Here is a 116479-nt window from a genome sequence, read left to right on the forward strand (position 1 = left end):
TGGATCAAAACTAATAGTTTAGATACTAAAAGTGTAGTTTACCCTTAAAACTATCAATTCATAGAAGGGTATTTCAGTAATTCCAAATAGTTCATCACTATTTGCCTTTTTCATTTGTGCCCCCATTAGTTTTGGCTCTTTACACTAATGTCCCTTGCTAATTGCTATGTCTTGTGTAAATTAATTTGCAATTTTTTAATAGTGTGGAGTGATTACAAAAAAATATATGTTCAGAATCTTTTTTAGTTATTGATAATGAAAACACACCCTACAAACGTAAATATTCAAACCCGAAACTTTTAAAAAGAATAATTCTTTTTTTATTGAGTTTGCTCAATGAATTCAAATCAATTTACAATATTAGCTTAGTTTGATTCAGGATGATTCATCCTTATATGAAGTTCTTCACTGATAAATTATTGGGTACAATTACATATTATCCGAAATTGGATTGAATATAGAATATGATTATATGTTTAACATAAATATAAATATACTGAAATTTTTAACAGTTGTTTTATATATTTAAAGAATCATATTTTATTTTAATATTCACATATGAGAGTATGCATCAAACATAAATGTGGAACTAAACTTTTATGTCCCGGTAAATTTCTATGTAAATCCCAATTGAGTCTTATGTATACACTGACCATGTATTGGGAGAGCCACCCTGACCTAAACTTTTATGTACAAAAAAATACATAAATGTGGAACTAAAAGAGCTAAAATGGATTTAGAAACATTTCACCAAACAAGTACCAACAGACTGCAAAGTATAGTTCTTCCATATTTCAACAATATCACTGGAAAATTGATAAACACCGACTAATTGGTGTGAAACTATGTAAACTGATACATCAAAAATTAGATAGAAACATTCTTTAAAGCGTTTGCTCAGCCTTTCATCTTTCAAGCGCCTCTTATCCCCAGCCATCGACTCGAAAGCATCCAAGAGATTGTCCAATCCATCAACATTATCTCCTAAAGCCTTCAAAGTATATACAATGCTCTCAATGGTAGACAAACATCTTCCCTTTGGTTGATGCCTTATTTCACTGTACAAGCTTATTTATGGGAATAAATGGACCACAACAATTATAGACAATTCACACCTTCTGATTTGAGTGGAGAGTCACAACTAGTGGTTAGGCAACTATTAACCGGTATCTAAGGTTTATATCTCCATAAGGAGGCAGAGGAGGGATGAGTCAAGAAGAGGGTTCCAGATCTTTTCTTTTGATCTTGAGCTAGAGGTTTTATAGTAATCCTTACGCTGCTATCAGATGTAAAGTTATTTTGGTTATCTGTAGGTTAGTTGGCTAAGTGGATATGGTTTGCTGATAATATATTTTGATTTGGTAGGTCATGTGGGTCTGTCAGAGGTCATGTCGAAAGGTCAGTGTAAGACTCTAGAGGCTCTATGTCTGGAGATGATCTCTCTAGGTTCTTTGGAGGTTATGAGGTACAGAAAAGACCAAAGATTCAGAGATTTTCATGGGTCCTTCAATTCTCTCTAGGTTCTTTGGAGGTTATGAGGTACAGAAAAGACCAAAGATTCAGAGATTTTCATGGGTCCTTCAATTCTAAGGTGCAGAGGATTTTTGGAGTACGTACAACTTTTGTCCCTTTAGTCAAGGGAATGTCATAAAGTGGTTTGACCTCAGACTTGTGTGTTGAAATGTTGCTGGCATTTAATGGATTGTTTTAGGTTAAACATCACAATGATAATTCGTTGAACGGCTCGGAAGTTTAAATGTGCGACACTTAGTGCTTATCACAATGGAACAACGAGTTGTTTTGAGCGTTGGGGATGCGTTCTTTTGTTCAACTATTTAAGGAGGACTTGGATTAGCATCCGTACATCCTTTGTATCTTGCTATCGTATAGTTGCTTTCTCTCAATTGAGTTTTCTTTAATTTTCACTCAAATTTGCTTTCATGATGGTGAAGAATAGTATTCTAAAAGCTATTAAGAAAATGGAGAAGGTAAAGGTGAACCAACTACTCTTGATTAATGGCAGTACCTTCGAATGCAAAATTCATCGACTCGAGACCAAGATTATATTATTGAGTTCTGGTGTATTATGGGAGAACTATAAGTTTGAATTTACCATTTCCTTGGGTTTGTATAGCGTGACTGACTAAAGAGACCACACGATGAGTATCAAAAGCGATTTTATCTTTTTTTTTTATTCTCTTTAGAAGCTGAGTTTCATTTTCATGTGCATAATTTTGTGAAGGATGTGTGCCTTTGGTGGATGTAATAGTGTCGTGTCAATTTATCAAAGTCTCTTGGTGGATTCTCATAGGTAATTTTATTTTTTATCAGGAGAAAAAATGGGTGCCTTCTGTGGATGTATTGCAAAATATTTTTTTAAGCTCATTAGTTTGGCTCAGTAAGGTTTCGTGACGCTTTTATGCTTCAAGGGGAGCCTATTGTAAGTTGGAATCGAGTCTAGACCGTTCTCGATTTGACACAAAGTGACTCAAAAATTGTCTACAGGGTTTGATTTTCCTCTTTGATGGAGTATACTCGATCAATGGGTGAGGGCCTCTATTCTAAGATTAGGAAATGAGGAGCAAAAATAATTCGTATTGATATTATATATGCAGTACTGATAATTCGTACTAGTGTCGTTATTGAAAATATATTCGATATTTCACATTTAGCCTATGGGATCGATACTTTCTATTTTATTATAGATACCATAAGCACCAACTGGTCAAAATCTCAAATTGCTAAAAACTTCTTGAAATTTTCCTTAGACTATATGCAACATATATAGTATGTAATGACATACCAATAATGCAACATAACCTCAATTTCATACCAATAATGTAGCATAACCTCAATTTCATCAATGTTTCACTAAATTCATACACTTGAATATATTTACAACATGTAGATATTACTTACCATTCTTACATACCATTTACTTATACTTACAAACATAATCATGCTACTAAACATATTATCAAATACATCACATATAATATAGCATCATACATTATACCAAATAATAAAACAACAAGCCCACATAACACATAATACATCAAAATATCAATATGTTTATATAGTCACTATTCTAGAAGTTTTTAGCAAAGAATCTTTATATTAAAAAAATCAATGATAAATTGCAACCTTTAGATGTAATATTGATGCCTTGAAATCATTAAGCATACAAAATAAACTTTAATTATTTTACTAAATTTAATATAAATTACTGCAATGATATTTATAGATATCACTTTAATCAATATCATGGAGGTTTTTTTTCTTTAAATGTGATCATATTTTGCAATTAAAATAAATTATATTTGTGTGCCATTAGGTTTAGCATTAGTTGAAGCATCAAATCATATTTAACTAATAGAGCTTACGTGTTCATTTTTCTTGGCAATGACAGCATGATCTAGATTCAAATTTTCAGAGTTATTTTTTAAAATTATATATATATATATATTTGAAAATATAATTATTCTTCAGTTATTTTTTTAGAAAATAATTCATAAAAAGTGAAAAGGGTTTCTTAAAATATCTAAAATATAAAAAATTCTGAAACTATAAGGATTATTTTTTTCTTATTGCATTATGAGAATTTCACTCGAAAGAAACAAAAGTGAAATAGAATTTTATCTAAGTCGCAAGTTTAGAATATCAATATATACGTGGCAAAATACCATTGGTTATTGAAATTTTGAAACATGTGGGGGTCAGATTTTACTGCTCGATGATTGGTGCTGGTTGACCGTCTGACAAAGTTACAGATAAAGACACAAACACTTTTGCAAAAGATGTTAGATTTCAAAAGCGAGGAAGATTATATACGGTTTCGAAGGCGACATAACAAAAAGCACACCGATCTTCGTCTCAAAATCTGAAAACCTCGGTGGGTTTTGTTTTATTTTCTGTTTTCACATAGTGTAGCTTCAGTTTTTTTTTTTGAGTCATATTCAGTTCAATGAGTCATCTCCAAAGTTGCTGAGTTCATTTACTTTGTATATAAAGGGGTAAGCTTTTAACTTTCAGCTCTTTATGAACTTCTGTTGTGATTTTGGAATGATTTCTTGTGGTTGGAAAGGTCTATTATTATGTTGAATTACATGAAAGTTGGATGCTTTTTTATTTGTAATTTTTTTCTTCAAGATTTGACCCTATTTCTGCTTGATTCTTGATGGGATTTCCTTTTGGTTTATGATTTTGTGATGGGATTTGATGCAAAAAATTGAGAACTTGGTTAACCGTTTAAGGGTTTGATTCATAATCTGATGTGTCATATTCATATTTCAAGAACTGACCAGAAATTTTGATGGGGTAACACTCAATTCATTCTGATTACAAATGAAGTTTTGGATATGGAAAAATGTTGCAGATGTTGAGATTCAACCCTATAACCTATCTGTTCGTTAAAATTCTTCAATGGTTACTCAAGTATATGCTGATTTCATTTTTTTGATTCATTTTTGTTGATGGATGACAGGTTTTTTGAGTTCTTTCATTGAAATATCTAGCAAGAAACAGGCTTGAAAAGGCTTACAATAATCATATAATTGTGAAGGAAACATCAAACATGGTTCAGAAACTAGAAGCTATCAATGGCGGTGGTGGAGGATCAATCAAGGTGGGAACTAAAGGGACAATCAGTTCACTGATGACAAGGGAACTGGACTCCATTAAAACACCAAAGCAAACACCTGTATCTCTTAGACACAAGTCTCTGGCCACATCGGTTGCCAGTTCATCGCCGATTCCGAGACGATTACAGCAGAGGAAATTGTCGGATGGAGTCGGCACCAGCAGCGGTCGCAACGGCATGAGTTATAAAAGCCCCCAAAGTTCTGTTCAGAAGACACAAAGCTTTTCTAAAAACGTCCATCAGATGCCAATGCTTGGCTCTGAAAACGTTGCATTAGAAAGAACTCCCATCAGGCACAAAAGTGACAAAAAGTGTCCAACATTGTTGAAGTTGTGGACATAAAATGTAGGAATTCGGATCGAGCATGGGCGAGTCCTATAACAAATCGTCTGAAGAAGCTCGGATTCTCCAAGCTTTCCGAAAGCATTATCTAGACTTGAAACTTCTTCAAATCCGATTTCAGGTTCCTATATCCAAAACCCGAAACCCCGACCGGCCTATTTTCCCACCATTGAACAAATGCTTGCTACAAGCTTGCTCCCTCCTCCTTTCTTCTTCTTTTCAGCTGCCACAATTGGTCCAACAATAAATCTACAACGAGGCTTGTTCGAGCAATCCCAACAGTGTATCTCGAGTTCGAGCCGGCTGAAGTACTCGATCTCTCGCATTACCAAGGATCCCACAGTGCCTTTGATACCTATTTCAACAGGACGACGTGCAGCCATTTCAACTGCAACATTTTGGCCACTGCTTTGTTCTTGTTGTTTCCACTGGTTGTTTGGTCTTCAAATGCGTTCGATCTCTCTTTATTTAAATTGAACTACATTGAACGTTTAAGCTTCTAACTAACACTGCCTGTTTTCCTTCAACTACATCACATTGCTTTATCTTAATGTTGTTTGTTGCATGGTATTGTTAGTTACCTACTGCTGATAAGCATTGTATAAATGAACTACCAAGATTTTTTCACCGTACTGCTGCTTCTGTATTGGTTTTGAAATTAATACGGATGTGTTCAGTATTCATGGACGGATGCAGAAATTTATGCCGGGATACGAACTTAGAAGATTATATTAGAAATTTAGGAACAAAATTATAAAATTTCAAGGGTGAGACCGTACCTCCAACACCACATTCCTTTCAAATATGGTATGAAAATTTGAAGAAAGAACTTATTATTGGGGAAAAGTAGATGTCCATTAACGCCACGAGACAAGAAAACCGAAGTAACTGTTATGTCTTTAATGGCAAGGGTTTCTTAGAGATTATATAAGATACGGTTTGTTGTCATGGTCTTTGGAGTCGTGAATCTTGTACTGGCCGTGTATTAAAATTTAACAAAGTACATAGTGGATTACGTCATTTTAATTGCAGTTTTTATATGTTAAAAGTGAGGTCTTAAAACGGCAATACCTTATCGGTGTCATGGTCTTTGATGTTCTTTTATGAATAGAATTGTGAAGCAAAGTTAAGATTATGTTTACATATTTCAGACCGTGACGTCCAACCTAGTGAATGGTAGGGATTTACGGTCCCATGAGCAACTTATGTGCTTTTAAGGCACCCAGATAACTGTGTGATTGTTTTTTTATTTATTCATTTTGATTATACTTCCGGATATATAACTTTTTCCGGAGAGATAATTTCACAATCCCTTATCTGCTTTTCAAGATCCGTCCGGAAGTAAAGTAGGAGAGTCATTAAAGAAGATCATCAAAATCAATAACAAGACCACCCAGATTTTCTTACAAAGAAATCGACGCATCAGTCTCATATCAATCTATTTTATCATATTCGCTTACGAATAATAATGATGATCCTAAAGTAATTATATAAACTTCGATGACAAACAGAGAAAAATATCTCCTTTTCCTTCAAATACTTCTTAGAAAATTCATTTTAGTTCGCAACTCTCTCCTACATCTTTAACTTTAATCTTATTAATTATTAACCGATCAATCATCGACTACGACTCCCCATCCACGTCAAAATGAATGAATCATCCACCATCGAGGTAATCACTTAATTACCATCAACAATTTTGATTGTATATGACATGTTTAATCTAAATCATTTCCTACTATGTTTTCGTAATATAATTAGATTTAATTTACTAATCTAATGGCAGTTGACCTGTATGATTTTCTGAGTCTATTGACATAATGATTAGGTTTGAATCATATGTCCGAACTCTTCTGTCCTGAACCTAGAATAGGTAATAAATTAAATGGTGTAGTGATGGTTGGGTGAAGAGGGTCTGGAATGTTGAAAAAGTGGGGCAGAAAACCCTTGTTTCATGGATCATGTCTCTGACTTGTGGATGTGCCTAGGAATAAAGTGGATGGTCCTCAAATATAATTATTTGGTCCCAATCTTCCTGTTTCAATCGTCAACTAAACCTTATTTAGGTTTCTTCTTTAATGAAGCAAAACCAGAACCTATTGCAATTGAAATTGACACGTGGGTTTTCTTTTTATTATGTTGCCTATTGGGCAATTTTACTGCCTAACTTTTCGGAAATTTTACCCAAATATCATTCAAAAAAATTAGTAATTATAAAAAATACTCATTCTAATTAATTTTTCGATTTATCACTCATTTCTATTACGTGGTAAAAAAACGCGTTCTACAAAAAGAACGTCTTACAAAATGATATTCTAGTTAATAAAAACATTTTTTATAGAACGCGCCTTATGCATAAGTAATCATCTACTTGAAAGTTACTTTATGCAGAAAGTGTCACGTTGTATAATTTTAAAAAAATAATAATTAATATACATAGTAGAATCTAAAAATAAAATTCAAATATAACATAAAAAATATAATTCAAATATAACAATTAAATCTGAAATTTAATTCATAGATACCATAAAAATTTAGTGTTAAAATTAATATAATAATTAAAAAAATTCGAAGGTAATTTTTTTTACGAAGGTCCTTCTTCCAATTAAAATTTTACTATTATATTAGTTTTAATATAAATTGTTTATGCTATATTTGAATTAAATTTTAGATTTAAATGTTATCTTTAATGTTATATTTGAATTAAACTTTTTATGTTATATTTGAATTCTATTTTTAGATTTTATTTTGTAGATTTTAAAAAAAGAATTAATTAGAGAGACGCATTTTACATAAAGCACCTTTCAGGTGGACAACCACAAAAATAGATGTGTTCTGCATAAAGCAATGTAACATCAATAAAACGCTTTTTATAAAACGCGTCTTTTTGCCACGTAACAAAAATATGTGTTAGATAAAAAATTAACTAACAATGTGTATTATTTGTCTTTAATAATTTTTTGCTGATATTTTGATAAAAAAAAAACCCAATTTTACTCTCTTTTTGTCGGACCACCTTATCTTTGATGTGTTTTTTTAATCTAAATAACATCGCTTAAATTTTCTTTTTGAAAATAATATTTATTTATAAAATATATATTTAAATTTGTTTGTCAAGTGAAATAACCTCACACAAACTTTAGAAAAGTTTTTAATAAAATGTACATTTTCATTAAATAATGTTGCGTTGTTTAAGTGATTAAGATTTATATAGATAAGTTTTAGGTTAAAATCTTTTTGAGTTAATTGCAACATACATCTTTAAACTATGACTCTTATTTTAATTGATCCCTAAACTTTTAAATATTTTAATTTCATCCCTAAACTATGATTTATATTCTAAATTGGTCCCAAATTTTTTAACATTCCAAACTCACCCTCAAACTATGAATCTTATTCTAAATTAGTCCCCAAACTTTTGTACATGTCAATAATATCCCCCTAAATCATTTGAAACTTCAAAGTTGAAATCATAATATTTAAAAGCTTAGGGATCAATATAGAATGAGGGTTATAGTTTGGGGATGAATTTAATATGTTCAAAAGTTTGGGTACTAATTTAAATTAAAAGAATAATTTAAGGATGAAATTAGAATATTCAAAACTTTATGGCCCAATTTAAAATAAGGATCATATTTTAAGAACATATGATGCAGTTAACTCAATTTTTTACAAGTATATTTTTTTGGGTTCAAATCATGAGATAAATAGTTTTATTTATTCACATTAACTTAAAATATTCTTAGAAATATATAAAATCATGAAAAAAAGAACAAATAATACTTATGTCACACGTCATCATGTAGTTGATGCCCACTGCCCAGGCCTTGTTTTTCGGCCTAATGATCTGTTTTGTCTTCATTCCCTGTTCTAAAAAATTATCCATTCCAATTATGGATGGACATTTCGTTAAGAGTTCGACGGTTTTTACTCGATTAAATTTTATAAAATTGATTGTTTTTTTTAAAAAATTAATTTAAATTGAATCGAGTTTGAATTTAATTTTCAGGTAAAAATTAGTTAATTCGATCCGACTCAAAAATAATGACATAATTAAATTTTAATATTTAAAAATAATTATTATAATATCTCTCTGTCTATATTTTTTTTAATTAGGTATCTATTATACCTAATAAAAATGAAATATATATACTTGTGTTGGATCAAGTCGAGTATGATTTTTTATCTTAAAATCAAACTAGACTTTGGATCGGATAAATTTTTTCTAAATTTGAGTCGAACCGAATGATGAATGAAATATTGTTATATTCAAACTAGATTCGAATTGGCCAAAAATATCATTTGATATAACTCATGCTCATCCCTTAATTTCTGTATAGGTTTAATATTAATATATGTAATAAAAATAAAGATTTATACTATTTTTGGTATAGTACTATGTTCAATATAATAGGTTTATTATCAATAATATTTGGAGTATGTGATTAAAAATTATTAATTGATATTTTTATATCGATTATATTAAAATTTCTCTTCTCTCCTCTGAGTATTTTTTTTTTCAAAAAGAATTTTTTTTATCACATTTGCTCCCATTGGCCATTGCTTTTACGATAAACCAATCCACTTCAAAATAAATAAATAAATAAAAGCCCTAAAATTTAAAAATCTTGAAAATGGCCGCCGCATGCACTAGCACAGCCACTATCCGCCTTTCCAATCCCCTTTCATCTTCTTCTTCCTCCTCCCCACATTTCCATTCAATTTCAATAAATTTACATCTCCGCGGACACCAGTGAAGCTTTTTTCCATTAATTGTACGTTAAGCAGAGAATCAGTCACCGTTGCTCCGGTTTCAATGGAGTCAGATCCGACAGTATGGCAGCGTCCTGACTCGTTCGGTCGTTTCGGAAAATTTGGCGGGAAATATGTTCCCGAAACCTTAATGTCTGCTCTCTCTGACCTGGAAACTGCTTTTCATTCCCTCGCTAAAGATGATAAATTTCAGGTTAGTTCCGTCATTGATCCACCTTACACGTATTCATATGTGATTATTTAATGAATGCGTATTAGGGTTAGTTTGAATTTGGTATTTTGTGTGCTCTGTGTTGGAATTTGGGAAATGTCTGTTATTTTTCTAGGAATTTGGTTATTGGTTAGCAGAAGAAATTGTGCTGACTTTATAGATAGGATATGGAAATGATTATCTTTTCATTCTTACTTCAGTTACTTTGATTGCAACTTTTGACAATGACTTTTGCTTTCCTTAGGACATTTCTTGTTATAAAATTCAAATTTCTGTAGAATTACATCAAAAGCATTTTCACTTAAAAAAATGTAGGAAATGTAGTGAGCTTCTGAAGAATTTGAGCTTTGCAATAGCTCTTTTGCGAGAATTTTTGTTTTTAGAATTGGGAGTAGTGATTTACAAGAAAACTATTCATGATTTGCAGGAAGAACTAGCTGGGATTTTGAAAGACTATGTTGGTAGGGAAAGTCCGCTTTATTTCGCAGAGCGGCTGTCTGAGCATTACAAGCGTCCTAACAGTGAAGGGCCAGAAATATACCTTAAGAGGGAGGATCTTAACCACACTGGTGCTCACAAGATCAATAATGCTGTTGCTCAGGCATTGCTCGCTAAACGTTTGGGCAAGAAGCGGATTATTGCTGAAACGGGGGCTGGCCAGCATGGAGTTGCAACAGCTACTGTCTGTGCAAGGTTTGGTTTGCAGTGCGTCATTTACATGGGAGCTCAAGATATGGAAAGACAGGCACTTAATGTTTTCAGAATGCGGCTTCTTGGTGCGGAGGTAAGTATTATAGTGCAGATTCTTTATCACCTTTATCTTTGGATTGGTTGATTTGCCTTTTGTGTAGTTTGGTTTTAAATTGTATCTTTTGCCACCCAGGTTAGAGCAGTTCATTCAGGCACTGCAACGCTGAAGGACGCTACATCAGAAGCAATCCGGGATTGGGTGACCAACGTGGAGACAACTCATTATATTTTGGGGTCAGTTGCTGGTCCACATCCATACCCTATGATGGTCAGAGAGTTCCATGCAGTGATTGGTAAAGAAACAAGAAAACAGGCTCTGGAAAAATGGGGAGGGAAACCAGATATATTGATTGCATGTGTTGGTGGAGGTTCAAATGCTATGGGACTTTTCCATGAATTTGTTAACGACAAGGATGTTAGGTTGATTGGTGTAGAAGCTGCAGGGTTTGGTTTGGATAGCGGCAAGCATGCTGCTACTTTGACCAAGGGAGAAGTCGGAGTGTTGCATGGAGCTATGAGCTACTTATTACAGGATGAAGATGGACAAATAGTTGAACCTCATTCAATTAGCGCAGGGTTGGGATTTCATAATGAATTCATTCATTTCTATCTAGCTTGTTTTGTTTTATTTTAAATAACTTGGCAACTTTTTGTTGTGGCTATCAGCTTGGATTATCCCGGGGTTGGACCTGAACACAGTTTTCTGAAAGACGTAGGGCGTGCTGAGTACCACAGTGTCACAGACGAAGAAGCACTGGAAGGTATGGAACTACAGTGCAATTTGTTTCAAATGCTTCGTTATATCATATCTGATAGTAAGGTTACTACCCAAAGACCAAAGCGTATTCTTTCTAAATAAAATAGTTGTTCTTATAGGCACATTATTGCTGTTCAACCCTAAAACCTGTCTGCTGCTCCATATTAGAACATTGCTCATACCTTTGTTTGACTTTTTTAAGCTTAATAAAAAAGCATAAACCATAGGACCTAGGAAAGTTTCATATGGTGTAGAAACATATGCCATAGCCTTCAGTCTTTTTTCACCTAATCATCTCTTTGTTTCTTTAATTCTCTAATGCAGTCAGAATATCGACATTTTATTGTCAACAGTTCATTTTGATTGCTCTGTGATGGGCTGTTGATCTAACATATTTCCTTAAAAATGTTTCGACTGATTTTAACATTACATGTGAAATGTTCTTGAAGGCCGAAGCATTCTTGCATCCTTCTCTCCTTTTATTAAAGAGATTGATTATACGATCGGTCTTTAGATGGTGATTTATGGTTGCACTTTGCACATCCTAACATTTCCATCACACCTATTTTCATATACACGTTGGATATTTGCCTGCCTTTTCCCCCTTATATTTATGTCATTTGATTGCACGCTGGTGCTTGAGTTGATACATTTTATTCCACATTTCAGTCAGCTTTATCACTTATAGAACTATTTGTAACTGTTACCATTGGTTCTTACGGGTCATAATGCAGCATTCAAGCGATTATCTCGACTGGAGGGCATAATCCCAGCATTGGAGACGTCACATGCACTGGCTTACTTGGAGAAACTGTGTCCAATTCTACCAAATGGTACCAAAGTTGTGGTTAACTGCAGTGGCAGAGGAGATAAGGATGTTCAAACAGCAATTAAGCATTTGGAGGTGTAAGCTTTGATGTTGTTGTGGCTCTTTTTTTTCCCCATTAATTTTTCTTCACCCACCATGAAAATAAATTGCTCAGTCCCATGTTGTAAAAGAAATGCTTTCATGGTGTTTCACATTGTTCCTTAATAAGTATTACTTACTTTGTTTTACATGTATGAACACAATTACGGAAAATTTAAGACAGTTTATGTTTATATAATCCTCATTCTTCATTGGATATTTTATTTAATGAAGATATTTAAAGGTTTCTTTTTTATTTTAATCTTATTAAATTCAAGAAATAAACAAAAGGTAGAAAGGATTTTTAAGACCACCATGACGGAAATTCTAGCAAAAATAATGTAAAAATAAACAATTTGAGAATAATATTCGTTTTAAAACTATTTATGTAAATAGCACTCAAAGGAATTATTTAGGAAAGTGTCCTTTTGATAAAGGCTTGCAATGTAGGTCATGTTTTTTCAAAAGTCACATTTTGTAAGGTGTGATCTTGTTGATGTGGTAACATTCTCAGGTGTAGCTTTCACTGTTGGCAGCATTTAAGACCAAACTTAAAGAATTGAAAATAATGGGATAGAAGGTACAAAGAAAATTATACTAATTTTATATGAAAAAAATGAAACATGCATGTTACGTGTCTTCAGCAGGTAATTGTATTAACACAAACATGAGTATGTTAGGCAGCGATGATAGCACGTGTATAAGATTTATCTTCAACCACTTAATGAGTGTATGTTTAAAAAATTATATTTAATCACTTTAAGAAAATAAAACAAATATCTAAACAATATTAGATTTGATAATCTTATGACTAAAACTTATTAATTTAAGTTGTCAAAGATATGTCTCGAATTTGATCAGATCTATATGAGCATCACAATCAAAGATTATTGTTATCTTTTAAAATACTCATGATTTTAGTATCTAAAGGTGTCTGATTGTTGTACTGATATGGATCTGATCAGTTCAAGACTTGTATTTGATAACTTAAAATCATTAAGTTTTGATCATAAGATTTTTAAATCTCATATTTGTTTTAGATATGAATTTATTTTTTTAAATGTTTAAATATAACATTTTAAACAAACACTTTTTGAGAAATTAAAGATAAGCACTATATACACATACTGTCGTCGCGTCCTAATGTGCTCGTGCTTGTATAATAAAGATCTCTAATGCACGTGTTTTATTTTTCCTGATAAAATTATATAATTTTTTTAAAACATTTTTGTCCATTATTTTCACTTGTTTCAGTTTGGTCCTTAATGTTATTAATGTTGGAGCTAGGTTCGGAAATGTTGCCACATTATGAATAAAATAAATTGAAATGTGAGATTATACTTATAATGAATCTATGAAGTATTTGATTCTAATTAATCAAATGATTTGAATACCGATGATTATAAAAAAATTCTAGTAAAAATAATGAAAAATAAAAAACACTTTTATTGGCAAAACAAATAAAAATAAAACTTTATATTCGATTATACATTTAAGCAATTTCAATTATTCCATTGATTTTTTTACAAGAAATGAAAAATTGACAAATAATTTTAGAGTGATTCAATTTTCTCTATGAAATCTGCATCTATTACCTTAACTTTAAACTTCAAAGCAATATATATTGAAAAATGTTGACTTGAATTTGTTTGGTTCTATTTGATTGCTTACTGTTTTATCAAATCAATAAGCAATATCGGTACCGCCTTGATTAGTATTTGTACTACTATATATTTTTAAACTTTTAACATCGACACTTATTGATATCACATGAACAATATTAATATTATTTTGTAGTATCAATACCATTATGCTCAAAAATATTTTTTGTTCGCTTAAAATTCGAAACTCTTGGAAAATTTGTTCCAAACTTATTTTGACTTAATTTTTCAAGAAAGTAAAGAGTAAAAAGGAGTTTTTAACTCTAGAAAAAAGTTTTTATATGCAAATAATCGAATCAAATATAATCATAAAATTTGTTAAAATTATTAATAAATTTTTGTATATCAAAATATCAAAGTATGTTCAACACAATGAAGTAAACAAACATCAATGTTCTCTTTGTTTTCATTCATGTCAGCAATGACATAACTAATCCACCGTATGAATTGTTTATTTATCATCATCATTATTAAGTATATCTACACCATGACCAAAATCCAGCATCAATCTAATGCTAAAGAACATTAAAAACATGCACTCATCTGAGCCAACTTTCTTCAGATGATGTTTGCTTTTTCTCATCGTCTATGATACATCAAAATTCTCGAAACCCATTTTTCCTCATGCTTTTGCCTGCAAAAACAGAAACAGGCATGAATACATATATCGGATCTTGATCATCCTCGATACAAACTTCTATATAAGAATTTAAGAGTGACTCGTACTACTATTTACTACGAAATATGAACATCTTGGACTAAGGAACAAGGCATAAACTATGCATGAGCTTGCAGGATGACACGCATGGTATGGTCGACACTGGTTAATCGAAACCTCCTACCACCAAAGATGTCAACTATCATATTGGAACTTAGTACCAGCATACCCCGAAGTCAACATTAATGACTTATTTTCTTTTCTTTTACAACTAACTACAGCACCCCATAGGTTGCTCATAAAATTGGCAAGTCATTCAACTCTCTATAGAAGAACTCAATTATCAAATTCAAAAGATATATCAAACCTCAAAATCTTATATGATGCACTGAGTAGGCCTTAAAAGATTGTCCAACAAACTGATCCAAGACACGAAAGACCAAATACATTCGGGATTTTGATCCACCGTTACTATATCCTGTACAATGGTGGAAAAACCTAGAAGACTACATGATTCGCAGCTAAATTAGTACTCGTGAAATCTTACATGTAGTTCTTCTTAAGATGACATTCCATAGACTTGTTCATTATGGAAATTGTCCTCCGAAACTAACATAAAAAAGTCACATGTGAACAATCCATATGAATGGTATATCCATATACATGTCAGCTAATTAGAACTGATAATAGTCCTGCAGAAAGAACAGGTTTCTAGAACGTAAAACTGCCATAAAATCATTAACAAGCATGCACAGTAAATAGTTACAAGATCACTAACCTGGGAATACAAGAAGGTTCCGAGGACAGCGATGGCAGCTCCAAGAGCATTGACGGGCTGCACCGGCGTGTGGAAGATGATGATGGAGGAGACTATAACAGATATACGTTTCATGGTGTTCCCGATGCTAAATGTCAAGGGAGAAATCTCATCAAGTGACATGTAGGAGACTTGATTGTAGAGATGATAGAAAACACTCTGGGCCGCCACCCACCTTTCAAATACAATAAAACCAACATAATTCTGTTAGTGGATGGGAAGAAGTAAAATATCACCTATCATTAATATTTCATTATTTACATTTCAATCAATAAGTAGAATGTAATGGTTCAAAATTCATACAAGAAAAGAAACAATATGTTTTATCGATTTTCAAGATTAACTTCTAATGAGGTTGCTGGGCGAAGGAAAAGGAGAAAAATGAAGAGAAAGCTAATAGAAGTTTAGTTCAGGTTGTACGTGGTTTTTGAAGCATTCCTCGTAAAATTCACTAAACATTAATCAAACTCGATTAATAAATCAACGAAAGAAATCAGCTCTTGAAAAGGAGCACCAAAATCAAGACCCACACACACGTCAACAAAGTACAACAGAATTTGGAACGACACTTCATCATTGTAGTTCAGAATAAAAAGTCATAGAGATCACAAAGTGAAAATAAATAGACTGTAACACTTTCATAGTCTCTTACTTGGTCATATAGGTAGGTGATGGGGCATCGAAGACATTCTACTTAGCAGAATCCTAACTAGTAAACAAATTCCGATAAGTTTACTCAAGGCATTCAAAGTATCTGCCAGAGTCGAACATATAAATCTAAAAAATATTAAACAGATGGAAACCAAACGAGCATTTAAAACCTAGTACTTCAAGTTATTACCAGACAAACTGTGGTCCTATTTCAGATAAGGCCTTTTTCCATCCTGCTGCCCACATCTGCGGTCCCTCTACAGCCACTGCGAAAGGTGTGAGAATTAAGAGAGACAACAGAGATAGACAAGCGTAGTAGTTCATTCCGCTAACAGATTTCCCCTTCATGCCCTTCTTCGAGAATATGTTACGTAAGACAAATGCGAAGTTTGAGATCATAGCTCCCATAAAACCTGAATACACAGTGAACAACAAGGTTCAGCACTCTGAATAACTTTCAGGGAAAATCGATTAAAATAAAAATCCCAATGCCATTCCGGCTCCTCAAGCAAAATATATATGCAAAAATCCAAACCCGATAACAAGTAACAACAACATGGTAACACATTTGAAAATTTAAAAGAACTGAAAACAAGGACCATTTATGGAACCTTCTTTGGTTTGGTTGTTAAGAAAACCGAGGAAAAACAAATTTTAAACAAATGGAGTTTGCCAAGGTTCAAATAGTAGAGCATTCACTTCATATAGACATAAAATTAGGGAGGGTTGGTTTACCGGAACTCTTGAAAATGTAAAAGTAACAACTCAGCATTGACATTCAAGAGATTATTATTAATTTTACCAGTCATATTGAAGTTGAGTTCGGTAACTGCTGCAAGAGCGCAACCACCGATGATCGGAACAAGGGACAAGTAAACAGATGGAGGAAAGGTCTCTCCGAGCAAGAACCTGGAAACCAAAACACTGAAAGCAGGTTCACCACTCTTGATGATGTGGGTGAATGAAACTGCAACCTTAGACATGCTCACAGTTGCTGCTACATGTCCAATTGTATGTGCCACAGCAACCTACCAAAAAAAAAACATAAATGAACAAAAAAGAAGAGTAAATCCAGAAATATTACTGTAATACATCAAACAGTCATTTTATTTTATTTCATCAAAAGTTTAAATTTAAGATAAGATGCATTTTCCTTCATTTTCTTAGCAATCAGACAAACAGTAATTTTTTTAAAGCCTCAAACAAAGGACATCTGCTCTTGTAACTTTTTTCCTTCCAACAGTACAAACAGCATAAAAATACAATGAAATTTAATCATACAGAAAATCTTTCTACTTTTTCTCACTTTCTCGGCAACCAAACAAAAACATTATCAGATTTTATTTCATATTGGATAAAGTCTTCCAAAACTAAAAAACTGTTTTTGAATTGTTAATGAATAATACCAAATTTTATTTTATTCCATCAGATTTTTCTTTTTTAAATTTAAGATAAGATGCATTATACCAAAATTTAGTTTCTCTTTCATTTTCCTTCATTTTCTCAGGAATCAGACAAACAGCAATTTTCTTAAAACCAAATACATGCCATCTGCACTTTTAACTTTTTCCTCCCTACAGTCCAAACAACATAACAAAACATGATCCTAGAATTAAACTTATTCAGAATCAAAACCTAACAGCAGAAATTTCTTTTTCTCTCACTTTTTCAGCAACCAAACAATTTTTTTCCTCCCTACAGTCCAGACAACATAACAAAACATGATCCTAGAATTAAACTTATTCAGAATCAAAACCTAACAACGAAACTTTTTTTTCTCTCTTACTTTCTCAGCCACCAAAAAAAAAGAGGGGAAAAAACTCACCGGAAACAAAGTCTTCCAAAACTCAAAATCTGTCTTCGGGGTCTCAGCAATCCTTGTTGCCCATGAAATTAACATCATCAAAGAACCACAGGCAAGAGACAACGTTGAAGTCAACCAAGGGTAAGGGTAAGGGTAAGCATTCAAAACCTTCTTGTTATATATATTGAAAACCACATTCAAAGCCCACCAAGTTGCAAAATAAATCCCAATTTTCACCCTTTTTGCAGCTTCGGATTTCACTTCAACAGCAGCTGCCTCAATAGGCTGTGACTTGTCAGCTTCATAAGCCTTGCACTGGAAGACTGGCCTTTTCCCCTTATCAATACTCTCGATGGATGAAATATGCAAGGGCTTCGACACTGAAAGATTGGTTCTTTCGGGCTTGTTTCCAAGGTTCAAAGATGGTGAAAAGGAAGATCTACAAATTGTTAAAGGTGATCTTCTGTGAAGACCAAAATTTGTGACATTCATGCAGGTACCTAAACCTGATCGCTTAATGGTAAAACTCATTTTTTATTCAAGCTATTTGATCCAAACTCGAATTGTGTATGGAGAAATTTTTCGAAAAGAATTCTGGGAAATTCTTATGCAACCTGGTGTTTCTTAAAACCTTGGAGAGGATCAAAAAAAGACAAATAAAATTTCAAAACCTGGCTTCAAACAATGTTACCGACAATCACGAAAATACCTAGTAATCCACGAATTTATTTTTATTTTATTTTATTAAAAAAATATATCTATTTTCTCTTATCATTTGGAAAGTTTTCATATTTTAAAGGCCAAGATTTAAGCAACTTTAATAAGTTTGTATAAAAGACATTAATATATTAAAATCATATCTCTATTATTATAAAAGCTTTAATTAAGTTAAAATTATACATTAATTAAGTATCGATTTAATTAGTAAAAAATAAGAAAAAATCAAAAATAATATTTTTATATAATTTTTAAATAAAATAAATGTTACTATTTAAAAAGTATTTTTATTCACGGATGAAATTGAATTTATTTCGATTTATGAAATTATTTAGAAAACATTTTCAAAGTTGTTGGGTTTGGGTGTTGTTGGTAGATAGACGCCATTCTCGGTTGCTTCAAATTAAATGTGCCAACTACAACACCAACCCACCCAAGTTCAAATCCGATTAAATTAAATTAAATTAATATCGTTAGTCTTCAAGTCAAGTTTAACACATCTTCAACAATTGCTTAATTCTAGAAAGGTTAATGGCCGGACTACTTCGTGGGAGAGTTCTTCTGTGCGGTAGGTTAGAATACTGTTGAAAAAATTTAAAAATAAATATGATCTAAAATGTTTTTATCCACACCATCTTATGCTGGATATTGTGTTAATATTTGCCTGTAAATTTTTTCATGCTTCATTCTTCAAGATGCCTTAATGTTTTTCCTCAGCGGCATATACCATTTAGAGTTTGGTCCATATGACTAAATTTGTTTTTTCTGTTTTCGGAACAGGTTAAATATAACAAAAACCATCCGGAAGTTTTCAATAGATCAACATTTAAGACCCACTGGTGCAGAGTTTCAGTCTGGACCTGTTCCACATTATATTAAGCATGGAGACGAAGTTGATGAAGAAACTGTTGAGGGTTCTGTACCATTAAATGGTGTTAGCTTTGACAAACTTTCACATCAGTAAGCGGATCAATTTGAAGTTTCAAGCTATTTAACTTTTTGGGTATTATGTCCCGACTTGGATATTCCTTTGGTAATTGCCAATTTTGGTGAAACCTCTATTTTTTCAGGTATCCTATTTTAATTGTCAATTTTTATGCTCCTTGGTGCTACTGGAGTACTCGCCTGGTAATTTACTATTAGCATGTGTGATCTTTTGACTTGCTAAATCAGTATTGTATATAACTCTCAGCCTTGTAAAGTGGTCATTATACACACCTTGTGTTATACTGATATTGTTTCCAAATCTCCTATTAGTAGTAATCAATTTTTATGACTTATGAATTGTCTGTCCAACTCAGTTGGTAGAGCACAAGGCTCTTAACCTTGGGGTCGTGGGGTTGAATCCCACGGTGGGTATGATGAATGAGGGCAGCCTACTATCCTACTCCCCTTACCCCATTACATATGGGAATAAGGGTCAGCTAATTAATTAATTTTTATGACTTATGTACTTCATTTATATTTTAATAACCCTTTTTTCTTTTGGACTGTCGAACATTTTAGTAACTCTCTAATATACTCTGTGATGTGATATTTGAAGCAAGTGCATGTTTGTTTACTTATTCTAAAAAACAGTACCTAGAAATAATTATACCCTTGCCTCGCCCTGTTACTTTTTCCGCTTCAGAGACCTTCATGGGAGAAAACTGCCAACATAATAAAGGAGAGGTCTGAGGATACATCATCTTCTACGGAATAGGTTTATAAACAGTTTATTGATTTGGCATGACTTTGGCACCCTTGCTTTTTACAGATATGATCCGGAATCGGATGGGCGTATTCTTTTGGCCAAGGTTGATTGCACTGTAGAAGTTGACTTGTGTAAGAGGTATTTCTTTGTTTGATGTTTTTTCAAATGTTATTGAATGCTAACTTGTTTGAGAATATGATTATCATTATTTGACCTATTAACTCCATTGTTGTGTTTCGATCGTTTTGATGTTGCAGATTGATCAATATTTATCACTTCACATATTTAAATGTGTTTTCTTGCTTATATTATAGAATTGTTTCTCAAATGTTGCATATTTCTCATAACTTTACCGCAAATTTAATCTTCTCCCTTTTGTGCTTTCTTCCTATAGGCACCATATTCAAGGGTATCCATCCATTCGCATTTTTCGTAAAGGCAGTGATCTGAGGTAGAAGGAATTATTTCATCCGTTCTTTGAATCTTCCTCACTCTGCCTTTTCTTTATGTTGCTTGTTACTTAACAATAGTATATTCCAATATGTTAAGCTCATTTATGTACTATGTTCTCAGGCATATGTCTAACCCTCCACTTTTGTTTGACCACCAGATAGGGGATTATTACTTTCTTCTAGGCTAATTAGTGCTGCAGAAACTTATGTATATGTGCAATGCAGATTTACCTTGTTCTTGCATGCGTTTCAGGGAGGATCATGGACATCATGAACATGAATCTTATTATGGAGATCGTGATACAGAAACTCTGGTTAAGGAACACAACTAAGCAAGTCTTGAAATGGCTATTTAACTTTACGAATCATTTATACATGACCTTATTTTAGTGTCTTCTAGGCGATGGAAGATTTGGTTGCTTCTGTTCCACAGGAAAACCAGAGGCTAGCTTTAGAGGATAAATCCAATCTAACTAAACTACCGGCACCAATGACTGGTGGATGCAGAATTGAAGGATACGTGTGTGTAAAGAAGGTAATACGTAGGATACTAAGACTGTCCTTCAGATTTATTTACGTGTAATTATTTTGTTCAATCATTTATGTTTACCATTGAGATAAATGAGCTGTAGAAATGTAGTTATATCCCAAGTTATTCAGACTGGTGTGAGTGTTGGATATGGTATGTGTCTGACATGGGTATCGTTAGATTTTCCTAACCTTTTCCATGTATTTGGAGGATCTTTGGAGATTATATCCCCATATCCTGCATTGGATGGGGGTACTTTGACAAAATTAAGAGTTGGAGCAACATAGGTTATATGATACCTTTGATCTGAAAGTTTGCCAATTCAGAGCTGTTATTCTTCATATATCTTAACGTATTAAGTGACTTGCACTTTGCAGGTTCCCGGCGACCTTATCATCTCTGCTCGTTCACGCGTCCATTCTTTTGATTCTTCTAAAATGAACATGTCTTATGTCATAAGCCATCTTTCGTCTGGTAAAACGATTTCGCCTTGGTTAGTGATGCAAAGCGATTAATACCTCATCTTGGTAGAAGCCATGACAGGTTGAATGGTCGGTCATTTATTAATCACCGGGATTTAGATGCAAATGTTACTGTAAGTTCTTTTATACGGGCCTTTCTGTTCAATTGCTTATTTTATATCTTACGTGCATTTTGTTGTCCATGGACATCTTATACGCACCTTTTCAAAGCAATCGAGTAAGATATGCTTCGACCTTAGTTGAGAATAAAGAATATTCTGTTCTAAGAAATGATTGTAACTAATTCCTGATAATTGGTGATGCGAGTGGCGTCTATACTAATTACCTTGCATTTTTCAGATAGAGCATTACCTTCGAATAGTCAAAACAGAGGTGGTTACAAGAAAATCTTCTCGGCAACATACGTTAATACAGAGTAAACCGCACACAGTAGTCTAGCACCGCGCATGTACATACCGATTGTAAAATTTCATTTCATCTCCAATGCAGGCTATTCTCTGCATAATTATTTTTCATAAGCTTTTACTTTACATCCTCCTTGTTTTTCATTAGTTCATTGGGTTTTCGTTTTTCTTTTCAGTCGAGATCTCACCGATAAACTATAACGATCATCCTCTTTTTCCTAAAAAACCGAAACAAACATTCTCACCTCCTCCCCTCTCTCCCCAAACCTACCAAAACCCACCCACCCCCTCTGATCGCTCCATGTTAAAGAAGCCAGAGGGGGCACACGACAGAGAGAAGGGAAGTGAGGAGGAGGACATCGCGAGCAACACTGCTTGTCCCCTTAACGAGGAATCTCCTCTCTCACGTGCACTGAGGAAATCGTGAACAGCGTTGTTTTGTGTCATGTTATGGCCAACCCCTCTATCCAGCTTTACTACGCTTAAGGGGCCCGGCCATGTGTTGGAGGAAGTACCTTGTTACCTGCGAGGAACTGCACTAGGAACGATGCCAACATAACTGCTACAACGGTTACATCAACGCCTCACAAGCATCAACGAGCCTCACCTAACTTAAGTGCTCGATAAAACCTAATCTAGGGATAACATGTAACATTCTAAAATTAATGCATGAAAGCACTTATGGTATCTTCGCTCGAGTGCTTAATCTCCTAGAGCGTTCCCATTATCCTTCATCATGGTGCCATGATGTTGTGTTGTATCTATTGTGTTGTCATAACAAGGATGCCCCTAATCTTAAGTTAAAAGAGTATCGAGCTACCTTTACTCAGAGTGTTGGGTTGCCTCCACTCACTAGACGAGATGAGATGCCTCCAAACACGAGAGAAGCCTCAACTCATGTACTATAAAATCATTTACCTTCGTGTGTATTGACTGTTAGTTGCTGTTGAGTAATCAAGAAAAGTTTAAGAATTGGCACAGATGATTTTATTCAATCATGAAAAGAGCTAATTACAACCTCACATTTCTACATCTTATATAGCAGTATTACAAAAATTAAACTGGTTAACAATATTCCTTAACAACATTCTGTTATACTAACCGACTAGCTTCTAGACTCTTATTATTTCTAGAACTATCTCAACCATATCATGCACGAGCATGCCCGAGATTGCTGCATACATATGCAATGCCTCAACATTCCCCCTACTTCTTCTTCTCTTCTGTTCTTCTGACTTTGAACACACTATTACAGCAAGCTCTAAAAACTAATTACAACTAATTTCTAACATTCAACATTCTTGATGAAAAGATGAACAATTGAATCGAAAGTGCGGATGCTTCCTTTCGTTCACTTGAATCGAAAGTACGGATGCTTCTTTTCGTTCTTCTTGAATCGAAAGTGCCGATGTTTACTTCTGTTCATTTTGAATCGAAAGTGCTGACGCTTCCTTTTGTTCTTCTTATTCACCTTCATTTCTTTTTTTTTCACCCTCTTTTACAAGGTAAGACATATCTTTTGGTTCGACTTGAATCGGAAGTGCCGATGCTTCCCTCCATTCGACTTAAATCGGAAGTGTTGATGCTTCCCTCCGTTCGACTTTAATCGATGCAAACTTTTGATGTGAATGAACATTCAACAAAAAAAAAAATCTAAAAAAAAAACAATTCTCAAACAACAATGTTTCGCAGCTTAACTACTAACAGTTCTTCATCCTCCTTGCACATAAACCTTCTGCTTCATATTCACAGTTCCACTGATCTGTTGAGAAGCATTTGCAGTTGCGGCCCGAGTTAGTCTCGAGTTTTACCACGATGGCTCGCTGCTCCAACTTCACTCATCATGTTCAGATATCCATTGGACTTAACGGATATGCTCTTGGGCAACATAACCCTCGCAAAATCCACTTCATCTTCCACATCAGAAACTTCTTCCTTTCCTACACCGCCACCACCGGGACAAAGTCCTCCCAAAGCGTTCACTAACTCAAACAGCGTGGTGTTGTAATAGGATGCAAAGTGGTTCTGGACTGAGGTTTGGATCAGCGCGCTGAGTTGCTTGTTGAGGTCGCGATTGACTGATCTCAGAGAAGTATTCTCTTGGCGGAGTGATTCGGCTTCTTTTGCATCTTCGCGGAAACGAGCGAGGCAAAGGTTGTGGTGGTTAATCATATCTTGATGTTGTTGTGTGTGAGGAGATGGGGATCATATAGAGCGAAAAGAGAGGCGGCAGCGACGGAGTTAGCGACGGTTTCAGTCATGAAGTTGTACTCCTACTCGATGGAGGAGATGATCCGCCAGGAGGCACGGTGAGCGTCGATCACGTTCTTGTAAGCGACGGGAAGGAGGTTTCGCTCCTCGATGGTGAGTTCGTCGGGGACGGGGACGGCGGAGACTACGTTCTCCATGAGCTTGACCATCTTCTATGCCAACAAGCTTGAAGAACTAACAAGAACACCCTGAGTTACGCAGCACGAAAACAGGAGGCTCCAGGAACTTATGGCGATTGATACCATGGTGAGTAATCAAGAAAAGTTTAAGAATTGGCACAAATGATTTTATTCAATCATGAAAAGAGCTAATTACAACCTCAAGTTTCTACATCTTATATAGCAGTATTACAAAGCTTAAACTGCTTAACAGTATTCCTTAACAACATTCTGTTATACTAACCGACTAGCTTCCAGACTCTTATTATTTCTAGAACTATCTCAACCATATCATGTACGAGCATGCCTGGGATTGCTGCATACATATGCAGTGCCTCAACATTCCCCCTGCTTCTTCTTCTCCTTTGTTCTTCTGACTTTGAACACACTATTACAACAAGCTCTAAAAACTAATTACAACTAATTACAACTAATTTCTAACAGTGGCCTAATATATATATATATATATATGACAGCGAGGAAAATTCACGAGGACTGCCAAAGAGCATGTCTCACTCTTAGTGGATGATAAAATAACATCAGCATTAGCTTCTGTAGGATATGCCTGGCGTAGGTTTGATAGTTAATTTTCAGAAGTCTTTTCCGGATGTATAATAAAACTCATAGATACCTAGTAGACAAAGTACTCGAATTCAAATTTTATAAACATATTAATTTTTATCATTAGAATCACTCGTTGAATTTAATTTATATTGAAATTTAAATATTTAGATCATATATATAATTATATTAGAATATAAAAACATATAGTTATATCTAATATAGAGTAAATGTGAATCCAAAAATAACTCCGACCGCGCACATCGCCGCCTCTCGCTAAAACAAGAAACAAGTCTGAAATACTGTCTATGAAAGCTCATGACAGTTTTACAAGAAAACAAATCAAGTTTTTCACCCCATTTGCATGCAAAAAACTACGTGTTGAAGCCTTATAATTACACGTAATCGCCATGCAAAGGTTGAAATCCACCATAAAACCCTTCATGCGCTACCCTATTTCTCACCAGCAAAGCTAGTCAACATATTATATATCCGTGAAATCAATAACCATGGCAAAGCTCGCTCTCCTCGTAGCAACCTTCGCTCTCGCTTTCTTCGTGGTCAATGCCTCCATATACCGCCACAAAGACTCTTGTCAACAGCAGATAAGGGAGGAAGACAACCTCAGGTACTGTCAGAGATACATAGAAAACGAGTCGAGCAGCCGATACAACAGAGCGGACCGACACCTGGAATCGTGCTGCCAGCAGCTGGAGAACCTGGAGAGAGATTGCCGGTGCGACGGCCTGGAACAAGCGGTGAGGCAGCAACTGGAGGAAGGAGATTGGGAGAGAGAAGAGGCCCAAGAGCTGTACAAGGTGGCGGAGAAGATATTGCAGAGGTGTGATAACGTGGAGGAGCCTAGGAGGTGTGACTTGCCATCTTGAAGGTGGTTTTAGAGATAAAAGATCTACAAGACCCTAAAAAATGCTAGCACAATAAACTGTAAGGCATGCATATATAAATTGCATGCTTTTCACCAGTAGTGATGGTTTTTGGGACTAGTTTGTGGTATCTTACATAAATAAAGCACATTATCGTGTGCACTGTGCTTGCTTCAATCCCAACCCTTCTGTTTATATCGTTTACTTTTTTACTAATATGTATGTTTGTATGTATCTCATAACCGTGTCAGTTGACAGCGAGGAAAATACACGGGGACGACCAAAGAGCAGCTCTCACTCTTAGTGGCTGATAAAAGAACATCAGCAATAGCTTATATTGAGTTGAAAATTAAAGATACAACTATAAGTTCAATTTATACTATCCTTTCATTCTTATATGAATACAAAACTTTAATAAGATAATGTTAAACACTTTTTCGTTTAAGATACGATAATTTTTCTTCTATAAAAACAAATTCAACAACCTCAAAAAAAAAAGTATAAGTTAGATGAGGGAAATACTATTTCATAAGATTATATTGTATTTTTTTTTAAAAAGAATGACAATACAGTACTATCCAATATACTTTCGTCACATCATGAAAAAAAGCTAAACTCTTAAAAGTGTATTGATATCATGCAAGGAGGGCAAAACTTTCGAGATAATGTTCTGAAAGAAATTAATTCACGAGCTAATGCACTCCCAAGATTAATTGCTCAAATAGGGTGAAATCTACAGTGTTGGCCGTAGGTCGCCATGCACTCCGGGCGACCTTGTAGGTCGCCTTGTAGGTCGCCATGCACTCCGGGCAACCTACCATTGCTCAAACAGAGAGAATGAACGTGTTGCATGGCACATGCACGTCCCAACACATAGGTCGCCATGCCCTCCGGGCGACCTTGTAGGTCGCCATGCCCTCCGGGCGATCTTGTAGGTCGCCATGCACTCCGGGCGACCTACCCTCGCTCGGCTTCCCTCGGATTCCCTCGCATAGCTCGTTCGGTTGACCTCGGATGCCCTCGCATAGCTCGTTCGGATGGCCTCGATCGGATGGCCTCGGATGCTCTCGGATGGCCTCGGATGCTCTCGGATGGCCTCGGTCGGATGGCCTCAGATGCCCAGCGTGTTGGGACGTGCATGGCACATGCAATCTCTTGTAGCTCGCCGGGAAGACATGGCGACCTAGTAGGTCGCCCGGAAGGCATGGCGACCTACGACCAACACTGTAGATTTCACCTTATTTGAGCAATTAATCTTGGGAGTGCTTTATCTCGTGAATTAATTTTTTCCAGAACATTATCTCGAAAGTTTTGCCTGCAAGGAGGGTATAAGTCATGCAAGGTAATAACTATGTAAAATATTAAAATTTTATAATTTATTTTATTTCCTGATGGTACAAAGATAATTGATTGTAAATTATTTTGTTACCCGATGGTACAAAGACAATTTACAAAGACAATTGATTGTAAATAAATATTTAAATTCAAAAGATAGAGATATTAGTGTAGAGATATATTTTTATATATCTTGACTCTAAAAGATATACCAGAAAGAAACATTGATTTCGTAAATATTTTTTTTCTTAATTTCACTAAAAAACTCTTTCATAATAATCATGATACTTATTATTCATTTTTTGATCTTAAATTATGTGAGATAAATGTTAAAATTATATTTCTCAATACTAATATTGATGAGATGATTTATATGATGCAATTAGAAAATTGTGTTGTGATAATACAAAATTGATGATATAAAACTAAATGAAATTTATCTATTAACGTAAGTATAATTCTCGTCAATGGTGTAATAAATTTCATCAAGTAATTATTTTGTCTGATTTTGAGTTGAATTTAGTTGATAATTATATATATTGCAAATCCAGTGGGAGATAACTAATTGATACCCTTATTGTTTAAGGCGACAACTTTAGTATTGTTCAATGTCCAAAATAATCTTGAAATTAAGGATATGTAAAAAAATTCCTATGCATTAATTAATTGTTGGGAGTCTAAGTTTGTGTTTAAATATTACGTACATTGTTGAAATATTAGACATATATTCAAGCAAGTCTGTTATAATTATTGGATAGTAATCAAATGATTCTTTTTTTTTCCCTCAGCGACATGTAATTTACGGTACTGTCAAAAATAAAATATTATATGCTTACATATTGGAGGGTTTAGTAAGTAAAAGATGATCATGTATACAGACTTTGATTTATTGAGATATAGACGAAAAATTTTATCGTATGAATTGAAAATTATAGATTGCATAAAAAAACCACTTGAATTATTTTGTGAATGTAAATTTATAATTTTTTATTCCATATACACCAATATCTTAATGTCTTAGTACATAGACATTAAATATCTTGTTATTAAATAAAATTCAGAGTGATTAAGCGTCAATAAAGCATATTGATACAAACTCATGATTGATGATTTAATTATCACTTTTGGTCTTTCATGAGTATACTACTTATCTCAGTATAATATTATTTAAGGATACTCAATTTTAGTTAGAGTTTCTATTTTTTTTAAATACTCATATGTTATAGGCAAAATTTTGGTTACTTCAGTTTAAAGATATTTTTAAATTATTTTCTAAAATATAAAGTTTTTTATTTATTTATCCACACTCTAATTTTAGTAAAATTTTATCTTATTAATGTTCAAAGAGGATCAATTGAAAATAAATATGTTTAGTTCATATTGCATGTAGTTTTCATTTTACACTTTAGGATTATAGTTATCTAGTATATGATAATAAATTTTGAGATCATAAGATTGTACATTTGTTAGAAAACATATATATGTTCTATAAGGGAGAGATTGTTAGATTAAAATTTATATTTATGGACACATGTATAATATATAATGCTATCATAAAATATTCACAAAATTAAGTGACAAATTATATTACATGTGTTGTAGGTATTAAAGTATCATTAAAATAAGATATATATATATATACTATAAGATGTATTTATAATTTGATGAGAAACATAATAATAAATACTTGAAAGACTAACATAATATCCAGTCTACGTAAAAAAAATATTAATATTATAAGAATTTTACAAAAATAGAAAACATATTCTTTTTGAAATATCTAAAACTAATACTAAAAAGATTTAAAAATTTTAAACTATCAATGAAATCTGACACATTTTTACCTCTAATATTTTACTTTTTATAATTTAACATGATTAAATCTTAAATTTAATTACATATCAATTATATTTATATAATTTGGTTCTATCAATCAAATCATATAAGTATATCTAATATAAAGTAAATGTGAACCCAAAAACAACGTAAATTGTACGAATTAACTTACTTCAATGGTTAAATAAATCGTTGTTGTTCATAGAGATCGTGAATTCGAGCATCAGTGACTGTAAAGGTAATTGAATATTTATTTTTTAAATAATTGAGAGTATTTAAAACAAATATTACTTTATAATCATTAATATAAAAAAAACAGTGCAAATTACCGCCTTTACCCAAAACAAAAAAAACAAGTCTGAAATACTATCTATGAAAGCTCACGACAGTTTTACAAGAAAACAAATCAACTTTTTCACCCCATATGGATGCAAAAAATTACGTGTTGAAACCTTATATTACACGTAATCGCCATGCAAAGGTCGAAATCCACTATAAAACCCTTCATCTTCCACCCCATTTCTCACCATGAAAGCTAATCAACATATTGTATATCCGTGAAATCAACAACCATGGCAAAGCTCGCTCTCCTCGTAGCAACCTTCGCTCTCGCTTTCTTCGTGGTCAATGCCTCCATATACCGCCACCAAGACTCTTGTCAACAGCAGATAAGGGAGGAAGACAACCTCAGGTACTGTCAGAGATACATAGAAAACGAGTCGAGCAGACGATACAACAGGGCGGACCGACACCTGGACTCGTGCTGCCAGCAGCTGGAGAACCTGGAGAGGGATTGCCGGTGCGACGGCCTGGAACAAGCGGTGAAGCAGCAACTGGAGGAAGGAGATTGGGAGAGAGAAGAGGCCCAAGAGCTGTACAAGGTGGCGGAGAAGATATTGCAGAGGTGTGATAACGTGGAGGAGCCTAGGAGGTGTGACTTGCCATCTCGAAGGTGGTTTTAGAGATAAAAGGTCTACAAGACCCTAAAAAAATGCTAGCACAATAAACTGTAAGGCATGCATATAAAAATTGCATGCTTTTCACCAGTAGTGGTGGGTTTTGGGACTAGTTTGTAGTTTCTTACATAAATAAAGCACATTATCGTGTGCACTGTGCTTGCTTCAATCCAATGCTTTATAAAGCATATTATCGTCTGAATCAACACTAAAAGTCATTATAATATTTCTCAAAAATTATTTATAAAATTTCTCAGCTAAGTCTAAGTCTAAGATAAGTATGTAAAACCACTTCTCATCTCTTCCTTACAGTAGTTGAGGATCCAAACTCCGGCCAATGTCACCTAACAATCGTTTACAGCTCTCCGGTTGTCACAACCTCTTTATCCTCTCAAGCCAAATCAGAAAGGATGAATTGCCTAAGGCTGTCACAACCTCTTTATTCGCATAAAAAAATCAATATATTAGTAAAGAAAATATATGTTAACCTCATTTATGTTTCTACATGATGTCATGATTTTGAAATGTTTTGAGCATGATGAGTACTTTAATATGATAGCAAGTGAACAAGAGATGTTGCATAAAAGTATATGTTTTAAACAATTATTAAAGATGCATGTAGTATGCTTTCAATTCACTTGTGTTTTTGTATTTTTTTTTTGTTTTTGTGGTGCTTGCCGCTTGGAGCATTCACAGAGTTCCAATCAACGCACACTCAGTTTTTCTAACTTATACAGATAAATAGAGTTAACCAAAGAAGAAAAGAAAGGCAAGTGAGTGTGATTCTCAATGCTTTTGATAAATAATGGAATAAGTGTTTTCACATATTTTATTAAGGTAATGTGAGACTCTATCTTTTGGATTTAGCTTTATTTTATGTTTTGGAACTTGGATTTTTTTTTTCTTCATTGTTTTAGATGTAATGTTGTGGGTTTTGTAATTAAGATGGATGTTGGCGATGCTTAATTGTTGTTGGGTTTAGTATAAATACACCAAGGTTCAATTGAAAGCACACGAATCAGTGTCTTAGTAGTATAGAATGCTCACCCATATATATATATACCAGCCACAAGACATGAATTCGCAGGAGAAACGACTCAAAACACAATTAGATTTCATTTCATGGCTTACCAAGTTGAATTTAGGACATTTTACGAACTTACAGTCACAATGGAACTCAATCATCTACATACGCAATCATATAGGTACAAAGTTATAGCAATTTAGATTCAATATCTATTTCTTTTTATTTTCAAAATATAAACCCAAGACAATACTTAGGACATTAGACGAATGCTTAACAAAAACAACATCACACCTGCGACATAACTATTGGTTTCCTTCACATACAACAGATGCATAAACAACCTTACAACATTGTAGAAATGAGAGATAAAGGAGGTAAACATTATTGGCCCCGAAGAAGAATTTCATCGCATGACCCTCAGAAGCTTCGGCCAATGTTGGTTCAGGGTTCAAGCAAAATAAAGACACAAATATACAGCGAGAGGGAGCTTATTTCGATCGATGAAGAGAGTATAGAGTATATCATGTGCTTCGTTCGTCGGAGATGTATTCAATCCTTGGATCGATCCGTCCACCACCTGCAAAAGAAGCAGCAGCAGCTATAATGTTTATATCTCACATGGACTTAAACCATAAAATTGGAGTCAATAAGTAAATTAATGACTTACAAGAAAGAAGGCTTTCGGTGTATGTGAAAGCGACCGGAAAATTCATTTCAAAATTCATGGATAAATCAAGCTGCCTCCAAACTTTGTGGTCTGAATCATAGATATAGTAACGCTTTGAAGTTATGAGGAAAATTTCATTCTCCCTTGCAACTACAAATTCGACACATTCATCATGTGAGAAGGGAACTTGACCGCTGCATTTCAGCTCCCATTTAGGCTCGTTCTTGTCTTCGAGAATCCATATATTCATGATCTCATCATCATGTACAGCAACTAGGGATAAACAGCCTTTGAGATCAACCAAGTATGAGTGCTCTGTGACATCCATCGGAAGGTTAATACTTCCAAAGGTTTCTTCTATGTCAACCGTCAGGATCGAGCCCGGAATCATCGGATCTTCATCCGAAGCAATAAACCAATATATTGTTCCATTGACGAAAACATGGTTGGACCCTAGGGAGCTATGGCTAGGATGCATCGGACAGTATGGTACACGACCTATGACACTTCAGGATCTGGTGCTCGATGAATATACCTCACATTGTCGACGATTAACATGGGATTGTTGTTTAGCTAGGGATATGCGCTTGGCAGAGAAAAATCGAAATATCTTGTAGTCATTGATTTTTGGACCAAAAGCAACCCCAATGGAAGGCTTTTCTTTGGATGGGCTACCTTTAGGAATCAATAGAGCTTTTCTTGTAACAGGGTTGCAGATACGGATTTCCAGATCGGTTTCATCCTCAACTACCCTGCTCGCGTCCACTTTCCACGGATAGTTGATACAACAGAGTAAACCATCAAAGCAACAAATAAACGTAATCGGAGAAAAGTTGTCACAATATGGGAAGTTCATCCTTTTAGCGATTTCTCCACTGCTCTTCACAAAATATAACTCCAACATGATATCCATGAATGGATAAACCAAGTAAACCGAGTTTTTCCGAGACCAGAGTAGCTGCACATCGATGAAAGCCTGACTATTTATCAACCGATGCCAATGCTTGCAAACGGATTTGCATAGTAAAATTGAGTTAATCGGAAGCCTTGAGAGTATGTTGACAAGAACATCGACATCGTACCACTTATCTTGATAAACACATTCACCACGAGTTTCATCCATTTCTAGTCCTCTTCACCTCCTTCATCCAATGAGAAAGCTACACAGGCAGCAGATATCAGTATTTTTGTTGGTAATAAATCCCGAGATTATCATTACAATGGACAGATTCATCAGTGGTAAGATATCAAAATGCACTATTTTCTGACCTGATAAAAAATAATCTTGAAAAAATAGGGAAACAGATACAGGAAAACTTGCATGCTCTACGGATTGACTAATTTTCAGTGAAATCATTTCCATTCCATACAGGACATAACTTTCGTATGCACTACAAACACAATTTTCGCGGATTGAACTCAGAAACAGCACCTTTTATTCCTTTCAGGATGGATTAAATTACACTATGAACACACCACTGTCACATTTAGAATTTTGGATATCAGTCCAATACATGCATAGACTAGACACTATAACAACAAAATTGATGCATCAGCATGAAACAGTTAAAAATAGTATGGGAAAAGAAAAAAGAACATGAATCTAATAACTCAACGAAAATGATATCAAGAAAGCAAAGACCGAAAAAAAAAATTTCATCACTCACCCTAAACTTAAAAGAGATATATATTCCAAGGATATCACATGCATAGATTTACAAGTGAATGAACGAATATCAAACAAGCAGAAGAAAGGGTTTGGGGCTCACAGATTACAATCGGTGCCCCTGGCAGCTGTCGAGAAAAAGAGACTAGAAAATACTTAAAGAGGTAGAAAGATAACTTCAAAACTTGTAACGCTCGTTTATTGACAGATTCACCTTCAAAGTGGCATATAGGAATTCATGCATTACAACAAGTGGTAGGCGTGCAGAGGAATAGATATCAAAGAATCCCAAGAGAAAAAAACAAAAGTTAAAATGGTAAATTTTCTAACAAACTTTGCTGCATTAGTCATCCATAAAAACGTAAATTTACCTGATAGTGAAAATTCTGTTGCGGAAGACGGCTATCAGATAGAGCAAAATCGTAACTGATAATTTGAGAAAATAAAAAAATAGAGAAAAAGAGACATAAAATTTACGTGGAAAACCCCTAAATAATATAGGGTAAAAAACCACAGGCAACGGTAGAAGAATTTCACTATGAGAAAATATGAATTACAACCTCTCTCGATCTACCAAGGAGAAAACAATGATAATTCTCTCTTAATAAAAAGGAGAAAACAACTCTCAAGAAACTCTCTAAATTCTCTCTAGTATTGGAAGAAAGCTAGAATGCTTTGGGATGATTTTGAAGCTAAATGAGCTAGGGTATTTATAGTTGAAGCTTTAAGGACTAATTTGTAAATACCCTAAGTTCAATGACTAAATTGTGATTATTCCATTTAACTTTTTCAACAATTTGGTGGCCAATATTTGATCAATTTAGCCGCCCATTAATGATGCCAATTTGCCACCCCATTATGTTGACTAATGCTGCTAACTTTTAACAATCTCCCACTTGAAGATTTGATTGGAACAATCATATCTTCACACCATTCTTTATACCTTGTACCATCATGTTGCTTACGTTTTTGTCAGGCCACAAGAGGATCGACACCAGCTAAATTTATCAGCGTTGATTGCCTTCGTCATGAAATCTGCTATATTGTCTTTGGTATGGATCTTCTTCATATCTACCATCCCTTCTTCCACCTTTTCATGAATGAAATGGTATTGAACTCGTATGTGTGTTTTGTCCTTGAATGAAATGTTGGATTCCTTGCTAGATGCAAGGCGCTTTGACTGTCACAAAACAGAGAGACATACTCTTGATTGTGCCCAAGCTCCTCCAATAGCATCTTCAACCAAATTGCTTCTTTACTGGCTTGTGTAGCTGCTACATATTCTGCCTCTATTGTGGATGTAGCCACAACTGACTGCAATTTCGAAACCCAGCTTACAGCTCCACTAGCAACTTTGAACACATATCCTGTAGTAGATTTACTTTTATCTAAATCCCCTACATAGTCAGAATCTACATACCCATTGATTAGTAAGTTTGATCCTCCGTAACATAATGCAACATTTGAGGTCCCTTTGATGTATCTTAGGATCCTCTTTACTGTATTCCAATGCTCTTTGCCTGGATTCGCCATGTACCGACTAACCACTCCCACTACTTGTGCAATGTATGGTCTTGTGCATATCATAGCGAACATTAAACTTCCCACTGCTGATGCATACGGTACTCAAGACATCTCCATCCTCTCTTCTTCACTGCTAGGAATCATACTGGAGGATAATTTGAAGTTAATAAGAAGAGGGGTAGAAATTGACTTACAATCTTGCATGCTGAATCGTGACAAGATATTCTTCAAGTAATTCTTTTGTGAAAGCCAAATCTTCCTATTACTTCTGTCTCGGTGAATTTGCATCCCTAGAATCTTGTTTGCTGATCCCAAGTCCTTCATTTCAAATTTCCTTGCCAGTTGTGCCTTCAGTTCTTCAATATGATCTTTGTTGGGTCCTGCAACCAACATGTCATCCACATACAACAACAATATAACAAAATCGTTATCACCAGACCTCTTGAAATAAGTACAAGGGTTTGTATTAAGTCTGTTGTATCCAAGACACATAATGAAGAAATCAAATCTCTTATACCAACACCTCGGCGCCTGTTTTAAACCGTACAGATATTTGTTCAACCTGCAAACCAAGTTCTTCTTTTCTTCTTCTTCAAAACCTTCAGGATGGAGTATATAAATCTCTTCTTCAAGATTTCCATAAAGAAAAGCTGTTTTAACATCTAGCTGCTCTAGATGTAAGTTTAATGTAGCACACATTGCCAAGACTACTTGAACTGTTGTTAGTCGAACCACAGGAGAAAAAAATTCATTGAAATTAATACCTTCTTTTTGAGCATATCTTTTGACCACCAGTCTTGCACGATACCTCTCCACTTGATCGTCACCATTTCGCTTGATTTTGAAGACCTATTTGTTACCAATTGACTTCCTTCCTTGTGGTAGTGACACAAGGTCTCATGTATTATTTTTATGAATGGTTTCGATTTCTTCTTGCATCGCCATCATCCACAGTGAAGCATCTGAGCTGTTTATTGCCTCCTGGTATGTTGATGGCTCACCGTCATCTGTTAAAAGGCAGTATGCAACATTTCCTTCTATAACATAATCTGAGTGCCAATTGGGACATCTTCTCACACGATCTGATTGACGAGTTGTTGGAGCTTCAGAACTCTTTGGTTCTTGTTCATCATGTGTTGGTTTTGCTTTAGAAGAATCTCCTTGTTCAACCTCTTTTTCCACATGTATCTGTGTAGTCTCTGAATTTTCAGTGCTATCATCGTCTTCTTTTTTTTTTAGCTTATCTTCTACAAAGATAACATCCCTGCTGATGATCACTTTGCGGGCAGTGGGATCCCACAAGCGATACCCCTTGACTCCATCAGCATACCCCAAGAATTTGTATTTCCTGAATTTTGGATCAAACTTTGAAATTTCTTGGGAGTTGTACATCACGTACACAATACTTCCAAATACATCGAGGTTTGAATAATCAGCTGGTTTACCAGTCTACATCTCCATTGGTGTCTTCAGCTCTATTGCAGTTGATGGAGCTCGATTCACCAAATAGCAGGCGATATTGACTGCTTCTACCCATAATGATTTTCTAGGCCTCCATCCCTCAACATTGCTCTTGTTCTTTCTAACAAGGTTCTGTTCATCCGCTCTGCCACTCCATTTTGTTGAGGAGTGTTCGCCACTGTGAACTGTCTTTTGATGCCTTCTTTCTTGCAAAAGTCATCAAATTCTTCGCTTGTGTATTCTCCTCCATTATCTGTTCTGAAACACTTGATCTTATTTCCAGAATCAAGTTCCACCCGCGCCTTGAAGTTTTTGAAAGTTGAAAACACATCTGACTTATTCTTAATATGATACACCCAACATCTCCTGGAGTAGTCATCAATAAATGAGACAAAGTATTTTGCTCCGCCTAGGGATACAACTGGTACTTGCCATACGTCAGAGTGAACCAATTATAGAACACTTTTTCCTCTAGAATTTGATGTGTTAAATTTCAACTGGTGTTGCTTACTTGTTATGCAATGCTCACACAAAGTAAGTGATACCTTCGTTAAGCCTGGAAGTAGCTTTTGCTCCACAAGGACTTTTATTCCTTGTTCTGACATGTGTCCAAGTTTCTGATGCCATAGCATTGTAGAATCTGAACTACATGAGGCAACAGAGGCTTCTACTTCTAGCAAAGTCTCTCCCTTCAGCATGTACAAGTTTGCTGCTATCTTTTCGCCTTTCAGCACCACAAGCACTCCACGGAACACCTTCATGATTTCTTTCCGTGTTTCAATCTTGCTTGCATTATTATCCAACAATCCGTAGGATAATAAATCTTTCTTCAGGCCTTTCACGTGCCGCACATCTCGAATAACTTTAATTGTTCCATCATACATCTTCAATTTGATGGTTCCAATGCCAACGATCTCTAAGGCATGATCATTGAAACTATACACAGATCCTCCTGAGACAGGTTCATAATGATGGAACCATTCTCTTCTTGAGGTCATGTGATATATTGCTCCTGAATCAATGAGCCATATATCTACAAATCTTTTTCTGCCTTCCACGGTGGTTGACGCTTCACAACATAGAGCATCTCCATCATCTGAAGTGTTTGCGGTATTGCCTTGTGGTTTGGAGTTTTTATTTAGACTCCAACAATCCTTCTTCAAGTGACCCTTCTTTCCACAGTTGTAGCACTTTAAATTCTTCTTGTTTCTCGACTTCGATCTACCATGTTTGTGACTACTGCTTTGGTCACGTTCTGTTGATCTCCCTCTCATCGTTGTCATCGTTGTTAACGCTTCTACTTGTTGCAGATTTACTTGTCTGTCTTCTTTGTTCTTGCGCCGATTTTCTTCTTTTACTGGTGACATTACTGTTTGTCAAGTTGATGATGAGTTGATCATACGAATCTGTTAGACTTTGAAGTAGAAGTTTAACACGTTCTTGTTCTCATATTTTACAGCTTAAAGATGTAAACTGAGAAAATAAAGTGTTCAGTGTATTTAAGTGCTCCGTCACTGAAGTAGATTCTGGCATACGGAGAGTGTACAATTTTCTCTTAAGGAAAATTTTATTGTACATCGATGTGGCTTCGTACAGTTTGGTGAGATGATCCCATATCTCCTTAGCTGTCTTTTTCTCCTCGATGCTTGACAATACTTCATCTGCTAATGTTATATGAAAGTTTGCCATAGCATTCCCGTCCATTTCGATCCATTTGTTGTCATCTGTGAAATCCACCGGCCTTTCACTGATAGCTGCTAGACAACTGTCTTTCCTCAAGATGACCTTCATCTTCAATTTCCACAATGAGAAATTTCTCCCATTGAATTTTTCAATATCAAATTTCGTTGCCATAGCTTCTTTTACGGATAGCTCCCACTATTTCACTATCGTGAATAGTTCTCTGGAACCTTCAAAGAATGGGTAATACCTTCTTACTTTCTTATGTTGGAGGATCCACCTTATGGTGGCAACCACAAAGACAATAAGCAGATATTACACACTCAAATCTGGCTCGGATACCAATTGTTGCGGAAGACGGCTATCGGATAGAGCAAAATCGCAACTGATAATTTGAGAAAATAAAAAATAGAGAAAAAGAAAAATAAAATTTACGTGGAAAACCCCTAAATAATATAGGGTAAAAAACCACAGGCAACGGTAGAAGAATTTCACTATGAGAAAATAGGAATTACAACCTCTCTCGATCTACCAAGGAGAAAACAATGATAATTCTCTTTTGATAAAAAGGAGAAAACAACTCTCAAGAAACTCTCTAAATTCTCTCTAGTATTGGAAGAAAGCTAGAATGATTTGGGATGATTTTGAAGCTAAATGAGCTAGGGTATTTATAGTTGAAGCTTTAAGGACTAATTTGTAAATACCCTAAGTTCAATGACTAAATTGTGATTATTCCATTTAGCTTTTTCAACAATTTGATGGCCAATATTTGACCAATTTAACCGCCCTGCCAATTTACCACCATTATGTTGACTAATGCTGCCAACTTTTAACAAGTTCAACACGTACTAAAGGGCATGCCATTTCTAGAAACTGACAACCAAATATATGCTATTGCTGGCAAATGACAACTCAATCAACATGAATAGTTTTGGAAGCATCTATGAAGAGGATAATTTAACCAACGACTTTCCCACGTATCGCAATCATCTAAATTAAGGTCTATTCAAGTCTGTGAGACAATTAATCTCTTCAAAGCCATGCTTAATTGGTAGAGAAACAAACGAGAAAATAGAGAGGATTCTCCAGTTTGGGATATGGAAAATCATCTGAAAAGAGTATGGACTTGACTCTTGTAAAAAATGAAACAAGCTGCGAATAATACCTCAAATAGTGTCTTTCAAACTTCAGATCTTTCTTTATAGCCTTTTTAAGAATATTTTCCAAAGAAACAACAATTGACATAAAGAAAACCCTTTTTCCTTTTTTTTTTAAATCTCAAACCAGCTTCCTCACTGAGGCTGCGGGTGTGTATGAATCATAGTTCTGGACTATTCTATATTACAATGCATAACACTATTAGCCATCTTAACTATTCTGGGTGCCATTATCTGCATTATTATGTACAACTAGCCAGGAACACTATTTGCATTTTATCAGCTACATTCAACCAAAATATATATGCAGTCCGGTGTACACTCGTGCAACGAAAATTTATCTAATGACAAAGTAAGCAATTAGGCACACTGTAGTTGGTACAGCAAACACTGTAGTTGGTATGGGCAAGATTAAGGTACTACCTAGTCAATTTTTCATATGCTTTTAGTGATAAATAGGCAAAATTACTTCTTTTCTAAATCTAGACAAGCTGAAACAGAAATTTATAAGTATATTTTTTGTTTGACACCAATCTACTCGTTTTTGGCATTAACAAAGCAATATGAATATCTCCTAGTCTGATCTAGCACATTCTTCATTGTAAACCCCATCTAAATTCTGGCATAAGCATACTATGTAATTCGGGCTCGGGAGTGAGTGTCAGATTCGATGGATCTAACATGGATACACTCAAATTATATTTTTTCCCAAGTTTTCCATGTATTTAAAGGTCAAATCCCAACCTATATCTGACCAATATGTCCGAAATGGAGGCTTCGACAAAAATGAAGAGTCGGAGAAACATAGTAATGGCATCAGATTTTAAACTTTCATCTTAATTGCAATTGATCAGAATACAAAATAGATACCTAAGAAGAAGAAAACCATTCTCCATATCCATCTATGTAAAAAACCTATGCAGATTGTCAAAATCTAAAATTTCCATTCGAAATTCCCATGAACTTCAAACAGTATAAATTTATTATATCAGACAAAAATGCTAAAGTAAAAGGCCAAAATAAAACACAAAAAATTACACCAATTTCCACAATTAACTCGTTTAAAACTATCCATCACAAAACATAATCTAATCTTCAGAGTTTCATTTTTCTCAGAAATTCTCACAAAATGAATAGGTATTAATTTAGCAGTTTTATTATCCCAATATATTGACTATAACATACATAAAAATATGAACCCACCATGAATCTAATCTGGAAACTGCTTTCATCAACTCATTTATTGCTACAAAACTTACTCTTAAAACGAGAAAAAAAACTGCAACAATTTAACCACAGAAATGAAACTAAAAATCAATTGCCACCCACTCTTTTTATACACGCATCCACATGCAACACCGAAAACAGCAAACAAAGTGAAAACCCATTTGAGAAAAAGAGAAACTAAAAGTGAAATATTTCATCTTTCCTCTCTCAAATTGAATGAATGCGAAGATTGACAAGGAAAGAAGGTGAGAAAAACAAGTTTCCCAAGTGTTTTTATCGCTGTACGATGATATTTTGTTGAACATAGATGAAATGGTGACATTGGCGGTTTGATTGTAGATTGAAAAGTGCTTTGATATCATGGAAAGTTTTAAGTACGCGACATGAACTAAAACGGAACAGAACAGAACAAACTGAAAACGATGTATTCTGCTGTTACGGGAACATGATGTTCGTTAATGGAAAATATTAGTTTAAATTTAAATTAATTTTTTTTATGTACGAATCAATCGATCTCACTTATTAAAAAATTATTATTATTTATTGAAATTTCAAGTTCAAACATAAGATATATATAATATAAATGTTCATATCAAATTATTAGAAAAATCTTTAAATAGATATTATTTTCTACTTGCTCATATTAATAAAAATAATAATCTTTTCATAATTATAGATATATATAATCTATTATAGAGAATATAGATATTTAAGAAATAATTCTTGTAACCTAATTTTCTCCATTGTTTAAGGGACTCACGCATCATTGTATTAGATTAAATGACAATAAACTAAATTCGATTTGATTTAATTTAATTTAATTTAACACTCAAAATTAATTTAAAATCTAAAATAATATGGTTGGAAGATCTAAAATAATGGGTTTGGATAAACACAAATAAAAATTACCCGAGTTTGAAATAGTTTAAATTTAGGATAATTTAAATTAGTATAAGACTTAATTCAAGAGAGAGAGAGAGAGTTTCAAACCATACAATTATTACTTTTAAGTGTTCAGTGTTCTTTTTCTGTCAAAGTAGGTTTCAAATGTTTTTAAAAATGTCATTTATAGTCAATTTTGTCACAATAATTAAAAAATTGTGAAACACACAAAACTGACATGCATCACATTTTATAAATTTTTGAAAAATTTATTTAAAAAACTTCAAATCATTATTTTTTTTAGAAAAAAAAAATTAAATCCCTAATCCTAAAATCCATTATTATCATCAATGTCGATACCCACCAACCTGTCATCTGTTTTGTGAAGATAAGAAAATTAGGGTTTCTCTTTAAAAATTTATGAATTTAATTTTTTTAAATTAAAAAATTGAAGAAAATTAAAAATTAAGTTATATGTCAAATACTAATTAGTTGTCTAATTTTTAAGGGTTGTAACATAATTGTTTTTAAAATCATAAGTTTAAAAACATTACATTTACTTTGACAAAAAAAACTTTAGACACTTCAAAAAAATAAGACGCATGGTTTTACATTTAATTTGACAAAAAAACTTTAGACACTTTAAACAAATAAGACGTATAGTTTTGACACATATTTTTTAATTAAACTTGAAAATAACTTAAAGCAAAAGAAAAATTCTAGTTTGTGTGGATTGTTATATTCTCTCTCTCTTGTTGATAAATCTAGGATGAACATGAGGTAGTATTTGTTCAAAGATTCTCAATCCGTTGACAATAAACGCTCATACTCTTAAGTACACGATGCTCGAATCCAAGACCTTAAGGGATAACAACAAATCCTTTAACCACTAAGATCACTTGGTTCATGTAGATTATATTCTAAATATTCTTTAGAGAATTCATTTACATTACTATAAAATTAACGGCAAATTACACGTGGTTTTAAAAAATTACTTGAATGGACTATTTGATTAGAAAGAACCTCTTTTGTTAAAAATTCTTACAATCATTGCAATTTTTTGTTCTGAAACATTGTAGTAGCAGCAGTAGAAGAAGAAGAATATAGAAAGACAGAGAAGAAAAAAAATGAGAGAATGGCCTACCCATGTTCCATTGTGGATATTGAGCTGAAATTATCACTGCTTGGATTAATGAGAACCTACGTAAAAGGTTTTTTGGATGTAAATTTTACGGGAATGGGAGTAAGTATTATTGTCGGTTTTTCGCTTGGTATGATGCTCATGTGGTGCTTAGTGTAAAAGTGATCGTTATTGGATTAATTAAGAAAATGAGGAAAACATAAAAGAAGAGATAGATAGAGCAAATATGTTAACTATGTACGTTGATGGTGTGAGTTTTGAAGTAACGTAATGCGTACAAGTATGAAAAAGTGTGTTATACATGTGGCGATGGCGGGGATACAACTCTTAAAAAGAGTGTATTTTTTTTTTACCATTTTTAATGATTTGAAAATGTTATTGATCCCATATAACACACTTGAAATCAGTTTAGTAACTTTTTTCATTTTCGACAATCGAAATTTACTTTCAGTACTCGAATTAAGTTCGTGAATCATTAAGGTCTAATTTAAAGCTTTTTAATCAATGGTTAAATTGCAAGAATTGTGAGAAGCATGGAGTGCAAGCAAAGTTTTGTGGCTCTTTTAAGTGCATGTAGAAGCCCAAGGGCTAAGGCTTTAATTTGGACAAATTATCTAATTCAACTTGAAGTCTTAAATGGTTGAATTGCCGAATCAACCGAACCGGCCAATGCGGTTCGGCTTTTACAACTGTGACTCAAGTAAAATTCTACGAATTCATCTAGCATCCAAGGCCCTGTGGTAACACACTTGTCCACATTGAAATCTGAATTTTCCTAGGTTAATTATTAAACTGATTATGTTCATTTTGAGATTTTATTTATCATATACACAAATTTTGTATTATTAATATTCGTGTGTTCATTCTAAAAATATAATATATTTCTGGATCGTACTATCCCAAAGCTGAAATGAAACATTGGGATGAACATAGCTAAATTTCAGGATAAGTCGAGACGTTGGAGCTGCTTTCAAGTACAGACATGCTTGTTTAACATGATTCTGGGGGGTAAATTACAAAATTTCGGATTTATACCATTAATTGCTTTCTCTATACTCGGACATGTAATTATCATATGTTACTATACACATAAAGAATGAGTAAACTATGATTGCAAAGCAAACAATTGATGGATAAAGAATGAGAATCGACGAGCTCAAATATGACCCTGCAATTGCAGCAGTAAACCATGCATGTTATCCAGTTCTGCTTAAGTCTTCAATATAAGTAGGGTTCACCTGGAAAAATTCTGAATTAGATGATTTGGTAACAAGCGCGGCACACTTGGCCTGTGAATCCGAAACCAGCTCCTCAAGCAAAGCCAGTGTTGTGCGCTGGTCTTCCGTCATCAATTTATATGACGGAGATAGTCCAAAACTTCCAAAACCGCTGCCTTGACTGCACTTTGGTGTGAATATCTCTTCGATTCCTACAAGTTGTTAGAGCTTCTAACTCATGCAGAACATCTGGTGGTATGTTAACTTTTTAACTGAATGCAATAACAGCTTAGCTGAATCGTACTTACCAAGGTTGCCAAGTTTATCTATGGTATCCTTGCCAAGCGACTTTTCGAACTTGAGCATCCGCAAGATTCCAGCAGCTAACCGACCCATTGAATCAACTTCAGCTTTGCACAAAAAAGCAGGTGCTCGAATTCATCCTTGGCTATGATGGCTCGATCTACAAGATGGAATGAAAGCTCTATTATGAGTGATTGAACATCATTACCTGTAATCAAGTTCTTCACAAGTACCATCGGATTACCGGTTGTTTGACAGAGAATTTAAAGTTCTCCACCACCCAGTTAACAATTTCGTCCTCAAAGTTATCTTCTGATACCACCATATGAACTTCAAGATTAATTCCTCCAAATATCTTTAAACTTTCTTTGAAGCCGTTAGCAAGTGAAGCATCTTGAAGGGTGCTTCTTTCGACCTGAGGCTTCAATGTCTGCAGGCCTTCCACACTAACCTACAACCATTTTTTATTTTAGAAAGTTAATCCAAAGTTTCACATGAAATGAGGTCACTTTCTTATTAATTCAAAGTTTCTCACCAAAATATAATTCCCTCTATCATGTGCTCTAGACAACAATACTGAAACAAGTTCAAATGCTGATGAGAAATGAAAGTGGTCACCAATTCTACAGAGTTAATGCATACGCTTTGCGTAGCTCCTAAATCTAAATCCTCAAAAGGAAGATGTGAAATAAATATAAATATAAATCCAAGTTTTAACCTTTTTTTCAACCATTTTTTTAATCATAGAAGTTCAGGGATGGCAGAAACAACCTGCCCTGACCCTAGAGAGTAAGATCAGATTTAGGTAAAATTCGCATATGTCCTACCCCACCTTGATATATTTGCTAAAATATCCCTCTTCAATTTTCTAAATATTTTAAATTATACTTTCTTAATTTTATAAATAGTGTATATTCTGATTATAATTTGAGATTTCTAGAAAAGAGAAAAGAAAATTCTCTTGATCTATATCATACTATATCAGAAGAACACAACCTGTTTTAATAGGTTGTGAGTTATAAGTTAGAGTCCTACTAGTTTTCTTTTTCCCCTAAACTCTTATCTCCTAAAACTTCTCTTTATCTCCTAAGAAGATAAAGTCTAATCATATAATACAGATAAATTACAATAAATTAAACTTAAGAACAAATAACTCATATTCCCGACAGCTTTCTACTATCCTCGAGTGAGATATGTTATACAGATCCAACTTGCACTTGAATCCATCAAAGCTGGTTCATGGAAGAGCTTCGGTAAGAATGTCCTCAAACTGTAATTGAGTAGGAATGTAACTTAGTTCAACAAGCCCATTGTTGACTTTCTCTTAAATGAAGTATCTATTGATCTCCACATGCTTTGTCCTGTCATGATGAACAAGTCTTCTAGCAATAGTTATGGTTGATTGATTATCACTTTGTATCTTGAAATGATCCTTAGAGTCAACCTTTAATTCCTTTAACAGACTCTGAATCCATATTCCTTTACAAATTCTTGAACCAAGTGATCAAAACTCAGCCTCTGCACTACTTGAAACTACACACTGCTTTTTGATTCTTCATGTAACAAGATTAACCCAAACAATGAAGTAATAGCCACTTATATTTCTTCTTTTAGTTAACTCTCTAGCCCACCTTGCATTAGTGTATACCTCACAGTTTTCACTCCTATTGTGATCTAGTGTCATCTTTAGGTATCAAAGGATTGGATTTACAATCTTTAGATGCTTTTCTCGTGGACCACTCATATGTTGGGCTGATACTACATACTGAGAATGCAATGTCTAGTCTTATATATGAAAGATCAGCTTGTCCATTAGTATTTGGCACTGCTCTTTGTTAACTGACACTTTTTCTTCATTCTTCTTTAATTTTAGATTATGATCCATGGGTGTTTCTTTTGGTTTACACCAAAGTAAATCAATTTCGATTAACAATTCCAAAATATACTTTTTTGAGAGATCACAATCTCTGCCATAGATAGAGCACCATACATCCCAGAAAGTATTTGAGAGTACCAATGTCTTTGATTTTAAAGTCAACAACAAGTACCCTTTTTAGTTTGATCATTTCTTCTTCGTCATCTCCTGGTATAATAATATCATCAACATAGACAATAAGGATGATCTTCTTACGTTTTGATTAGGTTTTCAAGAAAAAGATGTGATCTATTTGGCACTGACTGTATCCATAAGTAATCACCACTTTGATAAACCTATCAAACCATATACGAGAGGAGTTGTACCATCCACATCTCTCCCACAATGGGGACTTCTTCAAAATTGATGGTTTTAAACCTCCCGATTGACCCTTCTCGATCTTGAGGCCAAGCTTGTTGGTTGCTCCTTCTGACATGAATAGACTATTGCTCCTGTGTCGATCAGGGCCCCAAACAGCATAATGTAATAACTCAAAGGGGGCAGTAGTTAGCCTATTGACACGATGATTAGAATTAAGACGATGACTTTTAACAATTTGATAAGACTTGCAATATGAAGAAGAAATATGAGAAAGTTGAGGACAAAATTTCTTAAACATTGAAAGCGAAAGATGACCCAAACAACAATGTTATTCAAAAGGAGTAACGGTACCTTCACGGCAATATATTGCGGTTTCTAGGTATCAAGAACGTAGATACCATCAAACTCTTGTTGAAAAACGGTGCACATGGGTGCACATGGCACCGAAAATCATTCAATTGCTTTGTCAAATGGGAGCACCGAAAGGTGTAGAAAATATATTATTTTAATTTATGGTAAAATCATATCTAGTCATTGTAATTTAGGGTATTTACAAATTAGTCCTTAAGTTTCAACTATAAATACCCTAGCTCATTTAGCTTCAAAACCATCCCAAAGCATTCTAGCTTTCTTCCAAAACTAGAGAGAATTTAGAGAGTTTCTTGAGAGTTTTTTTTTTTTATCAGAGAGAATTATCATTGTTTTCTCCTTGGGATCGAGAGAGGTTGTAATTCTATTTTCATAGTGAAATTCTTCTACCGTTGCCCGTGGTTTTACCCTATATATTTAGGGGTTTTCCACGTAAATTTTGTGTCTCTTTTATTTTCAATTTTTATTTTCTCAAATTATCAGTTGCGATTTTGCTCTATCCGATAGCCGTCTTCTGCAAAAATTGGTATGAGAGCCAGATTTGAGTGCGTAATATCTGCTTATTGTCTTTGTGGTTGCCACCAAAAGGTGGATCCTCCAACATAATAAAATAAGAAGGTATTACCCATTCTTTGAGGTTCTAGAGAACTATTCACGATAGTGAAATAGTGAGAGCTATCAATAATAGAAGCTATGACAACAAAATTTGACATTGAAAAGTTCAATGGGATAAATATCTTTTTTTTATAGGAATAGAAGGCCTCAATAAAAACCCCTTCGTGATTAACGAAACTTAAAAATAGCTCCTTAATCCACACAAGGAGGAAAAGAGTGCCATAGGATTTCATTAAACTCAAATATAACAAAGTATACAAACTAATCTCCCTTAAGAGATACAAACCAGAAGAAGAAACAGCCCTTAACAGAACATAATTCAACCAATACCAGCCTTAGCTAGGACATCCGCCTCTATATTGGTTGTCCTACTAACCCAACTAATAAAACCTTCATAAACACTAAGCTTTGAATCTCTTTAACAATTTGAACATAAACAACAGGACAAGAGACCACATCCTTAACCCAACCAACTGCCACCTTACTATCACTCTCAATAATCAATCTATCTTTAAACCTATGACAAATAGATTCATAAAAATCTAAACCCTTTAGGATAGCCTTCAATTCCATTAAAGTTGGGGGCCTCGGACCAGCATGCTCTTTGAAGGAGCCAAGATCGAACCAGACATGTCTTTCAAAATACCACCTAAACCACTCCTCTTCCAATCACTCGAAGTAGCCATCCACATTAAGTTTAATAAACCTTTTGGAGGAGGGACCAGGAAACATGGTTGAAATCCGATTAGAATGGGACGAGTAGGAATCCACTAAGGAAGGGTCAGCAAAGATCATCCTTGGAAAGTAATATGAGTTTCCTTAGCTAGAAACCATGAAGCAAGCCTGCACCTTGCTAGAAAGAAAATCTCTGCTCGATCAAGCTTCCCTCCTTCAAAACACTATAAATTCCTGGTTTTCCAAATTGTCCATAAAAAAGCTCCAGGGATAATGACCAGATAAGAGAGTTGGTCTTCAAGTCATTCCAAGCCAATAGGAATCTTTTAGCATCTACATGAAAAACAGACTGAAAATTCCAATACCCAAGAATTTCATCCAAATTGGCCAAACACCGAACAGGAAAAAAATAAATGCGATGAAGACTCTTCTTCTAGATTACAAAAAGAGCACAAAGTATCATTTATGCCCTGAACACCTCTTAACCAGAGCTGTCTTCACTGCCAACTTCTTAAGATAACTTGCCAAAGAAAAGTCTCTACTCTTGGAGGCAACAGACCCCTCCAAACATTAGACTTCCAAAATTTAGCTTCCTCGAATCGGGGGAACCCGAATAAGATAGATTGACACATGATTTCACAGTGAAAACCCCTTCTCCAGTCCCCTTCTAAAATAGTCCATCAGCGGCATCAACAGAAATAGAAAAATCAGAGATAACAGCCATCAAATTCGCCCATTGCTCAATTCCCAGTCATTCAACTCTCTCCTCAGCTGAACGTTCCAAATCAACCCCTGAACTGAACTCCCCAAACTGAAATAATCTTCCTGCTTTATCACTGCAATGAAAATAGTCTAGGGAACATACCATCAAAATGATGTCCATTGCCCAATTGTCTTGCCAAACCGAATGTTCTCCCATTGCCCAATTTTATAGCTATTTACCTCTGATACTACAACCCAACGAATACTTTATAATATTACTCACCATATCTCTCCACATCCAAGAAATTTAGGAGAAACTTTACTGTCGAACTGCATCAAGGAAGGTCAAATTTATTTGATGCAGAGCATTTCCCTCCAAACGCCTCCCTCTCAATAGCAAACCTCCAAGCCCACTTTTCCAAAAGTGCCCTATTCACCACATTTAAATTAGGAACCTCCAAGCCTCCTTCAATTTTTGGTTTACAAACGTCGGACCAGCTTACCCAATGGATATTCTTTTTCCCATCTCCACCACCCCATAAAAAATTGACAAAATAGAATTTAGAGTCTTGTAAACTGAAGTTGGAACCTTGAACATTGACAAAAAGTATATAGGGAGTGAGCTTAGAACTGATTTAATTAGAACTAGCCTGCCTGCCAGTGACAGAGATGAGCCTTTCCAGCCCGCTAACCTCTTATTAAAGCTTTGAACCACTAGATCCCATAGAATGTTAGAGTTCCTATGTGGACCTAGAGGGAGTCCCAAATATTCTGAGGGAAAAGATCCCACTGAACATCCAATCATAGCTGCCCAATCCTTAATTTCCTCTTCCTTTAAGTTCACCCCCAATAATTTACACTTTTAAATTCAGCTGAAGACCAGAAATAATAACCAGAAGCACCCTCTTACATTCAAGATCTATTTTTCCGACGCCCCACAGAACATAATAAGGTCGTCAGTAAATTGCAAATGAGTTAAATTAAAATTCCTCTCCTCTTTTCTAATGACCAAACCCAAAAAAAGCCCTCCTGAAACAGCCTTCAGTATTAATAAATTTCTCATTGTGGAAATTAAAGATGAATGCCATCCTGAGGAAAGACGGGTGTCTAGCGGCTATCAATGAAAGGCCAATGGATTTCGCAGATGACAGCAAATGGAACGAGATGGACGGGAATGCTATGGCAAATTTTCATCTAGCATTAGCAGATGAAGTATTGTCAAACGAGGAGAAGAGACAACTAAAGAGATATGAGATCATCTCACCAAATTGTACGAGGCCACATCGCTGCACAATAAAATTTTCCTTAAGAGGAAATTGTACACTCTCTGGATGCCAGAATCTACTTCAGTGACGGAGCACTTAAATACACTTAACACTTTATTTTCTCAGCTTACATCCTTAAGCAGTAAAATAGGAGAACAATAACGTGCTGAGCTTCTACTTCAAAGTCTATTGGATTCGTATGATCAACTCATCATAAACTTGACAAACAGTAATGTCACCAGTTTAGTCTTCGCAGTGACGGAGCACTTAATACACTTAACACTTTATTTTCTCAGCTTATCCTTAAGCAGTAAATAGGAGAACAATTACGTGCTGAGCTTCTACTTCAAAGTCTATTGGATTCGTATGATCAACTCATCATAAACTTGACAAACAGTAATGTCACCAGTTTAGTCTTCGATGACGTTGCAGCTGCTATTCTACAAGAAGAAAATTGACGCAAGAACAAGTAAGACAGACAAGTAAATCTGCAACAAGCAGAAGAGTTGACAACGATGAGAGGGAGATCAACAGAACGTGGCCAAAGCAACAGTCACAAACATGGTATATCGAAGTCGAGAAGCAAGAAGAATTTAAAGTGCTACAACTGTGGAAAGGTATATCGAAGTCGAGAAGCAAGAAGAATTTAAAGTGCTACAACTGTGGAAATAAATGTCACTTGAAGAAGGATTGTTGGAGTCTCAATAAAAACTCCAATCCACAAGGCAATACCGCAAACACTTCAGATGATGGAGATGATTTATGATGTGAAGCGTCAACTACCGTGGAAGGCAGAAAAAGATTTACAGATATATGGCTCATTGATTCGGGAGCAACATATCACATGACCTCAAGAAGAGAATGGTTCAATCATTATGAACCTGTCTCAGGAGGATCTGTGTATAGTTGCAATGATCATGCCTTAGAGATCATTGGCGTTGGAACCATCAAATTGAAGATGTATGATGGAACAATTAAAGTTGTTCGAGATGTGCGGCACGTGAAAGGCTTGAAGAAAAATTTATTATCCTACGGATTGTTGGATAATAATGCAAGCAAGATTGAAACACGGGAAGGAATAATGAAGGTGTTCCTTGGAGAGCTTATGGTACTGAAAGGCGAAAAAATAGCTGCAAACTTATACATGCTGAAGAGAGAGAGACTTTTCTAGAAGCAAAAAGCCTCAGTTGCCTCATGTAGTTCAAATTCTGCAATGCTATGGCATCAGAAACTTGGACATATGTCAGAACAAGGAATGAAAGTCCTTGTGGAGCAAAAGCTACTTCCAGGCTTAACAAAGGTATCACTTACTTTGTGTGAGCATTGCATAACAAGTAAGCAGCACCGGTTGAAATTCAACACATCAAATTCTAGAGGCAAAAGTGTTATAGAATTGGTTCACTCTGACGTATGGCAAGCACCAATTACATCCCTAGGCGGAGCAAAATACTTTGTCTCATTTATTGATGACTACTCCATGAGATGTTAGGTGTACCCTATTAAGAAGAAATCAGATGTGTTTTCCACTTTGAAAAACTTCAAAGAGCGGGTGGAACTTGATTCTGGAAATAAGATCAAGTGTTTCAGAACAGATAATGGAGGAGAATACACAAGCGAAGAATTTGATGACTTTTGCAGGAAAGAAGGCATCAAAAGACAGTTCACAGTAGCGAACACTCCTCAACAAAATAGAGTGGCAGAGCGGATGAACAGAACCTTGTTAGAAAGAACAAGAGCAATGTTGAGGGATGCAGTCCTAGAAAAATCATTCTGGGAAGAAGCAGTCAATACCACCTGTTATTTGGTGAATCGAGCTCCATCAACTACAATAGAGCTTAAGACACCAATGGAGATGTGGACTGGTAAACCAGCTGATTATTCAAACCTCCATGTATTTGGAAGTATTGTGTACGTGATGTACAACTCCCAAGAAATCTCAAAGTTGGATCCAAAATCCAGGAAAATTCTTGTGGGATCCCACTGCCCGCAAAGTGATCATTAGCAGGGATGTTATCTTTGTAGAAGATAAACTACAAAGAAAAAAAGACGATGATAGCATTGAAAAGTCAGAGACTACACAGATACATGTGGAAAAGGATGTTGAACAAGAAGATTCTTCTGAAGCAGAACCAACACATGATGAACAAGCACCAGAGAGTTCTGAAGCTCCAACAACTCGTCAATCAGATCATGTGAGAAGACGTCCCAATTGGCACTCAGATTATGTTATAGAAAGTAATATTGCATACTGCCTTTTAACAGAGGACGGTGAGCCATCAACATACCATGAGGCAATAAACAGCTCAGATGCTTCACTGTGGATGATGATGATGCAAGAAGAAATTGAAACCCTTCATAAAAATAATACATGAGACATTGTGCCACTACCACAAGGAAGGAAGCCAATTGGTAACAAATGGGTCTTCAAAATCAAGCGAAATAGTGACGATCATGTTGAGAGGTATCGTGCAAGACTGGTGGTCAAAGGATATGCTCAAAAAGAATGTATTGATTTCAATGAAATATTTTCTCCTGTGGTTCGACTAACAACAGTTCGAGTAGTTTTGACAATGTGTGCTACATTGAACTTACATCTAGAGCAACTAGATGTTAAAACAACTTTTCTTCATGGAAATCTTGAAGAAGAGATTTGCATGCTCCAGCCTGAAGGTTTTGAAGAAAAAGAAAAGAAGAACTTGGTTTGCAGGTTGAACAAATCTTTGTACGGTCTAAAGCAGGCGCCGAGGTGTTGGTATAGGAGATTTGATTCCTTCATTATGTGCCTTGGATACAACAGACTTAATGCAGACCCTTGTGCTTATTTCAAGAGGTCTGGTGATAACGATTTTGTTATATTGTTGTTGTATGTGGATGACATATTGGTTGCAGGACCCAACAAAGATCATATTGAAGAATTGAAGGCACAACTGGCTAGGGAATTTGAAATGAAGGACTTGGGATCAGTAAACAAGATTCTAGGGATGCAAATTCACCAAGACAGAAGTAATAGAAAGATTTGGCTTTCACAAAAGAATTACTTGAAGAAGATCTTGTCAAGATTCAACATGCAAGATTGTAAGCCAATTTCTACCCCTCTTCTATTAACTTCAAATTATCCTCCAGTATGAGTCCTAGCAGTGAAGAAGAGAGGATGAGATGTCTCGAGTACCGTATGCATCAGCAGTGAGAAGTTTAATGTTCGTTATGACATGCACAAGACCAGATATTGCACAAGCAGTGGAGTGGTTAGTCGGTACATGGAGAATCCAGGAAAAGAGCATTGGAATACAGTGAAGAGGATCCTGAGATATATCAAAGGGACCTCAAATATTGTATTATGTTACGGATGATCAAGCTTACTAATCAATGGGTATGTAGATTCTGACTATGCAGAGGATTTGGATAAAAGCAATCTACTACAGATATGTGTTCAAAGTTGCTGGTGGAGCTGTAAGCTGGGTTTCAAAATTGCAGTCAATTGTGGCTACATCCACAACAGAGGCAGAATATGTAGCAGCTACACAAGCCAGTAATGAAGCAATTTGGTTGAAGATGTTATTGGAGGAGCTTGGGCACAATCAAGAGTATGTCTTTCTGTTTTGTGACAGTCAAAGCGCCTTGCATTTAGCAAGGAATCCAGCATTTCATTCAAGGACAAAACACATAAGAGTTCAGTACCATTTCATTCGTGAAAAGGTGGAAGAATGGACGGTAGATATGCAAAAGATCCATACCAAAGACAACATAGCAGATTTCATGACGAAGGCGATCAATGCCCATAAATTTACTTGGTGTCGATCCTCTTGTGGCCAGACGGAAATATAAGCAACATGAAGGTATAAGGTAGAAAGAATGGTGTGAGGATATGATTGTTCCAATCAAATCTTCAAATCTTCAAGTGGGAGATTGTTGAAAAACGGTGCACATGGCACCGAAAATCATTCAATTGCTTTGTCAAATTGGGACACCGAAAGGTGTAGAAAATATATTATTTTATTTTATGGTAAAATCATATATAGTCATTGTAATTTAGGGTATTTACAAATTAGTCCTTAATTTTCAACTATAAATACACTAACTCATTTAGCTTCAAAACCATCCCAAAGCATTCTAGCTTTCTTCCAAAACTAGAAAGAATTTAGAGAGTTTCTTGAGAGTTGTTTTTTTCTTTTTTATCAAGAGAGAATTATCATTGTTTTCTTCTTGGTAGATCGAGAGAGGTTGTAATTCCTATTTTTCTCATAGTGAAATTCTTCTACCGTTGTCCGTGGTTTTTACCCTATATTATTTAGGGGTTTTCCTCGTAAATTTTGTGTCTCTTTTATCTTTTATTTTTTATTTTCTCAAATTATCAGTTGCGATTTTGCTCTATCCGATAATCGTCTTCCGCAACAACTCTCCCATACCAATAATCTTCTTCATCATAAAATCCTGAACCGAACAATAACCAAGAAAAAAATAGACTCAACAATTGAAGTCACTCGTAAGTTTGCTAACAAATATCAAATTAATAGATATTGTGCGATAGTCGAGACTCAGAAGTGAACACATGTAAAATGAAGGAATAAGGTAAGATTCATGATATCAGACCCAATTATATTGAATATTGAGCCATTGGCTAAAGTGACAGGTGTGATGAGCTTATGTGGTTGAAAATGAGAGAGTAAATTGGAATTATCTATCATATGATCTATAAGACCAAAATCAATAACCTATTTTGAAGAGGCAAAAATAAGACATGTATGATGTTTACTTGATTTGACAAAAGTAGAAAGAGAATCATCTGGAAATTTAAGAATGGATCTAAAAAATTTTAATATTTTTTTCTTAAAAATAATGGTATGCAATTTTTTTAACACTTAGTGTCTAGAAGTTGAATCAATTCGATCGTAACAAACTTTCCAGAGGTCTCATACATGCAAAAAACATACGAAAACAGATTATCCAGAGAAAGGTCAAACCCATTGTAGCCAAGTCCTAAAACAAAATCGATGTCGACCCAATAGAGGTGAAAAATGCAAAGCATCGACTCCATAAATTCTGCAACCAGAAGGTACTAAAAGGAAAAGCCCACACCAAAAATGAACCGAAAGCAAGAATCGACCAGAGGGATATGTTCAGAATAAGAATCCAACGTCAGAGGCAGAAGACGATGTCAAAAACCCCTCCCACACGATCTCACATGTTGGCGCATGGAGAATTGATGAAATTTTTTTACGGCACGTAGGACCCACACACGTGAAATCTAAAGATCTGGTGCTGGTGACTAACGGATCAGCGCACGACAGACCTCATTGTGTTGGGTATGTCAAAATAAGGGCCTTTAAAACCTACCCTTTAAAGAATGACATTAACCACTTTCCTACACCTAAACAACCCCAAAAAAAACGTAAACTTAAAATCCTTAAAATTGATTTTGACATTTGATACCATGTAGAGACGGTAAAAGAGAGACAAATATTCATTGTGTATTTTGTTATAAACATTGTGTATATACAACACGAACCAATTTATCTCAGTGATTAAAAGGAATCATTGTTGTTCTTAAAAGTCATGGGTTCGAGCACCAGCGATTATAAGAGTGATTGAGCGTATATTTTCAAATGATTGAGAGTATTGTTCTATTAATAAAAAATGTGTATATATACAAGTATAAAGCTCCTATAATAGGTAACATAATATCATACACTATATATTTTCTTTGGTCTCTATGTCAAAGAGTTCATAAATGTCTAAGTTGGAATACGTCTTCTTTGCTGCCTCTCAAATCTCCTCTGTTGTTTTGCAGGGGAGGAAATTCACTCCAATTTCCATGGTCATGGAATTTATGAGCCATGACGTGATCACATGGTTCTCAATTCTTCACACTAGATACTTAGGATCATCTGTTTTTGGAATAGAAACCCTCTCGGTGAGATAATCATCCTTGCCTTCCCTTGAGATTTACATGAGAACTGACTGTGACCACTGAAGATAATTCTGGCCATTGAGTTTGAGGTTTGTGACAGGAATGAGTGAGGTATCGATAACATTGTTGGAGGGATGGGTGTCGGAGCCTGAACTGACTTCCGATAATGACGTAGGTAGGTGTTCCAAGTTTTACTAGGATTGATAACCTAGCCTGATACCATGTGAGATTTCAAGAAAAGAGAGAGAATATTCTCTTGATCTATATCATACTAAAACAAAACACAATCTGTCTTGATATGTTGTGAGTTACAAGTTGGAGTCCTACTAGTTTCTCTTTTTCCCAAACTTCTATTTCTTAAACTTTATCTTCTCTCTTAAGTAGATAAAAACTAGTCATAAAATACAAAAAAAAAAAATTAAACTCCTAATCTCTACATCCTTGTAGACAATTCCTTAATTTTATAAGATTTTATAACATACAAGATTTTTCTAAGATAAAATATATAATATTATGTAAAATTTCAGGGTGGGTTGGGGCTAGATCAGGAAAAGCATTTTTAGGTTAGAGTGGGAGTTAGGTGCTAAAGTGTTATAAAATTAGGAAGTAAAAATCGGGTCAATGTCGGAGCAAGTAAAAGACTGCCCAGCCCTGTTTCCATCCCAAGACAAGTTCAAGGGCCAAACTCTCCCATAGCCTCCCAACCATAGAACGAAAACTCGCCCAGACACACAGTCAGTATACATGATTCGAAGACTAAGAAAAATGCAGAGAAATATAGAAATGTTTCACTGTTGTTCACATATAATATTGTTGGTTTCAATAACTTTAAACTAATAAAATACCATTAGAAGGCTAGGAGAAACAAAAGTAAACTGTAAACAAGATTCTTACCGTGACCAACTCCATAGGATATCTTTGCGTTCCATGTGAAAATACTTTTACGTTCTTCACATCCTTCGGCCTACTTTTTGCTTTTACTATCAAACTTTGGAAAGTCATGTGCCAACACCTAAACTCTCTGCCTAAGTCTTCTTTCTCGAACCGCCACATTTCAGCCATCTCTTGCCCACACTCAAGTGCAAATAACCAGTCTTGTAACTCGACGGATACATCCACATTAGCTGGGATTTGTAGCTGCAAAAAATCATCTTTTTTCACACCTCCCAAGGTTTCACCTGGAAAATTTTTTGGACATATACAGTTAAATTATGGGAGTAAAATGCCAAAGGAGAACTATACTTCCACTTATGAAAGGGCAACTAATGTCCCGTACCATCCACAAGATCATTATCAATGAAAACTGAAGAATTTAAAAGTTTTGATAGTGGCCCAGAGGACAAGTTCTCTATGCCCTTAGAAAGCCTCATGCTGGGACCACCATCGGGCCCAAAAATTCCAAATCGATGTAGCAGAGCCTCAGTATAATTCATTCCTCCGCCTAACCGCACACCTGATATACAAACTGACAGACGTAAAGTATGGCACTCTTTGTCCAGCTCATTAAAAGGAATGACATGCACAGTGCTTATCTCAAGAAATGGAATTAATGGAGCTTTTCGATTAGATAGCTGCTTCTGCTTGTTGTGTACCCAAAAAACAGTTCTCAACGGAGAAAATCCATTCCCAGTTACCAACGAACCGTTTTGAGCTGAACCTAACAGCGGCTTATTACTGTGTACAATATTTCCCTCTGTGTGTACACATTCGACCTGAACACTCTCCCAACGCAAAGTTGATGAAACAGCTATAGCACCACCAAGAGTTCTGTGAGTGACTTTCAGGAACAGATTCTTCCCCATAAACTGAGCTAATGGCATGCCCTGGATATCCAAGGAGGATGATTCAAGAAACCTAAGCTGAAGGATATTTAATGCCAAACTTACAGCAGTATCACTAGGAACTTTCTCTATCAGTCTTGCACCCGCACTATCATCTTTGTTTCTCTTTGATGTTTTATTCTTTCCATCCACTGAAATCTTTTCACTGACTTTACCAAAATAGCCATAAAGGTCCAATACAAAAAAGAACTGCTCAACTGATGTATTGGACATAAATTGTTGGCAAGCAACACCTATTCTTACAAGACCACCTGGAGGAGGCACAACTGTTAATGGGTTCCCGTCAGAAGATGCCATAGCTAACTCAATACAAGTATCTGTCAGCTCAACACACCTCCACGAGTCCGAAGACCGGCCATGAGAACCAGTTATGCAAGCTGTTGTTTCCAACAATAAACTGAGTTGGGATACTTCGGCCGTCCATTTCTTCAGGCTAGCATCAACAGGTTGCCCATCCCAGAGAGAGAGAAAAGAAGGATCCTTCTCCAGATCCAGTAGCTTGTGGTTTAGTGAGGGCGACTCGCAAAAAAACAACTTTTCAAAGTGAAGCCTAGCTCCAGAAAATGTGTTTTGCATGACAAGGTTCTTGTCGCCTCCAGGATTATCAAATTTGCTAGTGTCCAGAGGAACACTAATATCCAACTCCTTGAGTGTGAACACAAAGGAATTCACAGAAGAATCTGGTACAATAGAACCAGGATTGACAACTACTCCATCAGCTAAGAAGGAATATATCCTCAAACAAGATTCTTCCTGAAGATGTATCTGAATTAACAGAAAAATGAGAATGAAAAAGAAAAGTTGATATAATATGAGTAGTTATTGTTGATAAGAATTATGAATTTATACCATAAGAGGCTGACAATCAATTACAGTTTGGGAAGCAAAAGATGGAGGGAGTGGAGAAGGTTTGATTTGAAGAGAGTGGAGGCATATTAAAGGAACACCCACAGGTAATTGCCATTGTTGTTTATCCAAAGGATATATCGGAGGGCAAAAATTCTCACCTGATAAATCAATACAGAAAATAGAAACATAAATCCTGGTAATGTATACCATTGTCATACACAAGTTGTTCAAGAAAATAATGTTCTTTTCTCATCTCTTTTTACACATACGTGTAATGAAATTTTCTGTGTAATACAAATAGTAATTAACCGATACCAAATTCGGGAATATGAAGTTGAGAATCAACAAGAATCTTCATAGATGGCTGCACTAAAGTACAGGGAGGACGAGAAAAGGTATCCCTGCATCATACCAGTTGACATGTTAAGTTCAACAGTAATACTTCCAAAATGAAGACTACCCAGCAAGAAATGCAAGATGACACCAAATGATTCACATACACGCTCATGTCAATATCATTTATCAGAGAATATCATTTCCCAAATTCAAAGTTTTGAACTGAGCTTATTGGAAACTTTTAAGAAAGAAAACATAACAATATTTCTACAAAAAAAAAAAGTTTCACTATTACTTATTAGGTTAATTATTAGGGAAATAATACTCTTTCTAGGAAAAGGAAAATTATTATTTCAGGGGATATCAATTTTATCATTATTAGGAAAATATTGATATTTGGTTAGTATGTCTTTCATTTAAACTGTGTAACCTCACTATATAAGAGGCGGATTGATAGCTAAATAAAACGTGCAATCTCATTGTTGGTGTCAAGTAGATCACACCTTATTTGTGAAAACCTCATCAAAAGATAAGAAGACCATTCTTATTGTCTACTTTGAAGATATTATCATAACATGAGATAACACAGAAGAAATCATCAAGCTAAAAGGCCGACTTGTTGCTGACTTTAAAATCAAAGACTTCGGTGCTCTCAAATATTTCCTAGGGATAGAGGTTGTTCGATCTAAAGCAAGAATTGTGATCTCTTAAAGAAAGTATATCCCAGGTTTGTTAATCTTAACTGGAATGCTTGGGTGCAAACCAACAGAAACTCCTATAGATCCTAACCTAATTAATGAAGAATGAGAGGGTGCCAGTTGACAAAGAGTGGTATCAAAGATTAGTAGACAAGCTAATCTATATTTCACACACAAGACCAAACATTGCATTTTCAGTGAGTATTGTCAGTCAGCATATGAATGATCCAAGAGAGAGTATCTAGAGGTTGTAAATTGAATGCTAAGATACCTAAAGGAGTGAAAATCGTGAGGTAAAAGTATATACTGATGCAAGTTGGGTTGGAGAATTAACTGAAAGAATATCTATAAGAGGATATTTCTCCGTTGTTTGGAGTAATCTTGTTACATGAGAAGCTAAAAAAACAGTCTGTGGTTTCAAGTAGTGCAAATGCTGGATTTCGAAGTCTTGCCTCAAAAAATTGTGAAGGAATATGGATTCAGAGACTGATAAAACAATTAAAGGTTGCTTCTAATAATTATTTCAAGATGAAAAGTGACAATCATTCAGTCATAAGCATTTTCAAAAATAATGTTCATCATGACAGAACAAAACATGTGGAGATTGACAGACACTTTATTTCAGAAAAAGTGAACAATAGAATTTTTGAACCGACCTACATACCTACTCAATGCAGCTTGTGGACATTAAGCCCTTCCAAGAGCTAACTTTGATGGATTCAAGTCCAAGTTGGGTTTGTATAACATATACACCCAACTTGAGAGGAATGTAGAATGTTGCCGACAATTAGGAATTTTATTTAACTTATAAGTTTAATTTATTTTAGGAGATAAATTTTAATTTATTTATATTGTACGATCAGGATTAAGTTTCTTAGGAAATAAGATAAAATTTAGGAGATAAAAATTAGGAAGAAAAGAAACCTAGTAGAACTCCAACTAGTAATCCCATAATCTATAAAAACAGGTTGTGTTTTCTGTTTTTTCAATAAAAGAATTATTAGAAAATTTCTTTTTCTTGTCTCAATTTCTTCCTTTTTATTTACTCCCTCAGTTACTCACTAAACCTTCAAATATAGAAAAAATAATTAGAATTCACGATAGCCAGTTTGAAACAACCAAATCCAAATCACTAGAAATGTGAAATAACAAATATACCTTAAAAACAGCCCACCAATCATAACCTTAGAAAAATTACGAGAACTTTCTCCATCAGAGACACTGGCCTGCAGGAACATAACATCCTAACGTAAGATTTGTTACATCCCAGCATAACATGACTCCATACTAGCAGTCTAGGAAGTCCTTGGAAACAAATATCATGGCATGCGTACCATTTTCATATAAAAATAAAGAAATAATGCCTAGTAGATAGATTAGGCTTATTGCTTGATGTACTGACAAGCAATTAGAAGTTACTAATACATATGTACACGAGATTGCGTCAAGGATCTTGGATTTTTTTAATCGAATAAACCAATAAGCGATCGAACACCATAAAAACATTATCTCAAAACAAAAAATATTGCATAATTTTAATTTTTCACATGAAACATGGTTGTCTTCTAATTTTGGCCTTGTAATATACAGTTATGTAATTTTATATTTTCTACATGCCCTATATATCTGACAAGTTATAATCATACAAGAATCTTCCCACAGAAACAAAATAAGATATATCTATAAAAACAGAATCTAATTGGAAAAATAAGGGGATATTAAGTTAGAAGGTCAACAAACATAGAAAATTACCCGAGAAAAGTGAAGTGACTGCATCAAAAGGTCAAGCTGATATTCTGCAGGTAAGTTCAAACCCATGGAAAATGTTCTAAAGAAATGATGAGAAGTGTGCTTGATGGGGGAAGAGGGTAGAGAGGAAGAGAGTAAACAATTTGCTCTATCCTGTTTGCAATTCATTAACGAAAATAACTGCAATAGGAATAGGGAATACACTTAGGTTTACTCTCCTCCCCACTCCCAAAAAGTAGATAGTGGTTTATTCTACAATCTGATTCCTCACATTACCACTCATTTACTCTACTTGATTTCACCTTCAAACTTGGCTGTGTCCATGTGCGTAAAAAAACAACCAAAAATAAAACAAACCAGGGTCCTTGATGCAAAGAAATACATGCTCCACAACAAGAGAAACTAGTGAGTGTCCAGCTGATTCAACGGAATGCTGTCAGGTAACAGAAAGAAGACTCGATAAAATTTGCCCATAACAAGTTAATAATAAATATGAAGTGAATGATAGTAGATAAACTTCAAACCTGCTGAGCCTTAAGATCCACATCTCCTCTATTTAGACATACATATAATCCAGTCAAGAAGCGAAGAAATGCTCGGAGACCTGCACGCATGGTTGTCCGCCAATTACTAGCTGTGTAGTACCATACATTTAATTCAAACAGAGAAAAAAGCAGTTAGAAAACTGGTTATCTTATCACCTGGTTCACTTAATGCAGGGCAAACAACCTCTGTAACATGTAACTGAACCTCAAGGCCAAGTGGACTGTTGAGTTCTGTCCTCTGCACGGTGATCTACAAGAAAAAGGTATTAAGGATTAAAATGTTATTACAAGAACCCTGAAAACCTGAAAAAGCTATCTACCACCACACAACAGTATAAAATAAAATAAAAGTTATTAAAATATTGAAAATGTATGGTTTGATTACATAAGCCTCTCCTGATATGCCCTCAAGAAAACGTTCTCCGCCAAAGAAAACACGCTTTGCACCATCATCTCTTTGAGCTCCCCCAACTTCAGACCGTGCTAAATGATCATCACTGAACATTTCAGGATGAGGCAGGAGATCAATAGATAAAGATTCCCATTCAAGTTTCTGGAAAGAAAAGAATGTAGCATGATAAGACACTAAGATGAACTGTACAGCCTATAAACTCCAAATAACAGAGGCCAAAAAAACAAAAGGATAAAACATTTAACATAAAGCATTACACATGATGAATGTGCATGCCCTTATGTGCACTTATATACGGAGGAACAGAGGAATAGCGAGTCTATAATATGTTACCCTGAAAACATATATGAGATTTTTGTTTGAGGAGAAATCCCGTGCTTCCTTAAGATTTACAACCTGGAAAAATAAAACAAATTTGTAAATAGGAACAATTAAAAAGATATGACTCAACAATACATGACTAATTAATTACCTTCCAATTTTCATTAGTAGTATAAAATGAAAGGTTGCACATGGTGATAGATGCCATAGGTGGCGCCCTGAAAAATGAAAAACATATGTAAAGCAATGAGGTACAAGATCCATGCAAGTTTCATTGACCGTCAAAATAGTTTGAACAAATTAACCTTTTGCAGAGCACAAGCAATGTATAAAGAATAAAATAATGAAATCCTAATGATAAGCAACAAAATGTAGAAAACTATCTGGTTTCTCCCAGAATAGATATAGAACAAACAATTTTCCCATGCAAAAAATGTACAATATTCATAAGTTTTCCTCATACCAATGGTTATCTGACTTGTAAGTTAATGATGATGAAAAATGCACTCAAACTTTGTGGGGATGTGATATTTGGACATCAACCAACTGTTACAGACAGCTTTTTTTTTAAAAAAAATCTAGAGAGAGCACCAAGTACATGCATCTTTGATTTGAAATTTCTAATATCAACAATACATTTTTGAACAATAACTCGGATTTTTCTTCTTATTATTCCTTTTTTTTTTTGTAAAATGATCATAACAGTTGTAAGAAATTCAAAAACATATATACGAGTAAACTTTGAAGAAAAATGGGCAATTTCATTATATGGAAAATTCCTCTTTTTAATGAGCATAGTTCTACAAATTCTTTGTAGGTTAAATTAAATTCTAATATAGCCATCAATGCAAGTGATTACACAAGTACAAAGTATAATAAAATAGACAGTAAGCATATCTCAACTGATCAAACAAAGTAAATTGAAAGTTTTTATTAAGAAGTAGAATAATAGCTGAAGACAAAAGAATTCACCAAACTGCTTCTCCTTCAAAACTTGAAGCTCCACGAGTTTCAAGTAGAAGATTGACTGTCTGGAACTGTAGAGTCATTCCATCTGCAATCTGAAAATAACAAAAGGAGAAAACATGAAGCATATATTTTGCATCTAAACCTTTGTCCATGTTGTTAGTGCATAAGCTGAAGACAAATTAATATAAGGCAATAGTGACTAGGAGACGAAGCAGGCCCTCTAAATGTGCTAACCTTGTGGCGTTTAAATCCGTGAATGGTTTAATATTCCAAGGTATAGAGTTTCTAAAACCTTAACAGAGATAGCATCTAACCTTGTCAGCAAAAGCATAACCGCTACCTTTCCCTGAGCTGGTGGTTGATTGCGTGTTGTAACTACAGAAGCAGGTTTAAGATGCTAATAAGAACAGTACAACATTCCAAAGTACAAATTTACAAATATGATTTTAGTTGTGAAACTTAGCATGGAGGGTGAATCTACATTACTTGTTTGAGGTACTTGGAGTATCAACATCAGGATTTTCTTCCAGAACCAGATCAAGTCTATCAATTTGTAAAACAATTGGATCGACCTGTACATTACTGACTTTGGGCAGCTAGCACAAAAAAATAAAAATAAAAAATTATATTTTAGAGAACATTATCATATCAAGTCTAACACTGATTGCCTCATCCACCTCCACCCATATTTAAATGGGTGTGAGTTTTTCTATAACCACTCCTCATTAGTCCAAGCCACACCACCTCACTTCTTGTATTAATAATCTTCTAATTTAATATTATAAAATTGTATATTTACCACAACTGCCTTGCTCTACTGTGCACATTCACCTTTTCTTTTTCTTTAAAAATGGAAATCCCATTCCAAGCTTATCAGTGAGAAATGTCTACTTTACATCAAACCATTCAGTTCCAAAATACCATTCCACAAATAGTTTGAATTGAGTAAATGAAGATGATTTTTCCATTAATAGAGATATTATATATAAACCAACAGATACCAAACTAAGTACCAGATAACTCAAAATCCATCATAACTTTTCTTTAAAAGAAAAAAAATACTAAAAAAGAAAAATTGGAACTAATTCTCTACAGTTCATAGGAAGAGCAAATAAATTATTAAAAGTCTCATAATTCCATTTTAAATTTCCCAATAATAATATATAATAGACAATTGTATCTTGATGTAAACTGAAATCTTTTGATAAAAAGGAAAACGAAATCTAATGTTTTATTATGATGTTCAATAAATCCAATCAATTAGGGAACTTAACATCTAAATTTCTTTATTAGGGCCAACTTAAAACTACAAATTAACCTAAATTATCCAATTCAAAATTCAAAAAGAGGGGGAGGGGTGAAGGAAAACTCACAATTATTTCCAATTTCCCAATTTTGGCTGTCGTCACGGTCAAAGCCAGCGGCAGCCCCATACTCGCGTGCAAAGCATCGCCATTTATATCTATCAAATCCAAAATTTATTATTATTTTTTTCAAGAATGAAAATCGAAGCCTGATTTTAGATCCAAAAATCAAAAGAGTAACCTAAATTATAGAGATGTCCGGTACGGCCTTGCAGTTTAAATTGATCCCTTGAGAATGATTTAAGCCAGTACTTCAAAGTATACTCCAATGCTCGAGCTAAAATCGATTCCATTTTCAGATCGAACAAACAAAATAAAAATGTCTAGAGTATTCTTCTGAAAATTTAAGAAAGTTCGTTCAAGACTCATTAAAAAGAATGGAAAAACTCGATTTTCATTTCTGGAGGGGGAAAAATCCGAATTTTTTGGGGCTTTAAAATTAATGGTCAGAATTTTATTTATTTTTAAAATATCTATTAGTTTTCAGGCGAGGGAAACTTGGAACAGACAACAGAGAGGGAAGTCGGGAAGGAGATGAGAGATGACACGTCATGGTCATGGATGGCACATGCGGCAGATGGGATACGGTAAAGTGCATTTGACTTTAGTGACGTGTCAGGAGTTGATTGGTTGATTTGTCTCTTAAGAAGGAAAACATAAAGGGTGTGTTTAGTTCATAGAATGTAAGATTACCCGTACGAATAAAAGATTACCAATAGATAGGATTATTGAGAATGTTGTATTTTGTGTTTGGTTGGTTTAGCAGGAATGTAAGATTACCGTATTTGGTTAAAAGAATAAAAGATTATTGTAATGTATATTTGACCAAATTGTCTTTATTATATATTTATTTTTTTAACAAATTGAATTCTACTATAATATTACTATAATTAATTTATATATTTTATTTTAAAAATTTAAATTCATAAAATTTATATATATATTTTTTTTACAAAATTAAAAAAATAAATAGGTTTAATGAAAGGGTAAAATTTTATTTTAATCTCTAAACTTCATTTAAAAATTTTAATTATAGATTTTTTTTTGTAAATCTAAAATAGTTTAAGAATAAATTTTTAATTTAACATTCGTAGAATTTTTATTATTCAACGACAGAATAAATATATTTTTAAAAGAAAAAAAATTTAAGAGCATTTTAGTCCAAAACATCGATAATCCAACAATACATAAGAGAAGGGGTAATCACATTTCCGGTAATATACCCCAAAAAATTCAATGTTGGTAATAAAAAATTACCGGAAATAAGATTACCGGCTAACCAAACGGGAAAATGAGGATTCCATTCTCCCGATAATACAACATTCTTTGAACCAAATGGGCCAAAGGATAACTACATAAATAATCTATAATATTTGAGTACATTTTTCTTTCATTCATTGACATTTCAAAAATAATAATTTAATCATTAATATTATCAATTTATAATAAATTCATCATTTTCCGAAAATTGAACGTTGATGTGAAATCAAACTGGCATGTGGGGTGGGGTGGCACAAAAAGCATTAGCCAACTATTCAAAATTGTATGAAGTAACCTGTAATTTCCTCTCTGCAACCGCTAATTGATAGTGCAAAATTTGTATTTGATTACCTTGAGACAAGTATTTCTCCTGTAAAAGATTCGAAACATATCAAAATATATCCAATTATTTGTACCTAATGGGAAAGCAAAAGAAATCAGAAGCATAAACAAACCTCTAATTCACTTGAGTTGGTTGCCAACTCTTTCTAATTTGATACTTCAACAGCTAGACTTGCGCTTGTTGTTGATATTGGTCCTGATCATCTTTAATCTGGTGTAGCTCCATTCTAAGACATGCAACTTCTTTCATCAAAGCATCTTTTTGCTTCACAGCCCCTTCTTGGGAAGCCTAACCCAAATTTTGAAAAACTTCTTTAAGAGATTAAGTAATATATAAATATCGAAAAATAAAGAAATTTTGTTTGCAATATGATGTCCTATTTGTACTAAGTTGATATAAGTGTCTGGAAAATCACTACAGCAAACCTTACATAAATATAAACTCGGACAAGGTGACAACTAACAATCAAGCGTGGTGCTTAGCATGCCATTGAAAGCCTAGATTAAGAAATGGGTTTTTGAAGCATGGAAACGCACTATAGATGAAGTGAGTTGATCTTGCAATGATTTATGTTGACCCCTTAAGGTATGAGGATTTTCCACCATGTCCAATCTCTCTTTCTCCCCGCGCTTAATGGTTTCATTAGCTGCAGTGAGATCTGTCTGGAGACTGTTATATAACTGTATACTTGAGTTGCAATCTTGTAGTAGTTTGTACATATCATTTATTGATACTATCTGCAGCGTTCAAGAATCACGTAAGAATTAGTTAATGGAAGTGAACTTGAAATGCAAATACAACAATAGGAAAACCTGAGGCAGACAGGGCTTTGAATAAGATCAAATTTTCATCATATTTACCCTTCGATTGGCACCATCAAGCTCGGCTTGAACTTTATCAAACTCTTCTTTCACGAGATTATCTTGCAAGGAACCCAAACTTTTTCTAAGCTCCAAAATACCAAATTTAGTTCTCCGTCCTTGTTTTAAAGAGCCACCTATACAACAAAATATATTAGTTTACATCAAATGAAAATAGCTGATAGGATTTAACATAAATCAAAGTGAATAAAAGATTCAATACCCATTTCATAGCATCTCCTTTCAGTTAATTCCAAAGCCACCTCAATTTCTCTTGTTCAAATGCATATTATCCTTCAAGTTCTTTGGAACCATCTAATGCAAAGCTTAAGCCTCTTTATCTACTCCATCATATTCTCACATCTCTCCTGAAAAACAAAACAAGCGAACAAAATGAAAACTAATTCAAACCAAACGACATATGCAACGAAAAAAACACACCTTATAGTTAAATTTGTTCTTGGATTTAATTTTCTCCCTCACTAATGCATCCACATCTTCTCTAGTGAACTCGACGGCACCACATTCGGAATCCGCATTACTTGCTGGCTTACTACTGGGGCTTAGATATTGGGAACCATTTACTAGTGAAAATGCTAGCACAAGTGTTGGGAAATAAACGAGTAACAAGTAATTTTCCTATAGCCAGATTAGTGAGAATACGAAATAAAAGCGGAAAAATAATACCCGAAAAATTGATAACGGAGTTCAACCAATTGTGCTTACGTCTCCGGACTGCTGCAGATCTTTTACTAAAGAGAAAAAATTACAGGTGTTTACAAAACACACTTGAGAGAGAACTGGAAGATTTTGGGATGATTTTAAAGCTAAGTGAGGTAGGGTATTTATAGTTGAAGCTTAGGGACTAATCTTTGAAAATACCCTAAAGTTCAATGACTAATTTTGAGATATACCCTTATCACTTTCAAATATAACTGCACCAAAAATTGAAAATTTTCTGTGCATTTAATTTGCACTTTCTGCAGCCCCCTTTCTATGACTTTGCAGCCTCTTTCTTCACACAGGCGGTGCCCACCCCTTTGACTTTTCTTCCAACAATCTCCCACTTGAAGACTGATTTTAATCTGTCTTCACACCTTGATCAATGCAGCAGCATTTCTAGTCTTGTTATTCTAGCATGCCAACTGAAGCTGAACACAACTTCGGTTTGTCCGTAGTCACCGTCTTTGTCAACATGTCTGCCGGATTTTGAGCTCCACTAATTTTTTCAAGTTTCAAAATTCCATCTTCCAAAAGAGACCGGATAAAATGATATCTCAATTGTATATGCTTCATTCTGGAATGAAAAGACGGATTCTTCGCTAGATGAATAGCACTTTAACTGTCGCAATACAAGACATTGTTTTCTTGTTTCTTGCCTAACTCTTCCAAGAAACTTTGAAGCCAAACCATCTCCTTGCTAGCTTCCGTAATAGCGACATATTCTGCTTCAGTTGTGGAGAGAGCAACTATCTTCTGTAGTTGAGAAACCCAACTCACTGCGGTTCCTCCTAGAGTATAGACATACCATGTAGTGCTTCTTCTGATGTCAACATTTCTGGCTAAGTCAGCATCTACATAGCCTGTCAGTATCGTATCTCCACCTTTGAAACAAAGTGCTTTGTTTGTAGTACCCCGCAGATATCTGAGGATCCATTTGACTACTTCCCAGTGTACTTTGCCCGGATTATTCATGTACCTGCTAACAGCTCCCACTGCATGAGCAATATCTGGTCTAGTACAAACCATGGCATACATCAGACTTCCAATTGCTGAGGCATACGGCACTTTCACCATGTGTGCACGTTCTTCCTCCGTCTTTGGTGATTGTTCTTTGGAGAGTCTGAAATGAACACCTAAAGGTGTACTTACTGGTTTAGCATCTTGCATGTTGAACCTGGAGAGTACTTTGTTGATGTACTCAGCTTGTGATAACATCAAAGTCCCCGACTTTGTATCTCTCTTGATCCTCATCCCAAGAATCTGCTTTGCAGCGCCCAGATCTTTCATAGCAAACTGCTTCGACAATTCTTGCTTCAAGTGTATAATCTCTTGCATGTCTGAGCCTGCAACGAGCATGCCATCAACGTACAATAATAAAATAATGAAGTTGTTGTCGAACCTCTTGATGTAGCAACAATGGTCTGCTTTACATCTGGTAAACCCACTGCTACTCATGAAGCTATCGAACTTCTTATATCACTGTCTAGGAGCTTGTTTTAAACCATACAAGCTCTTCTTCAACCTGCATACCAGGTTTTTCTTGTCTGCCTCTATGAAGCCTTCTGGCTGCCTCATATAGATTTCTTCCTCCAAATCACCATGAAGGAAAGCTGTCTTTACATCTAACTGCTCAAGATGTAAATTCTCTGCAGCTACAATTTTCAATACCAGTCTGATTGTAGACAGTTTCACGACTGGAGAGAAAATTTCATTGTAGTCAATACCTTCTTTTTGTTGAAAACCTTTGACAACCAATCTCGCTTTGTAGCATTTGCTCCCATCGTGCTATTCCTTGATCCTGTAAATCCACTTGTTGTGGAGCGCTTTCTTGCCTGGTGGTAATTCAGCTAATTCTCACGTCTGATTTGACATAAGTGAGTCCATCTCATCTTTCATGGAAGACTCCCACTTGACTGAATCCTCCACTTGCATTGCTTCATCATAGCACTCTGGTTCACCATTGTCATTCAGCAACAAATAGTGCAAAGAAGGAGAATACCGTTGGGTTGGTTTAGGAATTCTGGAGGAGCGTCTTAGTTCCGGTGTGCCTGGTTCTTCTTGAACTGCTTCAGGACTGATCTAAACATCATTTCCAGAAATCTCCTCGAACTCAGCAAATTCCTTTGTTTCATCTTTGGTATTTGAACTGCTTGATTCTACAGTTGACATGTCTTTGTACATCACATTCTCATTGAAAATGACATCTCTGCTTCTGATGATCTTCCGATTTTCATAGTCCCAAAACCGGTAGCCGAACTCATCACTACCATAACCAACAAAGACACATTTGTTAGACTTGGCATCAAGTTTACTTCTTTCAGCAGAGTTTATGTGTATATAAGAAATACAACCAAACACTCTTAAGTGTGAAAGATTTATTTCTTTCTTGCTCCAAACTTCCTCTGGTATTCTGTAATCCAAAGGAACTGAGGGCCCACGGTTGATCAAGTAAGCTGCAGTGTTGATAGCTTCAGCCCATAGAAATTTGGGCAATCCGGCATGTATCCTCATGCTTCTGGCACGTTCATTCAGAGTTCTGTTCATGCGCTCTGCTACGCCATTATGCTGCGGTGTCATGGGAACTGTTGTCTCTATCTTGATCCCATTGTTTGCGCAGAAATCTATGAATCTTCTATTTTTGTACTCTCCTTCATTGTCAGACCTCAACCGCTTGACTTTCAAACCAGTCTCATTTTCTACCATGGCCTTCCATTTTCTGAAGGTATCAAAGACTTCTGATTTCTTCTTCAGAAAATAAACCCACACCTTCCTTGTAGAATCATCGATGAAGGTGACATAATATAATGAGCCTGCAAGAGATGGAACTGAAGATGGTCCACATACATCAGTATGAACCAACTCTAACTTTTCAGCCTTGGGTGTCTTACCATTCTTTGCAAAGCTGACTTTCTTTTGTTTGCCAAAGATGCAATCCTCGCATAGTCCGACATCTACATTCTTTAGATCCGGCAGCTTCCCTTTTGATAAAAGTGTCTTCATCCCTTTCTCGCTCATATGACCAAGCATTTGGTGCCATAGGTTTAATTTTCCATCAGCATCTACGGCTGCAATGATATTCTCTAAATTTGAAGTTACATAAAGAGTACCAGTCTTCTTACCACGAGCAATGACGAGTGCTCCTTTGGTAATCTTCCATTCACAGCCTGAAAAGGTTGTACTATAACCTTCTCCATCAAGCTGTCCTATAGAAATTAGATTTCTTTTGAGGCCAGGAATATGTCTCACTCCTGTCAGCTTCCAGGTGGTCTAGTTTGGCAGCTTTAGTCGGATGTCTCCTTTTCCGATGATCTTCAAGGTTTCATCATCAGCTAGATGAACCTTCCCAAAATCACCACTGACATAGTTCTCCATGATTTCTCGGCATGGGGTGGAGTGGAAAGATGCCTCTGAATCCAAGATCCATGATTCAATCATACTGTTGACGCTTAGAATCATGGTATCACCTGTCTTCTCTGTCATGTTTGTAGATTCCTGTGTGCCGGTATCTTTCTTCAGTGCTCGACAATCCCTTTTAAAGTGACCCTTCTTGCCACAATTATAACAGGTAAAATCTTTCTTTCTCGTTCTTGATTTTCCCCGTCTGGATTTCGATCTGCCACGATTTGAATTTCTTTCTGAAGTTCTCCCTCTAGACTCCATGTGCAAGGCTGAGGAGGTTGATGCTTCACCCGATTCTCTCCGTCGAATTTCTTCGCTCAGTACCAGATCCTGAACATCGTCGAATTTCAATTTACTATTTCCCGACGAGCTACTAACTGCTGTAACAGTAGCATTCCAACTGTCTGGTAGAGATGATAAGAGAATTAAAGCTCGAACTTCATCATCGAATTCAATTTCCACGGAACTCAACTGGGTTATGATTGTGTTGAGTTCATTTAGGTGTTGAGCCACTGATGCCCCTTCCGTCATCCGCAAATTGAATAATCGCCTCATCAAGTGAACTTTGTTTGAGGCCGATGGCTTCTCATACATAGTGGAGAGAGCCACCATAAGACCCGTCGTGGTCTTTTCCTTTGCTATATTGAAAGCAACATTTCGGGACAACGTCAGTCGGATGACTCCGAGGGCTTGTCTATCGAGAAGAGCCCAGTCTTCATTCTTCATGCCCTCTGGTTGCTTTCCTGAGAGGGGTTGATATAGATTTTTCTGGTACAAAAAATCTTCAATCTGCATCTTCCAAAAGCCAAAGTCTGTACCATTGAACTTTTCAATTTTTACCTTCCCTTCGTCTGCAGCCATCGCTCCCTCTCAAATCTGGATTCGTTTGGATCGTTTCTGACAATTCTTGCGAACCACCGTGTATTAGAACACTTCCGTCGACAAATTCGTATCGCCGACAAAATTTTACTATTCACGAAATTTACTATTTACGTGAATAGTAATGAATAGTAACCTCGCAAAAAATTGACAAAATTCACAACCAAAAGCTCTGATTACCAGTTGTTGGGAAATAAACGAGTAACAAGTAATTTTCCTATAGCCAGATTAGTGAGAATACCAAATAAAAGCGGAAAAATAATACCCGAAAAATTGATAACGGAGTTCAGTCAATTGTGCTTACGTCTCCAGACTGCTGCAGATCTTTTACTAAAGAGAAAAAATTACAGGTGTTTACAAAACACACTTGAGAGAGAACTGGAATATTTTGGGATGATTTTGAAGTTAAGTGAGCTAGGGTATTTATAGATGAAGCTTAAGGACTAATCTTTGAGAATACCCTAAAGTTCAATGACTAATTTTAAGATATACCCTTCTCACTTTCAAATATAACTGCACCGAAAATTGAAAATTTTATGTACCTTTAATTTGTACTTTCGACAGCCCCTTTCTATGACTTTGTAGCCTCTTTCTTCACACAGGCGATGCCCACCCCTTTGACTTTTCTTTCAACACCAAGCTTATCATTACTAGCAGTGCCAACCATTTTTTTCAAATCCAAGCTTCTGTCCCTTTTCTTCACTCACTTCATCAGCAATGAATTTTTTCTGCAAATCCAATAAAAAATTCCAACCAAAAAAGACTATCTCAATAAAATGTCGAATAAAATGTAATTACTAGCAAAAAAAGGATCATGTAGTTGGATTACTACCCAGAAAGTGGTGAAGTAAACACACACAGACAATGTAACCATTAAAAAATGAATATCAAACCCCAAAGCGAAAAACAAAAGATACCCATTAACAAGAAGATTATGAAGTCTTTACCAAGAAAATGGAAAAAGAAAGTCTTCCACCTAACCAAACACTTGAAAAAAAATTAAATAGAACCCGAAATAGGTTAGAAATTTTCAAGTCCGAAATGAAAAACAAAAGACACCAATTACCGGGAAAGCATAGAGACATTGAAACTTTACAAAAGAAAGTGAAACAATAACAGCTTTTAAGTACAAAAAACTTACTTTTGAAGGGCTTGGGGATGTAGTGGAAGTAGTTGAGGGACTGATAGTGTGTAAAAACGGGGGTTTGTTTTGACTCGTTGAACCCATTTTGGAAGAAAGAGAAAACAAAAGAGAAGCTTGCGGGAGGATGTTGGAGCTAGTAAACCGTGGGATCTAAACGGGAGGGTGAATTGCATTCAAAGCTACCAATATCGCTGCTTTTACTCTCAGGAAAGATGATGAATGAAGAATCAAACAAAGTACACTCATGAACTCCCTCAAAAAAAATTCTTTAATTTAACTCCCGAAAAGTAATTGAAAAAAGATTTATATGGAAGTTTATATAATTTGTATTTTTAGATTCTTCTAATGGATGAAATAATTAAATAAGAGCCGCGTTTTGGACTCTTATTAACGTTGAGATCTGGCGGAATTTTGATGGGTGTTTGAAGCTTGAAGGAATCTCGTTTAGACTGGAACGTCAGTATTGCCATTGGCTAAATGCTCATGTTATGATAGATCTAAGCATCTAGATACTACTCTAGAAGCTGTGCATCTTAATTACCATTTATTAATACTTATATGTATGATGGATTCGAACTCATTGAATAATCTCAATGAAAAAAAAAGGAAGTATTGTTTTACTTATAAATTTTAAATTTGAACAATTCTATTTGCATGATGTGTATGTATTATCAATAACTTAAAATGATTTTGAATAGATATATACTATTTTATAATACCCAAACTAATTAAAAAAATATTTAAGATAGATTCATGTATCAAATTATGGTCCAATATAGTTGGATTATTTAGATATAAATCCAGGGTCGAGTATAAATAATATAGTTCAGGTAGTCAAAATGGCTTGAAGCTATCTCCCCGTATGAATCATATAATCAATAGAAACCATAAAACATAATAGAAGAGCTTACCCCATCCATAAGTAAATATTTTATAGTAGTCTCGTTAGATCATACACCCTTTTTTTAAAGAGTTATAAATTAACGACGAATAAGTTACTTCTCAAAGCCTATTAATAAGTTGTGTGAAAAATGGAATAAGATGTGAACAATGAATCAATAATGAATAAGCAACTTCAAGCTTAATAATGTACTACGTGAATATTGATAATTAGTTATGCCTTAAACGTCATAGGCTGCTAAATGGCTAAGTTACTCTAGCATAACCTTCTATACGAGAGAACGAGTTACTTGATGATGAGAGAGGAGGTTTCCTCTCTTGAATGGTTTGATGAAGAATGATGTGTAATTAAACTATTTATTTGGCCTTGTAAAGAGATGACTGATATTCGTGGTTTATGGACACTTGTGTATGCTATGACCATACGTGATGGTAATTGTTGGATATCCACAATTGCTTGGCCCAAGTGTTATAGTGATACTAGGTCATTGATATATATTGTGACCATGAATTTTTATGAAGTATATGTGAGATCAGATTCCCTTTTTATGGTTTTTACCCAATTGCAATGGTGACATTAAATAATCATTTATTGTATTATTCATTAATGGAAAATATATCAAAGCAACACAGAAACAATAAAAAAAACATACTAGAGAAAGATTATGAATATTTTAGAGATTAATTTGCATTGTGAGCGTTCATTATTTTATTTATCTCTTTGGGTGAGTGCTTAAATTACAAGTAGTTTGATCTTGTCTTATGAAATTATGGTTTTCCCCCCATGAAATTATTGATTAAATGCAGAAACATTAAATAAAAATACAAAAACTCGATCCAACTTGATTTAATCATAAAGATATCAACGATAGGAAAATAGACAACCTGAAATAACAAAATAAAAACGACTCGAACACAATCCAACAGTAATTTAAACTCGAAAATACATGAACTTGAAATGATTTGAAAATTTGAAACCCCGAATGTATTCGACCTAATTGGCAAGCATCACACTCAATCCACAATCATATATACTGTAAAGCAGTTTGTGATGTCAACACTTTGAAGTCAAAATTATGAAATGAGAAATTATTACCAATCATAATTTTGAAAGTTAAAAATGAAGGCATCCTCGTATCTAAGTCTAACTATAAATGCAGACGTTGAGGGAAATGAACAAGGAAACCAGGAAAACAATATCAATGGACATTGAACCGCGTGTTATCCTGTTTCCGTTGGTACTTTAGATGTATTCGGTTCGACGAAGAACCGCAACGACAAAGCTTTGGTGCCATCCCCTTCTTCATCAAACACTATTAATTCTCGTCGTCCGAACTAGAATCATCTATCCTTAGCTCGGCTAGTGCTGGGAAAAGCTTCTGACGTAGATCAGGTGTTCCCATACGAGACTCGGAGGAAGATGATGCATGTGATGATGCACGCGACCTCTCCTTTCGTGATTTTACCGGCTTGTCTTTAACCTCTTTGCACACCTTATCCAAAATTATCAAGAAATCTCGTACAACGAGAAACAGGCGTAAGCCCTCATCCTTCTTATTGTCACCATGGAAGTAACTGCCGGTTCTCTTCACTAACTCCATTATTCTCTTCTCTTCCTCGAGCAATGACATGACATCAACCTCAGCCATCTCCATGAAACTCTTTAATGTTTTGTGAAAATCACTGTCTTCCACCAAATCTTTCATCTCCGAGTTCAAGAAATCACGTGCTTTTAGGAGTGAATGGCCGAGTTTGACAACGGTTCCTGTTAAGTTTTCAGCATCAACAGCTGCCGCTTGCTTGACACTTTCGAGTTCAGTACTCAGACGTGAAACTGCTTGAAACCCTAGGCTGCGGTAGCGCTCATCCATATCAGGGGAAACATCCTCAAGAAGATCGTCGGATTTTATGCTGGTAAAACTTCCGCTTTCTCTTTCAACACGGGCAGCTTTCAAACCTTCAGAACGTATTATTTCTTGGACAACGAAGTGCAAGAGTGTGGTCTTCCCATCTGCTCCTTTAACATCCGATAACTTCAAAAGTGCGTCAAGTTTGAAAGCTAGTGCGCCGCCATGGTATGTTCCATCATTCATGCGATTTCCGGTTTTAAGAACAGCTTCTAAGAGCTTGAGGAATAGACGGCTACCTCTTAGATCCTTGCAAGCAACCTGCCAAATTACAATACTTAATTCTCATTTCATTAACTATCTAAAACAGCATTTTTTATGTATGACATGAATTGGATGAATCAGGCAAGTCATACAATTTAAAATCTAATGACAAACCTCTAATGTTTCAAATGACTCTTTTGTTGCAGCAACCTCCTCATTAAGAGAACACATAAAAAGCAGCACTTCCATTCTTTTAAAAGCAAAGGGGATGTCAAGCACTTGTTTTAGGAATTGCTCGGCTGGACCAAGTTGAGACATTTCACCGCTGAACGTTTTGAATTTGCGTTCTTCGTCTGATGTTGGTGCCATCTTCAATAACGTCCGAAGGAGTTCAATGGGGAGTTCCTTTCCTGATATTGAAAAAAAGGATTAGAAAATCATTGTCGGAAACACCAACTACGGATTCAATGATGAGTAACAGGTAGAGAGCCCATCAAATACATGCTGGATCATAAAATTTTCTCCAAGTTCTTTCAGTTACAAATGGTTCTCTTGCAACATATTTATTAAAATATTTTCACATTAGAAACTAGATTTGTGTATATTTATACTAAGATTAGTCCATAAATCATTATAAGTTCAGGGAAGAGTTCAAGGGAAACCACTATTGTTATTTTTCTGTTAATAATTTCAAGTTCTAAACTAGTTTTAGAACCAGGGTTCTCTTAATAGTTTTCCTCCTAGACCCTCAACTAGAGTGGGAGAAAAGAACCTCAGAATTCAGACCATGTTATTAAATATAGTAGCTGCAAAAAAAATGTTCATGTTTCGAAATCTTCAAACGTTAGCATAATGTTAGTTATGCTCGATATAAAATGTGGTAATCGGGTTCTATTTCAAGATGGGGTACAATGTATAGAAACGAAAAGGTTATCAGCTAAGAGGGAAGACATGTAGAAATTTTTCAAATTCCATGGACGCCGGATGATAGTGCTACTATCAAGGATCAATAGCCAGTATAAGCAAATAAATTTGAACAATTATCAACCAGTGATAGAATGCACGGAGATTATAGTTTCTGGTTGCTTGCAAATTTGCTCCGAAGCACATTTTATATAGGATGAATAAGATGGAGGAAATCACCTTCCCGAAGTGCGTCACATACATCTACGGTGCTCACATTCAACGCCCGCAAAAGGATTGCCAGATTTTGTGCTTTCTTGGGGTCAATTAGTTGAACAAACTGGGGTGCATGTTCTTTCTTACCAGATGGATCTTTCTTACCATTATTCTTTTTCTTGTCAGCGCCCGAATACCCGAACAAAGTTTGAATCAGCTCCTCATTGAACCTGCAAAGGGAGCATCGAGAATCCCATACTGATGAGTCGACATTAAACTAAAAGGGAAAAAACAAGTAAAGAATCAGATATATACTGGAACGATCCGGATTTGATCTGATTCCAGACCATTGCATGGTCTGGCTTGGCTGCAACTTTATCCCAGAAAAATGGCTTCAGTTTGGCTTTAGAAGCATGAGCACCATTCCCTCCTGTATCAGATCCTTCGCCAGATGAAGCATTTGGTGTGCGTTGAGGACCATTTGGTGGTTTAGGTCCCTTGGAACCTGAGGGCATTGGTGGAGGTGGCCTAGGAGGAGCTGGTGGGCGAGGACCAGCTCCAGGAGCTTTAGGTGGTGGCGGAGGTCCAGGAGGTGCAGGAGGATTAGCCCTAACCGGATTAGGAGGTTCAGGAGGGAGAGGATCCAGTTCACCTGCAAGAGCATTCTCCGCAGGTACTCCAGGAACGGAAGTACTTGCCCCTCCCGAAGGTTGGGTCGAATTAGTATTGCCTGATTTATCAGAAGATTCTGCTGAGGATTGGGCTACAGTGGCACCGGCAACAGCTCCAAGTGATGGCTTCCCATCCGAGGAAATTTCTAGAGCAATACCGCCATTTTTTGAAGCCTTCTTTTGCTGGCTTGATTCATTACCTAATGGTTGGTGGTCAAGCTTCTGGTCTGAATAAAACAATAAAAGCATATGCATGAGAAGAACCTACAACAACAAATTTTGGTAGAATTTATCAAAAAGCTTCAATATAGTGTGGGAAATATATACCACCGCAGATAGGCCTCGGGTTAATTTGCTTACGAAAGCACAAAAAGAAGAACAAGAATGCGATAAAAGCTGTTACTAACGCAGTCACAATACAAGCAATAAAGAGTGTTGTCTTCTTCAGTCCTTTATATTCTAAATATCCATGGTGGGAATCATGTACTGCAGGTGGTTGGTTAGAAGGTTTAAGAAGTGATGGAGAGGGTGAAGATGCCGGACTTTCCGTTGGAGATTGAATAGGACTAAATTCAGGAGCTTCGGAATCAGGAGAAGAGCCTGGGGCCGAATCTGGGGGTGATGATGGGGATGGGGATGGGGATGGAGATGGGCCCGAATCCGAGTCAGGGGGTTCTGCAATGTTCTTTGAGGCTAAAATCCTTCTAGGAACATCATGCCCGTGATACAAAGAATTGACATATCTGATGTACCAAGGATTAAAGCCACCGTCTCCTACAGATGCTTCGAATATAAAATAATTCTTTCTCATGCAGTTAGAGAGAGCTTGCTTTAATGAGGGATGGCGAACAAAGTTCTGAATGCTTTCTTTTGCCAATGAATAATCCACCGTATGGATAATATTGGAGAGTATTTCCCGCAGACGGTGTAACTTGGGTTCAAAAGCTTGCGATAAATCACCCAACTCTTGTCTGCAATCTAGCCATAACAAACTCACCTGCAAGTAAACAATTTGATAATACAATGTTTTATCAAAGGATTGTCACTAAAACAGTAGAAATCAAAAGCAACATTTAATCCTTTGATTAAGGATTGTCACTACCAAACATACATTTCCATTGGTCTATACTGTCAATATCAGATGCCATTGTCATCGGCAGAAATGGTATAATAAGGTTTAAAAACATTACACAGCAGTGGTTCAAGACAAGTCCAAGTGCAGCTCAAAAACTTGAATACCTAACGACACTCTCGGTTTTCAATAACTTTTAACGCCTCCGAAGTGATCAGTAGATATTACAAAGCTGAAATGCTTATGATTCCAACATCTTCCCAGGGCTTCATTAACCAATATGTTAACCATTTCCACCCTAACATATAAAAGGCGAAAGCATGGTTTTCGGAGAACATGAACTATTTGCCAATAAACAAAACACAATTTCTTTTCAAAACATAAACAACATTGTTCAAGCAAAACAATTCCAGTAAATGGAAAAACTAATCAGATAAGCAAAATTAAGTAGAGCAATGTCCTTTACCAGATTTTCGTTGATTTCCCCGTTTGATGGATCAGCTAATACGTTAATAAATGTTTCATCTCCATCACCCCTATACTCCAAGATGATTGCCAATGAAATACAAATCAAAATCACCAAAAATATAACACAAGGAATTGCTTTGGCACACGATTTTCCTTGCACAATCGGCATTATCACAAGCAGAAAAAGTATTCCTTTTCACTCCATCAATCTCCAAAACCAAAAGAACTCAAACCGACCCGACCCAAAACCCATCGGATGCTTTCATCAAGAGTTCACCAACTCGAGTCGTTTCCCCTCAAAAAGAAACCATTGAAAACCTGGTAAAAATAAGCAGATTTTTCCTCAGATTGAAACTTAGAATCACAACTCAAGAAAACAAACAAAACCCAAAATTATCTTCCCTTGAAAGCCAGAAATTTGGATTCAAATGAAATTTAGAAACAATAAGCCAGAAAGGATATGATCAACAAAGCATAAAATAGAAGCTGAAAAAACAAGTACCAACAAATTTCAAAATCTCTGCTTGTTAACTTCGACCATATCCAATCAATAACAAATTGTTGAACATAAACAAAACCAGCTAACAGTGCATGTAAAAAGAGTTGACAAGGAAAAAAGTTGTGCTTTATTGGAAAAAGGGTTCTTACATTGAGCTGACACAATGTTTCAAGGTCCTTTTTGCTTCTCGTTGGGACTCTGATCTTTTTTTTTATACGCATCCAGATAACAAACATTAGTTGAATTATTATTTATAGTAATACCTAAATTTAGCAATCAGCTGTTAATTTGATGATTTTGCAACATACCACCAAAATCTTTTTTGTTTTGTTGAGAGGATTTGAAATGAAATTTGGGAATAAGTTTTGTTTTGAATGGATAAGTTTGTTATTCTTTTTGTTTTGAAAATAAGGATATTATTTTTCGAAATCTGAAACTAACGAAATTACGTAGTTTTTATTATTCGATAACGTTCTCTTTTTATTATCCATTTGAAAACATGTTTCTTTTAAGTTTTAATATAAAAAAATTAAATTATACTTCTTTTTCTGTTTAAATTAACATTTTTTAGATATTATTTTAAATATTTACGTCTATTGATCGTTACTAACAAATATTGTGATAAAGCTCGCCACTCCTCCGAAGTACTCTTCTTCTTCTCCCTCCCCTCGCCACTCTTCTCGTCGTCCTCCTTTCGCTCTTCAAGCTCGCGTTAGTTCTGTCACTGTCGATGGCGGCGGCGGCGGCATCTGTGTAAACTTTATTTTCACTTTCGTAGCCATTTTCATAGTCGTCGTAGGCCGAAACACTATCGTATCCTTTGTTTTTGCTGTAATAAAGCTGTGCGCTAGAAACCCTCCCGTTGCCAGCTTGATTTCATGGCAATTGATTTTAGTTTTATGCTAAATTTATACATTCCAAGCTTTATTATTTTAAGAAAAATTCATTGCACTCTGCTTTTTTGCTTCTTCCCACCCTCCATCCATGGAATAGAATTCATTTGCATTTGTTTTCTCTCGCGGTCATGCCTTTATTATTTTTTCTTTGGACTTGCTCTGCAATCGCATCCTGTACACGTTTTGGATTGATTTCAAACAAACTCATTTCTTAATGAAAATAACATGCAATGATTGGTATTAACCCCATTTCGGATTGTATGATGGTCCGGGCGGTGAGTGATCGGCGGGTGAGTTGATGTTCGTCAGCGTGATTGAAAATTCATAATTTTTTTTTTTTTTTTTAAAAATCAAAGGAAATTAAGAATTAGGTCATATGTCGAATATTAATTGATTCATTAAGTTTTAACATAATTTTTCAACAGTTGCCACGAACCAGACATTGATCAGAAAAAAAAATTAAGCACTTAAATAGAAAAACAGTGGTGCATCTAGGCCAGGGCCTACCTAAACCATGGCCCACCCTATGCCAAAAATAAGTTAAATTATTTATTTACTCACTCACTTATTTTTTAGTTTTTATTTTAGTCATTCAACTGTTATTTATTTTAAATCGTATATGATGTTACATTTTAGTTCTGTTTTGATCACTCATCTTTAAAAAATTAACGGGAATTTTAACATGTCATCATAAGATAACACCACATCAGGATCAGAAAATAATTAAAAAATATATCATGTTAGCATCATTGTTAATATCTTAACGGCATGTGACTAAAACATAACCAAAATATAATCTTAGGTATGATTTTAAAAAACTCATAGTTAAATGACTAAAACATAGATTAAGTAATAGCCAATAGGTGACCAAATAGATAGTTTACCCTAAATAAAAATGGGCATGAATTATGTTAAGAAAATTATATTGTTCCAATTAATATATTTTTTTCTAGATTTGATTCATATGTATATAATTTTTTTTATATTTTTAAAAATTAATAATATATATTAATTATATTAGATAATTTTTTTGTTATATTTATATTGACCCAGTCTATAAATTTTTTTCTAAATTCGTCGAAAAATACATATAATAGTATAATTTGGACAATTTTTTATTATTTCATGCAAATTACTGATTTAAGATAAGTAATGAACAGTAGGCCAATAGATTTGTATGAATTATCTCTCACTAAGACAAATAATGACATAGTAATGATGTTAAACATTTGGCAGCATGCATTTACTTCTCACAATACTAAAGCCACGAAATTAGCATAATTGAACTATGAGTGTGGTAAATTGCTTAACTTTAAGATAAGTAGGATCATAAAAATTAATTAAACCATAAAAATTAAAAGATTAAGGATTTAATTTCACTAATTTTAAAATTCAGATGCTTTTAAAAAGCAACTAAACCAGAAAATTTTGGGGTTAAGTCTTAAGACATCAATTTTAAAACTAATAGTGTCCTAAAAAACAATTTTATCAAAAGTTTTTAAGAGAGATCAATGCTTAATTAATAATTACAATTGTTTCAAAGCTTAAATCATCAAAAGTGAGGGGTCATTGCCCCTCCCTCCCACCTATAACATGAGTTTGTTCCTGCTTGTAGAAACCCGAAACTTAAAGACCTTAATTGAATAATTTAAAAAGAGCTTAATTGATTAGAAAATTTTACAAATTAATTTAATTGTAATAATTCGAAGGTTGTTTGTACCTTTATTTCCAATCTTGTGAATCTGTACTGTACTTGCTTATTTTATACTTTTACTTTTACATACTTTTTCAATTGAGTTGACAACTTAGTTAAATAACATCAAATTTAATCAGATATTTTAAAAATATATATTAATAGTAAAAAGTAAATATTTAAGGTAAAAAAGATTTGTAAATTTAATACAACAATAATTGTAGGTGAAAATTCACTTAATCATTGGGACTAATCGAAAGATTAATAATATTTTTGTTATTTAATAAAAAATATTACATTTAAATATATATACATATTTATAATCTTTAGAAGGTACAACTAAACCAAACCTCTGTCCACAAATTTGATCCACGAAAATAGACACTTATCAAAACATGAAAGGAGTAGGAGAAAACGTGGGAATGGCCATTGGTTCCGGATTTCGCCTGCAAATTCCATCCAACAACGTTATGACACGTTTAATATTACAAAAATATATGACATAATATATTAAGAACTTGATACAATATTTAAATATAATATGATGAATATGACATAATTTATTTAAAGATAATTAATATAATTACATTTTAATTTTAAGGATTATTGGATTAAGCAAGAGCAAAAGTAGTATCATTCTAATTTGATTGTCATCTCATAAATTAATTAACATAATAAAAGTTTTTTTTAGGGATGGCATCGAGTCGGGTCGAGTTATATATTTGGGCTGCCCAAATCTGGCCCGAGAATTGAAATCTTTCACCCGTTCCTGACTCGAAACTCAACCCTATTTTTTAAGTTAAAATCCGTATATGACATGTTCGACCTAAATATATATAATTTATTTTTATCAGGTAAAACAATAACTAAATTAAAAAAATAAAATGGAAAGAGACATCATTTTAATAATTCTTAAATATATAAAATATAATAATAATATTCTATCGGTTTGAGTTGAATTTTTTCATCCTGAACTCAAACCCAACCCAACTACACCTTAAAAAAAACCTGAACTAACATGACGTAAATCTGAATTTACAAAATAAAAGACTGATTCGATGAAATCAGATATCGAAACCCGTCGTGGTGAATTTGCCATCCCTATGTGCTTTAGTTCAATCTACTATTTTATGATATCATTAATTAGTCTAAATAACTTAGACGATTAGCTATTCTAGTTAAAATGTTGATATGATTCCAACAAATGACATTTTAGATGCATAAAATTAAATTATGTTGAAGTAAAATACATAGACTAAAAACTAAATTTGAAAATAGTAAAAGAACCTAAACCACAGTTTAACCAAACAGAAATATTATATATCTGAAGAAAATTTAATTTACCTTATGTCGCCGCTATCGCTTCGAACATGAATTTTGGAGCGTGACCCTGACGTGCTCTTCCTCTTGACCGCCCTATCCGCCGCTGTTGTTGCCGCTTCCGACTTCATTTTCTCTCTTTTCTCCGCCATAACATTATCCTCCGAGATTGCGTACAACGAAGGCTTCCACTCTGGAGTCATAGAGAATGATGTCCCTACCTTTACCCTCTTATTCTTCTTCCTCAATGCCGCCATTTTTGGAGCCATTAAAGACCTCGTCTCTTCCCTCCTTGGAGCCGGCACCACCTCCTCCGTCGTAGACACTTCAGGGTTTTTAACGCAACATGAAACAAACTCCACAAAAGATCTCATATCGGCTAGTTATACCTTTTTGTATAAATTAATTAACGGATGAAAACTTGAAATTCTATATTTAATTATATATATAATTCTGGGAGTAATAATTGTACACAAAAGAAAAGAGAAAAGGAGAATAAAGGAAGAGTAGGGTGGAGAAGATTTAGAGTAGAACTAGAAGACATTGGTGTTTCATTTTTCCTTTTCTTATTGCTTCTTTCTTCTCATAGTTTCCAAGTACGTGGGTCTGTTTTTATAGTGTTCGTGAAGTGAAAAGGGGGGTGGATTTGGATTTACATAAAAAAAAAAAAAAGGATAAACTACGTATCATTCACCGTTAACAAATTAATTGTAATACTAATGTGTCACTATAGAATAATGTCATGTCATAATTGAAAAAAAATAAAACATTGTTTCGTCGACAGTTTTGTTTATTTTGTAACAATAGGTAGGAGTGAGCAAAACTGGATTCGATTTGAAAAATCAATTTTTTTCTCAATTTTGAGTTATTCGAGTCAACTCGAATTATTGATTTGGTTTTCGATTTCAATTCGAATTAAAATTTGGAAATTTCGAGTTACTCGAAAAAATAAAAAATTTGGTTGAATAATTTGACAGTCTTGTGATTTAGTTCATGATTTCCTTATTACTTCAATTCCTCCTTCATTTTAAGTGCATTTTTTTTTATTAAATTTGAATCACACTCTCCTAATCGTAGAATACCTATGTGCTTTCAATTCCTCTTTTTTATAACAGTTTTTTTATTTTTTTTAATTTAGTACCTCAACTTTTCATGGTTTCTTTATTTCTTCGATTCATCTTTCATTTTAAGTACATTTTTTTATCAAATTTGAATTACATGCTTCTATACCAATATAGAATACCTATGTAACTTCAATTCTTATTTTTTACTAAAGGCATACTCTCTTTTTTATTTAGTCCCTTAACTTTGCATTTTACTCAATTTGGAATATTGAGGATAATTCTTTGCAAATTCTTTCTTCTTATCAATTTCTTGTGTCTTTTATACTCTTATCAATAATTTACCAAAAAAAAGATATTCTTTAAAATATAATATTGTAAATATATTTTATAATTTTAGATTGTATTTGATGTATTAAATAGCATTATATTGTTTAAAGATTATGAATATATATATATATATATATCTTATATGGTTAGACAAAATAAAAAAAAATAGAATCAATCATTATCATGATATTATAAATAATTATAATAAAATTTGTATAGAAACTCGAATAACTCAACTCAAATTTCTTAAACTCGAATTGACTTGAAAAAATTTCAAGTTAAGTTCAAGTCACAAAATACGACTCGTCAACTCGAATAACTCAAAATTTTTTGACTCGACTCGATCGAATGCTTACCCCTGACTATAGATGACCGAAACAAAACCAAAAAACATAATATTAAATATGATTTTGAAAGAGAAAATAATCGGGTGATAACATGGGAGGGGATAAGACATATTTCTATTATTTTTTTCTCATACAAAAAATGATACTCGGTTAATGATTTATTGGCCATAGCAAAGTCTAGTTATAATTATTTTTTAGCTGTTGAATGGGGTTTTTAACTTAAGGCTACGTTATTGTTGGTTTGTTTTGATATTGTTGCTAAATTCTTTAGGTGTTGTTATGTGATGATTAAAGTTTATTTGAGCGGGAGTTTTCGGATAAATAAATAAATTTTATATAATAAAAAATAGTCAAGGGACTAAAATAGAACCATAAGAATAGATTAATGACTAAATACATTGGTTACCCTAAACAAAATATACGTATAAAAATCAAAGAGAGAGTCCCACTCTAGGGGTGAACAAAACTCGACTCGACTCAAAAAATTGATTTTTTACTCGATTTGACTCAAAAAAAACTCGACTCGAATTGACTTCAAGTTGTAATTTCATAAACTCGACTCTTAAAAAAAATTCAAGTTCAAATCGAGTTATAAAATACAACTCGAATAACTCAAAAATTTTAGCAATTAGTGGATTAATTTTCAAATCCCTCGACTTTGTATAATATATGTATATCACATATGAAAAAAATATGAAAAATTATACATGTACAGTATGTGGTTATAAAAATCATTTGCATTGAAATAAAATAATATCATAATATTATAAATATTTACAATTAAATTTAAATAAAAACTCAACTCGATTCGATTCGATTCAAATTTTATAAACTTTACTCAAAAAAATCTTATGTCAAATTTGAATTATAAAATAAGAATCGTCAACTCGAATAATTCAAAAAAGATTACTCGACTCAATCCAATGCACATCTATATGACTATATGCCACTCAACCCAAGGTTAATAGTCCAATACTTGACTATTTATGTTCTAATATCATAATAGTGTTAATTTTTTAATTAAAATTTAATATGATATCACATAATTCATTGATATATATATATATATATATAAATTTGTAAAACCCTTTTTGAAAACTAAGAATTATAAGGATTATTGTTAAAATGAAATATTTATCATTGAATTTTCATGTGCATTTTCACTTTGATGTGGGGCTGCCTTGGTTCATGACGTGGCACTAATATTTATGAAGTAGTATACCTTTTGTAATAATTTTTAGTATGGACATGTCTAGCATTGACATGATGTACTGACTAAAATTAAGATTCATTTCAAATTTATTTTGATATAAAGCTAAATAAATTATTATAAATATTAATATTTAAAACTTAAATTTAATCATTAGTATTACTAAAAAATTGATACAAATCCCCAAATGTAATTAGTAAAACATATTTTCAGGCATATAAATACTACCTAAACATGAAGATTTGATATCTCAAAGCATGTATGAGAATATTTAATTAAGAAATAAAAAAAATTAGAACCGACAAAAGTATTGATTAACTTAATTAAAGCAATATTTTATTATTTTTGCTAATTTATTTGTCAAAATTATTTTTAGTGGTTCAAAAATACTTTTTATTAAAATTGTGTATATCTTATTAAAATCGGAAGTTATCCGTCGTTTTAAGTTAGGTATGATTGATCATAGTATACTCAGAAAAATATCCTTTTAAAAAAGTTTTTGAAATTTTTTTTTTTGTTGAAAAAATGAGTTTAGAGGTCTGCAAATAAAATTGAATAAAAAATTTAAAAGCAGTTATGTGTATGAATATAGATGGGCATGGGTCGGATCGAATTTCTGGTTAACCCGATCCGACCCGAAAATTATACATCCTCCATCCAAACCCGAATCGGCTCGAAAACTATACACCCTCCACTTAACCCGGCCTTTTGAGATAAAATTCGAACCCGACCCGACCTGAAATAATATATTTATTAAAAAATATTATTTTTATTCAATAAAAATAGGAATTTAATTGAAAAAATAATAATATATAGAGTGACATTATTACAATTATCCTTAAATATAAAGATAAAATTATATGTTTTTATCGGGTCGGGTATTTTTCGTCCTAAACTCAAACACGATCCGAGTAGAACACAACCCTAAAAATCCCGACTTGAACCGACTCAAACCTTAACTTTTTTAAAAATATCTTACCCGATCGAGTCGGATTGGGTCTGAACCCATCGAATCCGGATTTCATGCCCATCTCTACGTATGAAAGATTAAAGCACCTCTATGATACCAAAAAAAATCCTTTTAAATTGTTTGTTGACTCGTTTTCGATAAGAAATTACGAATTTGAACTAAAATTCAAAATATAATAACGTAAATTAGTGGAAGGATATTCGTATGTTATGGATGACTGCGAAAGTCAAAATCCAATAAGTTTGGATATTACCTTATTAATTAACGTATGAAAATAACGTTGCTTTTTTTTTTCCAAAACATGAAAAGAATTTATTAAGGACGTCCAAATACGAGTAGTCTAAAAAGGTCAAAATCCAATAAATTTGGATATTATCCTCTTAATTATCATAAGAAAATAATATTACCTTAAATTTCTACCTTCTTATTATTCATTTCATAGGGTTAAAGAAACCAATTAATATCCTCCACAATTTTTCATTTTGTCAAATTAGTTATTATATATTTTTATATAATACCATATCTCCGTAACATAAATAAATGTTTGATTATATATTTTCTTATTAAATAATTTCTCTAGAATTTTTTTTTTCTGATTCAACACCCAAAAGAAAACAACTGATCAATAACCACAATCAGCCCTATGAATACGACAACACCAAAGGCACTGAAAATCACCCACCAATAAGTAACGAAATCGTATTAATTAAAATTATTTATAATATTGTCTTTATTAACAATATATTAAACAATAATTATATATATGTACCCACGTGTGTGCACACCTGATAGACAGATAATACAACGTTTTAAAACAAATATCAGTGCGTGATGTCATTTTCATGGTTTTCAATTTTTTTCTATTCACTTGCTTGAAGGAAAGGCAAATGATTCCGAGTGTAATTGAACCGAATTTGAACAAATAAGATAATGTTTGTGTTTGTTTGTTTAGTTTTAAAGTTATTTATATTTGATTCGTGTTCAGTTTAATTTTTAATTTTGTGTTTTTTATTTATTTTTGAAGGTATTCGTCGTTTAACATTCATTTAGTGTTCACGAACATGTTCATTTAGCGTTCACGAACTTATTCATTTATATATTCAGAAATTAAACAAAACCAAATAGTACTTAAGAAAAATGGTAAACTCACACCACTAGTGTTTAAAATCCTTAAGTCTCATAGTTTAAACTTCATATTTTATCATGTGTTCAATTTAGTCCCTACATTCTCCCTAGAGGTCATGGGTCCAAGCACCGGAAGGGGTCTGAGCACTCATTCTCAATTGGTTGAGAGTCTTTGAACAGATACTACCTTGTATTTACTCCAGATGTATGAAAAAAATGTAAAATAAATAAAAAATAAATGAACGAGTCGATAAACGAGCTTGTTCATGAACATAACAAATTGAATACACCATTGTTCTTGTTCGTTCGTTTATTAAACTAACGTAAAAGTTTTATTCATACTCGTTTATTTAACATAATAAACGAATGTTATATGTACGGTTCACGAACAGTTTTCCGAACATTCTGTTTATTTAACATAAAAATTTTAAAAAGAGATGATTTTATAAAATTCTAGAGCAGTGAAAACATATTTCCAATAGAAAATACATATATTTTTTATAAAAAAAAACATATGATATTTTTAAATTTTTATGGAGTCAATTATCTCACTCGCCCCTCTTCCGTTCATCCTATAGTTGTTTGAATCAGATATTTTGTACTTTTATTTAATTTTGACACTTAAATTCTGGTTAATTTGAGTTATTTGTTTAGATGATTCTGAGTTAAGGCTACTTCAAATTTGTTTACTCAATTTTAACACTCAAATTTAGATCATTTTGAATTGTTCTCTATAACTAAACCAGATTGAATTTAATTTTGATTAAAATAAATTGAAACAAATTTTTACGTTGGAATCAAAACTATCATATCCGAGCAAAATTTTTAGCTCTGCAATTAATGTTGCAGATAAGCTTCATCTAGACGAGTAATGTCGTGTAAAACACTACAAAGTCTAAAACTGTCGAGTCATAGAATTGCAGATTGTGTGGGAAAGGAATTATGAAATGTTCATTGACTGTGATTTACAGCAATTTCGACAATTTTAATAATTTTTTCGTTTGAATATCCTTTTGGACAAATTTAAGATCGTTAGAGATGTGAAAATAATAGGTTAAGATTAATCCATTGTTTTATTTTTCAATAAATATATTTTCATTTCTTATTGTTGATCTCAACTATTTATTTTCACTCATACATCGGTCATAAATATGTGTAAAACTAAAAAAAAATTACATTATATAATTTAATCATATCTTATATATATATAATTACTTGGTTGCTATGTAACCAAGTTTAAGAATTATCCATTAATGTCCATTTCAGCAAGTGAAACTTTGCTAGGTCTCAATCATTCATTCATTATGGTTTGTTTATGTCATACGGTTGAATGTTGAGAGTTGAGAGTAGTTCACATTCACACATGGTTTTGATGGTGGCAATTAATACTATTAGTTGTAGTGTTATTGTCAAAGTTTAAACACAAATGTATAGGTAAGATTGGGTTGTATTCTCATCCCAAAGTCTATTTAAAGGCATAAATGGATGTTTCCTCAGGGATATACATCATCTGAGTTTATTTGGTTGATTGAAAAAATGAACGGTAAAAAGGAGGAGTAGGAAAATGAAAATAAATAATTAAATCGAATATGCTTAATAAGAAAGAAAATAAGAGAAATTGTCATTTAAACACAAGAAATGAATACATGACATTTTAGTCACAAGTGAATGGGTATAAAAGAAATATATTTCATGAGTGAACCTTTGACTATAAGTCTTGCACTATTCCTTGGTATTGATTTATCTTATCTAAATTTCTTTAAGGACTCATTTATTATAAAATTTACTTCAAATACCATATCATTTATCACTTCGTCAACAACATTCATGGCTACACGAGCTTGTGCCTGTGATCTGTTCTTGTTTTGGTGGTCTGGTCATTGATAGCATTGGTACGCCTTATTTCCAACTTTACCACACACATATCAGTTGATTGGGTCGACAAGCTTCCTTTTTTTTTATACTTCTTGAAATTTATTGTCTTCTTATCAAAAATAAAATAATAAATCATTGTCTTCTTGTTCTTTGAACCTGTTAGTTCTAGGACTAGAACTAGGCTCCACAAGATTAACTTTTAAAGGAAGTTGGAGAGAAGATGTAGAAGCCTTATCTTTAAGACAATTGACTTCATTGATCTTTATATGACATTCAGTTTCTTCAACTATATGTCCATCTTCTTGTGTTTCAAAAGGTTGTAGTAAACAAACCATGATTTAGACAACTTTCCAATCAGAACATTTACTTGGAAAATCTCACACATCTTTATTTTCTCAGGTAAAATATTTTAAACGCATTTCTTTCATAAACTTGTACTTACTCCATTATGGGTTGTCTTCTATCATTTGGAATTTGAGCAACTCTCCAATAATGTACTTCTTAATCCAAACATCATTGGCTCCCTATTTCTTATCCAATATGTATACGAAGTATTAGCTCCCTGATGTTGGAAACACCCTTAAAATAGTAAGACTCAATACCACATGACAACCTTTGGTTTACTTAAGAGATAAACTCTAATATACGGTCTTAGGCCCAATGAGTCGTATTAATGACGTAATGGTATTATCGTTGGCCGTAGTGGCGTTAGTATGATAGATGTTGGCCTTAATAGTGTAAGCCTAGATGTTTGTGTGGTCTTAGTGGTAAAAATTATATCATACATACTCGATATATATTGAATTGTAGCCATAATAGTACTCGACTATTATATATGTAACCTTACGGCGATTGAGAAAATAATACAGACACTCGAGATTATACTTATACGATCTTAGTGGTGATATTGATGATACACGTGTATACTATTATGATTTTAGTGGCGAGATCTTGATGGATATTTCAAGATCACATATACTTATATTCGATGCTAGATGAGGTAGAGAGATGATATAATTATATATACGTATTACTCCCTTGTGGGATCTTGATGATGATAATTCATGGTTAGGCCCTTAGATGCAGGCTAAGAAAAGCATGAGATTTGTATTGTTGATGATCAACATGTCATGCCTTGGATTGTAAACCATGCATATACTCATTGCTTATTGTATGTTCTATCAGCATGCTTATATTTATAATATTCATGATATGATCATAGGATTAGCCATATAATACTGAGCTTGTGAAGCTGAGTATTCTAGTCAGGTACGTAGCCAGTATTCTAATACAAGAGGGTGAAGTATAATTAACTATAGAAAATAAGGGAGGGCAAAGTAGAACTAACCATAGATAATAAGGAGACAAAATCAAAATAAAGTAAAATTAGGAGCTCTAATTTAGTATTTGCCCATTTTTTTAATAATAAGGAATAGGGGGTAGTGCCCCAGGACAAAACTTAACTTTGTCGCTGGTTCGAGTGTTTTAGTTCGCAGACTACACAAATCAAACATCAAACTATTTTGTACTACATTCTGATGCAAACTAAACTTAATCAAACCAGACTAAACATTATTGTTGGAATCAATTTAATCAAAGCCATTGATGTACCTTGAGGTTTACAGTGAGGAGGTTCTTCGAAAAGAGACAAAGAGAGCTGTTTATATGCGACAGCAATGTCAAACAAAATAAGACCCAATTTAGGGCTATCAACGATGATGTCTTTAACAGGCAACCAAAGGAAGAGTTCTTCTTGGCTTAAACCGACCACACCAATGAGACTGTCATAGCTAAGGTTAGCCGTCACCACAGTGTTGAAGAAAACCCTATTCTCGTACTTGGTCAGGCACGGTTCGTCGAGGAAAACTTGGAGGGTTCCATTGTCGGACAGCGTGTAGGATTTCACTTCCTTTGGGAGTAAACCTTTTGGTAGGCCTCTCGAGACGAGGAGATCGTGGATCGAAGGCGACGATGACGACGAAGAAGAAGAAGAAGAAGAAAAAGAAGAATGAAAGGATGATATCAAGGAAAAGATTGTGAGGAAATGAAGGAATCTCAAGGGGTTTGCGTTGGTGGTGATGAAGAATGAAAGGATGAGAAAATCTAATTTAAAATGAAATTGTTCTACTGTTTTGAAATTATCTTTTCTTTTCACACAAGCAAAACTCAAATAATTCAAAAAAGAAAATTTGGGTCATCTTTCTGGTCGATATCTTCAAGGCAATCAAAATTATTATTTTCAAAAACCTTAACCCCAAATATAATGATTATATTAATTCATAAACTAGGGTTAATTAGCCCATGAAAGGGTAATATGGTCAAACCTCATCATACGAAGCATTCAACTGATGCATATATTGCAGTGAAGAAGACTGAAACTGTCCTAGTCCTCATTTGTCATAGAAAATGAAGGCCAAACATGTCATTTCATCTACAAATTCAGTTTTCTGTTTTTTATATTATATTTTAATTGGTTTAGATTCAGGTTTATACTTTGTAAAGGGAATAATTGTTAGAGAAACAAAATCTTTCTGACAAAAAGATATATTTATTTACCTTTTTACCATTCAAGGAGAGGAAAAGGGTTTGATGGTAATAACATTAACATTTAAGATGTTATATTGGCAAAATCGATCAAGTAAGCTACTGAAAAAAAAAATCCCCATATGTTGTTTCTTTGAAAGGCATAATGTCAAAATTAACCCTCAATATTTATCAAAATGATCATTTGTCCCTATTCTATTTTTTTTAACATTTTGACCTCTCAACGTTTCATTTTAAAAAAAAATGTTCATAACAGAACAATCACTTTGTTTCCCATTCTTCTTTTTAAGGTATTTTATCTCTTAACGTTTCATTATAGGTTTAAAAATGCTATTATTTTAGAGTGTTAATGTTAACTAATAGTTTTACTATATATAAAAAAAATTACACCAAAGTGAAACGTTAGAGACTAAAATGTTACAAAAAAAAAATATAAACAAAAAATAATCATTTTAATAATGGGCTATTTTTAGCATTATGCCTTAAAACTGTATTTAAAACATGATATTTACTAAATTTTAATATGTTTATATTATGATTTTTAATTTTTTTGACGGGTCTGTATAAATTTTTAATTATTTATCCATTAATTAGATCAATTGAAAAACTATTTTTTATTTTAGGGTCAATGAGTGCGTTACGGCTGGGGAACCTAGGGTAGGTGACCCTGCCCAAACGAATAGATACACGTGGACCAAGTGACCGGTAACTGGCAACTGGCTGACCAGAGAGTCACGAGCATTAGATATTGCTGGATGGATGGGTCTGGGTAAAAGCAGGTATCCGGTTGCGAATTGGTCAACGTGTGGGTCATGAATGTCCCAAACGCGTGATACTTGCTTGACCTCTTTCTATTATGGAATATCCTCTCCCAAACATCTCTCACCTTTTCTTTTTGGGTCAAATTTTCTGGATAGTCCCTCTATTATGTGTAAATTTTGGATTTAATTGTTTTTGTTTTCATTTGATAGACAGTTTATGTTCTTTAAAACTTAAAATTTCAATGTTGATTAAAATAATATAAAGATAATATAACAAAACTATTATATTGATTAATAAATAATAAATTAATAACAAACTTATAATATAAGAGCTAATGACATAATTTAATTTAACAAAATTCACAATTATTGTATGAATCGAGATTAAAATTCTAAAATCTGAAGAGCATAAAATTCAATACCTTATGTCACCACATCTAAAAGTTTGTACCTTATGTGGCATTTGGTTCGTGAAAAAAACCAATACCAAATGGAATAATCTTTTATGAAATTACACTCTCACGTTTGGTTTGCAATCCTTTCCCTTGTGCGACTTATTATCAACAATAGCATTTTTTTTTGGTTAAAATGATATGAATGTCATTCCCTCTCAATTCTTAGGTGTTGTACAATTCCTGACATGCTGGATAAGATTATCCTTAAAATAACGACATTGTGTATAATGAGTAATCATTTACGAAAGTGATGAAGTATTTATGATCTTGTAAATTCATATATGGTTAACATATATTAGAATGAATGATTTAGAGTGGATTGTACATTTATCAATTCAGTGGTCACTTTCATTACTAGAGTGATTAGAGGTGTTTTTATAATTTTACCTACTTGGGAGTATTTTGATAATTTATCTCTCTTGAGCTAGTATGATCACTAAATACATTTAGGCCTTCTCTTTTATTCTATCGTTAGTTATGCGTCAATCCTGAGAATATTTTAGAGGGTAAATTTTATCTTTTCAAGTAATATCAATATCAGACATGGGCTTTGAAGTAACAATTAAAAAAAGGCTTATTAAAGGCCAGGACAAAAATTGGTTATTACACCAAGTTTTGAAAAAAATTTGTAAGATTATATACAAAACAATACTTGTGATAGGTGGAGGGTCAATCCAAGTGACAAACAAAATCCAATTCACTAAAAACAAAGAAAATAAATTAATTAACGGAAAAGGAATGTTTGATGAAAGAGAGTCAAGATCCACTTAAGAATAAATTATTATATGCTCACATATTAGAGGTCTAAGAAATAATATATTATCGGGTTTACAAATTTTGACTTATTAGAATATAAATATAAAATTTTGTCACATGAACTGTTAATTACCGATTAAATAGAAAAACCACTAAAGTTATTTTGTGACAACAAATTTACAGTACTTTATTTCATATGCAACATAAACACATTAAACTCTAAGAACATATACATTAAGTTTATGATTATTAAAAAAATATCAGAGTGGTTAAATGTTTATAGAACATATTGGTATAAACTCATGACTGCACGCTTACTAAGAGACTATCACCCTAGGTCTTTCATGAATACATTACTCATGATTGTGCGCTTACTAAGGGATTATCACCCTAAGATATTATTCAAGGGACTATCATGTTGAAGATATGAATTTTAAGTCCCAAATTTGGTAACAATGTACATTAAATCAGTAATTTGCATGAAATAATACAAATCTATCGGCCTATTGTTCATTTTAAGATCTTTGGATACATAAGATATGCCTTATTATAGAGTATACTCATTGTTTTTAATTTCTTATGTGACATTATAGGCTCCAAGACAGATGGACAGAAAAAAGAAGCGATGTTGTTTTAGCTTCATTAGTTAGGTGATTGGACTGGTGTAATGTAGAATGTTTACGTACGCTACACTATGTTCGGGATTGAGCATGGCTTTATGATTCCAAAAAGTGAGAGAAGGATATTCGTTTCATTACATTAAATTTCAATTTGAATAAAGATTCCAATAAATCATCAATGAAATATATCATTTGAGCGAATATAACATTAGTGAATGTGCCGTATGTTTCAGTTCTGAATTTTGGGTATTTAGAAATGCTAAAGGCTTGAACGGACTGAAAATCCGAATCAGATTTAAGAACTTTCATGCCGGAGTTCGGAATGGTATGACAAATATATGAGCAAACTTTGCCATTAATCGAAGCCAATAGACGTACACGCATTAAGCATATATGCAATATACGAAGAATTATTGTTATGCAAACTTTGTATAAAAAATATAATATGAATGCACAAATTGTGATTTTTGTAGTAAATCGAAATCAGGCAGCTGCCTTGAGTTTCTTGGCGATGCTGGCGATGTACTTTCCTTGGTGAAAAGCCTGTGCCAACTCAAGTTCAGATGGCACCCTTGATCCATCCCCGGCGTAGGTTCCAGCGCCGTAGGGACTTCCTCCTTTCACTTGCTCCATCTCGAACATGCCTGCACCAAAGGTGTATCCTACGGGAACAAATATCATGCCGTGGTGAACGAGCTGAGTGATTGCAGTCAACCTGCGTTAAAATTGGAAAATATATTCAGATACTGGTTAGGTTTTCATCATCCCATTTTAGTTTCTGGGTGCAGGAAGTCTTATTATATGAGAAAACATACGCTGTAGTTTCTTGTCCGCCACCCTGAGATCCGGTGCTATAGAAGATCCCAGCAGGTTTTCCTGAAAGTTGCTGAGTTCTCCATAGACCTCCAGTTGCATCCAGAAAAGCTTTGAATTGCGCAGACATCATTCCGAATCTTGTCGGGAACCCAAAAACAAACCCATCGGCCTCAGCAAGATCATTCGGTGTAATAACAGGTACATCACTTTTTGGCGGTGCACTCATCTTTCCAAGAACCTCTTCTGATAGAGTTTCAGGGACCTATACCACATATATATCCACAGTTATTCCACTTTTACCAAATCTACACGATTAATAAATAATCAATCATAACTACTCATCCAATATGAACTTGCAAGTTGCAACACCGAGGTTTTGCAAAAATCGGATAAACAAATGAAATACAGTGACTCGAATCAAGGAAGGAAATGCAAAACCTAAGCATATTTGCAATGATTTCATCAATAAAGAAAAGTAACCAGAGAAAACCACACAAGTTGTAATAAGCGATGGACAGTAACATATGTGAGTAACTAACACAACTGCAGACAAAGATTTCTTACAGGGAATAAGTTCAAGGTTCTCAAAGACAGACATCAACATGTCATAATATTTTTCTTTTCTACAAAACTAAAATAGAAAAAGAAGAGAGAAAAATAAAATTCAGATGGGGATGGAACAGTTGAAACGAAGTATTTATAACGAATCTTTTACCTTATATTAGTCCATTGCAAAAGAAAGCAGGTTATTCAAACCATAGCAGCATATGGTGCACCATTATTACCTGCCATAATTTGGCTTCAACGCCTTCAACAGATGCAGCCCCTTTCTTTATCTCCTCTGCAAGTTTTTCTACATGTCCGTACATGGAATAGTATCTGTAACAACAGATAGAAGATTTTATCAAAATTCATCCAAATCTGCTGCAATGCTGTGATGAACACCTACTTGTTCTAACCGGGCAAACAGCTCAGTACTGTTATGCTAAATATTCCTAATATCAGAGAACCTCAGATTACAACTCTCCTATAACAGCAAAACCCGGAAATACAGTACCGTTCAACCAGCTTACCTTACACCGATATTTATCTATAAAAAGTACAGGGCAGAGGGCTGTAAGGTGAACGCTGTGATGAACAAGTTGATAGTAAAACAAAAATATTAACTAACCAGTATCAAACTAGAAGATTGAGTGCTTGATAACAATTGCATGGGATATACCTAATCACCAAAATGGAGAACATGCTATGCCTGACATAATAGCTCATTATAAAGGAGAATTGTTTCATAAAATTTAGATGCCAAATGTTGAATGCAAATGATGCTATAAAATTTATCTCAAGTTAATTGCATAGGTAACATACAGAGTCATTGTTTCAAGTTCTGGCAAAACAGATGAGTGCAAAGTAAGCGACAATGAAAGCATCCAGAGTGCTGAGAAAGTGTATACAATTTAAAGTAATATAGTAAATCTATAAGCATGCCAAATGTAAGTCCAACATATGGTACTTACAAAACAATAATTACGTAAATTAGTCTCCTAAACCCATTACGACCATTCAAATGCCTTTAATTTCTTGAGAAATTGCTTTATTCCGAGAAAAAAAATAAAGCGCTTGCTCCATATTATTGACTCAAGCATCAAATAGGGAACAACATCGTGTGATATTGACTCAAGCATACATATAGGGAAGAGTTGCGAGGTACATGCTGATTCATCTGAAAATTCATTAACTTGTCGGTGAGAAAAATGAAGGGCCTCCCTTAAAACCACTATCTTACCTCCATATTATTGTTCAACAAAGACGAGTTCCTCGCACAGATATATGCTTTGGTTATTAAATCATCTCTGACAGTGGGACACAAATCCCTTGTTAATGCACATTCATCTTTAATACAGGTACTAACACATTCAAAGATTAAAAGAAAACAAAAGAAAAACTTGTAGGTGAATAGAAAAAGGATCCCCTTAAGACCAACAACTACCTGACTACCTACACATTATTGTTAGACAAATACAAGTTATTTACATGGGCTATATGTTTTGGTTATCAGATCAAAACAGACGTCGAGACAAAAATCCCTTGCATACAGTTTCTTTTTTAATACAAGTACTAACACGCATTTAAAGATTAAAAGAAAAACCGACATCTTAGTGGTCAGTAAACAAAAGGACCCCCTCAAAACTGAGAACTACCTGGCTGCCTCCATATCATTGTTACATAACTACAAGTTCCTTACCCACGTTACATATTTTACTTGTCAAATCATCTCAGACAGTCGGACATAATTCCTTTCTTAATGCACATATAATTTCATTGTTAAAGTACAAACACACCTTGAAGATTAAAAAACCAACTTGTCGGTGAGTAAACAAAAGGACCCCCTTAAAACCAACAACTACCTGACTATCTCCATAATATTGTTCAACAAATATAAAATTACTTACAAAGATTATGTGTTTTAGTTATTAAATCATCTCACACGTTGTTAATGCACATAGAACTTTATATTTACTACAGGTAGTAAAGATTGATCCCAGATAGCATAAGGATTTTAAAAGCTACATCCCAAATCAGAACAAGAAAACATAGCCTTGTGAACAACCGGAATCTTTGTACACCATAGATTTCAAGAAAGAATAATAATAAAAACTTATAAGAAAGCAGAATTCAGTTAAGAATTCATCGTTTTCAAACTAAAAAGTGTTCAGGACAGAATCAATTCGAACACTACACTTTAAACTAAAAATTGACCTTATAAATAATAAAATAGCTACAATGATCACATTGCCAGCAAAAAGATAGACTTCAAGGGTTATTTCTCAACTAAAACACTGCGAAAATCAGAGGAAAAAACTAATTGGGCAGTGCATTTCCCGGAATGAAACCGGAAATTGATTTCTAACATGAACAATTAAAACTCACATTTTTTCAGCTCCCGAAAATTACAAATATACGACTGAAAACTAATCGTTACTCAAATTACTGAAAAAATTAATAGCAAATCCGAATTTTCTGTTAAGATATAAACTGGGAAAAAAACAGAAAAAACTTAGTTGCAGAGTCAAATCAGAGTGAAGAATCTTTTATCAAAAAAAAATTAGATCGAAGGATATAAGAAAGAAACGAGAATAATCACGAATCAAACTCAACCGAAGTACAAATCAATCAAAGATAAAAACTAACAGTTATTCACAACCAAAAAACGAATCTAAAAACTAAAGAAAAGAGAGTGAACATTTGTTAAAATACGTACACAATATACAATTTGGTTGCCATGGATGAATTTCTCTAAAAATCTCCACCGCAATCTTCTATTGTTTCTTCTTTACACTATAAAACAATGGTTGACGAATGAGTGAGTATGGGAAAGCCAATAAGTTCAATTTATAGAGTTGCACACTATGGGTTTAATTTATTTTTTTAATTTAAATTTTACTTTTTCTATTTTTTTTTTTAAAAAAAAAACTCCCAATGCCACAGGACCCGAACTCGATAGATTTCGACCTAATTTAATCTTTTACGGTCGGATTTTTTCTTAAAAAATTGAATTCATGTTGAGTTTTTTTAAAGAATATGTTCGAGTCAGGCCAAGTTCGAGTTTAGGGTGAAAAATACCCGACACAACTCAACTCAACCCAACCCAAAAAATAATATGATTATATATTATATTTAGGTATAATTGCAATAATATATCTTTATATACTATTTTTCCAATTATATATATATTTTTATTGAATAAAAATAATAATTTTAAAAATATATTTGTTCCGGGTTGAATTCGGGTTTTATTTCAAAAGATTGGGTTGGGTCGAATTCGGGTTTTATCAGATTGTGTTGGGTCAGGTCAGGTGTAGTCATTCTAATATCGGTTGGGTTGAGTTTTCAGATGAATGAAGTATATTTTTTGGTCGGAGCGGGTTGATCGGAAACCGATCCATGCTCCTCCCTAAACTCCCTTAAATATATGATGTTTGAACTTAAAGAGATAATAATATTTTTTTAACCATTAAGATAACTTCCCTATAATTTATTTTTTTTTAGTTGGAGTTGTTAGTAGGTTTTGTATTTATATCATTATGATTTATTGAAGTGAAAGAGAAAATTAACTTATTTTAAAAATATTTTATTTTTCGTAAAATTATCGTTTCTAAATAAAATTAGTTTAATTCTTTAAATTGTGTTATTTATAGTGGCAAATTTTCATATTTTTTTTTGGTACAATGCAAATTTTCAAATTTAAACCTTAGATGACCCACTTTATATTATTGATAAAAAAATAATTTATTGCTTTTTTATTAAATCAATTTAGTTTCGATCTAAATTAATAAATTATTTAAAAATATTTAAAGGTAAATAGAATCATTTTATTTTTGAATAGGTGTATTTTGTGGTTAAATGTATAAAAAATTACCAATAGGCTGTGCATTTGTATCATTATAATTTATCGATGTTTAAAAGAAATCAATTGAATTATAAATTTTCAATTTTAAAATAAAAATAGTTTATCTTTTTAAATAATTTTGTTTATAGCGGCAAAATTTCATCACATCTTCTATTATTGATGAATAACTATTTTCTCAATAGTTTAAGTAACATAAATTTTTAGATTAATAAATAATTTAAAATGTTTAAAGTTAAATGGAATGTTTTGTTTTTTAAGATGTGTATCTTTTGATACAGTGGTATTATATATAATTTTATTTTACAGACGCATAAAATATCTATTTTATTCAATGGGATTAATTTTTTTGTTAATATTATTTTTTATAAAAAAGGATAATATTAGTTTTATTTAATGGTGGCATGTTGTTGTCACCTCATCATCATTGGTCGTTGGAATATTAAATACAACATGGTATTCATCTAGAAGATTTTATATTTTACTCTTTCTTCTTTTAATTTCTTTTATTAAATTTGTTGATCAATAAATTCCATTAATTTTGTAAGGTTTGATTTGATTGTTCTAGGTATACCTTTTTTCCTTTTTTTTCTTTTCCTGTAATAAATGCGATAGATGGATTTTAAAAATTACTTTTATGACAATTATTGTTGTCAGTGATTGAACTTTTTTATTAAACCTGTATTACTAAACTATATTCATTTGATTATAACTTATATTAGTTTTGGGTAAAGTACACAAATGGTCCATCGACTATAAGATACTATTTTGTTGAGTCCCTAGACTATTAACGTTACAAAATGATCACCCAATTATTCATTACGTTTCAAACTCGTCATTTTCCATTACAAATTATTAGTAGTCTGAGCTGGATGTTAACATGTTGAATGAGATATGATTGTTATTTGAGATTATGAGATCAAATTTTACCATATCTCTGTCAACATGTTAACATCCAACTCAGAGTACCATTAATTTTTTAACGGAAAAGGACTAGTTTGAAACGTTATGAATAGTCAGGTAACCATTTTGTAATATTTAATAGTCAAGGGACTCAACAAAACAACTCCCTATAGTTGGGGGACTATTTTGTAACTTTTAATAATCATGATACTCAATAAAGTAATATCCTATAGTCAAAGGACTATTTGTGTACTTTGCCCTTTCATTTCTAGTTCAATCTTAGATAAATTTTTTTATAAACAAATATTTTTAAGATTTTAATTTTATCCTAAAAATCAGATCAAATTTTTTATAAACTTATAAATTGAATTTCAAATGAACATATATATTTTTTTGGTAGATTTGGATTGATCGAAAATCCTACAGATATCTATCCCTATCCGAGACCAAATCCAATGATTTAGATTTGGGTTATTATATTAATTATAAATTTGATATATTTTAAGAGGATTAATGGGAATTGGGGTCCAATAAAGAAAAAAAATGTGAACAAAAAGTGGTATTTGATGGTGTCTCGCAATGGCAAAAAGGCATTTTGAATTTGCGAAATCAAACAAATGACTGCGTGACAGAAACGGTATGACGTCTCCCATATTTTATGTCCATCAGTATAACTTGTGTATAACCGATTTTTTATTCAATTAAAAGTATATATAAAATATAGTTTGTTGAATAGTTAATCAAATTTTTAATGTGCCATTTTATATTATTTTCACTCAAGATTTTATCGTTAAAGAAAATGAATCTTATAAGAAATAAAAATCATATTTATCTTAAACATTTATGGCATTTTAATAAATATAGGATATCAATATGCAAAATCCAATGGTTCATCTCATGATAATTATTTTTCTTTTATAGATATGAGGTAATTACAAAATAGTATTTGTTTAAAATGTTTCATATTTATTAACGACACACATTGCAAATGTAACTATTCTAACTTAAAATATTTAGAAAAACAACACTCTATTTTAATATTAAGATCGTTTTGTTGTTTAATTCATTATAATAATTATCTAGACATATATATTTTTTATGTTGTCTTGAAAAATTAAACAAGTTTCCACATGATTATTTGTCTTGATGTTTTCTTACCTACCTATAAATAGAATCAATGAGAAATCAAATCTTAAGTCAATTAACTTATATTATTGTTAATAATATATATTTAATAAATTTAAGAGTCAAATATTAATGCTCCATTTGGTTTTAAAAAATATAGACTATTTTTATTTTATTAAAAAATAGAAAACGTGGAAGGAAACGCGTTTAGTGGTAAAATTAAAAATGATTTCTATAAAATGAAAACAAAAATAAGAGAAAATTTCAAAACAAATAAATGTTGTTTTCAGTGTTTTCTTAAAAATTATTTTCAAGAATTAAAAGAATAAAAAAATTATGGGTTTAAGTTTTAACTTACAGAACAAATAAAGCATCCATGTTTATATCTCCAATTAATCAAAAGAACATCAATGCTTTGCAAAATCTAAGCTTCAATGGCATAATCGATTCTAAAACCTTCAAAACTTGTGTTCCTCACATAACTTACAACTCGTACTTTGAGAATTTTTCAACAACGCCGATATTTATATATGTTTTGCTAAAATTTATGATATAATTGGAGAATCTTTCTATAATTCTTACTTTAAGGTAATGCTCTTCTCAAAAAAGATTATATGTTTTAAGAGTTATAGTCATACTAGACTTAAGCAATGGTCAAATTTATGTAAAAATCTTCTTTGCGTCAGAAACAATTACTATCTTTCAAGGTCACTAACACTTGATTTTTCTGCCTATTAATTGTTCTTTGCATCGAATGAAATTAAAATCTTTGTATAACTACTTGTTAATTTAATTTAATTACACAAGTTAAAATTCTAATAATATCTTTCGATTTAATTCAGATTTAATTATTTTTACTTTAATACAACTTCAAATCCTAATAAAAGTATCTTTCTTTTATATCACATTTAATTATTGTTTTTTATGAAGAAAAAGGTTGTAATTTTTTTATTGATTTCAAAACTTTCAGTTATTTAATCATATTACATTAATATTACTATATTTTTTAATATTTATATTTTAATTTAATTATTTAATAATTATTTGTTTATTTTTATTTTTAGAAATTTGGTAGCAAACACATTTTCATTATTTTCGTTTTTTTAAAATAAGTTTTATTTTTATTAACTAAACAAATTTTGTACTTTTTGGAAAACTGAAACTGAAAGTTGTTTTTTGAAAATAAAAACAGAAAATATTTTCTTGAACCACTTATACAATGTAAAACTCTTTAGTTTTACATAGATTTAGGACGATTAGATGATTAAAATAGATGGTTGAGATTGACTCCTTGATTTTTTACAATTTAAGGTTTAAAAACTCTTTTGTAAAGTTTTCTAGATTTTATTTTAACCAATAAGACAATAACACAAATTATCATCTTATTATTTGGGGTAAAGTACACAAATAATCCATCGATTATAGGGTGATTCTTTATTGAGTCAATCGACTATTAAAAATTACAAAATGATTCTTCGACTATATGGTGTTGCTTTGTAGAGTTCCCCGACTATTAAAAGCTATAAAATGGTCACCGACTATTTAGTATGTTCCAAACCCGTCCTTATCCATTAAAAATTGACGATAGTCTGAACTGAATGTTAACTTGTTGACTGAGATATGATAATTTTTTTAGATTCTATGATCAAATTTGTTTCATATCTTAGTCATCATGTTAACATCCAACTTAGTATACTGTCAAATTTTTAACGAAAAAGGATGAGTTTGAAACATATTAAATAGTCGGGTGACCATTTTATATCTTTTAATAGTCGGATGACTCAACAAAACAACACCCTATAGTCGAAGAACCATTTTTTAATTTTTAATAATTGAGGGACTCAACAACACCGCCCTATAGTTGAGGACCATTTGTATACTTTACCCTATTATTTAAATAAAATTCTTAAAAAATAATACATAGATCGTTGACAAGAAAATATATTAGAAAAAATGAAAAAAAAAATAGCAAAAGAGAAAATGAGAATAGGTTGATTTCTTAGGTTCTTAACCACAAATTTGTATGGTATGAGAGATTTTCCATATCTTTTTCTTGCCTTCCTTTTGTTCACAATTTTTTTATGATTAAAGGGGAAATTGCTGATATTCAACATCTTCACAATCTTCCTACTTGGGTTTTGGTCGGTGAACTTTTGTTGGTTTTCGACTTCCTCTTCATTTTCCTCTGCATTTAAACACGGCACTTAAATTACATTTTATTTACGTTTCCCGATAATTGATTGTTTAATTTTAAACTATTAACTTACATTTTCTGGGAAATTGATTGTTTAATCTCAAACGATATTACAAATCCCGAGTTTAAGTTTGTCGTTTCTATCTTTTCCTACAACTTTGCTTTTACAATTTAATTTTAAAGATGATTTTTTCCAATTTAGAGAGAAGTGGAAACATCATATATCTGGCTGCCTCACATATGGCTAAATGTGATTGATTAGCCACAAAGAGTTATCCGCGTGTCTGCAACATAGAGGACCACCAAGTTGTGCAGAATCAAGACGATTCATCACGGTATATCCCATAGGATCTAATCTATTGCTGTCCATACAAATGTAAAATCTTTCATTTCCAAACTGAAAAGCAACCACTTGTATGTCATCCATAGTATATAAATAGGCCTCTTTAGCTTCATTTTCTATCACCTCAAAACGAAATCGTTCTCTGCATATCAGCCATGCTCGAGGGCAAAGCAGTCATTGGAGACACTGATATGCTTCAGACCATGCAGCAAGATGCTCTTGATCAAGCTGCTAAAGCCCTCGATTTCTTCGACGTCACCGAGGCTACCGGGATAGCACAATTCGTAAAGAAGGTTAGACAACAAGTACATGTCATTTTTGTTCCTACTTAAATAAACACATCATGGTTGGGTTTCTAATTCTCGGTTGGTATTTGATGAAGGAATTTGACAGAACATATGGAGGTGGGTGGCAATGCATCGTGGGAACTGATTTTGGTTCATTCGTGACACACAGCTCCGGCTGTTTCATTTATTTTTGCGTCGGCAATCTTGCCATTTTGCTTTTCAAGGGTTCGTTAGTCTGAGCCAACACCAGTTTAATATACTGAAGAAACACTGATTTCTTCACTCTTTATCTGCTTAGTCCACAAATATTGTCACCAAAATGAAAGGAAATAAAGTTTTCAACTTCAGTAATCTGTAATTTTTTTCCCACATTAGGCTCCGGCCAATGAAGTACGAATATGGACATACGATAAGACATTGACAATCATACAGCAATACGGATACAACAAGATATGAGAATGAAATATATATCATATGCTTTTATATGCACAAGTATTCAATATAAATATTTTTAATATAATCAATAGTTTTGATAAAAGATTATTAATTTATACCCTAAATAAAATCAATCTTTAAATTCGATTTCAAAGAAAGAAAGTAGAAGCTATTGTTGAGGCTGAAAAGAAAGAGGAAGAAAAGCTGAAAAGAAGGAAGAAAGGTAGAGTATGAAAAGAAAGAAGGAAAACAATGGTTGTGGCTCAGAAGAAGGAAGAAAAAACAATGGCGGAGGCCAAAAAAAAAAAAAGAACCCAAGATAAAGCAAGAGAGAAAATGGAAGAAGGAAACTGAGTAAATATGTAATGTGGGGAATAGTCTAGGGAAGTCCGCTAATGTGTCATATCAATATTTTGTCGTTAAAATTTAATAAAAAATTTGAAGTATTATTTAAAAAATAGTATAATTACACAAATGATCTTCAATACTTATATATTCTATTAATTTGATCATGATTTTTATTTAATTCAATAAATTTAATCTTCAATTGTATGGTAACACATGTCACTATCTAATTTGAGAATATTTTTAATTTATTTAATTTAATAAAATTTCCATCCAAATAGTGTCACCACTTTATTGATGATGAAAATAAATGTAAGAATAACAAACATTAGGCAAGTTTGAATCCAAGACTAGGGGAATCCGAGCATGCCTCACTCACTCGACCAAGTCCATTATTTGTTAATTAATTTCGACATTGAGGAATAATATGAGGTGATAAACTTAAATAATTATGTTGTTTTACGGATAAAATTGAAAGTTAATTGTCAAAATAAAAAGTGGCAATAGTTGTGTGGTGATGAGTATAGTTTACCCAAAATTTAAAATTGAAATCTTTAACCTTATATAGTAAACCTCAAATTTCACTAAAGATTGCAGGGACGATCAATTTTAGAAATCAAACTTGAATAGGAGTGTTTGAGCATGAATGAAATATCTTTGGTGGTTAAAATAATGATTATTATTTTTATTTTGTTTTAGATTTGAGCATGACATTTATAGGGAAGGTCAAGTGTTTTATTGTCAAAATGATTGAGATTTTTTAAAATAAATACTATTTTGTAATTATCTCAAATTAATAAAAAAGGGTAAAGTACACAAATGATCCCCCATTATAAGACGTTTTGTTGAATTTTCCTACTATTAAAAGTTGTAAAATAGTCCACCGACTAAAGAGCACTGTTTCGTTGAGTCCCTTAACTATTAAAAATCTAAAAATGCTCATCCAACTATTCATATGTTCTAATTTTTTGTTAAAAAATTAGCACACGTATGAGTTGAGCGTTAACATGTTAATTGCATGTGATAAAATTTAACCTTAAAATTGTTTGAGTTGTATTTTGTGAATCGACTATCCATTTACATTTTGTCGTCAAGATTTTGGATTAAAATATTATGTCGTCAAATCAATGTTTGAAAGCAATGGCGGTGCCAATAGACATCATTAAAATATGATTTTATCGTATCCCGATCAACAAGTTAACATCCAATTCAGGTGATCATTAATTTTTTAACGGAAAAGATAATGGCGGTGCCAATAGACATCATTAAAATATGATTTTTCTCGTATCCTGATCAATAAGTTAACGTTCAATTCAGGTGATCATTAATTTTTTAACGAAAAAAATAAGTTTAGAACATATAAATAATTGAATGACAATTTTGTAACTTTTATTAGTAGAAGAATTCAATAAAATAACGTTATGTAATTAAGAAATTATTTAATAATTTTTAATAGTTATATAACTCTACAAAACAACGTTATATAATTAGGAGAGTAATTAAGCAATTAAAAAAAACACGAGCTTTTCACCATGAGACCCGCTACGCCATATTCCACCCCTAAGCCGGATTACCTGGACCGGGTTCTTGTCTCCCCCAAAATCTCTCTCATTTTTCCCTCCCTTTTTCTTCTTTGAATTCCGCGCCGGATTTTACTTTCCCACTTTCTCAACTTAATACGAACATTGGAAATTTTTACACTTCATAATACGTATTTGGCAGCTAATATCGTGCTTCTCTCTCTTCAATTTTTATTTGATTTACTTGATGTTGAAAATTGAGTTCTTCATGTTTATATTTTGATTCCTTTTGAATTATTTCACTTTCTCTTGACATTTTCTGTTTGTTTTTCAAGTTTTTGAGTTTAGAGCCTTATCTATTACCATGACGGACTCAACAAGGTAAAGTTTCTCCCTTCTTTTTTTTTCCTTGAATGTTTGATTATTATATATTGAAGAAAAGAAGTTTCCAGAGAGGACACTAGCGACGCACTTCGGATACTTGTAGATACGGATTGTCATTTAGGTTATATGGAGAAAGATGAAATACGACGACATGATCCATTTCATTCATTTGATGAAATATGTTCAATAGCAGAAGAAAAACAGGCGATTTTCCCTTAAATTTTTTATACTCACAATAACCTGGAATTTCCATCTTAATTTCTTGTAAAGTTAAGGTTTTCTTCTTCTTCTTCTCGGTATTAGTATGCGCTGATTGTAATTTGGTATTAGGTGGTCTTTCTACTACTTGGAGGAGATCTTTTCCATGAAAACAGGCCTTCGTGGTCAACTTTAGTTAATGCCATTGAGATTCTTCGTCGGGATTGCTTTAACGATCAACCGGTGCAGTTTCAAGTTTTTAGCGACCAGACTGAATTTTCCAAATTCGTACTGGTTTTCACTCTTTCTCCATGTCACGAGCTGCTGATTTAATGTCTAAATTTTGCCTTGCATTTTTAGTACTCATTCTCAAACTTTTGTGCCCTAATGAGTTTTTTTTGGGGGGGTTAAATTTATTTAGTCAAATTAAAGTAAGTTATTTACTTGCTTTGTGATGTATATGCACTCAATGTGCAAATATGCTTCTTTTATTGGTTGCTTGATAGCTGGTTCACACATTTAGTTTGTAAAAAGCGTTTTCTCTTTACAGATTTTGACATGTGAATTGTGAATTATGAAGATCCTCACTTCAATGTTGGCTTGCCCGTATTTAGTATTCATGGAAACCATGATGATCCTGCTGGAGTGGTAAGGACTAAGGAATTCATCAAAACATGATCCCCCTTTCCTTGTATATGTATTTTTTTTTTCATTTTATAGATAAATCCTACTTGCTCAAACCCTTTTCTCCACTTTTGGTGTCCCATCCTATGCTTGCGTAATAAGTTTTCATATTTCACTAGTGCCATGTTTACTTCCTATTTGATTTGTTAGATAATCAAGTTTTTGTATATTGCAAAAGTCTTGCTGTTCCTAAAATTACTATGAGCATTCTGTTCCTAACTGTTTATTGGTGACAGGACAACCTTTCTGCTTTTTATATTCTTTCTGCATGTAACCTTGTCAACTATTTTGGGAAAATGGTTCTTGGGGGTTCAGGTGTTGGTCAGATTACACTCTATCCTATTCTTATCAGGAAGGTCTGCTAGTCATTTGGTTGACATGGTCTAGAATGGTAACTGTATATTCATTGGAAAACTTATGTCTTTTTGAATTGCTCAACTGCTGTAGCTCTTTATGGTCTTGGGAATATCAGAGATGAGCGGCTCAACAGAGTGTTTCAGGTAATCTACAAATTAACATTGATAATTTTTTGCATCTCATTCGTTTCTGACTCCTTGGATTTTCTGTTAAAATACCTGTTTGTGGTTTATATTTGGTTTCTTAGACACCTCATGCTGTGAATGGATGCGAACTGAGCCTCAAGAAGGATGTGAACTGTCCGATTGGTTCAACATTCTGGTAATTCATCAGAACAGGTTGTGTGTGTTGCAATTCCATGTCTGCGTGTCTCATGTTCTGCTTTGTGATAGAGTTATTTCATGCATGACCAAATTAGAAGTGGAAAAAAGTTACTATGGTGTAAATTCACACGTGGATATATTAAAACGTTTTATGATTTGGCTTGCAGAGTGAAGATGAACCCTAAAAATGCTATAAATGAGCGCTTCTTACCACGCTTCCTTGATTTAATAGTGTGGGGACATGAACATGAATGTCTTATTGAGCCTCGGGTGATTGAATCATAAAATCTTTTCTGTCTTATTGTTTATCTCTTTGAGGATGCAAAAGACTGAAGGTTTATTTTAATTTTGCAGGAAGTACTAGGGATGGGATTTCACATTACTCAACCAGGTTCCTCTGTTGCAACGTCACTGATTGATGGAGAATCAAAGCCGAAGCATGTGCTCCATTTAGAAATAAAGGTTGTGTGTCTTTGAAAGATTAGATTTGCCATTTAATCAATCAGCATCTGTTTCTTCATTATATTTCAGTCCATGATTTGCTGGTTGTTTTATAGGGAAATCAATATCGTCCAACCAAAATTCCTTTGACATCAGTGAGGCCTTTTGAATATACGGAGGTAAAGCAGAGCCGTTTTCAATTATTTTTAAAACTATTTGAAAAGGAAGAAGTTGAGACTGATTTTTTATCTTACTCATGTTCATGATTTAGGTTGTGCTGAAGGACGAACCTGATATTGACCCGAATGATCAAAACTCAATTCTTGAACATTTGGACAAAGTGGCAAGTGTCTTTCTTGCATGGGATAACGGTTTTGGACTTTTTTGAGTTCCTGCATTTTCTAATAGAGCAGTCAAACAGATTAAATCTTTTAAGTATTTATGGTAGGAACAAAATCCTTTGTCAAATTTTTAGCAATAACTTAAATTTTGTTTTAGGTAAGCGATCTGATAGAGAAATCTCATAGGAAAGCTGTTAATGGATCAGGGGACAAGCTCTGTTATTATGTTAGAATAACAGAATATTATAATATTAGAATGTTAATAAGATTAATTAGTATATGTTATTCCGTTAACACTTCAGTTAGTTGGTTAGCAGCTTGTTAGTGGGCTATATAAGCCTAGCAATGTAATGGATTAAATCAAGCATATTTTGTAATTCGTTTTCACATTTTTTAGTAAAACACAATTTCTTGTTGCTCATCTCTTCTTCACGCACACTAATCGTTCCTCATTTCTTGGCATCGATGACCTCTTTCTCACATGGTATCATTCGCCAAACGGTCCTGACTTCGTTTTTCTTCTGCTGCATGGAGTTTTTTTGGCTCTATCGTGATTGTTTCTGCCGTCGTTAATGCTGTGTAAGTACTACTCTCTTGCTGATATGAATATGAATCTTCGCCGTTTTTCTTCTCAATTGCCGATTTTCTCTTTCTCTATCAATGTCAATGGTTTGTTAGTTTGAATCTCACTACTCTAAATCATTGTTGCGGTTGTTCGAATGTTCTGTCATCGCTGTTATGTTAAGTCATCTACGCCTGGTACTTCCTCTGATGTATCGTTATGAGGTCCTTCTATGCTTGGTCTGGTCTCTGTTCGTCATAGCTAGCAATGTTTCGACTGAGCATTTGCTGCTCGTAAGCTGTTTGACAAAATGCCTGAATGAGCTTTTAGGTGCGCCAATGGATTGTGCAACAATGATGTGTTCTCGTTCAATCTCTTCTTTGACGTCACATATATTTGATTTGGAAATCATCTTTGAGTTCTCCGGTGAGATCTATAATTTTGTTTCACGGTTCTCTATCGTGGGTTTAACACCAAAACATGGTCATTATCGTCGAAAATCCTGTAGTTCTTATGGTTCCTCTGGGTGTGTGTGTTGCTCTACCAATTTGCGTGGATCGTCTTTGCGTGGTGAGTTCGTCTCAAGCGCACATAGTGTCTGCTTCTAATCGCGATCAATGGGATTGATCATAGTGGACCACAGGGAGCAGGATCACTCTTGGAAGCTAATGGTATGGTAAATTGTTAGAGTTTTTTGAATAGTTTGTTTACATTTAGAGTTTGTCGGGAGTTCAATTTCTTGCTGCCATTGGAAACAAATTTTGTTCGTACTAGTTTCTTGTGGATGTGTTGCACGCTATTGCATTGCTGGTTATTTTGGATTGTGCATCATCATGATTTGTTGCTTCTATCTCAAAGTGTTATGGGACTTGAAAGCTTCACAGCCAAGTGTTCGTGGGAAAAAAATGTCAAGAAACCTTGTATAAGAGGATGAAGAAGAAAGAAATGAAGGTGAATAAGAAGAACGAAAGGTAGCATCGACACGTTCGATTCAAGTCGAACAGAAGGAATCATCGGCACTTTCGGTTCAAGTCGAACGGAAGGAAGCATCGGCACTTTCAATTCAAGTCGAACGGAAGGAGGCATCGCACTTTCGATTCAAGTGTTCATCTTTTTATCAAGAAGGTTGAAGAAGTCGGGTGAATGTTAGAATATTAGAATGTTAATAAGATTAGTTAGTATTTGTTATTCTATTTTGGTTAGCAGGTTGTTAGTGGGCTATATAAGCCTAGCAATGTAGTGGATTAAATCAAACATTTTTTGTAATTCATTCACATTTTTTTAGTAAAACACAATTTCTTGCTGCTCATCTCTTCTTCACGAACACCAATCGTTCCTCGTTTCTTGCCATCGATGGCCCCTTTCTCAAAGCTCCCATTAATCCGAGTTAAGGTAATTTCAGCCTCTATTTTGTGAACAATATTTACTCCAAGTTCTATTTTTACTTTAACGTGTTTCACCTCTGAGAGGTAGAACAATCTGTCCCTTTCCCTTGCGCTCTAATGTTTATGTCACATCCAACAAGGAAAATGAAGAAAGACTGCTAAAGATCTCCTACTCAACTTACCCGTACAAAAAAAAACCTTTTTGTTTAGCTTTATTTTCATTTATTTTCAGTCATGATTCCACGCTTTTGTTTTTTCAACCACCTCTATCTTCTTTTTCTCCCCTCTACCTTCTCCTTTTTCTTTTGAAGAGTTATTATTAGACATTTGGGGTGGTGAAGCTGCGACAGATATCAAGAATCTCACTTGGAATTTTCCTTGTTGTCGATTGAGTCATATGTGTAAATCTTTTATTATATTGGGATGTTTTTCATCATGATATCTTTGTTTCTGGTACCTGCACTTCATCATTTGGAAAATGCTTACATATCTTTTTTATCCTTCATTTCTTTTTTTAATAGTCGAGAGTGATTCAATGTAGTATCTGTTCAGAAACTTTCTTATCCTTTATTTCTTAGATCATCCATCATGTATGTTGGATTATAAAGCATTCTGCCATTCATTTAACGAAACCATTTTCTTGAATTTGACCTAACCTTACCTAGCAAGTTCATTTCATTTGTAAATTCTTATTTCTGATTGGATATGGATTTAAAAAAAAAAAAATTTAACTCTAGGCTTGTCTTGATTATGTATGTTACTTATTAATTTCCAAAAAGAAAATATCTTTAGCATCCAGAGATAGCCTTTTAAATATTTCTCTGTGATATTTAGGTGGATTACTCTGGATTCATGACAATAAATTCTCAAAGATTTGGGCAGAAGTATGTTGGGAAGGAATCTTGAGGTTGCTCATATTTTATGAGGAATAAGTTCTAATTTTTCTTTCATTTAGGCACTAAATGGCTAGAATTCAACATTTGCAGGTTGCAAATCCCCAAGATATTCTTATATTTTCAAAGGCTAAAAGGAGTCAGAAAGAAGGTAATTTAATCATCCATACTTTTTTAAATTGGTGGTTGGGGGGTGCAAACTAGTTTTTGTGCAAACAGAACCTGGTTTACTTTCCTTCCCAAGGTGAACAACCCTATGCCTGCTAAACTTAATCTTGTAAACCCATAAATCTTTTTTGGAAATATGTAGCCAGTGAAATATACTTTTCTAAGTCTCTTGGGGCAAAAGTCTCTAACATATACTGAAATGGCTGTTGGCTTGGAAGTTCATTTTCACTTTTAAAAGCTATTAAATATTATTAGGAACAGTCTTTTTCTACAAAATGTATTATAATTGTTCCAAATTGTTATGATGGCGTGTTTGGTGATTGAAAGCGGAACTTGTCGAAGGGAATTCTAGACCTGAGACTCCTTAGAGAGAATCTTAAATCTCGTAAGAATTGATTTAATCCGACTTAATTTTATTGCTGTCATTCAGCCTCTTTAAATAGAGGTTACAAAGGTTTACTTGTTTGAATAAAAGACAACCAAGTAAAACAAGGACTCTAAATAAAGAAGCCCCTTTGATTGGAATTAGCCGATCAAGATGGTGCAGAACCAAAAAATATGATTGAACCGTGTTGATTATATGGTCAAGTATTGTGACTTCAAGCTTGAGGACAAGCTCTTTCTCTAGATGGGGAGTACTGTTATGCGTTGAACATATTTTGTGGAAGGTCATTAGTTAATTTTGATTCTCTATTTAAAGCTTAGGCTATAATTTTACTTCTTTCCTTATTTCTTGCTTAGGCTTTTATTGCAGTTGTTTTATTTTCTTTTTAGGAATAGGTTTCCGTTATGTAATAAGATTAGTTCTTATTTAAAGTGACATGAAATAATAGAACACTAAAAGATTGGGTCTCTCTTTAACGTGTTCTAAGGTTTCAGTCTCCCTTCGACGAGCTGAACATTCAATCATCATAGGTTGTCCCAGGAATAGTGATAAAGGGAAGGCAATCGCTGTTGATGTTACCGCCAATCAGCCAGTGACTGAATCTTATTCACATGTTCATAACACAATCTCAACAATTCATTGTGCAACTATAGGACTTTGATATGCTTGTGGTAAGCCCCATACCTGAAACCAATAAACAAAAGAAAATAATTTGGTGCTAACCACCAAGTTGGCATGCCACCTCTCTGCCATGAAGAGACCACCTTCCAAAGGCTAAAACAGATTGCATGTCAACAATATTAGCAAAATAAATAAGTGTTATTAGTTCTTCCAATAAAAGTAGCATCATGATGGAGATGCCAAGCACGCCTAAGGAGAGATTGAAGACAGTGCATAGATAATTGACGCAGGTCATGCAAATAATCAAAGACAGTTTCTCCAAAATTTGCGATTTACTTCAAGCTCCTCATGCTGGAAAGGAACAGCTGAATCACGCTGGATCGCCGGTTGCTTGAACTCTTGAGATTCTGGATCAGGTCTTTCATGTGGGGTTCAGACTCCATAGAAGAAAGTCTATCATCACTTTTGGTCCAGCTGCAGTCCCAACTTTTAATCATAATGAACATAGAAACAATAGGGGATATTGGTGGTAGTTTCTGGATAATTTTGAACCCAAAGGTTTCAAGGAGGTATGAGGGTGAAAATGTGAAATTTTCTGGGAGATAATGAATAGTATGTTGATCATTCATTATGTAGTGGGAAGAAACCAGTCCGTGTAAAGGAAATACAATAACTTAACAAACTGGGATTTTGGTGTACAAGATGCAAACCAGAAGTTAGAAGTGTCCAACTTGTAGAGAAGGAAGAGCTGATCATGCATGCAGAGATGGAAAAGAAGCCATGTTAAAATCAACAATCAAATCAAGAAAGGATGATAATCTCTAAAAAAAAAAACAAGAGAACTAAGAAAGAAACTGAAGTTGAGATGAAACTAAAGCTTAAAGTCTCTAGAGATAAGA

General features: G+C 33.8%; 10 protein-coding genes and 5 pseudogenes across 12 annotated transcripts; 6 read left to right on the plus strand and 9 right to left on the minus strand.

The window, feature by feature from the left end:
• Positions 1-4573: 4573 nt before the first annotated feature.
• Positions 4574-4981, plus strand: LOC120167597. The gene has a single exon (XM_039176565.1). It carries the CDS (start codon positions 4574-4576, stop codon positions 4979-4981), a length of 408 nt encoding a protein of 135 aa, XP_039032496.1.
• Positions 4982-9615: 4634 nt separating this feature from the next.
• Positions 9616-12584, plus strand: LOC120167573 (annotated as a pseudogene).
• A 1865-nt stretch (positions 12585-14449) lies between these two features.
• Positions 14450-18624, minus strand: LOC120167574 (glucose-6-phosphate/phosphate translocator 1, chloroplastic-like). Its single transcript, XM_039176547.1, has 5 exons — positions 17992-18624; positions 16969-17194; positions 16357-16579; positions 15477-15690; positions 14450-14674 (listed from the first exon to the last, which is right to left on the minus strand). The coding sequence occupies exons 1-5, from the start codon at positions 18499-18501 to the stop codon at positions 14663-14665; spliced, it is 1185 nt and encodes a 394-aa protein (XP_039032478.1). The 5' UTR covers positions 18502-18624; the 3' UTR covers positions 14450-14662.
• A 679-nt stretch (positions 18625-19303) lies between these two features.
• Positions 19304-22674, plus strand: LOC120167598 (annotated as a pseudogene).
• Positions 22675-23958: 1284 nt separating this feature from the next.
• On the minus strand, positions 23959-24508 carry LOC120167599 (annotated as a pseudogene).
• Positions 24509-25746: 1238 nt separating this feature from the next.
• On the plus strand, positions 25747-26124 carry LOC120167600 (2S sulfur-rich seed storage protein 2-like). The gene has a single exon (XM_039176566.1). The coding sequence runs from the start codon at positions 25747-25749 to the stop codon at positions 26122-26124; it is 378 nt and encodes a 125-aa protein (XP_039032497.1).
• Positions 26125-29864: 3740 nt separating this feature from the next.
• On the plus strand, positions 29865-31214 carry LOC120167601 (2S sulfur-rich seed storage protein 2-like). Its single transcript, XM_039176567.1, has 2 exons — positions 29865-30244; positions 31166-31214. The coding sequence occupies exons 1-2, from the start codon at positions 29865-29867 to the stop codon at positions 31212-31214; spliced, it is 429 nt and encodes a 142-aa protein (XP_039032498.1).
• Positions 31215-31796: 582 nt separating this feature from the next.
• Positions 31797-33065, minus strand: LOC120167602 (annotated as a pseudogene).
• Positions 33066-43584: 10519 nt separating this feature from the next.
• Positions 43585-65431, minus strand: LOC120167580. Its single transcript, XM_039176553.1, is given in 21 exon segments — positions 43585-44109; positions 44206-44322; positions 44325-44379; positions 44445-44651; positions 56865-57148; positions 57247-58576; positions 58661-58818; positions 58976-59061; positions 60853-60920; positions 61447-61490; positions 61801-61876; positions 61968-62047; positions 62145-62238; positions 62374-62541; positions 62734-62796; positions 62873-62939; positions 63694-63782; positions 64005-64065; positions 64177-64286; positions 65064-65152; positions 65236-65431. Coding segments are annotated over 21 exon segments (3591 nt in total). The 5' UTR covers positions 65348-65431; the 3' UTR covers positions 43585-43876.
• A 99-nt stretch (positions 65432-65530) lies between these two features.
• LOC120167604 lies at positions 65531-73920 on the minus strand (annotated as a pseudogene).
• A 1677-nt stretch (positions 73921-75597) lies between these two features.
• On the minus strand, positions 75598-80262 carry LOC120167526 (formin-like protein 5). 3 transcript variants are annotated; one of them, XM_039176521.1, is made up of 7 exons: positions 80002-80262; positions 79087-79460; positions 78791-79023; positions 78108-78690; positions 77817-78022; positions 76848-77083; positions 75598-76730 (listed from the first exon to the last, which is right to left on the minus strand). In XM_039176521.1, exons 1-7 carry the CDS (start codon positions 80170-80172, stop codon positions 75879-75881), a joined length of 2655 nt encoding a protein of 884 aa, XP_039032452.1. In that variant the 5' UTR covers positions 80173-80262; the 3' UTR covers positions 75598-75878. The 3 variants fall into 3 exon arrangements, with proteins under 3 accessions (XP_039032452.1, XP_039032451.1, XP_039032450.1); XM_039176520.1 differs by having other exon boundaries at positions 78108-78386; positions 78420-78690; positions 78791-79460; XM_039176519.1 differs by having other exon boundaries at positions 78791-79460.
• Positions 80263-83350: 3088 nt separating this feature from the next.
• On the minus strand, positions 83351-84845 carry LOC120167528. Its single transcript, XM_039176523.1, has 2 exons — positions 84436-84845; positions 83351-83537 (listed from the first exon to the last, which is right to left on the minus strand). Exons 1-2 carry the CDS (start codon positions 84783-84785, stop codon positions 83480-83482), a joined length of 408 nt encoding a protein of 135 aa, XP_039032454.1. The 5' UTR covers positions 84786-84845; the 3' UTR covers positions 83351-83479.
• Positions 84846-92764: 7919 nt separating this feature from the next.
• Positions 92765-93658, minus strand: LOC120167605. The gene is made up of 2 exons (XM_039176568.1): positions 93654-93658; positions 92765-93494 (listed from the first exon to the last, which is right to left on the minus strand). The coding sequence occupies exons 1-2, from the start codon at positions 93656-93658 to the stop codon at positions 92885-92887; spliced, it is 615 nt and encodes a 204-aa protein (XP_039032499.1). The 3' UTR covers positions 92765-92884.
• Positions 93659-96732: 3074 nt separating this feature from the next.
• On the minus strand, positions 96733-100563 carry LOC120167527 (probable NAD(P)H dehydrogenase (quinone) FQR1-like 1). The gene is made up of 4 exons (XM_039176522.1): positions 100541-100563; positions 98067-98160; positions 97281-97543; positions 96733-97180 (listed from the first exon to the last, which is right to left on the minus strand). The coding sequence occupies exons 1-4, from the start codon at positions 100561-100563 to the stop codon at positions 96949-96951; spliced, it is 612 nt and encodes a 203-aa protein (XP_039032453.1). The 3' UTR covers positions 96733-96948.
• Positions 100564-106355: 5792 nt separating this feature from the next.
• LOC120167585 (dynein light chain 2, cytoplasmic-like) lies at positions 106356-111628 on the plus strand. The gene is made up of 5 exons (XM_039176559.1): positions 106356-106544; positions 106634-106763; positions 111176-111246; positions 111342-111404; positions 111497-111628. The coding sequence occupies exons 1-5, from the start codon at positions 106407-106409 to the stop codon at positions 111611-111613; spliced, it is 519 nt and encodes a 172-aa protein (XP_039032490.1). The 5' UTR covers positions 106356-106406; the 3' UTR covers positions 111614-111628.
• The last annotated feature ends 4851 nt before the right edge of the window (positions 111629-116479 follow it).

This window comes from Hibiscus syriacus, unplaced genomic scaffold (assembly GCF_006381635.1).
Source record: "Hibiscus syriacus cultivar Baekdansim isolate YM2019G1 unplaced genomic scaffold, ASM638163v2 tig00111689_pilon, whole genome shotgun sequence".
NCBI lineage: Eukaryota > Viridiplantae > Streptophyta > Magnoliopsida > Malvales > Malvaceae > Hibiscus > Hibiscus syriacus.

What these genes read in the sequence shown, in the direction of transcription:
- LOC120167597 (XM_039176565.1), top strand. Translation starts at nt 4,574, where the DNA reads ATGGTTCAGAAACTAGAAGCTATCAATGGCGGTGGTGGAGGATCAATC.
- LOC120167574 (XM_039176547.1), bottom strand. Translation starts at nt 18,501, where the DNA reads ATGAGTTTTACCATTAAGCGATCAGGTTTAGGTACCTGCATGAATGTC. An exon ending in TTTGGAAGACTTTGTTTCCG is followed by an intron (nt 17,195 to 17,991) that starts GTGAGTTTTTTC and finishes TTTTTTTGGTAG; the next exon opens with GTTGCTGTGGCACATACAAT. An exon ending in ACTCAACTTCAATATGACTG is followed by an intron (nt 16,580 to 16,968) that starts GTAAAATTAATA and finishes CTGTGTATTCAG; the next exon opens with GTTTTATGGGAGCTATGATC.
- LOC120167600 (XM_039176566.1), top strand. Translation starts at nt 25,747, where the DNA reads ATGGCAAAGCTCGCTCTCCTCGTAGCAACCTTCGCTCTCGCTTTCTTC.
- LOC120167601 (XM_039176567.1), top strand. Translation starts at nt 29,865, where the DNA reads ATGGCAAAGCTCGCTCTCCTCGTAGCAACCTTCGCTCTCGCTTTCTTC. An exon ending in TGTGACTTGCCATCTCGAAG is followed by an intron (nt 30,245 to 31,165) that starts GTGGTTTTAGAG and finishes TCATTGTTTTAG; the next exon opens with ATGTAATGTTGTGGGTTTTG.
- LOC120167526 (XM_039176519.1), bottom strand. Translation starts at nt 80,172, where the DNA reads ATGCCGATTGTGCAAGGAAAATCGTGTGCCAAAGCAATTCCTTGTGTT. An exon ending in ATCAAATCCGGATCGTTCCA is followed by an intron (nt 78,023 to 78,107) that starts GTATATATCTGA and finishes CTCCCTTTGCAG; the next exon opens with GTTCAATGAGGAGCTGATTC. An exon ending in ATGTGACGCACTTCGGGAAG is followed by an intron (nt 77,084 to 77,816) that starts GTGATTTCCTCC and finishes TTTCAATATCAG; the next exon opens with GAAAGGAACTCCCCATTGAA.
- LOC120167528 (XM_039176523.1), bottom strand. Translation starts at nt 84,785, where the DNA reads ATGAGATCTTTTGTGGAGTTTGTTTCATGTTGCGTTAAAAACCCTGAA. An exon ending in AGCGATAGCGGCGACATAAG is followed by an intron (nt 83,538 to 84,435) that starts GTAAATTAAATT and finishes TGGAATTTGCAG; the next exon opens with GCGAAATCCGGAACCAATGG.
- LOC120167527 (XM_039176522.1), bottom strand. Translation starts at nt 100,563, where the DNA reads ATGGCAACCAAATTGTATATTGT. An exon ending in TTGAAGCCAAATTATGGCAG is followed by an intron (nt 97,544 to 98,066) that starts GTAATAATGGTG and finishes TATGTGGTATAG; the next exon opens with GTCCCTGAAACTCTATCAGA. An exon ending in GGCGGACAAGAAACTACAGC is followed by an intron (nt 97,181 to 97,280) that starts GTATGTTTTCTC and finishes ATTTTAACGCAG; the next exon opens with GTTGACTGCAATCACTCAGC.
- LOC120167585 (XM_039176559.1), top strand. Translation starts at nt 106,407, where the DNA reads ATGCTCGAGGGCAAAGCAGTCATTGGAGACACTGATATGCTTCAGACC. An exon ending in TAGCACAATTCGTAAAGAAG is followed by an intron (nt 106,545 to 106,633) that starts GTTAGACAACAA and finishes TATTTGATGAAG; the next exon opens with GAATTTGACAGAACATATGG. An exon ending in TGCCATTTTGCTTTTCAAGG is followed by an intron (nt 106,764 to 111,175) that starts GTTCGTTAGTCT and finishes TTACTCAACCAG; the next exon opens with GTTCCTCTGTTGCAACGTCA.